The following is a 144,179-nucleotide window of genomic DNA, read 5'->3' as shown; positions in this document are numbered from 1 at the left end:
TTGGTCAATTGGGGCATTGACCCAGAACCAAAAAAAAACTCATGAGAGACACCTGAGACCCTAAAATGGTGTGGGGGGGGGGAAGTGTGGCTTCTAAGAACTACTCCAAGCTGCAGCTGCTACAAATGCCACCAAGATAATCTTCTCAAACCTTTGTGGGGGCTAAACTTAGTTGTAGTGCTGGCCCTGAGTGCTCATCGGCACCTGCTCTCCTGGTGCCCACCATCTTCACTGGATTATAATGCAAAACTTCCAACTTTGTTGCTGCATCTAGCGCCATGATAAGCTGGATGGCCACATTGCATCGCACGTAAACAAAAGATGGTGTCCACCACCACGCCACTAAGGGGGACCACAACGACACTTGTCTGAGAGCCTTTATGAATCTGGAACAAGCATTGGCAGGGAGAGGGAGGTAGACCAGGCTATGCAGTATACTGCAGTGACTAGTCTCACGATGGCATCACTGGTTGGCGCCCACACTGGTTTCTGGAAGCCATAGATGCTTGGTGTGGTTCAGTCTACAGCTTTGGCTCCCTGCCACCCTTTGGAGCCTAGTGACAGCAGCCTGTCAACACTCCTTCTCCCACTACCAGGAAGCAATTCCATTCAGGAAGGTAGGCTTATGGCCCTTTTTTGCAGTTGACACCTCTATACCTAATGCACTAATGTCCATGAAAGTGTAAAACTTGTGGGAGTGTAAAGCTTTTCTCACTTATCATTCTCCTGCAATTCTTTTCCTCGTTTGCCACCCCTATGCCTTTTCTAACCACTGCTTCTTGAGAGAATATGTTTGCTTTGGTGGTCTGTAGTAACAGGGGAAAAAAGAATGTGCTATTTAATCTTTATAGCCATTAATTCTTGGTGGGAACTTCTTCAGAGGCCTGTATCTAGTTAGGACCCAGGAGAAACCAAACTAGCACTTCTTCCATCTGAGCCAGGTACACTTCAAAGACCTTTTGAAGTAATGTATTCATATCTGAGATGGAAATGAAAGCTTGTCTAAGTAGTTTAACGCCAACTGCTACAAAAATAGACCCCAAATCTCACTATAGCCGGATGCAAGTAGACCTCAAAACCTTTTTAATGGAATGTTCTTCTGTCAAGCGGTGTTGTGCCTTGTCTCCTGCAACAGTGCCCTCTGAGCACACTTGACCTCCAAATATGCAAGCAGAAATCCTGGTGGATCTTCACCTTTATACATTTTCTTCCTAAACCTATTTGTTGCCTTTCATATGGTTATGTTGCAGTTTTCCAGATCTCTAGTAAATATCTCTAGTGAATCAGAAACAATTATTATATTTCTTTTCATACACACATGGCCAGATCAGGGTACAGTGATCAGGTGCACAGCCCAGTTCTTGATTGTTACACTCATGCGCATGCACCATCCTAAGCATTCCCCACCTCCCACTCTCAACCCAAGTTAATTACCCCATGCACCCTGCTTACCAGATGTGGGCCTGGCAAGCAATGCCATTTCACTGCCAAATCGAGGGACACCTTCAATTCTGACCCCTTTCACCTTTCCCTCCTGGGTGACCCACATAGACTTCTGGTGAGGAAAGAGGAAGTGCCCACAAGGCCCCTGAGAGCTCTTGGTAGCAACTCCATAGGCTGCTGATGGACATGGCAGCTGAGAAGTTCAGTTAGCAAAATCTAGAATTATACATTGACTCTAAAGCTCCCTAAGTGAACTTCGAGTTTGCTGTGAGTCCTGCAGTTGCCAATGATGACATGGAATGGATCAGCAGGGGGTCCTCTGCATATGCACTAGTAGCCTGCATCCTGAAGACCTGCTGCACATGCATGGAACACCCTATACAGAAACAGAGCAATCTCCCATAACAACATGTACTAGAGAGAGATCAGGAGAGAGATCTTGGGGTGGTGGTGGACAAGTCAATGAAAGTGTCGACCCAATGTGAGGCCGCAGTGAAGAAGGCCAATTCTATACTTGGGATCATTAGAAAAGGTATTGAGAACAAAACGGCTAATATTATAATGCCGTTGTACAAATCGATGGTAAGGCCACATCTGGAGTATTGTTTCCAGTTCTGGTTGCCACATCTCAAAAAGGATATAGTGGAAATGGAAAAGGTGCAAAAGAGAGCAACTAAGATGATTACGGGGCTGGGGCACCTTCCTTATGAGGAAAGGCTATGGCGTTTGGGCCTCTTCAGCCTAGAAAAGAGATGCCTGAGGGGGGCATGATTGAGACATAAAAAATTATGCATGGGAAGGATAAAGTGGATAGAGAGATGCTCTTTACACTCTCACATAACACCAGAACCAGGGGACATCCACTAAAATTGAGTGTTGGGAAGGTTAGGACAGACAAAAGAAAATATTTCTTTACTCAGCATGTGGTTGGTCTGTGGAACTCCTTGCCACAGGATATGGTGATGGCATCTGGCCTGGACGCCTTTAAAAGGGGATTGGACAAGTTTCTGGAGGAAAAATCCATTACGGTTACAAGCCATGATGTGCATGTACAACCTCCTGATTTTAGAAATGGGCTATGTCAGAATGCCAGATGCAAGGAAGGGCACCAGGATGAGGTCTCTTGTTATCTGGTGTGCTCCCTGGGGCATTTGGTGGGCCACTGTGAGATACAGGAAGCTGGACTAGAAGGCTTTTGGCCTGATCCAGTGGGACTGTTCTTATGAGATCAAGAACACATATGGTTTCAGGAAGGACATGTACAAAAACGCACATAGTGTAGGAATACTTTTTAAATGTATATATTGAACCCCATAAATGCCACAAGGTAAACATCTATGACACTTTTCTTAATGATTCAGCTGGACATTATATACAAGTGATTTGTATAAATGAGGGGCACACTTTCTCAAACCGTTTCTCAGACTGTGGGTCAGGACCCACTAGGTGGGTTGCAAGCCAATTTCAGATGGGTCCTCATTCATTTCAATATTTTATTTTTAGTATATTCGACTTGATGCCAAAATAGTATGTGACTGCATTTGGAGAGATCTCTACTTTGAACAGGCTACAGTGTATGTGCTTTTAACAATAATAGTCAATGGGGCTTACTCCTGGGCAAGTATGGATTGCACACTAGGATTGTTAAAAAAAAATTTCCTGCATGATGATGTCACTTCTGGCCATGACAACACTTCCAGGTTAATGACATCACTTCTGGTGGGTCCCAACAGATTATCATTCTAAAAAGTGGGTCCTAGGCTAAACAGTGGGTCCTAGCTAACTGAACTTCTGACTGCACTAGTAAGTAACTGCATGGTTCCATCCGCTCATTCATTACCTCGCCAACTTGACTCCTGTTCAAAAGAACTTGTTCCTGTTTGCCATGTGGCTCTGGGTTTCTTCTGTTGATGTTGAACAACACATGAGCTGCTGAATTCTCAGAATCTGGGAGATGCTGAGTGTTTCTGGGTTCCTTCTCATCCATTTATTGTGTTTGTATGCACAGTTGGACGCTACTAAGTCGTTCTGACTGGATTTTATTTTATTTTTTTACTTATACTTCTGTGTCATTTTGATTAGGAAAGGTTGCAATCAGAGAACCAAAAAGCTGCTGTGTGTTCCTTTGGGAGTTTGTGTGACATTCTTTGAAAACCATGAACTTTTCAGAAAATGTTCATATGCAGAGTTTCACTTTGACATTTGAATGATCTCTGTAAGTCAAGGGCAAGTATTATAAAAGATTGTCTGCACAAACCCTGATTTTGTTGTTCCTGTGTAATCATTCTGACATTACAATCACCCCATAAATAATACAAATGGTTTTTTTTCTTTGTGTCTTTAAATAGGATCATATTCTGAATTTAGATGCATTTAGAACTGAAAGAACATTTTCAAACTTTTGAATACATTTGTTTTGTATTCCATTCTATTCTATTAGTTGTACCCTGTTCAGTCAGAGCACAATCCAAAGGTTGCACCCAGGCGTGTTATGAATGGGTCGTAAAAGATATTCACAATTACTCTAGAGCCAGCTGGATCAGCACAGGGACCTGCACCGGCTCCCAGACACTGGATCCACACCAGACAGGCCACCACAGGGGGTGAGAGAGGGTGGTAAGAGGGCATTTTGGAGGTGGGAAGGGGGCGTTTTTGGGCAGGGGAGGACAGGATGGGAGGAAGATTTGGCCCGGCAGGGGGTGGGATCAGTGGCGACAATCTGCACCATATCCTAACCTTCATCCTGGGCCCTGCAGTCTTATACAGGCTGCTCAGATTTGCACTAATGAATTTGCTGGCGCAGATCTGAGTTGCCCCATGGGGTGGCTGGGGCTTGACACAGCTGTGAGACAGTGATTGGTCCAAACTGAGCATCACAGATAAAAAGGGACTTGAAACCAGGTTTTCCTGGTCCAAATCCAACACGCTAACCGGTACACCACACTCCACCACACTCATAGTTTGTCTCTATCTACAGAAGTTTTTGATCTTCTTTTGCCTAGTCAACCCCCTCCTTACCATGCACCAATCTGAACTGGGGCCCCAACAGCTGTTGCTTGAGAAAATATAGATGTTGCCAGATATAAGCACACCTCCTAAAGATGTGTTATCTGCAACACATAATTGGGCCTGGAGACTGGGTTGGATGAAAGGGATTTGGACAGATAAAAATATTTCAGAATTTTGATCAGGAGATTACTAGGGTATTTATAACTCCAGGGCTGTGCTGTAATTATTTCTTTTCAGAAACAGAGTACTTTGGGGAAAGGGACAAATGGGAACTGCAACATGCCTTACAAAAAGACAGAAGAGAGAAGATGTGTGTGAATTAAGCCTGCTTAGTCAATGGAAAATGTGGAAGACAGGCCTCGGGTTTCACAATTAAAGGTAACATGGGATAATAAAACCTTTTGTTCAATGTATAAAAGACCTGTAGATTATACTCCTCTGGAAGAAGCCGCCACTGGGTTGGGGTCCTGGCTCTAGATGCGGATTTCCTCCCCCACTCGCTCATTAGTATAGTTGAATGATTTGAATTTTATCCTAATGGCATCTGAAATTACATGAACCCTTCTCTTTGCTTCTAGGCTGTTAGGAATATTTTTATTTGCATTTTTCTTTACTTCTGTAGATGTTAAAGGCTTTACACGCCCCACCCTGCTCCTTGTTCTCTAATTACTCTTGGCTCTCTTCTTATACCTACATTAAAGAGTCCCATTACATTTTTTTATATTATATGGATTGTTTCCAAGTGAATGATAGAGTGGTTCATTCCACCCATGAAAATGCAAAGTCTAATAATTTTTCATTAAAAATACTTCGCTTCAGTGAAATTCATTAATGCACTTTGCCCTGCAAATAAGTATGGATCGTTTATAAGCACACCCACTATGGGAATCTCCTCCATCAATTATACAAAGTGGGCTCCCTCAGCATTATGTGAAGAAGCAGTTGTAGCCAATTTACTTCAGTTCCATGTTGCTATAAAATATACTAAATATAGCATTTACGCAGCCAGCTAAGACTTGTTGAACCACAAATATGGTATCAGATTAGGTACCACATTATCAGAGATTAAAGCAATTGTTTGTATTGATACTGTATACAAACTCCAGGTCTAGAGGCAGTATGCCACCAGACACCAGTTTCTAGGGAGCAACAGTGGGAGGGAACTATTGGCTCCAATAGGGGTGGTGTTTATGGAGGCCAGGATGGGCACTAGCCAAGAATCCATGCACACAAGTGGATCTACCTGGCCAAGACAATCCCTGAATTGTCAGTATGAGTGCCAAATGGTAGCACCCAATCCACCATCAGGAGAGTGAGTTGGGGCCAAGTGCAGGACTTTGCCCTACAGCAGACGCATCCCTAACACGAATCACTCTAGGGCAATGGAGCTTACCTGGTGCTCCACATTCCAGAAGTTCAGGAGTGACATAGTTATATTGACCCAGACCTTCCAGGCTCTCACATAATTTAGATGCAAAAAGCCCACCTCCCTTTGGTGATCTTTGGACCACTTCGGGTCTAGCCACTGCACATTCTCACCAATAAGTAGCGAAAACATGATCCATGGCAAGAGTGTGTGGCAGTCAGGCTTGAAGCAGCCTGAATTATCGCCAAAGGGAGGCTTGTGCAGCATTGTGAATGCACCCCCTCAAGCCTCACACCTGCGTCTAGCCTGCCCCCTCACCCTGGTCTAGTGACACCACTGCCCTACAGACCCAAACATCTTGGTGCTGGAACTGGCCTTCATGCCCTAGTGGTGGGCTTCCCAGAAGCATATATTTGACCACCTCAGGAAACAGGGTGCTAAATGGATCTATGGTTTTATCAAGCATGGTCCTTAGGATCTTACACTTGCTGATGCCTGCATCACTCTGACAATCTACATTGTACATGGTTCAAATAATATAGTAAATCAGGTAAACTCTCATTATTGATAACTGTTAGAAAAAATGTTTTGGCTTTTTTTTTTCCTTTTGTGAATTGCTATCAGTGTTACCTTTAAAAGATAATATTCATTCCAGGGGAGGAAGTTCAGAATTGATTGTGAAGAACTCCAGAAGGATCTCTCTAAATTGGGAGGAAGAACAGCAAAACGGCAGATGCACTTCAGTTTAAATAAATATAAAGTGATGTACTCTGGGGCAAGAAATCAACCTTTCACATATCCACTGAGGGGTTCTGAGCTGTCTGTGATGGATCACAAGAGAGATTGTGGGGTGCTGGTGGACAGTTTGATGAAAGTGTCAGCCCAGTATGCAGCAGCTGGTAACAAAAGCCAATTCCATACTCAGGATAATTAAAAATGAGATTGAGAATAAAACAGCCAATATCATTATGCCATTGTACAAACCAATGGTAAGGCCACATCTGGAGTACTGTGTTCAGTTCTGGTTGCCACATCTCAAAAAGGACATAGTGGAAGTGGAAAAAGTGCAGAGCAAACAAAATGCCTAGCGGCTGGGGGCACTTCCCTTATGAAGAAAGGCTACATGCTTGGGGTTCTTTATCTAGAACAGCAGTCTCCAAACAGGCGATTGCTGTGCAGCTGAAAAGCTCTACCTGTCCCAGTCACCGCTTAGAGTTCTGCTGCTCTGCTGCTTCTCCTGGCACCCAATCTCATCACAAGGATGCTATTGTCACTAGCCCCAGTAGGCCTTGCAACAGGAAGTCCAGGCAGACACGACTGCCCAAGTGTTCTTGTGACACCAGGAGCAGCAACAGTGCAGCAGAACTGTAAGTGCTTTTCACACGGGGGAGGGCTACCTCCAAACGCCAAATCTAGCCCACGGGCTGGGGTTTGGAGAGCCCTGGTCTAGAAAGAAGGGACATGATTTTGCATGACATAGACAGAGACCACAGAGGAAAGTTCTTTTACATCTCGCACAACACCAGAACCAGGGGATAGCCACTAAAATCAGGAAAGTTAGAACAGAAAAAAGAAAACGTTTCTTTGCTTTGCATGTAATTACTCTGCGGAACTCCTTGCCTCAGGATATTGTGATGGCACCTGGCCTAGATGCCTCTAAAAGGAGATTAGAGAAATTTATGGAGAAAATTCCATCACTGGTTACTGTATGCAACTTCTGAGTTTTATAACCAGCCTGTCTCTGAATGCTAGATGCCAGGATGCAGGTATCTTGTGTGCTCCCAGAGGCATCTGGTGGGCCACTATGAGTCTGTGCGATACTGGCTGGGCTGTTGGCCTGATTCAGCAGGGCTGTTCTTATATTCTATAAGAGAATCTTTGATATCTGGTAAAAGTACTGACAATGTTTACCTCCACTTCTGAATATATTCCTTAAAAAAAACAACGCTTCTTATATTCTAATATGCTTTGTTAGTTGACTATGGGCGCAATCCTAACCCCTTATATCTGTGCTTTCCAGCACTGGCATAGTGGTGCCAATGGGGTATGTGCTGCATCCTAAAGGTGAGCGGCACTCATGGAGGCCTCCTCAAAGTACGGGAATGTTTGTTCCCTTACCTTGGAGCTGCATTGCCCTTATGTCAGTGCTGGAAAGCACTGACATAAGGGGTTAGGATTGTGCCCTATGTGTAACTTCCTTCTTTTATTTCATTGCTAAATACTTCCAGACATCTCCAATTATACATCTGTGTTAGTATACTCAAAGAGGAATGGATTTTATTTTTTTTCAGCATTGCTTAGAGAAAACTAGGTTATTCAAATTACATGTTCTTACTGCCTACTTTTGGTGTTATAGATGGTTGGAGATGAACATTTCACTCTTGAATACTGACAAATAATTGGGAAGTTTTTAGACATTGCTCTAATATGTGCATAATTGCTAGGTGTTGGTTTTAATATTTTTTTCTCAGCTTCTAGAGCACATTATGTTCTCCTGGAAAATCTGTCTTGGAAGTTGATCTACTATTTTTACAGTTCTCCTTTGAACTCTGTGATCTACGTTGAGTATCCCTGGTTTTATTATTATCAGTTGCTACACTCTCTATAATCTTTTAATAACCTCTTCATATGTTATCTGCTCCCTTCCTAATTCTTCTTCCCATGGCCTTTCTAATCTGATTCCAGGAGGAGTAAAATCTCCACCTCTTCATTTCAAAATGAATTCAATAACTAGAGACTTACGTAAATTTCTCTTATCTTTGGTATATAATTCATGACTCCTTAATAGGATTTTTGTTGGCCTCAATTTTTGGAAAAATCTATTTTTGCTGAAATTCTTGAGGTTTTAAAGCTTCTGTGATGCCTTGTATAACTTCTTGCAAACTCACGTCAGTTTCATTCAAACTTAGACCATTGCACCACTGAATGCAAAATAAATGAGATATGCAACACTTGTGAATGGAGATTATTGGCAAATGTTCATCAGTGTGAATATATAAGATTTAACAAAACAATTATAGAGGGTCAACAGACATATGTTCTATTCAATGTAGGTTTTTTTTTGTTTTTAATTTTGAAAGCACATTGTATGGCTTATGCAGAGAAGGTACGGTCTCTAATTGAAAACATATTGTACGTGTGTAAAGAACATTTCTGTTCAAAAAGGTCTTTCCTATATCCCTATATTTCTAGATTCAGGCAGCAAATGCAATTATTCCTATGCACAATGCTGGAAGGACATGTCCCAGAGGATGCAATGAGGAAGTGGGGTCATCGTGACTCACCAACATCTACACAAAACAATAGCTATGAAAGGTTTCTGTGAAAGCTGCCTTTCTGGAGCCACAGAGCAAAAGAATGACTATGGATTTCCTTGGATTAGGCCAAAATTGATTTGCTTCTTCCCAAAAGGCTGCTGAAGACCTGACTCCTTGGTATGCTGTGGGGATAGAAGCTGACACATTGGCCATTATGATTAATTAACAGTAAGTACTGTGCTTCCTCAAAAGAATTCAGAAGGCAAACTTTATGTTACAGTTTAACTCCTGAATGATGAAGTTTCACAATTTAAAGGGAACTGGAGCAGGGCAGGCAGGTAATGGATGCAGTAGGGACAGGAATTTCCCTCCCAAAGGTTTTTGGTCCAGGTTGACAAAAGCACCCCAGTTGGCCTACTGGTATCATATGCTTTAAGTGTCCTCCAGAAATAGCTATCAAACAGATATTTGTTACAAGAGGAACTAAGTCTATTTCATTAATTCCCAAGGAAACATCTTGTAAAGGGAAGTAGAAAAACAACATGTCCATCTGTATTAGCATTGAAGGCTAATACAAATTAGCCTTTGATGTATTTGCATCGAAGGCTATCATTAACAACAAGATGAAGATTAATAATAAGATTAAGAGCCCTCTCCTTCTCCCATTGCCATCAATCCAACCATGCCAAAAAGGGCAGCACTGTATCCAGCTGCAGGGAGAGATCAGGAAGCTTTGGAGGGGAAAGGAGAATTATTTCTCTTTACGCCTCTCTAAGACGCCCATTCTTCAGAGAGTCTCCTTGAACCTATAACGGTTCTTTAGCTGGTGCAAGTTTGGAGGAAAAAAAGGGCAGGGAGGCTAAGGAGAGGATTGGATCCATCACATTCCATTGCCATAGATCAAGAGCTTCTTGGTTTTCACTCAAGTGACAAGGTGCTGAGAAATCTAGCTCAGGTCTGAGTAGATCTATTGCGGGGGTGGAGGGTCTCCTACCCAAAGGAGACCTCCACAACTGCCCCACAACCCTAGGATGCAGCAATTGCCATTTTGGCACCAGTGGGGGGAGGGTGGTAACTGATAGGATTGGGCTGATAGCAAAACATACATCTTAGGTTTCTTTAATGGGAGGGGCAAAATAGTTTTATCAGCAAAAAGTACAAGCTGCACTTTGTTAAAGTCTAAGAACTGAGCAGCCATTTAAAACAAGTTTCTTGGGGCATTTTATGAACTTTTATGTGCCTTATCTTCTTTGTGGAAATTTCCAGCAAACGACTTTAAAGTCTGTCCCCTCAGAGTGTTTTGAGCCGCAGGATCTAATTATGTTGCACATATTAAATAACATTGTATCTTTATCAGCTGGCGACTTAAATCTCTTCAAAATTGCTACCACCGCACTCTTCTTAAAAATTACTTTCCTATATATGCTTTCAAACAATTAACCAACATCCAACATGGGTTTTTCCGACCAGCAAATGTGAGAACATTATTGCTAGTAGTGCTTCCTACATTCAATCAAATTTATCATCTAAGTTTAATCACCTCCTAGAATAAGCATGTAACTAATTGATAGATGTTGTCTTGCTCTGCAGAAATTCTGCATATGTGTGGAAAGAAGACAAAGTAGTTTGTGCAGCATCCAGTCACAAAAGGGTGTTCCAGCAGCTACTTATAGCATTTTCTCTCCATTCAGCCTCTCTAGGCAAATGCTACTGAAAGTTTTTGATAGTACATCTTGAGAGTGGGCTCATAGAATGTTGGCCTTGTGTAATTGAGGACCACTCTAGGTCAGACCAAGGGTTGCTTCACACATTGCAAAAGTTCCATGTGGACGTTAATGTAGCATTAACAATAACATGGAAACTACATATGTGATGTGATGCGATGGCACCTGGCCTAGATGCTTTAAAAGGGAATTGGACAGTGTTATGGAGGAAAGTCCATCACAGGTTACCAGTTATGATGATTGTATGCAACCTCTGAGTTTGAGAGATACCCTATCTATGAATGCCAGATGCAAGGAAGTGGCAACAGGATACAGGTATCTTGTTGTCTTGTGTGCTCCCAGAGGTATCTGGTGGAGCAACTGCAAGATACAGAAAGCTGAACTTGATGGGCCCTTGGCATGTTTCAGCAGGTGTCTTCTTATATTATTATAATTGAATGCGACATCATATGGGCTTTTGTATGTATACACATTCATATATGCATCTATGTATGTGTTAAGGCAATGGTTCTCAAACCTTTACCACCGGGACCCACTTTTTAGACTGAGAATCTGTCGGGACCCACCGGAAGTGATGTCATGACCAAATGTGAAATCATCAAGCAGGAAGAGTTTTAACCATCTTAGGCTGCAATCCTACCCACACTTACCCAGGAGTAAGTCCCATTTACTATCATTGTTAAAAGCATATACAGAGTAGCCTGTTAAAAGTACAGATTGTAACATTGACACATACCTTGGTAACATCAAGTCGAATATATTAAAAATAAAATATTGAAATTAATGGGGACCAACCTAAAATTGGCTCATGTTTGAGAAACACTGTGTTAAGGTACACACACTGAAAAGCCAAATGGCAAATCACCAATTTTCAGCTTACATAGAGTGGGCAAGATTCAGGCTTCTGGGCCTTGTTCCCTTTAAGCTGCACAGGTGTGCAGCTTGGAGTTTGGCATTCCCAGAAATCTGGTGATGACATCTAACATCATCACCGTGCATCAGAAAAAACCAAGGAGCTGCCACACCACGGGCAAAGGGATCCTCACAGTGGAACAGAACCCTAGAGGGAATATTGCCTGTGGGATTGACTTTCATTTTTATAGGAAACTCCAGGGATTGAAGCCAGGTACAAGCTTGGGGAGCAGACATGTGCTCTGTAAAGGCATACACAAGAGTGGAGGGGAAGTTGGAAAAGAGCTTGAACATCCTTAGCGTAGTTGTTGAGAGACCAGCCTGACACTTGGAATACTATCGGACTGATGTGTTCGTACACAGACTCTGTTGTTCATTTCCTGAGGAAGTTCTCAGCATTTACTTGACCTTTCAAACATCATCTTGCGCACCTGAGATCTATCATTTTGATTTTGGCACACAGCCTCAATCCTCTAGGCACCATTACAGTGGGGGCAAAAACACACACACAGATGCATTTTGTAGCACAGATGCTACAGAACAGTGCATTTTAAATTTCACTTCCTTTCTGATTAGCATTAACCATGTGGCATTGTAAAAATGCATGTTTACCTATATTAGACTAAAATGTAGAGTTAATGAAATGAATGTTTCCACTGGATTAATGCAAAGCTTGACATTTATCCTACAGTTTTAATGATCATCCAAAGGGAGAGCTAGCACGTAGAACCAGGACATTTTTTTTTTTTAAAGTAGAAATTAGTAGATACAGAAATTCATTTTATGCCTATTTTGGTGTTGTTTTGGACCTAAGGACTATTTCAGACCCAAAATAGTAAGTCTAAGCTTGAAGATTGTTATGGTATTTTATTTTCATCCATGTGTATTTCTGAGATTTCTGGAAGTTATAATTGCATTTAAGGATGCAATCCTATTCAGTACACACTTTCCTGGGAATAAGCCCCATTGAACACAATGGGATCTACTTCTGTGTAGACAGATCTAGGATTGGACTATAAGAGCTTCTAGAGCAGTGTTTCCGAAACTGTGGGTCAGGTCTCAAGAGTGGGTAGCGGGCTGATTTTTGGTGAGTCACGAAAAGTTTTTGAAACATTAAAGAAAAAACTTTGCAAGCACCCTTGCCTGGTGTGTAGAATAAAATTGTTAGCTGGAATGCTAATCTGTGGTATGAGGTAATCTTCACATCCCCAAATTAAAATGTCATATTTTCTTATTTTCTCTAGTAATTAGAGTGAACCCAGTTTCAGATTTTTGTCTGGCCTGGAAGTCCCTATGCTCTCCAGTTCAGCATTCTGGGTACCCTGGAATGACTGTAAAGATTTGGGGAAACAGTCCTTGAACTCCACTTCTAGAGAGGGTCTATCAAATGTCTTCACAAATATACTATGGGCGCAATCCTAACCAACTTTCAGGGTAAGGGCAATACAACTTTGAGATAAGGGAACAAACATTGCCTTACCTTGAGGAGGCCTCTGTAACTGCACCCCAATTGCAGGATGCGGCACATGTCCCACAGCACAGCTATACCAGTGCTGGAAAGTTGGTTAGGATTATGCCCTATATGTAACCTCTAGTAGCCTCAGAAGCACAGGAACCCAATCAATCAATCAATCAATCAATCAAAATATTTCTTTATAAGTCTCTAGTGCAGTGGTTCTCACACATTTAGCACCGGGACCCACTTTTTTAGAATGAGAACCCGTCAGAACCCACTGGAAATGATGTCATGACTGCAAGTGACATCATCAAGCAGGAAAAATTTTTAATATCCTAGGCTGCAATCCTACCCACACTTACCCTGAAGTAAATTCCATTTACTATCATTGTTCAAAGAATATAGAGTAGCTTGTTAAAAGTACAGGTCTGTCACATTTCCCCATATACAGTCACATACCATGGCAGCATCAAGTCTTAATATATTATTGAAATGGGGACCCACCTGAAATTGGCTCGTGACCCACCTAGTAGGTCCCAACCCACAGTTTGAGAAACACTGCTCTAGTGGTTTATGATAGATTGTCGTTTTAAAAAGTGGGTTCCAGTGTACAAAAGTTTGGGAAATGCTGTCCTGGAGTACTTGCAAAGTACAACTAGAGTTCCTCAAACAAAGGCTAAAATTGCCGCGAGTCAGTTGTGCCAACTTCTGATTATAGCACAGTGTGTCCAAAGTTCAAGGCTTCATCACCTCCTCCTCACTTTCCCACGAGTGTGTTAGTCACTCTCATGAAACAGAGGGCACCGGCTGTTGTGTGACCAATTTCTGTGCAGTGCACCAAATAAAAGACTTGATACTCCCACTGTTGTGCATCATTGCAGGGCATAACTCAGGCTACAGAACTCAAAAGTAACTACTGAATTAGTTACTGCCCAATGATTGTATAAGCTGCTGGTGTTTAACCAAAGCAGAGTTGGTATTTTTCCCACTGGATTTGGGAGGGAAAGGGCATTTAACTCTTATAAAAACAGCAAAATGTTGCACAACTCTCATTCACTTGAGAAAAATTACTTGACAATTCCCATTGTTACAAGCTTCAGAGGTAAACATTTAGGGGCATTTCTACTCTCTAAGTACCCCAGAACAATGTTTCATGCAAATACATTTACTATAATATATACAATTAGTAGGCTGTTTTGAGAACCATTCAATGTTGTCATGGATCTCACAATTTCCTACAATTTTATCACCCATAAACTGTCAATGAAAAATTGGAGCCAAATACAAGCCTGCATGCGGCACCAAATTTGTCTGCCAAAAAATGGCCCACAGTGATGTCATTATGCATGTATGTTGTCATTGTTGCATTGCCCTAAGATTCCCAGAAATCCCAGTTTGCAGTTAGGGGTCATGACATCACTATACATACACCCACATTACAAAAGAGGCCACAACAGGCAGCCCAATCCCCATGTTGGGCTTCCAGACCTAGGAAGGGGAACTGGATTTGATGTAGGCCTTGTCTGCCAACTCTGGACCCTTCTAGGCCTGGACCATCCCTCCCTATTCCCCCCCCCCCCCACGCTTCTGTTCCACCCTGCTCCAGCATTGCTTGCAGATGAACTCACCAAGGCTGGTGGCCACAGCTCCCGATCTGGTGCAGGTGGGACAGCTCAGGCCTTCCCTCTGGTGCTCCTTAACTTGCGCAGTGCGGCAAACTGTGCTGGCGCTCTGCGCGAATAGGATCAGGCCATTAATGTTAAACATGAGCAAGTAAACAAAGCATGCCTAGTATATGCTTTGTGCTTTTACCATAAAATGTTGCAAGTGCTACAATTTTCAACCCCTGAATTTTTATTGTGTTTGCCTCACTATCTTCTCATATCATTTGTCTTTCATACAGTTAGCCTCCTCAAACATCAGCCTCCTCGATTTTGACTGGTGTCAAGTTTTCAACAGGCTAAGGTCCCAATTTAACAGTTCTCAACAGGCATGAAGAATCACAAATGTGCCGTAAAGCGGTTTGCAGTCCTCACTGCCAGTCCAGCGCCAGTGCTAGCTCAATGCCCACCAACACTGAGCTAGCACTGTTGAACTGTCGCTGCTCCGCCACTCTGTGGTCTCCTCAACTGCAGGGTGGCGGAGAGGTAGGTAGGGGTGTGGGGGGGAGGCGGGAAGAAGGCATGTCAGGGGAAGGAGTGAGATGGGAGGGAGGAGGAACCAGAGGTACTCTGTTCCTCTGCATTGGGCCGCAGGCCCAACACGGAGGCTCTTGATTCTATGGCAACCCAAGGATAGCCGCAGAATTGAGTAGGCCCATTGAGGGGCTATTTACCTTACCTGGGAGAAGGGAACAAAAGTCCCCTTCACCCGAGGAGCCACTAGTGGCTTCCTTGATGCGTGCAGGATGCTGTGGCAGCCGTTTCGGTGCTGCAGCAACCCCAGCGCAACAGGCAGCTCAGGACTGGGCTGCCAGCCTGTTGCTTCTTCTCAGCCGAAATCCTTTTTAAAAAAGGAAGCAGCTGAAGACTACTGTTCCTTTCAACTGCGCAGCTGCCCGACTGCACAGCTTAAAGCCCTCGGAAAAAGAGCAACTTACAGGTCGGAGCTTGGCATTCTGGAAGTTCAGCGATGACATATGATGTAATTGCCATGCATCCAGAAACATTGCAGGGCCCCTGTGCAGCAGCTGAAGGGGTCTGCGCAGTGGTGCAGAACCCTTACAAGGAATATTGCTGAGCCCTCCTGCTGATGACATCACTGCTCCCTGCTGAAGAAGTAGTCCTGGAGCTCCACCCCCCCCCCCACTACTTCCCCCTGCCATCACGTCAGAGTTTCAGTGAGGCTTTTTTCTTAGCAAGTTTGTTTAGGATGACAGGTCAAGTTTTGTTTAAAAGACCATGCATGGCTTCAGACACAGTCTGGCATTCCAGTAAGCCCTGCTCTTGAATGTGTTGCAATCCAATCTGCTGAAACTACATGCTGATGTTTTAGATTTCCAGTAAGTCGAGAAAGGAGGGCCAGTCAAAGCTTCTGTGTAGAGACTGTATTTTGCTTGTTTATCCACCATTCTTGGTAGGCAAGAAATTTCTCTGCCAAAATCAATGATCATCTTTCTACTTATTTGAGGAACTGTGACTGTGAATCACTCATAACATTCCAGGGATGGCCAGAGCCACTTATGATAAACTTCAGATGCCTGCAAGACACAAGAAAGATGTTTGAGCACTGCAACGTTTCAGAAATGTTTAAGGGTGCAATCCTAACCCCTTATGTCAGTGCTTTCCAACACTGGCATTGCAGTGCCAATGGGACGTGTGCTGTATCCTGCAGTTGGGTGTCACTCACGGAGGCCTCCTCAAAGTAAGAGACTGTTTGTTCCCTGACCTCAGAGCTGCATTGCCCTTATGTCAGTGCTGGAAAGCGGTGACATAAGGGGTTAGGATTGCGCCCTAGATTCTTTAACTCACCATGAATACTAAACATACATTTTTAATCCAGTGGACTCTCCATTTATACCGGTAAATAATTATAAAGCTTGAAAAAACTACCTTTTAGGTTAACCGTGATAGAAAAAGGAGCTCAACCAACATATTTCCACAGGCCGCACATTATATGTCAAAGAGCCGCATGTGACTAGCAAGCAGCAGTTTGGCAACCCCTGTAATATTCCCTTTACACACAGGCACATGCATGCACACACAGCCAATCAGTGCTGACAATGCTGGTGCAGATGGTCCGGTCTGGTCTGACTCAGTATCAAACGGTTTCCCATGTTTCTACTGCTGCTACTACCGCTGCGTGGCATTGCAATTGGAATGTGCTGTGTACCTCGAGCCAAAGCACTGTTCTAAGAATGGCTGCGCAAGCTGAATAAAAAGATGCTTCTTTCCTGAAAAGTTTCTAAATATAGAACAATATAAATCCCAGTGACATATTTGGTTGTACATCTCCTGTAAATAAATGATCCCGTAAATCAGGCTTACATTTATGTGGGAAACCAGAAGGAAAAGAAGAAGAAAAAGCAAATCATAGAGGAAAGTGAATTCCACAAATCTGGGACAGTCTTTTCTCCTCCCAATAAATTTGCATCTACCTCTGTACTCCTAATAAAATGCTTTATGCTGTAGAGAAAGTAATGTGCATGTGCTGGCAGCAAATTATATAGAAAGGCATTGCCCTAATTATAAAAATGCAAAAGGGTTGGCACCCAGGAACCCTTTTATAAAACAGTAATAGTGTGCCGTTTATGAGAAGTAATGCAAAAATCTACCTGCCATCTATTCAGGTCCACTTTGTTCAGAAGCTCTGCAGTGCTGATATAGCCCTGATATCAGCAAATCTGCCATTTTATTGCAGTTATTCATGGCTCGCAGCAATTCCGCAGAAAATTAATTAGAATCACCCTACCATAAATCTCTGCAGTATTCACTGAAATGCCAATTCTGTAATCACTTTTCATTAAAGCCAAAAATACTAATTAAAATGGATTTTCCCCCACTCTGTGGTTTGGTAAATTGCTGCCAATTTTAAGGTCCCCTCAGAGGTAAACCAGAATAAGGCAGACCTGCACATAAGTGGATAGAGTCTCTTATTCTCTCCACCAGGATAACAATGCATCAAAGAAAACAGGCTGTGGGGAAAGACAACTGACAGGCAGCTTGCAAGAGCAGGAATACGGAAAGGGCTAGGAAATATTAAAAACCACAACTATTGGTCATATTTCGGATGCCCTGCAGTGTCCCTTTACAGAACATAAGAAGAGTCTCACTGGATCAGGACAAAGCAGCAGCAGACATCACATTAGCAGAATGGGGCAAGTGGACCTGCGCACGTCCAGGACTGCATAGGAAGCCTTAACATAGTCGGTCGGAAACCAGTCTTTTGGGACTTTAAGTCAAAATATGCCATACATTCTGGCTAAGCTCCTTTTTCCTGACATAACTGACCAAATGGTTCCCACAACAAGTTCTATCCAGTTCCACTGTCCTCATTAGGGAGAACTTGCTCAAGTGACACCTGTCCCAAGTGAATGACAGGAACCTTTTAGCTAATAAAACTTCATTTCTAAAGTAACAGCAGTACTCTTGCTTCCTTGCATTCCTGTCATCAGAACTAACACACGTATTCTGATCCAACTTGCTTTGCAGTGGTTTTAGTATACAGGTCCAACCTTGTTATATACGGATTTTTTATACACAGATTTGACTGAACACGAATGGCCACTGCAGGTGAGAAGGAATGTGCTGACCCCGGAGAAGGGGAAAAATGTATCCCTTTAAAATCACAGTTTAAAAAAACTGCTTTTCTTACTGTTGTAGAGAGACAGTCATGCAAGCAATTACAGCAGGGCTTTTCAAACTGGGGCATTGAGACACCCCAGCCTGAGGGCCTTGGCCTCTGCCCCCCGTAAGGGGCGGGGACAGGGGGGAGGCAGCAACACGATCCCCAGGATCGCATCATTAAGGGGGCTGCAAGGACTGGGATGTACGAGTCCCAGTCCCTCGTACTTTAAATTAAAGGAAAACAGTCATATAAGAATAGCCTCATTAATGTGAGAGGGGGCAGCTGGCTGACAACCCATCAATCATTCTCTCTCCAGGCACTTAGAACAGAATGGCTTCACTCCAAGTGACCCCTCCCTTCCCTGAGCACGTGAAAGAAAGATAATTACTTTGCTCTGGGTGAAGGGAGGGGTCACTGGCTCAGAGTGAAGTCTTTCTAAGTTCCTGGAGAGAGACTGATTGATGGATCGTCTGCTTAATGAGTCTGTCTTAACATCACAAAGTCAGCAAGGCTGTTTTTAAATTGTCTAACAAAGGGACGTTGTTTTTTAAATGGATTTGTTTTAATGCAGTTTTTGCCATCCACATGAGGGAACCCTCCTGAATAATGAGACTCAAACTGTATTTATTTTATTCTTGACTTACAGGCAGTCCAATCCTAATGAAAGTCCCATATATTTTTATTTTGATTGTTAAGGAATAGGCCCGGGGCTTGGGTGTGTCACCTGCTACGTAAAATAACAGGAAAATCACTATGACACTAATGAGAATATTACAGAGTAGTGGCTAAGAGTGAGAAATAGAAAGTCCCTAGATCAAATCTCATCTCTTCCATTCATTCACTAGGTTAGCGGTTTTCAGACTCTCTGGGAGTTTGGAAAGCGCTCTAAGTTCTTGCGGGGGCAGGGGGAAGGCAGCAGGGGCGTGGAGAGGCAGTGGCACGATCCCTAGGATTGCATCACTCAGGGGGTTGCAGGGGCTTGGCTGCACTTACCAGAGCCTCCTGCAGCTTCCCAGGGGTGCAGGGAGCCCTGCGTGACTGTCTGCAGGGATCCCCGATACTTCAAAAGTGAAAGTGGAGCAATCACGCTCCACTTCTAGTTTAGCGGAGGTGTGGCATGATCATTCACTTCTAAAGCATCGGGGAGCCCTGCAGAAGGTCGTGCAGGGCTGCCCGCACCCCCGGGAGGCTGCAGGAGGCTCTGGCAAGTGCAGCTAAGCCCCTGCAGCCCCCTGAGCAGCGCGATCCTGGGGATCGCACCACTTCCTCCTCCCTGCCCCGCCCCTTAAGGGGGCAGAGGCCAGGGCCCAAAGGCTGTGGCTTCACAACACCCCAGTTTGAAAAGCCCTGCACTAGGCAGTCATAAACAAACTGCTTTTTCTTAACTTCAGGCCCTCCAAATGCAACTGGAAGAAAATACGTTCACTTAGTATTCAGGATTGTTGTAAAAGTCTGATGAAGTGTTTTTTGTTTTTTTTTATGAACCAAAATGCTTGCTTAATACGTATTTACTTTCTTTTTGGTTGGTTCTTATAAAGATGTCACCAGAATGTGGCTCTTGGATTTTTGCTTTTGAACCAATATGGCTAACCAAGTTTTAAGAAATAAATAAATAAAATGTAAATGCGGAAAACACTCTCAGTAATATGATCCCATTTGCAATACTTACTCCCCTAAGAAAAAGGCACCCGTTTGCAATACATAGCGACAGGAAGTAAGACCGTAAATGGCACATACTGGGATTATATGAATGCTTCTTTAACTCTGTTTGAGCCTCAATCACTAAGTAGTGTATAATTCGTTAAACTAATATAAGTCATCTACTTGGGTCATAATTATCCATCTTTTTAGAGAGATGAGAGACAGAGGAGGGTGGGTGGAAGGAAAGAGGCAGAGAAGGAAAAAAACAGAACACAAAGAGGAAAGAAAGAGAAGCAAGAGAAGGGAATAAGGAGGAGGAGAGGAGTGGGAATGAAAAGGGAAAGGAAGGAGAATTATTCAGTTGTTGCTCAGTTTCCTAAATATTAATAAATAAATGCAACCTGCAGAAATATTACTGCCCAATCCTATCCTGGGCTAGCCCAGAGGGTGAAAGGGCACTGGTTCAGCCTTCGCTGCATGCTGTAGGCCAACTGGGGGTCAGGCAGTGTCAGAGAGGTGAATAAAAACATGTTATACTTACTTACTCTGCTGCTGCTAGTCACCAGTGGGGCTACTTGGATCTGTACCAAATCTGTGACTAGCATAAATTTGAGGGGGTGTGAAACCCAGGCTGGGAGCACTAGAAATCAGTGCCTCTGCTGCTGGAGATATCTACCCCCAGACAGCCCTTGACATGCCCCCAGCCAGGCCTGATCTAGCACCAAACCTCCCCCAAACGGCCTATGAACCACCCATACAACCAACATACCCGCTCTGGCACAGTGTCTGGGCGGTTCTGGTGTGCACAGGGAGCCATCGGCTGTTTCCACTGGCAGCTCCATCACGTGTGACAGTGGAACGATGTTTGTGCCATTGCAAGAGCATTTACAACAGTGCAGCAGAGATCCACTATCATTAAAGACCCATTGGATTGGGGCCATTAGTTTATTAAAATGAGCATGTATTTTAGACACCACTGGTGTCACCTTGTATTGCTGTTGCTTTTGTTTGCTTGCTTGTTTTGTTTTGTAAATGCGAGATAGAGGCAATAATTTAGGAATTTCTGATGTTCACTGATACTTCACTTTTATGATATGTTTTCCTGTAAAACCTGGTGTGATATGTACCAATGTTATACTGATACAGTTCTGATGATTTGCTTTTCTTTTTAATGAAAACAGAAGAAAAAAGACAATTTACCCAATCCATTTCTGGAATCTCTGCTCTACAGCAGTATCAAGATGGAAGAAATAAGTTATATTTTCTTCCATTAGCCCAGTAGTCATTATCAATCAAAAATGCAAGGAGAAGACGCAAGATACCAAACATGCCACTCATTTTGCTAGCAGCTACAGCTGACGGAAAGACTGCACACAACCCAGCATGACAATGCTCTTTTTTCAAACATAGGTTATTCCTGGCCTAACATTTAGCAAGTGTAGTTTTTTTAACACGATGGGAAAAAGTACATTTCCTTTTTGTTCTCCCTTAAATGTTGGTTATTGTTGGCTATTTAAGCGAGACCAACCATGGGAAATCTCCCACCAAATGAAAGTGTGAGGTCTATATTTCAGGATACAGCTAAAGTGACCAGCCAGGGATTGGTATTGGTCCACCTAACAATTTAACTTAAGGGTGAAATCCTATGCACACGTACCTTGGAATATACCCCACTTTGGAGTAAAATGGAATTTATTTCTGAGTGGATATGACTAGGATTGGGCTGCGAGGATCAAACAAGAGATATATTAACCAGGTCATTGACCCTTACATTTTTTTTTAATGTGTAAAGGCAGGCACAAATATCCCCCACATCTGAACAGGGACTACAGCATGGAGAAAGAGAGTTGTGAATACCCTCTACTCATTATAGTTCCAATCCAGATTAAGCCTCCACAAGAAACTCTCACTGATGCCAATGCAAGCTTCCTTCCCAAGGAAAACAGTAGCCATGCTCTAACCACGTGGACAGTGCCCATACCAGGGAAAATGCTTAATTACCACCACCTACTACTCAGTGCCCAATATTTAGATTGGGATCCAAATCCCCACTCCACCCCATAGTTGTTATTTTCATAATTTAAAAAAATTACATACAGGGGTCAATGATGTGATCAGCAGTGGACCTTCCATTGACTGAAAGCAGCAAATGCCCTGGAGGCAGAGTAAGCATACCTTTAAGCCCACATTGGAGCCACATTGAGGCTCCCAACAAAGTCAGAAACTGTGCTGGAAGCACAGTTTAAGAGCCTGGGGAAACTTCAGTAGGCTTCCCCGGTGTGTCCTGGAGTCGCACGAATCTCTGTGTGCTCCAGGTAAGTGGGGAGGGGGGGCAGCTTCGAACAGGGGTGCGCTATCACGGACCTTTGTCACGGGGCACCCCAAGGGAAGGTTTGCTATTGAATGTGATTACAATAATCTACCCCTAAACAACACTGTTCTAGTGGTTCTCACTTTGTAATATCCAGTCTTGTTGATGTCTTGAGGAATTTTGAAAGAAAAATCTTGAAATTTTGAAAGAAAAATTTCAAAAATTTTGAAAGAAAAAAGATAATCTTTAAGATTATCTGGAAATTGTTCTAATTCTGTAACTTGGGTTAATGGGGATATTTCTGAAGTTTTCCTATATTGCTTCCAGATTTGCATCATATTTTCCAAAAAGGAATTTTTCAACTTTTTAATACCCTTCTTGATATCCACCTTCAAAAATAGATTTTCGATTGGTCCTTTTAACTCTTTAACTTCTGTATCTAACCAAATTAAATCTCTTGTTTGAATTATTATTTCTGGGATATGTCTCAACTCATATTTCTGGGATATATCTGATTAGGGGGACTTCATTTTTAAGAAACAATCTGAAACCATACTTATCTTTGCAGGAGGGATAATGGTTAAAAAGAGTTCTGTATCTATTGCTCTCCTCGTTTCTTATTTTTATTTAAAGGATTCATAGCCCACCTTTCCTTTTTGAAATGACCCCCAAGATGGCTAACAAAATAAATTATTTTAAAGTAATTTGGAGATGGTACGTAACCGGGTAGATGGGACTCGTCAGCCTAGGAAGGCAGCTCATCTAAGAGAAGGAAACTCTGTCCTCAAACCTCCACTGCCTTGTGGCTACATCCAGTTGTGGAAAAGGCTTCAGGAGTCAACCTCGAGGCAAAATCAGGAGCCGGAGTCCCTTAGGCAGTTCATGGCTGAACACAGTCACGTTCTGGCAACTCCTGCGACGCTGCTGGAACCAACCGTATTGGCTTCTGCCTTTCCATTGGACCATTCCAGCGACGTGGAGAGGGGGGATTTGCTGCATGGGTCACAGCCTATCCTCCATACCTTCTTTACCCAGGCTTCGCGCACTGGAGAGGACACTCCAACTTCGCCATACGGCGTCGGCACAACACGGGAAGCAGCAGTTTACCGGTTATAAGTCTTTGCTCGATTGGCGTAGAGCATGACGCCAGGGGCTGCTTCCGACGGTGGGAGAGATCATTGCATCTCATTGGGCAGCTACCGCCCGCCTTAAGCTGGGCAGTCCCCAGCCAGTAAGGTGTTGCCTCGCCACGGTCCGTTAACCTCATGGGGTGCATGGGGTTTAGGGTGAAAACCGACAAGCGGATCGACAACTCTGCACCATGCAACAGAAAACAGAAAACTACTGCCCTAAAGCTGGGCACCTGGAACGTAAGGACAATGACACCTGGCTTCTCTGATGACCTGCAAGAAATAGACGACACACGCAAAACAGCTGTCATCGACATGGAGCTGAGCAGACTGCAGATGGACATCATCGCCCTTCAAGAGACTAGGCTGCCAGATTCCGGATCTGTCAAGGAGAGAAATTTCTCATTTTTCTGGCAGGGAAAACCACCAAACGAAACCAGGGAACATGGCGTTGGCTTTGCGGTCAGAAATACCCTGCTGAAATCCATCATCCCACCTACTGTGGGAAGTGAAAGAATTTTGTCCCTGCAGCTCCAGTCATCAGCAGGACCTGTCACTCTCATCAGTGCTTATGCACCGACTCTGTCGTCTCCAGCAGAAGCCAAAGACAAATTCTATGATGACCTGGCCACCACTGTCAAGAAAATCCCTGTAAAAGAGCCATTGTTCATCCTCGGCGATTTCAATGCTAGAGTTGGTGCTGATAACAGTTCATGGCCCACTTGCTTAGGTCAGTTTGGCACTGGGAGGATGAACGAAAATGGCCAACGCCTGCTAGAGTTTTGCTGTCATCACAGTCTCTGTGTCAGCAACACGTTCTTCAACACAAAGCCCCAATATAGAGTCTCTTGGAGACATCCAAGATCAAAGCACTGGCACCAGCTCGACCTGATCCTCACCAGACGCTCCAGCCTTCCCAGCATCAAGATCACACGCAGTTATCATGGTGCTGCCTGCGACACTGACCACTCCCTGGTGTGCAGCAGAGTGAAACTGCAAACAAAGCGACTGTATCACACGAAAAAGGAAGGAAGACCTCACATTGATACCAGCAAGACCCGGGATCAGAGAAAAGTGGAGGAATTTGCACAAGCGCTTGAGGAATCTCTTCCAGGCCCGGCCGACGCAAACGCATCCAACAGATGGGAACATTTCAAGAATACCGTTTACAACACCGCCTTGTCCATATTCGGCAAGAAGACCAACAAGATGGCAGACTGGTTTGAAGCCCACTCTGAGGAGTTGACACCAGTCATTGAGGAAAAGAGGAAAGCTCAAGCAGCATACAAGGCCTGTCCCAGTGAGCACAACCTGCAGGTCCTCCGAACTGCTCACAGCAAAGTCCAACAGACTGCCAGGAGATGTGCTAACGACTACTGGCTCCAGCTCTGTTCCGAGATACAGATAGCAGCTGACACGGGCAACATCAAGGGGATGTATGATGGTATCAAGCAGGCCCTAGGTCCAACACAGAGGAAAATTGCCCCTCTGAAGTCTGCCACAGGCGAGGTCATCCAGGATCGGGCGCAGCAGATGGAACGCTGGGTGCAGCACTACTCTGAGCTATATTCCAGAGAAAATGTAGTCACCGAAGAAGCACTGAACAACATTGAGTGCCTGCCTGTGCTGGAAGAGCTTGACAGTGAACCAACCCTAGAAGAACTTCACGTGGCCCTGGACTCCCTTGCCTTTGGCAAGGCACCTGGAAAAGACAGCATCCCTGCTGAAGTCCTAAAATGCTGCAAAGAGATCATCATCACTGAGCTGCATGAAATCCTCTGTCTCTGCTGGAGAGAAGGTGGAGTACCTCAAGACATGAGGGATGCAAACATCATCACGCTGTACAAGAACAAAGGTGACAGGGGTGACTGCAACAACTACCGCGGCATCTCTCTCCTTAGCGTTGTAGGAAAGCTGTTTGCCCGAGTTGTACTAAAGAGGCTCCAGGTACTTGCAGAGAGCGTCTATCCAGAATCGCAGTGTGGATTCCGAGCCAACAGGTCCACCACTGATATGGTATTCTCCCTTAGACAACTGCAGGAGAAATGCAGGGAACAACAACAGCCACTCTTTATAGCCTTCATAGATCTCACAAAGGCTTTCGACCTGGTCAGCAGAGACGGCCTCTTCAAGATTCTCCCCAAAATTGGATGTCCACCCAGGCTCCTCAGCATCATCAGATCTTTCCACAAGGACATGAAGGGCACTGTTGTCTTCGATGGCTCCACATCAGACCCTTTTGACATCCGAAGCGGAGTGAAGCAGGGCTGTGTTCTTGCACCAACCTTGTTTGGGATTTTCTTCGCTGTCCTGCTGAAGCAGGCCTTTGGAACTGCAACAGAAGGCATCTATCTCCGGACCAGATCAGACGGAAAGCTCTTCAACCTCTCCAGACTGAGAGCAAAATCCAAAGTCCAGCTGAAATGTCTTCGTGACTTCCTCTTTGCCGACGATGCAGCTGTCACTACCCACTCTGCCAAAGATCTCCAGCAGCTCATGGATCGTTTTAGCAAGGCCTGCCAAGATTTTGGACTGACAATCAGCCTGAAGAAAACACAGGTCATGGTTCAGGATGTGGACTCACCTCCCTGCATTACAATCTCTGAGCATGAACTGGAGGTTGTCCATGACTTTGTGTACCTTGGCTCAACGATCTCCGACACTCTTTCTCTCGATACCGAGCTAAACAAGCGCATCGGTAAAGCAGCTACCACGTTTTCCAGACTCACAAAGAGAGTCTGGTCCAACAAGAAGCTGATGGAACATACCAAGATCCAGGTCTACAGAGCTTGCGTCCTGAGTACACTTCTGTACTGCAGCGAGTCATGGACTCTTCGCTCACAACAGGAGAGGAAACTGAGCGCTTTCCACATGCGCTGCCTCCGACGCATCCTCGGCATCACCTGGCAGGACAAAGTTCCAAACAACACAGTCCTGGAACGTGCTGGAATCCCTAGCATGTATTCACTGCTGAAACAGAGACGCCTGCGTTGGCTTGGTCATGTTGTGAGAATGGATGATGGCCGGATCCCAAAGGATCTCCTCTATGGAGAACTCGTGCAAGGAAAGCGCCCTACAGGTAGACCACAGCTGCGATACAAGGACATCTGCAAGAGGGATCTGAAGGCCTTAGGGATGGACCTCAACAAGTGGGAAACCCTGGCCTCTGAGCGGCCCGCTTGGAGGCAGGCTGTGCAGCATGGCCTTTCCCAGTTTGAAGAGACACTTTGCCAACAGTCTGAAGCTAAGAGGCAAAGAAGGAAGGCCCATAGCCAGGGAGACAGACCAGGGACAGACTGCACTTGCTCCCAGTGTGGAAGGGATTGTCACTCCCGGATTGGCCTTTTCAGCCACACTAGATGCTGTGCCAGAACCACCTTTCAGAGCGCGATACCATAGTCTTTCGAGACTGAAGGTTGCCAATACAATGATGTCTTGAGAAGAAAGAGTATTTTTTGGTTAACCTTCCCCATCTAGTGGTTCCCCCATACAGCTTCCCTGTTTTTATTCTTTAACATGCATGCTATTTTTATGTTTTTATGCCTTTGGTTTTTACTGTATGTTATCTATTACCTGGTGTCTTTGTAGCTACAAACCAAAATGATGGCTGCATTCCAGTTCCACAAGGGTGTTTCCTGTGCAAGGAAGACAGGGACAGCTGCTTTCAGGGTTGTGCTGAAACAGCTGAGCTGCCAGCTGGGTGTCTGAATATCTCACTTAAAAGAAAAGTTTTGTTATGATTTGTTTGGACAAAAGGAGAGGAGGGACTATGTACACCACCCTGAGCTCCTTAGAGAAGGCCAGTATAAAAATGTGGTAAATAAATGTTAGCAAATATAACCAAGAATACTGATTTTCAATCCTTTCTTGAGTCCTGTCACTTAAGGAACAGTATTTTAAATAACCACATCCAACAAGCTAGAGTACTCATGCCCCAACATACCAACTACATCCATTCTCAGATTCCTGCAACTATAATTTAAATGGCATGTCAAGCAGTTCCGCAGTTAAATGTACCAGAGTCACATTTATATTAATGGGGGTGGGGGACTGCTTTCAGTGCCTGCAAGCCTATGCCACTTAAATCTGAGAAAACATGCTTTCTGGGCTGGTGCCACAGTGCAGAAAAATCTCTTGCTCAGCAGAACAGGTTCTGCCAAAACCTTAAGTACCTGCTATTAACTCCCTATCAGGTTTGAAGGCGCCCGTTATTTTGCAAAAAATGACACCTCCCAAAGGATTGGGTTAAATTCATCTCTGTTTGGCCCAGTGTGTCAATTAACTTAATAGGTTTGTAAGTTAAGCCAACTTTTTTTTCTTTCTTTTGCAGTTCAAATGTACTGCAGTGTGTGTGTGTGTGTGTGTGTGTGTGTGTGAGAGAGAGAGAGAGAGAGAGAGAGAGATGCTCTTTAGAAGTTTGCTTTCTAGCTAAAAGAATAGTGCTGGAAAAGAATCAAAGCTTATAAAAAGATGGGATGCAAGCAGGTTTAAATAAAACACTCTGCCATGAATAAAAGTCACCCAAATGTAGCCTGCAAATCTTCGGGAAACCTTCCAGCAGCATTTGAGCTGCTTGCACCCACCTCTGCCAGGTGTTGAACAAAAAAAAAAAAAAGAACACTCATTTTGGAACTCTTGAAAATGCACACACCTGATGAAAGCAATAAAAGTTGGTGCAAGAAACAGGAAACTGAAATAAAAGCTGGATAAGCATTGGGCAAATGGCCTGGTTTTTGGAGTCCAGCAGAAGAAGCTATGAATGTTGGCTTTGTTATTGAGAGCAGGCCTAGCAGTGGCTGATGGAGGGCTGCAGTTCTGAGGGGTCCTCTGAGATAAACAAGTGGTCTCCTTATCACATGGGATTTCACAACTCAGAGATTCTTTCTTTGGTGCCTGGCAGTGTCTAGAGAAGCAGCAGCTGCCAAAAGGCCCTTAATGCTGTAGTTTGAAACTAGTTGTTGTAATGTTTGGTTAGTCAGCAGCATTTTGTCAAAAGCTGGTTTTGTTTGAGGAAGCTGACATTTTTCAAAGTGTTGGCTCGGTCTCAACCTTTGACCTTCTGGATTCTACGAAGGAAGTTTCCAAATGCTTCTGGAAATTCTGTTATTTTCAGGAGCTGATTTATTGCATTGTTCTTCTTCCAAGGAGTTCTAGACATCCGTATTCAACTCACAACAACCCTCAAAGAGGGCTGAAAAACAGAGACTTCCCAAGACCACCCAAATAGGTTCATGGGGAGCAGGAATCAGAACCTGGGTTTCCACTTCTAAACAACATCTCACAATTTATTTTAAACATCATATGGTCAGTTTTTCTATAAACATGCCAGGCAAGTATTCCTGTTTTGACAGTGGCACTCTGCAAGTCTATCTGCGGCTTTAATCTTGCATATAATAATTTGGCATAAGTACTGCTGGGTTGCAGCAACTTCACATACCAGCTGGAATACAAAGAATCACACAGCTAGTTCTGTGTGCCCAGGGGTAGGTTGCATTTATGCTTCTCATGCACCATGCCACACATGCTGCTTTTGAGTCTGCAGAGACTTTCAAAAACAGTTTGTAAACAGCATGGGAGTCTGTGTTCAAAGAAAAAGAAATCAAGAATCCCACTGAGCATAGCGAATCCTCTGGCATGTCTAATGTAGCTCCTTGGATCACAGCCACCATGTTCTGTATTTCATTAGGGCCAACAACTGTGAAGGGTGTAGACATGTAAAATGTGGTACATACCCATTTGAAATGTTCCAAAGCCAGAAAAGAATTCCTCTCATCTCACTTGCAAGTATTTTTAAATGAATATGCACCTCCCTTTACACTGCACAGAACATAGCATATGAAATTGCTCTAGTCACTAGGCCATGCAGGGATAGCAGCACTGAGGTGTAATGTGAGGTGGGTATTTATTGTGAAATATTTCTTCCCTCGAGAAAACTGATTTTTGAGGAGGGCTTTTTGACCAAGATTTCATTGGAGGGAAGTGCTGCAGACAGATGGTACATTTGGTGTTACATGAACAATCATGATGAAGTCCTTGGCAATTGACGCCAACTAAGAGTGAGGGATAGAGACCCACTTTGTGAATGTGCATTGCATTTGCTCTCAGTTGATTTTGTCTGCCTTGTTGCCTGACAACCTTTTTATTTCTTTTACTCAGACACATGATGAGAAATACACACATAGTGTGCCTAGTGTATATAATACTGGATGTCTGCCAAAATAGCATGACCCAGGCCAGGACCGTACTTTAGAACTGGAGGGATGACAAGAGGCTTCAGACCCCACAGGCCTAGTGGAAGGCCATGTAATTTGTAAGACCAGTGTCCCTCTCTCACACACAGATACACACGCATATACACACACAACCCTACCTATGGGTGCCATTTAATGGGCCCAGCCCCATCCTCCAGCAGCCAGCTGCTGCTTATCCAGACATTCATTAGAGGGTTGGGAGTGGGCAGTGATGCTGTCAGCCATCGCTCCATCACCCAGCTGATCAACAGGGCCACATTAGCAGCCAATCACAGGGCCACTGTGTGTGTGTGTGTGTGTGTGTGAGGCAAGATGCCCAGTTGGCTTCTCCCCTTCTCAAATAGTAGTGCGCTGATAGTGGATTAAAGCTGTAGTGGAAACACAGTCCTGGATAGGCTGAGACTGAGGTACCCAAATCTATTTTGTAGTAAATTTGTTTTGTACTGTATAGGTGCGGCCTCGGTATCTGTGACGGATCTGTTCTCGAACCCTCATTGATACCAGAAACCATGGTTAACAAAATCTGTGGCTTTGGCCCCTTAAACCCTCCAAAGGCTACCGGAGCACAGTTCCATGACCTCTACAAGCTTCAGAACGGCCCTTACAGGCAAAAACTCACAACTTCTGGTTTCCTTCCAGGTGCTTCTCCAGGCTTCAGAATGCCTTAAAAGGCATAAAAACATCACTTCCAGTTTCCCAAGGAAACAGGTAGCTTTTTTTGCATTTAAGGGCCATTCTGAAGCACACGAAGGCCACGGGCGGATGCATGCAGCCTCTGCAGGCTTCAGAAAGTCCTCTGGTGGGAACCGTGTTGAGCCACTATGCACATATAAAATCTGCAGATAAACAGTCTCCATCTGTAGTTTGTTTTGTCATGGCCCAGGCCCCCTGGAAGCCCAGGCCTTGGGAATTTTACCCCCTCTCCTCCAGAATGGCCATCCAGCTGATCACTGGGACTGTACCTCCTCTGCATCGTCTGGCCAAGGGTCTCACACCCTCATAATTCAAGTAGTGTGGTGAGCACTGTGAATACTAGGCGACAGCTGCAAAAAAAGTCAACCTTGAAAGTTATTTTGGAAACTTTTTGTTCCCCACCCCTAATAACCTTTTTTTTGGTGCTGAAAATGTTGATTGAAAATGTTCAGCTGCTCTTGGCCCTAACTGGTGATAGACAGAATGTCAAGCTGACTAGATAATTGGCCTGCTCAGCATGACAATTCTTATGTTCTTTACGTAGTCATTAAATATCAATTATTTCTGCCAATAATACATCTGTACCACTAATGTAATGGCTAAAAATTTGGTGAGAAGGGAACAATGATTTAAAATAATACATAGCCACCTGCATATAGCCAATTACACTGCAACAGAAGCAATATGTGAGTTTCATGCCAGCTCTTTATGCACAATAAAAAAAAAAAAGAAAAGCAAGGAAACTGAAGACCGAAGTGCTGCTAGAACATTTTTGAAAATTGCCACTTTCTGCTCATTTTTGTTATCAGAGTTATTGTCCATGCTATGAGACGTAGATTTCTTGTACAACAAATTGGCACAATGCTCCAGGCCTTTTTTGTTGCACAAGCCCAATTGAAATGATCATGGTTTTGTGCAGTTCTTATCTGTTGAAATAGCCTGACAGGGATCATAAGAAGAGCTCTGCTGTATCAGTCCAAAGGACCATCCAGCCCACAATTCTGCATCCTACAGTGACTAATCAGATACCTCTGGAGGACAATCAGAAGTTGAAGGTGATAGTCTTTTCCTGCTGTTGCTTCCCAGAAACTGGTATTCAGAGGCAAGATTGCTTCTGAGCATGAAAGTTCTGTTTAGCCTTCATGGATAATGCCCCTTAATTAACCTATCTTCTGTGGGTTCCTGATGGGCACTTACATAAGCATCTATGGGTATGTGTTGGAGGAAATTAAAAATAGTTTCCTCTTTGGAGGAAGCAGAGTAGCTTAAGCAGCAGACCCCCAACTTGGGGTATCACCCCAGGGAACCTCCCTCACCCGGCTGACTGCTATTCAGTAAAAAGACAAAGAGGCAATGGCTTGTTAAAGTTCCCTCCATAATTAATTAAATTGCCTCCCATTGCCTCCATAATTAATTAAATATACTCGACAAACCTGCCCAACAGACTAAGAAGAAGTTATTTACTTACAGTTCCATTGAGTGTATATTTACAGCATCTGATTAGGATCAGAGGTTCAGCTAACACTTTAGAGATAACAAGGCTCTGGAGCTGCCTTGCACTGCATGCCTTGTGCTCAGGATGGCCTGGCCATCAGAGCCCTGGTGTGCACATCTTAACAGGTCAGTGGTCAGAGTACAAGAGGAAGTGCTCAGAGGAGAAGGGAAGGATAAAGGGTTAGGGCCACACTCCACAAGGATCACAGAGAGAACTGGTAGAAAGGTTAGAATCACTAGGTCATAGTTTGACCCCTTGTGGACAGCATCCTGGCCCCTCTGGACAGCAGACGGAGTTGCACCAACTCCAACAATATGGAGGTATTTATGGGGTATCATATTGCCTCCATACCCCAATCAAACACTAGACAAGATGTTATGGGTTATATGTTCCCATATAACATCATGTTAAATGATGTTCCCAACTTAACACAAAGGGCAGTAAGAAGGGCTTACTTCTGGTATGGTACAATGGGAGTGGGGGGAAGGAAGAATTGGAAGAAGCTTCTGAGCTGGAATATTTTCTCTTGTCATTTACAGTTTGAGTTCCTAAGTAAGACCAGTGATGTCACTTCCTGTTTGATGAAATCACTTCAGGCTCTGATATCAGTGATGTCACTTCCTGCTTGATGATGTCACTTCCTGCCATGACATCACTTCCAGTTGATGTCATCACTTCTGGTGGGTCCCAGACAGATTATCTTTCTCAGAAGTGGGTCCTGGGCTGAAAAGGGTGAGAACCACTGAGATAAAGGATAGAAATTGCAGTAAACCACCAGATGGGCTTGCTTCTTGTCCTGTGCAGCACAATAATTCAATAACCCATGAATTGTAGAAATTTATACTTTACATAATCATATGCAAGTGTTGTATTTTGTTTGTCTCTTGCTTCTGTTAATAAAAATTTATTAACATTGCCCTATATTTTTGTTGCAGTCATCCAAAACGTATTTTCAATAACTAGATCATGACTCATTGAAAATGACTCCCTGACATACTCAGTCTATTAAGGAAACATCCTGGGCAATTTTATGTAATGATACCACATGTTTCAAATCACATAAGTGCACATTCGTGCTGAGGGACTTAGGCCCATTGCCTTCATAATTAATTAAATATACTCGACAAACCTGCCCAACAGACTAAAATGATTTAGATTACGTTGACCTGGTTCCTGGTGAGGCCCTTTATCTCTGTAAAATGCCAGACAATGCAACTGTTTGGATTATGATTGATAGGGTCTCATGACACACGTGTTCCACTGTTCACTTTACAGTTATTCCAACAGGAATTATATACTGACTGGAGGACCACAGCTGGAGTTATTCATTTATTCAGGGTCTACTAAGAATGGACAGTGTAACATTCAGTGTGTTACAACATAGATGCTACCATGCTAGTATAGTAATATAGTATATTTAGACGAGATGAAAAATGGTATAAATAATTTTTGCAAATGGTTCATCTGTTCTCGAAGCTTCTGCTCAAACCTTACTTCAAAGACTATCCGCACAATCATATGCATGTCAACTCTGAAGTAAATCCCATTGTTTTCAATGAGGCTTACTATCAGGGAAATGTGTATAGAAGTGCAGCCTAATCCTATCCTCCCACCACCACCACCAATGCAGCAACACCAAAATGGCTTCTGCTGCATCCTGCAGCAGGGGACAGTTGCAGAGTTCTCCTCTGTGTAAGGGAACATGTGTTCCCTTACCCAGGAGTAATTCTCCAGAGCATCAAGGGGTCTACTCAGACCTGAGCTAGCGAATTTGCTGGTGCAGTTCCACATGGACTTGTGCCATGGGATCAGGTCTGGGAAGGGGGCTAGGATTTAGCAGCTGCCGCCGCCACCAAATCTACCCCTAAATTCAATCTGTCCAACCCCATGCTGTTGCCTCCCCACTCCACTCTCTCTGCCCCTGTCGTCACCATGTTCTGTCTCCCCACCCCATTTTCCCCTCCCCCCACCCTGGACACAGAAAGGATGCCCTGCTGCTATTCTGCTTGATCGTTTGTTCCGTCCTGTTTCCCCAGCTTAGGATCATATTGTGTCCACAGAGATGCAAATTCTCACATACATTTGGAGCAGCATATGTGAGTAGATTCAATAAATACATAAAATAAATTGATCCATAAGTCAATAAGCATAACTGGTGCTTTCAAGTGGAACTGAGTCTTGGAGTTTGGGCATCCCTTTACAATTAGTCTTTTAACCCCCCATATTCATTAGCAGAAACAATTTGCTCACCATATGCTCTGGTGAACAGTATGATTTTGACAGGCCATGCAAAAAGACTTGCATGAACAAAAAATAAAGTTTATTCATTTCACATTCTTCCAGTTTTTGAAAGTGCACCAAAGTCCACTAGTATGCATAAATATTTGGCCAAAGAATCAGAAACAAAAACCCTATCCATAGCTATGGATATTAATCCTTAAAAGTTTCTTAAAGTATGTCCTGCTGTTATCTTCATTTTACACCTATTGTGCTTCTTTTGACAAGTGATAAAGACATTTACTACAAGATTCCTCATGATACTTGATGGTAGGACACAATATTATAAAAGACACAAGAGAATAAGGTGAGGATAATATTTCAGCTATCATTTCAAATTTCTCCCTTATGGAATGAAGCCAAGTTACATTCTTAACATTATTTTGACAGAAATAAGTGGTGAAGATCCTTCTGTAGCTTTTCTTTCACTTTATTACCGTTTTGAAATGACAGGCAAACAGAGCATTAAAGAACACAGTCAAAGATACATACTGCACTTTTTCTGAACACTTTAAGGGTCCAATTCGATCCAACTTTCCAGTGTCAATGCAACTGCAATTCAGCCCTGAGGTAAGGGAACAAACATTCCCATACTGTGAGGAGGCCTCTGTGACTGCCTCCCCACCACAGGATGCAGTGCATGCCTTGTTGGCATGGCTGCATCTGTGCTGGAAAGATAGATAGGATTGGACCCTAAATAACCTTGTTGACTGCTGTAAATTGAAGACATTATTCAGGAGTATTATCAATGACATCAGTATGACTAAGGATGTACAAGCATGCCCCCATATCTGTGGAGGATCAGTTCCAGGGACCCCTTGCAGATATGGAAAGCACAAATACGGGGAGCCCTGTCTCTGTGGCCCCCTGCACCCCCTGTATCCATTAGTGTTATTTAAATGCTTACCCCAGTGAAAATGTTCTTCTTTCACAGAGTCACTATAAGCATACAAGCTTATCGGTTTTTAGATTGTGAGCCCTTTGGGAAAGTTCTTTGTTTGACTTTCTCTGTAAACTGCTTTGTGAACTTTCCGTTGAAAAGCGGTCAATAACTACTGTTAATAATAATAATAATAATAATAATAATAATAATAATAATAATAATAATAATAAATAGAGACATGCTGGCTGCCTTTTGGCAGCCTGAACATCTGAAAAGACTGCATCGAGGTTAATAGGAAGCAGGAATTAACCAACTTCCACATTGTGCACCATGATGCCAGCCAGCTTCCTGGTCACGGCAGACTGCAACTCACCAAAAATTGGGTTGTGACCCATTGACCCACACTTTGAGAACAACTGGTCTAGTGTAATGTAGAGTAACACAGAAAGAAATTTAAAAGCCCAGCTATTTACATAGAACCAGATATACTCACAGGGATCTGCTGAATGTGATGAAGGCATTTAAGCCTAATATCTATACATTTGGTCTGAACACCAACTATAATGTAGCGGAGGAATAAGCTGGGTACCAGAAAGTTAAAGTGCAAGTTTGTTAAACGGTCTTCCACAAGCCACTGTCTCTAGCCCTCATTTATCCTAAACACTGTCCTATTCGAAGACAGTGTCAACGTTACTGAGATAATTTATCCGAGGAACTTTGAACATTTATGAAAACAACCATAGATATATTACCCTGTAATTATTAGCATATTACAGTCCCATCCTAAGCACGTGTTCAATCCACTGTTTTCAGTGGGCCTTATGCCTGGAAAATGTTTATAGGATTACTCTCAAAACCAAAATTGCAGGTAGGTAGGAAGTAAAAACATATAAGCAATTTGTATTGGTTTCTGAGGTTAAGTTATATCCTCTGATGTTTTCCAGATGGAAAAGAGAGAGTGTTTTTCACCTGGGGATGATTTCAACCCACTCTGTGCAATCAAAAAGAGTATGGATCTCTCTAGATGTAGAGGCTGAAATGAAACAATGGCATCATTCTTACACTCTGGTGAAGAATCTTCTACTTAAATGATATACCCTCTGATTAAATATCTGCAGGCTATAAAAATGCATCAGAGCAGGGTGAGAAACAGTCACTCTGACAAAACTGAAAATCGCAGTTTGCTCATAGGTTCTTGTTGGTTATTTACTGAGGATTCCTCTATCAAACGTAGATGAGGAAAACGGCTTTAACACTTTTTACCCTGACTATTAATAGACCTTCTTATAAATATAGAAAGTTATCAAGAAGTCAATGCAAGTACAGGCTACGCATGCAGTTACTGCAACAGAAATTCTGCCACAAACTAAATAAGGCTGATGGAGCTCAAACTGTAAAATAGAGTACAAGAAAACTTATGGCAATTCAGGCTGCAATAACACGTTTAAGAATGAGACTCCTGAAATAAGTAGTATTCACTTCCAAGTAAATAAGTTACAGATAAGTTTCTGTACAGAAAGTTACTTTTATGAAATACAGACATATTGCCTTCCAAAGTTCTTGACTGTCTCCAAAGCTGACATTTCAAAGGATATTTAAGTTATGATGTTCCAAAAGACATAGGGCCCAATCATATCCAACTTTCTAGCATCAATGCAGCCACAGTGCAGCTCTAGGGTAAGGAACAGGACCTAGGAGAGGGGGGTAAAGGGGGTAATTTTTACTGGGCCCAGGGTCAAAAGGGGAGCCCAGGAGCCAAAGGAGGGGGTCCAGAAATTTCCTGAGATCTTACATTTTCCTATCTACTCAGATTTGTTGCCCGCATGGAATGCTATGGACACTTCCACGACTGGGGATGCTAGGGACACTACTGATGCTACATGGGTTGGTAGACCTGGGTTCTAAAGACTTTTCCAGCTGGTCTACCCTCACCCCACCCTGTTTTGCCCCTCCCTGCTCCTATTCTGCTCACCCATCACCACCCTCCCCCGTTCTGTTTCACCCCTCCCCCTTTGTAAAGGGGCCCAAAAGAAACTTTGTACCCCCTGATAAAATTGCTCTCAGAGGCCCTGGTAAGGAAACAAATGTTCCCTTGATGAGGCCTCCATGACCGCCTCACCCCAACTGCAGGATGTAGCGTACATCCCATTGTCACAGCTGCATCGACACTGGAAGGTTGAATAGGATTGGGCCCAAAGAATTGTGTACAAAACCATATAAGGTTGATAAGTAACATTTCCTAATTTGAGGACATGAACAACTGATATTAGTCTGCAACGGAGCAATGAAAAGCCTGGGAAGCGGGGAGAATGAATAAATGGATTGTTCATGGCTCTTAAAATTGCTTTCTGTTTACTTACAGATGGGATAAGATTGTGCAGCCTCATTTGCTCAGCAACATAGAGATTTCCTAAAACTGGGAAGTCGAATGGGCTTGCATCCTATGTATGAATACAAATCTCTGACAAATCTCTGTCTTAGTATACAAGACATGATGCATATATTTATCTTCTTCCATAGCACACAAATGTTTCTCAACTGCGTTTTCTGAATTGTGTCCAGTTCATATGGGAATAAGAGGCTGGAAACATGTGCAGAATTAATCTCCCATGAAAATCTGGGGGGGGGGGAGATGGGAGGAGGGGAAAGGCAAGAAAAGTGAAGCACTTGGCAATACTAAAATGGTCTTTCCATTGTGATCACTCCCAAAGGCTGCTTCACACTACAAAGTTTCCTGATCACAGCTCATTATAAAGACATGTTTTTCCCCATACCTATGTATATGTCTGTTCTTGTTTCCCCATTGTATTTTCCTACTTGTTTCTGGTTTTTGTATTTCTGCCAACTCTTTGTAAATACATATGTTTGTGATAAAGAATACATATCAGGAGTGAAATATAAAATGGAGAATATGAGCTCCAATGACATTAGACTGGGAAGTTGTGAGTTTATGAGCACAGTCATTTAATAAAATTATGTACCTGCATATAGAAGAGGAAACCTGGTAGAAGTATACAAAATTATTGTATAAATTCAACATATCAAAAGGAGGTTCTGACAGGCTCCAAGTATCACCATACTTTACTGGGAAAACTGGACAGTGATAAAAAGAGACCAATGAACTAGCTAAGAGAGTGAGTGTAAAATGTTCAATGGGGTACACCAGTGTGCCATAAGAAGGGCTCGAGTGTGTGTGTTTGATGCATCCACCACTCCAGACTTAATTAAGTTGCAATACAATAATTGTGCAAGCCTATGCCTATCCTAACCTGCACCAGTTCATAGTGTGCAACAGTGCTGGTGCAGCCTCCACTGCATGCTATGCACCAGTGGAGACTGGGTCAGGAAAGAGGGCGGATCAAGGCCGGGAAGGGGGTGGTATCGGTAGCAGCCGTGATGCCAATCTCCGATCCCCCCTCCCAGCCTTAATCCGCCTTTCTAGATAGCCACTTGGAATTATGTCAGCTAAATTGCTAGTGCAGGTCCAAAAAGACCCATTTGGGCAGTAGAGGTGTACCCCCAGGGTACCAGAACAAATGTTCCCTTACCCAGAGGAGACCTTCTCCCCCACCCCACTCCCACAGGAAGTCACTCACATGCCAGTGGCACAGCTTCCTCGAATGGCTCTGATGCCAAGGGGGAGGGGCCGCTTACACAGCGCACAGTGGCACAGCCAGTGGCTGGCTGGCTATTGTGCTGTTACTTTCAAGTAAGTGTGAATAGGCTTGCAGCCTTAGCCCTTTTAGAGCACAATCCTAACCAACTTTCCAGCACCGAGGTCATAGCATTGCAGCTCTGAGGTAAGGGAACAAACATTCCCTAAACTTGAAGAGGCCTCCATGACTGCCACCCAACTGCAGGATGCAGCTTATGCCCCATTGTCACAGGTGTGTCAGTGTGGGAAAGGTCATGCACACTTGTATTGTACACTTGTACATATAGAAAGATATGTTTAGGTGTTCCAATGAATGCATATAAGTAGGAGGTGGAGAATGGCCCCACAGTGCATTTACTCTATCGGTGACTAAATGTTTGAAAAAGAGCTCCTGAGAATGGTCATTGGACTGCAAACAGACTCTCCAATCTTAACCACTTCAACTAATTGCTGCCAATTTTTCTGTCACACTTTTGTTTTGTATGGTTAGAAACAAGGAGACAAATAGGACTAGCCATCTGAAGACAGCATCTGTTTACCCGTGTCTGACGTGTTCTCAGTGAGAGGACGGAGAAACAGACTTTGAAAACAAAACAAAAAAAGTTAAGCAAAAGTCTCCACCTGCTGGCAAGTTATTTCCAACCTTTTGCTAATTATATAAGACTCTAGTTGTGCAAATCTTTTCAACTAATTTATTTAACAAAATAATTTTCTATTGTTATCAAAACTGAACATTTAGGGAATTTGTTCTGCATTCAAAAATAAAAAATCTACGTTCTTAGAGCTTGGACTTGATCAATGTGCAGTCTGCATCTGTATTATACAAAGGTATATCTTTTCATCAGGTATCTGCCAAACTGTCTATGGGGGAAAGAATCTAATTTCTCTCTCTGAAAAAATGTGTTGAAGAACTCTAAGCTTTTTCTTTGAAAAAAGCTTAAGGCTTTCTTTGACTTCACAATGTCTGTAATAACATTTCCCTCCGAGAACATCCCACTGATAGTTTCCTACCAAGAAATTAATAAGCTTACAGCTTCCCTTTTCATGTGATTATTTTATTAAGTTTTCAAAGCATTATAAATCTTTGGAAAATAAAAATAAGAAAAAAAAAAACACATGCCACCTGTATATTTTTAATATCCTTGTGTGCTTTAATTTACACAGAATTGGGTTTAAGAATTCAATTAGACACATTTAATGGATAATCACTATTTTAAAACTACAATGTTGTATTTCAGCTATTTGTAGAGAAGTTAGAACAGATTTTTGTCTTACAGTGTGAAGCTTTGCTGATGTGTACTCATACCCAGGGCCACATCTCCACAAAATTAGCTACACAGGTTTATGTACACATTAGCATACTGTGAAAGGCATGCAGATTTAATTTGCAATGACTGTGGATATTAGAAACAAGACAGGCTGCCCTAAATATTTGACCACTAACATTTGTGGGGGAAGGAGAAGCTGTGGTTTTAAAACACCATAAAGCACTATGTATGTACAATCTTACTGTTTCTAATCAGAAGAAACTAATTTCTTAGGGCATTTTTGGCCCTAATCTTATGTTCCTCTCTGTGGCAGTGTTGGCATGCTGGCAAGCCACACTCTTGTAGGGCCTCACAGTCTCAGTCCCCTACCCTTTCTGTGAACAGTTTATGTTTGTACAGGTAAACACTGTCCACAGGGAGAGTTTCTCCCCATGATTGTGAATGATAATGGCTGACCGTTAGCGAGGTGACACTCTGTCTGTGTTCCACATTTACCTGTGCAGACAAATGCTGTCCATCGGGATAGTGAGGAGGTGGCACTTCAGAGTGTGTTGGTGACAGAGGCAGAGCTAACTGGAGGTTCTAAAATTGTGGAGACTCTCTATAGCTTCTGAAATACATTTCCTTAGAAATGCATTTCCCATTTAGTTTAATCTGCAATATCAGTGTCCAGATATTTTACAAGGGCTCCCAGTATTTGTTTAGAACATTTCTGGTCAGTCTGGCTTCCATAGGGCAGATTAAAACAGCAGATTTAAGGCACAATCCTAATCTCAGGTAGTACCAGCATGGCGACCACTGCACTGGCCTATGGTGTTGCAAACATGCCGTAGAGCACTCTGCAACACCCTGGGAGCAGGGATGGAGAATCAAGACTCACAGACTCAACTTGAATTGCAAAAACATACATTTTTTCATGACTTGTGGGAACTCGAGTCACGCACTTCACTGAGTCGGGCACTGACTTGTAACTTGGGGTTTTTACCCAAAAAGTCATTACTCAAATTTGAATCAAGTCCTGACTCTTTAGTATGTGTGTGCTTTCTTGCTTTTTTTCCCCCATTGCTTCTCTGTCGCCCCAAAAGACCTTGTGGGTTATCCGGAAGCCATCTTTCAGACCAACAGCAACAGCAGACATGGTGGGAGGAGGGAAAATGGTTCCAAGAGGCAGGGGCTGGGTGGGTTGAGGGGAGGAGGAAGGTTCAAGATATTTCTTTTTTCTATGCTCAAAAACTTGACTCGTTTCTTGAAATGACTCGGGACACCAGTCAAAATGACTCAAAATTTTCCATGAGTCAAGCTGTGATGGCAAGTGCTACGACTCATGACTCAACTCAAGTCAGAGAGCTGCTGACTCAGGACTCAAAGCAAGGCATGGTGCTGTGACTCCAGCACATCCCTGAACGGGCATAAGCAGCACCATCAGGAAGGCCTGTGCCATCCTGCCAGTGCTGGATCCACAAGGAACACCTGGCAGATAAGCATCCGCTGGGTGGCACAGTGGCTGAGAGGGTGAGACAGGGTGTAACTGGGCAGGGGAAGAGCAGAGATGGGAGCAGATTGGGCCCAGAAGGGGGGTAGGATCAGCAATACTAACACACCCCAAATCCTGTTCCCCCTTATGAGTTTGGAAGCCCAATAAAGGGCTTCTCGGCACAAATGGCAGGCACAGATCTGAGTAGCCCTATTGTGCAGGCTGGGACAAATGTCCCTTTACCCTGAAGAAACCTCCAACCTGCTTTTTCCCCAGTGCTAGATACAGCGTGGGACAACTGGCCATTGCTCCGGTGCTGGTTAAGGTTTGGCTGTCAGATTTACCTGGTAATAAAAGTTTCCTCCAAAGTTGCTAAGGGTGCAAGTTTTGTAAATGCTGAGGGAGAAGTGGAATGTAACATAGGTTTAAATAGCTCAATGTAATAATGGAACTTTTATACAAGATAGTTTTGCAATAGAAATGACTTTGTTATGTTTGAATAATCCCATAGTAAAGTAGATGTCACAAAGGAGCAAACATTGTATGTTGTTTTATATGAAATGCATCCAGAATGAGGATGGCTCCGGTTAAGTCCATTCCTGAAGTCTTGCTTTTCCCTATTTTTTGAATGAATTTCACTCTACAGAACTTGCTTTGTGGCACTTGAAGACTAGACTTTCAATCACATAGTTCACATGTGAGATATTCAGGGACCCACAAAAGCATCTTCATCAAACAAGCATTGGCTTCTTAAACAGGGAACGATGTGATCTTGCTACCCTCTTGTGGACAAGTAGAAATTATTGCACTGTGTCATTTCTTTCAGTTATCTATACCAGGGGTCTCTAAACCCCGGCCAGCAGCAAGCCTCTATCCGGCCCACAGCCAGCCTCTTGCCCCCTGAAAGCCTCTGGCCCACTTGGCCAAACATGACTGGAACTATGCTCTGGTTGTGCCTGGAGGGTGTTCAAGGGCCATAGAGGTTGAATGAATGAGCCCATTCATTCATTTATTCACTCATCTAAGTTCCAGCTCTAATTTATTTAATTTTATATTTAAAAAATTTTTCTGGCCCTCAACACCACACTAGATATTTGATGTGGCCATCTGGCCAAAAAGTTTGGAGACCCCTGATCTATACAATACTAACATGTGCTGTTGAAAAACGGAAAGCAAGGGCCTTGGTTTCATAGTAATGCATTTAATACCATCTCACATACAATATCCCTGGAAAACCAAGCAGACTTTCATCTGTAAAATGAAGCACCAGTTCAAGACAGCTCATTTACCAAGTCAGGGTTTGTCCCTTAATAACTTCTGTGAGTTCAATAGCTTTCCTATAGACTACCATCCCACTGTGGGCCCAAGGCAGGCCGCAGTGCCTGTGCTGTATCCTACCCAGGTTAAGAGGCTACTGGAAGTCACCTTGGGGTGAGGAGATATTTTTCCCCTTACCCCATGCAACACTCCAGTCTTCCCTATAGGGTTACTCGGATCTGCACTAGCTATTTAGCTGACACAAATCTGAGCAGCCTGTGTAGGGCTCCGCCATCCAGGAATGGGGGTTAGGATATGGCATGTGCTGCTGCCGCCAATCCCATCCCCTCCCAGGACTGAACCTCCCACCATTCCACCCTCCCCTGCCCAGAACACCCGTCTCCCATCCCAGAATGCCCTCCTGCTACCTCTTCCATCCCCTGTGCCATTTATCACAACACTCCCCAGCGCCAGCCTGCAAGGGGATTGGAGCTGGTGCCGGCAGGCTGGCACATGTTGTTGTGCCAGCACAGCCTCTTCCTGAGTCGGTGCAAACATGCTTGTTGGAATGTTTGCAATATTCAGGAGCCGGTACAGAGGGCCTGCAGTGACTCAAGTTGCAGTGTGGATTGGGCTGTAAGACAAAAATGATGCTTAATTGTTGTTGGTATATTAAATTAGTGCTAGTAGCTACTTTTTTCTGATCATTCTATTCCCAGAAATATTAGACTATTCTTCAAATTGAACAACACCCACAGGCTATGCCCATGGATACTTGGGAGTAGGCAGGGTGACCAGATACAGTGGAGGACACAGTGCCCATATGTTTAACCACTACATAGAAGAGGGAATTTGGGCAGGTGCAGCTCAGCATGGAAGGGTTTAAAAAGCTACACTTGCCCAAATTCCCTCTTCTATATAATGGTTAAAGGCATAGGCACTATGTCCTCCATTGTGTCTGGTCACCTTGGGTTTAGGTGATGCTGTGCAAACTTTAAAAAGCACCACCCTCATGATGGAGAATTACCTGGCTGCTGAGGAGCTTGAGATCACCCACAGAATGGGTGAAAGACTTCTAGTGTGAGAAGGAGATAAACCCTGCTCCCCAGAGAAGGCAGGAGGGCCCTGTCTGGACTCCAGGATCAAATCAGAGGCTGCCCTTCATTGGCTGAGCACTTCCCATAGTGAAGGGTGTTGGATCCAGGTCATGTCAGCTGTAAAGACTGTCCTCCCTATGACTATACCCACAGAGATTCTGGAAAAGTGGGTGTCTGGGAAGTGGTCCTAGTGCAAAGAGTCTGGTCCTTGAAACCCTCCCCCTTTTTAAATTCTGTTCACTGGGAATGTCACACATCTTTGATCCACTACATCAGTGGTTCTCACACATTTAGCACTGGGACCCATTTTTTAGAATGAGAATCTATCAGGACCCACTGGAAGTAATGTCATGACCGGAAGTGACAGCATCAAGCAGGAAAATTTTGCACAATCCTAGGCTGCAATCCTATCTACACTTACTCAGTAGTGACTATCATTGTTAAAATCATATACACAGTAGTCTGTTAAAGTACATTTCCCCAAATGCAGTCACATACCAGGGGAGCATAAAGTCTAATATATTAAAAATAAAATATTGAAATGAACGGGGACCCACCTGAAATTGGCTCGCAACCCACCTTGTGGGTCCTGACCCACAGTTTGAGAAACACTGCACTACATCATTAAAACACCCCTGGGAAAAGTGGCTGCACTGTGTAGTACCCTATCCCCCAGCAACGAGGCAAGAGGTTGAAAGGGATGTTGCAGATATGCTTAGTGTCAGCATAGCATTAAGCTTGCTGAAGCAAATGAAGGATTCCCATGTTCTGGAACCCAAATCCTACTGCTCCACACAGTTCTGTATTGGCATTCAAGAAGTAAATAATAGCCAGATCTGCTGCATATCCAGGACCCCAGCAGGCATACCCGTATGTTGAATGAATAAAAGCAAAGAAATCACTCATTTTAGAGCAGGGTAAGATGTTACAATAATTTCTTGCAGGTCCCATCTTGTATTTTATAATGATAGCTTTCAAATGCTTTCCTCCAATTTATCCAGAGCAGATGTTAGAGTTAAAAGACCAGTAATTAACAGCCCCCTCTCCATCTTTTTAAAAACACAGGCGTTGCGTTTTCAAAAAGAAGTTCAATTTTGGCAACAAAAGTACTTTTTTCTACACATTCATATATAAGAACCTTTGGTAGTGTGCCATCTGATCCCAGTAAGTGGTTACCTTTTAATTTGTCGATTAGCTGTAGAACTCCATCTCCTGATTATGTTTCAGAGGATCTGAACCAGGATTGAGATCTGTTCCCTCACTTCAGAAAGTTAGCTGTGTTCCATTTGGTTGTTCATTATTGTAGTCATGATTATCTTTAATGCTCCTACTGTCAGAATGTGTTTTGTATAACATTTATACTTGGTGGTCAACAAACCTGCCAACTTGGTTTACCTTGCATGCAGCTCAGCCCAAGGTGTTTTTACATGACTACATGTTTTACATGTTTGCACTTAGCTTAAACATTCTAAGTTCCTTTAGAATGTGAAAAAAATATTGTAGCGTTTCTACAAATGCAATAAACCCAATGCAATTCTGTGTAGGCTCAATCAGAAGGAAATCCCACTGTGCTCAATGGAACTTATTCCCAGATTAATGTGCATAGGATTGCAGCCTGAGTCTCAGTTGTTCTTCTTGTTTTACATCCAATTTACACAGCCAGATTTGGAATTATGAAAATGTGCCTGATTGGATAAGTCACAAAGCATCACATCTAAAACACTGGTAGAAAAACATGAAGTTAATTGTTAATTGCATTTTTACCATCAGTCGGTACTTTGGCAAGTACCTACATTTGATCATTTGGCAACAAAAATGCTGGTGTCTATTGGTCAAAAATTAACAGTTCTGAATATCTTTTTCCATTTGGTTTTGCCCACCAGAGGGCAGCACATAAAGCAAAATGAAAATACAGATATATTCTATTAATACATACCGTTCATATAACAGGTGAAAATATCAAAAGGGCGTGCAAGCGTTCATAGTAAGAATCCAGTAATGGTAGAGACAATGAAATTGTTGTGTTGCAGCACAACAATATAGGAAGCCTCAGTCTAGTAGCTTCAGCAATAAGACAAATTCCCCCTTGCTTCCCCAACACACATTCAGAAGGAGGGCAAAGCAAGGCAGGAAGCATTGCCTTTGCTCTTCATTGGCTCCATTGGCCATCGTGTCACATAGTCCTAATCAGATTTGTCTATATGGAATTCTCACATAATCATGCTTATAACATGATCCTATAAGCTGGGTTCACTTGAGGACAAAGAAAGAATAAATGGTGTTCATGCAGAGGAAAGGAAGGACACTAGTAATAGGTGCAATCATGAAAAAAACAACAACACCAGAAATGATGCAACTTGGGGAACCTTTCAAGATCCCCAAAGCACAAATTTTGTACCAAAAATTGGAGAGCCCATGTGGTGCATCCCTAATTATGATGAATGGGCTCCAATCCACTGCTGGAAAAACCATTATTAATATTCAAATGTACAGCTAAACAGAGACAGGTATTTATTTGTTCAAAACACACACACACACACGAAACACAGAGCAGACTAAAAAACACCCACCCACCAACCCACACACACAAAGGAAACACAGAGTAAGCTAAAAACCACAGAAAAAGATGTTTGTTGAAACTTCAACTCACGTTGAAACAAAGGCAGTGACTGTGTCAACTACACCTCTTGAGTAGAGAGTTCCACATCATGGGAGCCACCACAGAAAGGGCCCTTTTATGAATCACTACCACAGCTTTGGAAGATCTTAAAGGATGGGCAGATTCATAAAGTGGTAGCAGCCTTAGATCACTGGTCCACCTAGTTCTGTATGGCCAATGCTGACTAGCAGTAGCTTTCCAGGGTTTCAGACAATGGCCTCTTCCAGTTCTACCTGAGCATACCAGGGTCTCAACCTGGAGCCCTCTGCATGCAAAGTATTCTTCTATTACTGAGCAATGACCTCTCCCCACTCCTGCTGAGAAAGGAGTCATCTGAGATACCTTGGCCCTAAGCCATTTAAAGCTTGGAAGGTAACTACCAGCATTCTGAATTGTGCCAGGAAGCCAACTGGCAACCATGATGGCTGAAACAACAATGGTAAGCCACAAAGGTAATAAATAATGCCTATCAGAATCCTAATAGCACATGTATTGGAAGCATGCGACTCTTGCTACAACAGCTCTTGGCTTCTAGTCTGTTTTCAGGTCCATCTGAAGACGTTTCCAGTCATCATGATGGTCAAAGAGAGAGGCATGAAGGGGGAGATTATGTAAAACACCTTTTCCTGCACACCCCATCAGCAGAAGTTGTACTCTCCTGTATCAGTGGCTGAATCAACAAATAGACCCTACACTGCATTCCACTGAATGAATGCTTATAATTAAAATAGAAGAGTTTTGCTGGATTAGAACTATGGAGTCGTGACAACCTTTTATAAACTTCAAGGTTTGCTTCAAAGTTATCTCTTTTAACTGAGCAGTTTGAAGCCTCTTTCAAGAACAAGTAATAGGTCTGAAAAAGTTATTTGCAGAAACCTTAATTAATGCACTTGCTCCAATATATCACTGGCTGGCAGTCCATAACACAGATATAATTAACCAAGAAGGTGAACAATAATTAGTCATGTCAGCAGCAAGAAAAATGTTATTCCAGCCCACAGACCAATATCACAATTCATACACAAGCAGATGAAAAAAAAAATTGTGAAGGATTTTTAAAAATGATTATTTCACTATGACGTGAAGCAGATAAATGACTTGCTAAGATTTCCAGCACTGGAGGTACATCTATATCCTTCCCCTGAATAACCTGCCATTGGAAATGATATCATATTCTGTATTGTACCCTGCTACAGACATCTTGTTTGTCATGGGAGTCGCCAAATATTAATCTTTTTTTTTTTTTTAAAGGAAATCATTGTCAAAAATACAATAATTAAATGGAGTCAAACCGTGAAGGCACAGGACTGGGAAGTAAGTGGGATTATGGGATTACTTCTGAGTACACATGCACAGAATTGGGCTGCACTTTTATAAGTATATCATGTATGAAATAATAAGGACACATCTCACAGCTAGTGGCTGGAACATTCTGCCAGTGCATAAGTATGTTGAAAATGGAGCCCAGAGTCATATACTTGAGGGTGTCACCTAAATAGTGGATGATGTGCAGATGTCCCATCCAGTTCTTCATGTTTATTACAGTGATCGTAGAAAAGAAAAACAAACACCATAAATGGTTTTCTGTAATTTTAGCTGCAAATAATTTAACCCCATGTAATCAATTAGAAACAAGGGGAAGATGCCCTTTGAAGGGCAGACATCTATCACACTCGCTATCTGCTACGCTGCTGGCTCTTTGGAAACTGTTGAGGGGAACGTTTATGGCTGCCTGAATTTCAAAAGGGACAAGGAGAGAAGGAGGTTGAAAAAGTGAACTTGCTGTGTAGAATGTCTAAGAAAAGCATGTCAAAAATTTCTTTTTTAACAAATCAGCCAGTGAATGAAACAGAGAAACAACTATGACCTATGGAGTTTCAAGAGGCCTAACTGTATCAGGCCTCACTGATTTTAATCTGAGAGAATGGTGAACAGTGAAGAAGGAAGAAGCCAGAAGTGGAGCTGGGGGGGACGGTGCACTAAGTATGGCGTGCTCCACAACGCACCGTGTAAGCGGCCCCTGGCACCGGATCCATTGAGGGCAGTGATGGTACATTGCCTCGCTGCCTCGAATGGCTCTGATGCCAAGGGGGAGGGGCCACTTACACAGCGCATTGCGGAGTGTGCCATACTTACTGCGCCGCCGCTCCTCTAGCTCCACTTCTAGAAGGAGCTGTTTGGTAACCTGACGTTCTTTGCAGAAGTACAAATCATCTCCATTTATCATAGACATCATTCGCTGGGATTAACTTCTAAGTTATCCCATGCATAATCAAAATCCGTGAGGAACATTAACAGCAAGTCTTTAAGTTTTCTCCAAGGGAGACACTTCTTTAGACCTATGTCCCCTTGACTTAGCTTTTAAACAAGTATAGCTGTAATTGGTAATTAAGTGTGCTGCATTCTGAGGATGCAGTTAAAAGGAAAAAAGGGAAGCTGGTCTTTCTGTGGGAAAAATGAAAGTAAACAGATGGAAAGCAAAAAAGAAGAGCATGATGCAACCGAGTTTAATTAACATCAAAGTCGGGCAGGATTTACATTCATTGAATCTGGCACTGAGCTGACAGTCTAAACCACAAAGCTGCAAAAATACAACATGCTTCTGTTTAAGCAAGTGACTTGTGGTCAGATTGTTGGAGCCTACTGTGCAGGCATACTTGGGTATGCTTACATAATCAGCTATCCTGCAATATTAAATTTCGGATGTGGTTTAACCTCCAAGTTGTTGACATACTTGAAAATTGAATTATTACTGGTTGAAATGAACTGGCATCGTGATAAAGTCAGTGTCCTATTACAGCATCCTTTTCATGAAGTTTCACTGTCAAATAAATGAAAATTTTAAAATGTTCTCTGGTGGGTGGAGTTCACCGTTCCATTGAAAAACACAGCAATTTGCATAACTCAAGATCATCTAGGGCAGGCCATCGGTTAGGGTTAAAGCACAGGGCATAGTGGATATCTCACAATAGACTTGTAAGGTAGATTCAGCTGAGACACAAGATGGCTCAAAGGATGCAGCAGGAAGTTATTCCACTTTCCCAGGCTGGCATTTTGTGCTGGAAGAGTTTGAAAACTAAAAACTGTATTCAGTAGTTCCCCAAATCCTAAATTCAGACATAGCCTGGAATTCCTTTTTGACTGCAGATAATCCCAACACTGCAATCTCAAAGTATTGATTTTGTGAAGAAGTCATACACACACACTCTATTGCTGGTACAGAATACCCTTAATTGAACTGCACCAGCAATAGCCGAGATCCTGCAGCACTCAGGCAGGATCCAGACTAGGTCTGTGGTACAGAAATGAAAACAGGCAAACAATAGCAAATGAGCATCAAGCCAAACCAGGGTTTACATCTGAGTTAATGTCAGAAACAGCCCAGAAATATGTCAAGTAAAATGAGAATGCCTCTGGTGGGTAGAGCTGAATGCCTTGCGTTAGAAACAACCCCAGTGTCTGAACTATGCAGTTTTCCCTTTGACTGGTCCATGTTCCATAGCCTTCCATTCAAGTGTGCCCATTTGTAATGATGTGGAGTGCTAAATGTTGCACAAAGTTCTCTGTGTCTAAGGGCACAATCCTATCCTGCGCTGGAACAGGCAAGCTAAGAGGCTTGTGCTGTATCCAGCACAGGATTGTGGCCACAAGGAGCTCAGCCAGAGGCAAGAGGAAACATTTCCCTTACCTCTAGGTAAGGGCCGCTTGCACCTATGGGTCTCGAACTTGTGCCACCTCTTGAGTCCAAGGACAGCGGAGTTGCTTGAAGCTGCTCTGCTCTCCCCGGGAACAGGGGTTGGGATCCGGTATAACTGCTGAATCACCACCCACCCTCCTCCCATCCAGGAACACCTTTCCCCACCTACCCTTCCTGCTTGTGTCAGCCCAGTCGGGCTGATGCAAGCCTCAGAGAGGAAGCCAGCACGGAGGCTTATGTCAGCCTCCGCAGGCTGACGCTTCTTGGAGCATCAGCCCGGCTTCCTCTCGAGGAGGCACAAACATGCCTTATGGCACGTTTGCAACCCTCCTAGGCCAGCGCAAGGGACTTGCGTCAGCCCAAAGGTACGTTAGGATTGCCCCCCTAACTCCTGCTGTGGCTGAGGAGTTAGAGAGCACAGCAGTGTATGATGTGGGTAGCCAGAGGGGATGAGCCTCAAATGCCAGGCCATGCGGGGGTGTCCAGGAGACAGGTGGAATGCAGGGGTGACCCACCCCTATCTGCAGCTCCCCAAGTGTTTCCTGGGCACATCACCAGGGGAGGGCACACATTACTGAAAATGGGGTATGCTAAAAAATTGGGCCCTCCCTCAGGTCCAAACAGCTCCGAAATGGAGCCATTCCAGAACCAGGGAAGGATGTCAGGTACAGGGGTGATGCGATGATGCAGAAGGGGGCAAAATCAGCACATCACCCTGGCCCCAGGGACACTTCTGAGAAAACACCTTTGTGGACTGACCAGTGTGGGTTCTAGACCTCCCCTTTTTCTTTTGTCCCTACTATACAAGTTTCTAGTCAGTTGCACAAAGGAGGTGTTGCTGGTTAAGGCAAGCCCCTTGGCTGGCTCCTAGCCCATGTCTCTGTGCAGTTGGGTACCACCACCCTGCCTTACCAGAGTGCTTTTGAGTCCCCTTGTGATTTGTCCTGGTCCCTCCTTGGAAAAAGGGTTCCTTGCAGCTGGAGGCTCAAATCCTTGTAACGGAGAGACTTGTGTATTTATTTCACACGGCTGCCCTCTTTGAAGTGTATCAGCTTCCATCCCTTGCTGTGTTCATAAAGATATGTCTTGGACACGGGTCTTTGTGAGTGTGATGCTTTGAGGAATCTCCCCATTATTGACAGTGGTGTCTATTGCTGTGTTATTTATTTCCAGAGGCAGCTAGCAGGGGCAGCACCCCAGCAGTGGCTGCTCAATGAACCTATACCTGCCTCCATCCCCTGCTTGGTTCACCCTGGTGGTGCTTCACTGGCCCCTGGCATTGGGGCTGGGTAAAAATGACGACTTTGCCTGTCAGGTGACATTACTGTTTTGTTCTGAACTAGCTTTGGATATGGCACTCATCCTGCCAACATTGCACTATCACTGCTGCACCACTGGTGCCGTGTCAGCATAAGATTGGTCTGCCTCATTGCCTAGATGAACAAATCCTGAATATTCCCCTCCCAAACAAATCTATCTGTAATGCTATTTTAAGGTATTTCAGATGTCTGATACAATATTTTGTAACAGAACAGCACCAAGCGTTTGAATTCTTTGGTTGCGAGATTAATTCCTCGCAACCTGCTGAGTTATTTTCAAGTACAGAACAACAAAATAGGTTGGCATTTTCTGAATTTGCTTCAAGGTCATTGGTCACAATTTCTTCTTGACCTGGCCAACTAAGAATTTTTTAATGAACATCAGTGGAAACTAGGCCACTGTTGACAATGAGCTTAATACTGTCAGACACTTTCAAAATATTAGGGCTCAGATTGTGCATACAGAAATGTGCTTTAACATTCATTAACAGCCCAATCCTGAGCTGCCTGGGGTGCCCAGCCTCAGCAGCACCGAGAATGGCTGCCACCGGATCCTGTGTGCCTCGGGCTACTGCAGGCGGCGCCTCAGGAGACGGGAACTTTCGTTCCCTTCTCCTGGGTAAGGGAAGCAGCCCCGCATTGGTGCTACACACTTCAACGCTGACCAAAAGGTCTGTGGTAAAGTAAAGCCGTTCGTTTTGGGTACCAAACCCTGCATGAACAAACAGGATCCAGTGGAGGAGCGCTCCACCGGACCCGCCCCCTGCCTCCCCGCTCCCTCCCCTGGCATGCCTCTCGCCTGCCCTCTCCCTGCCCACCACCTCCTGTCCACCCTCTCTCCACCTCCCCCCTCCCTGGAACGCCTCATCCCCGCCCCCGCTTACTATGCTGTGACTCAGCGATCCGTGAGACTGCTGAGCGGCGGAGGCTGGGCGCCCACCCTGCACTAGCTGGCGGTGAGGCTCGCAAACCTGCCTTACAGCACTTTGCGACAGTGCGTGGCAGCACAAAGCTGCGGTGCTGAGCCCAGGATTGGGTTATTAGTCAACAAAACCACATACAGTATATTCAGTTCACTACAGAAAATGTGTTTCTGTCAGCTAACCAGGGCATTCACAGTGTGAGCTTTTCAGAGGTTAAAATGCTGGTTATTGGAAAATAACTGGAATCTACCAAGCGCTTAATTATAAATATTTCTTTCATTTGTTCATATACTATGATTAAAAAAGCACACCCTTTTGGGCAACTCCATCATTTCCCCCCCCCCCAATACTCCCATGAAAAATCCAAAAACACACAGCAGGACTTTTGGACTTACAAGTTCCACAGCTCTTTAGACTGGAACAGTGATTTTCAACATTTTCTTTCTCATCGTACACTGAACTCTATGGTCTTCTCTAGGATTTTCTCTGTTTCTTCCTGTGATGCCATTTCCTGGAAACTCTTTCAGGTCCTGTGGGTTCTGTAAATACAGCTGCCCTAGAAACAGAGTTGCAGAACCTGGAAGAGTTTTTCAGCAATTTTCAACCACTATGCTCCAAACTCCAGCAGCACACATGTGGACCTTGGTACCAGCACTTTTATCACGCACCTAGCTCAGCCATGGCAAAGAATCCTGATAAGGAGTTGCTATCAGTCTGCTTAGCTCTTTTCCCACAGCTGCTTTGAAATGGCTTCTGGCCTGCAAAATGGGAGTGTGACCTAAGCCAGTGATTTTAACTTGTTTTTCACAAGGAGGAGAGTGACTGCTGTAACTTCCCCTCCCCACTTGAATCTGAGGTTCCCCTAGGGCTCTACCACCAGCGCTGTTTGATGAAATGGGGAGCAAGACTTCTGTGCTGTGCACTCCTCCTGCAATTACCCTTGTGGCTAATTGGAGTAGAAAGTTCAGCATACAGGGGAGAGAAGTTGCCTTTCCAAAATGTTTCCTGGGCCACTAAGAGTTCACCCCAGGCTCTGGGGAGCAAGCAAGAAGAGGAAGAGATAGCAGCAGCTCTGATTCATCGCTGCTGTTATCCCCTCCCTTCCTCACCACTACCTTCCTGCTGACTTTGCCACACTGTTGTGAAACAGCACAACAGTGCAGGGCAGAACAAAGAAGTTGGAACAAGCAAAGTAGGGCAGTGGTTCTTCCATGTCTATTTCTCCTCACTCTACAACATACAACATACAACAAACCTTTATTAGGCATATAGTTTTACAACTAATATCTCCAAACAGCCATGTATGAAGGTATATGTTAAAAGAGAGATAAGAATAAGGGTTAAAACACAACAATTTGCTTACACTCTCCTCATTCTATTTGAAAGCATAGAACAGTGGCACCACAAGAAAGAGGGGGCTGGTGTGGGCTAGGTGAGGCATCTGCAAATGAGATAGATGGATGAAGCATGTGCCTGCTGCCACATAAAGTACCTCACTTTATCAGCACTGCCACTACCTGATCCTCTTCCCACTCACTTCCTAGAGCCTAGGGCTGATGAAGTTTCAGGCAAGCAGCCTGGAGGAGGAGGCAAGGAGGAGAGGCATTACGTGCAAGGAAGAACCAGTGACAAGACTGAACCAGCCCTAGAGGGCATGTAAGGGAGCCCTGATCTGGGCCGGCAGGCTGTCCCTGACCCCCAGCAGCAGCAGGAAACCAGTGGCAGCCCATTTAGTGGAGTTCAGGAGATGGGGCCAGGAGAAGAGGCACCAGCTCCGGGGCTGAAGCTCTGAGCCTCCCTCCCCATGCCAGTGAGAGCAGAGTGGAGTATCAAAACCCTTGGAAGGACTTGCCATCTGGTCCACATCCAAGCTACCTCAAGAGAACTCTTGGAACATCGGCAATGTGAAGGTATAGATGTTCCTGTCAAGACATGGTGACATTGCTCTGTTACATTACAAAAGCAGCCGATGAATGTAAAGGCACTTAACAGGATAAAGAGTAAGCAGCTACCCATGAACAAGTCTGCACTGGGGTAGGGCCAATGGGCAGGAGGCATCAGTCATATAACTGAGTCAGAGTGACCAGATACGATGGAGGACACAGTACCCATATCTTTAACCATCACGTAAAAGAGGGAAATTTGGCAGGTGCAGCTCAACATGGAAGGTTATAAAAAGCTGCATCTGCCAGAATTCCCTCTTCTATAGAATGGTGAAAGGTCTAGGCACTCTGTTCTCCAATGTAATGGAGAGCCAGGGTGGTGTAGTGTTTGGGAGGTGAACTTAGACCTGGAAGATCCAGGTTCGAATTCCCCCTCAGTCATGAAGCTTCCTGGGTGACCTTGGGCCAGTCACTTTCTCTCAGCCTCACCTATCTTACAAGGTTGCTGTGAGGACAAAAGGAGGGGAGCAGCTGTGTACACCCCCCTGAGCTCTTTGAAGAAGGGCGGTATAAAAATGTGAAAAATAAATAAAATAAATGTATCTGGTCATCCTGAGGTCCGGTATGATACACAACTCCCAAAGGACTGTGGATACCACAGGGAGCCACTTCCTTATCATCCCATGTGTGAACCAGCCCTGAATGATCAGGCAATCATTACTCATCTATTCCCAAAACTTCAAATTTAGTCCTCTTCTAGTAAGAGGTCATTTTGCTTTGGAAGGCACTACTTCGTTCTCCTTCTCCCATTGTCCATTGTACTTGCTGGGCCCAATCCTCACTACTGCGTTTGCCAGAGGGAGATCACAGGTGACCCAATGAGTGATGGGGCAGCAACTGCCCTGTACTCTGATGTGTTCCAGCTGAGCAGCAGGGTGAAAGTGCAAGCACGGCATCCACTGCCTACATTCTCTCTCGCCCAGCCAAGCTACAATCCTATACACCAGTGGTTCTCATACATTTAGCACCAGGAGCCACTTCTTTAGAATGAGAATCTGTCAGGACCGGAAGTGACATCATCAAGCAGGAAATTTTTTTTAACAATCTGGGGGCCCAATCCTATCCAACTTTCCAGCACCAGTGTAGCTGCAATGCAGTCCCAAGGTAAGGAAACAAATGTTCCCTTCCCTTGAGGAGCCCTTTGTGACTGCCTCCCCACCCCAGGATGCAGCTCATGCCTCATTGGCATGGTGGCACTGGAAAATTGGATAGGATTGGGCCCTTAGGCTGCAATCCTACTCACACTTATCCAGGAGTAAGTTCCATTTACTATCATTGTTAAAAGAATATACATAGTAGTTTGTTAAAAGTACAGGTCTGAAATATTTCCCCAAATGCAGTCACATACCATGGTAGCATCAAGTCTAATATGTGAAAAACAAAATATTGAAATGAATGGGGACCCACCTGAAATGGGCTGAGGACCCACCTAGTGTTTGAGAAACACTGCTATACACACTTTCCTAGGGGTATGTCTGACTGAATGCAATAAGACTTGTAAGTAGCTATGCCTGCGACTGGGCTGCCACACAGCTCCACCTCCTGCAGGGAACCAGCAATCTGGTTGCAGCAATCTGGAACAACTACCAGCAGTAGTTTGTTCCCAGCACAGGGCAAGGAAGCCCATCTACCTAGTGCAGGGCCAAACCCCTCAGGCTCATATTGGTGTGCCAGAGACACTGGGAATCTTTATAGAGAGACTCATTGGTCCCTTTATGCAATTCATGCTAGCCTGGGCATTGAGGGGTGCCTAAGCATTGGAAGTGTAAGAATATAAGAGCCCTGCTGGATCAGGCCAAAGGTCCATGTAGTCTAGCTTCTTATATGGAAGTAGCCCACCAAGGAGCACACAAGACAACAAGAGACCTGCATCCTGGGGCTCTCCCTTGCACATAACCATCACAGCTTGTAACCTGTAATGGACTTTTCCTCCAGAAATTTGTCCAGTCCCCTTTTAAAGGCATCTAGGCCAAATCACCACATCCTGTGGCAAAGAGCTCCACAGTCTAACTACATGCTGGGTGAAGAAATATCTTTTTGTCTATCCTAATTCTCTCAACATTCAGTTTCAATGCCTGTCCCCTGGTTCTGGTGCTGTGTTGGAGGGAAAAGAACATCCCCCTACCCCCTCTATCCACCACCATATCCTGTGGCAAGGAGTTCCACAGACAAATCACATGCTGTGTAAAAAAATATTTTCATTTCTCTGTCCTGACTCTCCCAACCTTCAGTTCAGTGGCTGTCCCCTGGTCTGGTGTGGTGTGAGAGGGAGAACATCCACCTATCACTCTATCCACCACCACCACATCCTGTGGCAATGGGTTACACAGACTAAACACATGCTGGGTACAGAAATTTTCTTTTCTCTGTCCTGACTCTCCCAGCACTCAGTTTCAGTGGCTGTCCCCTGGTTCTGGTGCTGTGTGAGAGGGAAAAGAACATGCCTCTATCCACCACCACATCCTGTGGCAAGGAGTTCCACAGACTGACTACACACTGGGGGAGGAAATTTCTTCTGTGTCCCTCCCAGCTGCTCGGTTTCAGTGGCTGTCCCTAGTTCTGGTATTCCGTGAGAGGGAAAACACCCCCCCCTTCACTGCACCCGAGCTCAGGCGTGTGGCGCACCTTCGTGAACTCAGCTTCCCGCCCTCCGCGCCTGCTACTTTAAGCTCCGACCACGCGCTACGTCACGGGAAAGCCGAGGGGGAGGGGCGGCGGGGAAACTCCACAGCTTCGCGCCCGCTTCCCCTCGGGTGGAATGGTTTGCCCATGACGCACGCTGCACACCTTAAGCCCCGCCCCCTTCCCGTACGGCGTCCGTTGCTGATGTCCATTGGCGGGTGACGTCATGCGCTCCTGGGACGGGGCGAAACTATTGCGCTGTTGCTGGGGGGACGTTAAATGGCCGCAGCTGTGACCAGGCTCGAACCGCACTCGGAAGCGAGAGAATGAAAATGAAGGGGGGAGGGGGAAGGTTGGGAAGAGAAGCAAAGAGGAGGGCGAAGGCTCCTCCCTCTGCCGGCCCCCCGTCTCCAAGGGATGGTCCAGTCCAGAAGCAAAAGGGGCGGGGCTTGCCGCGGCGAGGCCCCCAGTCTTGGCTGTTGCCGCTTGCGAGAGCCGTTTGTCGAAAACGCCAGGAAAGCGGGGCAGCCGGAAAGCGAGGGGCGCACGGGGCCAGGGTGAGGAGAGGTCCCCGGAGGGTTGGCGCGACGGTTGGGCGAAAAACGGCCTTGGCGTGTGCGGGGTGGGCACCTGGGGGGAGGGGGCCCCGCGGGGAGGGCTCTGGCAGGTGGGTGCGAGCGAAGGAGCGGGGCGGGGGAGGCCCGTCACGTGCTGGGGTCGAGCTTGGGTGCTGGGGGCCGCCACCGTCTCGGAGCGGGAGACAGCCCTCGCTTCTCCTTCACCTGTGGGCTCCTCCCTCCGGGCTTCTGACCCGGGCTGCTGCCCCGCTCCAGCTGATCAGGAGGCACCTCTTGACGGTCCTGGGAAGGAGGCAGAGCTCAGGCTCAGGCGTGGACCGAGACTCGAACCGCAGGCACTGAGCAGCCGAGGCAGAGTGGGCGGGGAGAGTGCAGGCAGTGCAGACCACCCCTGAGCCCGGCCTGGGCCAGGGCCTTCTGAAGAAACCAGGGTGGACACTACAAGGTGCATTGAGTGATGATTGATGGATTAGAACATCCTTATCCTGCCTTTCCTCTGCTGGAGCAGGTGCCCAAAGTGGCCAACCGTTTGTAAGGAGAAAAAACTACAATTTATTAAAAAATGGAATACACCCAAATAAATAATTGAGTAAAAACTCCAGTTGCAGGAGGGCAACACTATTCATGCTCAAGGAACTGCTGCGCGTGCGCAGCAGCCAGACAACCCAGCACTCCAAAGCCACAGGAAACAGAAAGGTTCTGAGCCCTCCTCAAAGTACATGCAGTGAGGGTTAGATATTAATCCCCCCCCCCCCGTACGTTGCAGGTGCAGGCTGTACTTTCTGTTTTGTGGTGCATACTTGTACGTTGCAGGTGCAGGCTGTACTTTCTGTTTTGTGGTGCATACTTGTACAGGCGTGTCAAAGCAGCTGACAGGCACTCATATGGGGAACAATGAAAAGGGCATTTCTCATTATGTTTATGGCATTATTCTGGAATCCAGACACCTTCCTGTCCCAGGCACTCCGGTAAAGCAAACAATTACAGGTTTTGGGGCCGAAACGGTCTCAGCCTGTTCTCAAACTTTTAGTGGGTAAGAAGCCCGGCTTGCTGGCATCACACACAGTTTTATCCGGGTAAGGATTACTTACTCTGTACGTACCAAGTACAGCCACCACCACCCTACCCTGCTCCTGGGGTCCTTTACATTGGCTTTTCAGTTCAGTACTTATCAAGGGAATGGGTAGCAGCAGGGAAGATAGAGGCACACCAAGCACAAGACTCCTCGACTTTACACCTAGCAAAATCATAGGGTTGCTTGTGTTTTCCTAACTAGATGAACCAGTGATACCTAGTAAATGCAGCTGGGCTTGAGCTTCAGAAGATGTGTGCTTATGCCAATGCTAATATTGGCCTTAAGAATGTTTATGTTTCATCAGCAGAAAAAGATTAAGTGGTTTACATAGCTTAATAAATATTGGTCTCGGTTATACTTGTGTACTTCTGGAAAGGTCACTATATTTTTTTGCCTTTGTTTCACTTCTGCAAAACAGACTTAAATGGTGTGGAGAAACTGCAAATATCTGACTAGTTAAAAGCGTTGACTACTAACTTCTTAGTCCTCTCTAGGCGAGCTAGCCTTTGTTGAGTGTTCTGGTTTGAGTTGCTGTGCTATTTAAAGAAAGTTCTTAAAATATCTTCAGTTTGCTCATACGTAAAGCAAGTGAACATGTTGCTGCTAATGGATCTGGTTTAAATTGTAATTATAACTTATTGCTTCATTTATTTCTGGTTGCCTACAGAGGGGATGGGGCCTTCTTAGTTGATCTTTTATCAGTCTCATAATCTGAAGTGAATCACATGTGTTTGGCATAGTTGCCCCTAAGTAATCCAACCTTGGGTATAGCAGACTCTTAGAAGCAGCTCCATTATACCTCTTCCACACCTTGTGGTTGAGCTTGTTGTAACTATTGCAGTTTAATGTCTACAAAGTGCCAGCAAATCTATATTTGTGTTTTGTTGTAAGAAAACATCTACAGGTTGCAGATGGGATTCATAAAAAGCTGATTAAAGCTCTTGAGGACATTTTTGCTTTTAGATAAGTGATAATGCAAAAGGCATCTGTCTTAACTGCCAAGCTGAATTGGCAGAAAGCTTTTAAGTTTTGAGGTATAGTTAATTGTTCACAAGAAAACATAGTGAGCAGATTTAAAAGAGCTCTGTTTTCCTTTCATGAACTGTATAGAAGACATAATTTAAATGCTTTTCTAGTGCATTTTAAAGTCTTTAGGTCATGGAGAACGAATTAAATGTAGAGGATACTCTAATTCTCCAGACTTATGTAAAAATAACAGATTCAAGATGAAGGATCTCTAGAAATTGATTCAGTTTTAAATTAATGGTAAATAATTTTTAAAAGTATCTTAAGTTGCTAGATGATATCTAAATTTGGGAATTAAATGTATCACTTTTTTCATTTTAATGCTTGATAACATGAGACTAGCTGGCCTAAGGCTGCAATTCTATACACTCTTACCTGGAATAAAAACCACTGAACTCAAAAGTGCTTATTTCTGAGTAGGCATGCATGAGCTTGCACTAGCCTCAAGGCACCTTTAAGTGGTATTTCTTATATTTAGTAGCGAGAGAGTAACTATATACTCCAGTGCAATGCTTTTCCCAGTAATTGACTGCTGGTTTTGTATAACCCCCTGTATAAAAGCCTCTGGGACAGGTAGCCTTTTTTCATTTATTATGTGAACCTCTGTGAGAATGTTAATTTGGAAAAGCCATATATACATATTTTTGTTATAATGAGCAGACAAGTGGGATGCCAAGGATGTTTTTCCCCTGACTATTGGATAACATGAGACTTTTTTCTTTTAGAGACACTATGAACGAAGAGCAGTTTGTTAACATTGACTTGAACGATGATAATGTTTGCAGCGTATGCAAATTAGGAACTGAAAGAGAAACTCTCTCATTCTGCCATATCTGTTTTGATCTAAACATTGAAGGTAAGTTGAGCCTAATATAAGTTTAATAAACTATTGAAATTCAGCTTTGGTAGATCATTGGAGTTCTTAAAACTACGTTGTCGGGAAGTAAATATGGCTCTGACGTGAACAAAGTAATGATTCTGTTTGCACAGAATTGGGGACAGTGTAATCTAAATGCTTAATTTTAAATGGTTGGCATCTTTGCAAGTTTTTCTAAAGCAGGGATAGCCAAAATTTTTGGCAGGAGGACTGCATTATTTTTCTGACACTATGTAGGGGGCCTGGAAAAATAATTAATTTACATTTAAAATTTGAATGAATTTACATAAATGAATATATTAGAGATGAAACTTATATGAATAAATGAAGGTCTCTCAATTACTCAGGGCCTATAAAAGGCCTTGCCCAAAGCAAAACCGACCTTTCCTCCACTGCCACTTCACAGACGTGAAACAGCAAGCAGTGGAGGGAACCCTCAGTTGCAGCTCACGCAAGAGGTTCAACAGTTGCCTTCATGTTGAGAGCAGCTGTGGAGGCCAGCGCGGGCTCCAGTAAAGGGCCAGAGGCTCATTGGAGACTAGGGGTTCCCTGTGGGCTGAATTGGGGGTCCCTGAGGGATGCAAATTGCTGCTGGGCTGGGGTTGTGCATCCCTGTTTTAAAGCAATGATGTCAAACCCGTTTCATACAGAGAACCAAAGTTAGCATTCATGGTGCCTACAGAGGTCCAGAAATGATGTTATTAAGCAGAAATAAGCATTGGCCAGAAATAAGCATGTTTTCATATAGAAGCTCATTAGCTACAAATGACAGAAGAGAAAATGTGCAAATCTTGTTCACGTTTTAAAGATTTGAGAGAGCCCCATTATCAAGCTGGGAGAGCCCAATTATAATGGGGGCCAAATAAATTGCTTCTGGGGGTAGCATTTGACCCTTGGCCCTTATGTTTGATACCCCTATTCTAAACCATTACAGTAATCGATTTACTGAAATTAGTCATGAGCTGGATTGCTTGTAGACACTTCAAAGATTAACAGTGCAGTTCTATGCATGGCTACTTAGAAATACTATTTCAAGTCAGTGGTACTCTTGTAGGTATGTTTAAAATTGCACCCTAAATGAGAAAGGCATTTAAAATAGAGACCACTGGGTCTCAGTTTTTGCTTTGAAAAGTGTTTTGAGAATTTTTTGTTTGTATATAAATAAAAATACTCTGAACCACAACTTTAAGTAGTACTAATGCATAATCACTTATGCTGGAATTGGAAAATTTCCAATTGATATACTTGTAAATGTGCATTAAGTTCTGTAAAGAGAGCTTAATGCATGAGAAGCCTATGTTCAAGGCTCCACTCTCTTATGAAGTTTACTTTGTGGTACTGAGCAGGTTGCTATCTCTCTGCCTATCCTTCCACATTGAGTAGGAGAGCAAAAGCCTTTTCTAATTAGAAGCAGGGAGAGAAAGATACAAATGTAAACTAAATGTATAAAATGTGCTTGCATTTGAGTCTCCCAGAGTCTTAAAAAACTAAGGTATAGTAATGCTAGTACTTTGCCTTCTTATCTGATAATTTCAGCTTGAAGGATTGTTAGGTAGCCAGTACATGTTATGCTTGGATTGTAAACACAACCGTACAGTTGAATGTTCCCATCTGTTTAGGGCCATCTGTTCAGCACCGTCTCATGAACTGCTTCTTTAGTTTAAGTATCTTTAAATTCATAGACTTACAGTGGAACTCATAACCAGGTTAGTTAGTTTTATACATGCATTAGTCTTCAGCTGAATAAATTCTCATAGTGACATACAGAACATTGTGACCTGTTTCCTAAGCATTTGTAGGGAGCTGCTCTGTCATCAGAAATGCCTTCTGTTCCCAGAAGAAATGTTTTGCTTGTGCAGGGACCTGTTGGTTGAGTGGAAGGTTTCTTTGCATAACCCTGAGGTATTCAATCTGTGTGTCCCGCCTCCCTAGGGTAGCTGACAGGGGCGTCATGAGGCATCTGGGGAAAGAGGTGGCCATAGCTGAGCTGCTCTACTCAGCTGCACGTGCTGCCTTGCTGCTTTTCTGCAGCTGTGAACAAGGTGGGTGGGGCAGCGTAAGGCTGGGAGGGCATGTGAAACATGGTGGGGGGAGGTGGGAGAGAAGGCTGGGTGGGCAGTGGCAGAGGTGCTGCATCTCATCAGCACAGGTCAAGCTCTTGGCAGGCTTCAATCTGGGAGGGAAGCCTGACCTAGAGAGTAGCACAGCGCTTTGCTTTCCTCCACTTGGGAAGGAGGAAGCCCACCTGCTCTTAGTGGGGGGGGGGTGTCCAAATGCCCCAGACTGCATTCCTCCGTCTTGCCTGGGGGGAGTAGGGGTGGCATCTGCATGTTGGGGTGTATGTATGTGAGCATGTGCCCATCTACTTTGGGGTGAGTTGTAATCCTGCTCAGTGTGGCTGCAATCCTATCCACACTTTCCCGGGAGTAAGCTCCATTGACTCAAACGGGACTTACTGCTGAGTAGACTTACATAGGCTTGGGCTCTGTGTCAGCTTAACCAAGGATCTTCACCTTTCTCTTTTTCCTCCCCCTTCAAAAAAGAAAAAAGCCACTCTTGATCAGGCAAGCTTTGTCTCAAAAAATTGATTAAAAATAAAAATACCCACTCCTTTTCAGCCATCCCCCTTTTTCCTCCTGCCTCCTTTTGGGGGGGGGGGTACTCTGTTGGCTGCTATTTTAAGACAAAAGGCACAGTCCTAGCTAGTGTGAGAGTAAGCCCCATTGACTAAAATGGGGCTTCCTTTTGAGTAGACCTACATAGACTTGGGGTCTGTGTCAGGTTAACCAAGGATCCTCACCTTTCTCTTTTTCCTCCCCCTTCAAAATGAAAAAAAGCACTCTTGATGGCTTTGTCTCCAAAAATTGATAAAAAATAAAAAATACCCATTCCTTTTCAGCCATCCCCCTTTTCCCTCCTGCCTCCTTCTGGGGGGGGGGGTACTCTGTTGGCTGCTATTGTAAGACAAAAGGCACAATCCTAGCTAGGTCTACTCAGAAGTAAGTCCTATTGTGTTCAGTGGGACTTACTCCCAGGAAAGTGAGGTTAGGATTGCAGCCAAAAAGTCTCTAGGTCTTAGTTTGCATCAGTTTGCAATTAGCAGATACACACAAAACAAAGTCTTCCCCTCCCCCAGCAAATTCATCACTGCCCCCCTTTCCAAAACCCTCCAGTTGTGCTGCTAACAAACTCAGGGCATAATCCTAACCAGGTCTACACAGAAGTAAGTTCTATTTTGTTCACTGTTCATACTCTTAGGTAAGTGTGGTTAGGATTGCAGCCTCAGAGTGCTGGCAGCTGTTTTTTCTTGTTTCTAGTGTTTAATTATAACACATAAGAACATAAGAACAGCCCCACTGGTTCAGGCCATAGGCCCATCTAGTCCAGCTTCCTGTATCTCACAGTGGCCCACCAAATGCCCAGGGAGCACACCAGATAACAAGAGACCTCATCCTGGTGCCCTCCCCTGCATCTGGCATTCTGACATAACCCATTTCTAAAATCAGGAGGTTGCGCATACACATCATGGCTTGTACCCCATAATGGATTTTTCCTCCAGGAACTTGTCCAATCCCCTTTTAAAGGCGTCTAGGCCTTCATCCCCATTTTGGGGGTAACTGAGGTGAGGTGTTGTAATGGGGAGCCGTGGCCAATGGCTGCAAGGTTCAGGGGAGGTGCGAGCCAGAAAAGTTTGAGAACCACTGGAATAACCAGAATGCTGTTTCCAAGAACAAAAGGTTCTGATGACCGAGTAGCAGTTCGCAAAACGTAGGATTCAAGCTAGTACATGTATTGCTTTTATATTGAGAGGAGTTAACATTAATGAACAGCCACCCACCTGCTGAAGAATAATAAAGAGCTGGGGTGGCCTCCCTGTTCTGGCTTCCCTGGAAACATAGTAGATATTGTTATACTTCCTGTCCATGTGACTTGAATATTTGCCTCTGACTCGTGATAAGGTGATACAAGTAACACAAGTTCACTGTTTTCAAATGTTGGAAGAAACACAAGTTTACTAGACTGCAGTGGATCTGGCTTTTGAGGTACTCATCCTAGAACTCAAGCTGTTCTAGTTCTCATGCTTTGAGTTACCAATTCTGTTCTCAAGCTGGTTAGTAGCTCATGCTCTGTAAAGCAAACATAAGCTGATCTAGCTTGTCCTACCGGCTGTAGCTGTCAGTTGGGCAGCTTTGTTATGCTATTGTGGTAAACGCTTACTTGGCATCAGCAGTGTGACAGGACGCATGTCTGGTGACTAATATCTGAGTGCTGTCATTTCTGCAGGATTGTCTTCATAGCAAAGTATTGGCAAATATCAGGTTTTAAAGGGCTATACTGTTTCAATATGGTGAATGTCTTGTTCATTCTTTGCTGCTTTCCTAGTAGGTGGGAGAAGAGGGATGACTGTAAACAACTTGCTGTTGACTGAACTCTGTTCTGGGTACTGGGGTGTGTGTGTGTTGTCACACACTTTCTTTGTTTGATTTCAGGCCCCCCAGGTCACTGTTTTGAACTGTTCTCCTACCTAGAGGTCCACTAGTCTTGGGTTACCACCAACTCTGACTGTTTACCCAAGGAGAAGTAGGGTCTCCAATCTCCATTGTAATACAGTCCAGAAATGCATCTCCAAGGCCCAGTGCAACTCCTGGAATATGTTTCCACCCTACTCCCTCAGCTTCAAGCTGTTCATTGAGTCTGTGGCTCACTGTCATTTTGAATGGCTATACAAGCAACACATTTCTTGTTGCTTTTTATAGCTCTCTGTGAAATTCCACACTAGGTAAAGAGGCGGTTTCCCAGATACCTCATTAACTTCAGAAAGATATGAAAACCATCAATACATTTTGCTGCTTTCTGAATTGCTCCAAGGTTCAGCACAGAATAAATGAGGTCTGTCATTGCTTTCCAGTCTTTTCCATTGGGAAAGATCTCCCTCTCTTGTCCAGTTCTAGAGAATGTGGGGAATCTCAGAAGAACTTAAAGTGTTCTCATTATGAACGGATGCTTTCATTATGAACTAGTGAACATAGTTCATAATGCAAGGGAGGGCACCAGGGTGAGGTCTCTTGTTATCTGGTGTGCTCCCTGGGGCATTTGGTGGGCCGCTGTGAGATACAGGAAGCTGGACTAGATGGGCCTATGGCCTGATCCAGTGGGACTGTTCTTATGTTCTCATATTTGTTGGACCCCTGCTCCCATTCTACAATAGTCTAGGTATTTCTTTTCCCAACTGCCTGGGAATCCTTTCAGTTATGAGATTAAAGTCTGCCTACTTCCCCCCAGGCCTTGAACCCATTTCAGTCAGGGCCCTGCATGTGCTGTTTACATATGAAGAATCTAGCATACCATGCCCAACAATGTGATTAAAGTCTCATCCGGTTTAGCCCATGAAGCAGTTGGTCATGCTAGGTGACCTTCATGTATATTATAGCTCTCTCTTCAGACCTGTAAGACAGATGATAGTATTTTAACCTACTTGTGTCAATTCTATGCCCGTGGTTCTCACACATTTGGCACCAGGACCCACTTTTTAGAATGAGAATCTGTCAGGACCCACCTAAAGTGATGTCATGACCAGAAGTGACATCATCAAGCAGGAAAATTTTAACAATCCTATCTACACTTACCCAGGAGTAAGTCCCATTTGTTGTCATTGTTAAAAGAATATACATAGTGGGTTGTTAAAAGTACCAGTCTGTCACATTTCCCCAAATGCAGTCACATACCATGGTAGCATTAAGTCTAATATAAGAAAAATAAAATATTGAAATGATTGGGGACCCACCTGAAATGGGCTCGCGACCCACCTAGTAGGTCCCGACCCACAGTTTGAGAAACACTGTACTATGCCCTTCTGAACACACAGGTTATTCTGATATACTGATGTGCTCAGCTATGTACTTTTTCATTTCAGCACACAGTCTTCAAAATCCTTGCAGGATTCATCTATTCTCATCAATTGAGGAACTCATCCTGCTTGCAGCATGTCTTTAAACTGACTAACACATCTATGAAATTGTTGCATTAACTTCCATAGAAATTAAGTCCCAATCTTAAACTAGAATGTCTCTCCCCACCCCCTGCTTCTCACACAAAAATATACATATTGCAATGGCTATTTGGGTATCCAATACCAAAGTCTAAAACTATATTATGTTTTAAAACTGCTTCTGTTCAAATCCATACTTGGGGTATTGTTAGTCTGAGAAGAAAGAAGAAAAAAATGTGAAGGAATTTACTAGTCTTGGAAGCAAAGCTATGTGCATGCTTGTTTCTTGCTCCCTGAACATGCTCAGCTGCTAGTAAAATTTGCAAGAGCAGAGGCCTGCAAATGAAGAGAAAACAAGTCCAGCAGCTATTGTGTAACAGAGCAACATAAGCTGGGTGCAAAGGTGAGCGCTGATTGTTGCATATAATTTGATCTTTAGTTGTGTAAAGCTGCAGAATAAAATGCCTACTTCAGAATATATTACTGTTCTAAATCACGCATTGGAAATCAGGTAATTCTGGCTTTACCTGCATGTTCACACTTGTTCTAAGTGTATTTTGTTTCAGATACAACCAAGAAGATAGAAATGCAATGTCTGGGCAAGATTCTTTTACAGTACTTTCATTAAATTCTTGTATACGAAGCCATCATAGGCATAGTAAAAGTAGTTGCTGATGGAAAGCTGTTAGTTCAGTTGCAAATCCGTGATGCGATAGTCCTTCAGATCTTAAAGCTGTTAGTTCAATTGCAACTCTGTGGTGTGATAGTCCTTCAGATCTTATAACACTTTGGGTAAAACATTGCTGCAAGCCTGATTGATGAGATTGTCCTGGGGAAAACTGAAATATGTATGAGTCATTTTCTCATCAAAATCTACTTCAGAATTGAAAGCTGCAAACACATGACTGACTAAAATTCAATTTGAGCTTTCATTTCAGCTTGTATGTACTCATAATTAAAAACTTATATGTATTTGGATGCAATTAATCATTAGGATACAGAACAGATTTTGGGGATGGACATTATTTAGTATAAGTGCATTTACTCTGGGCTTGAGAAGGAATGCCAGGGTTCTTTAACCAAAAATGATTTCCAGGCTAAACTCTACTCTGTCAAAGAGAGAATTTGCGTTGAACAAAATGGCCTTCAAACCCTTCCAGCAAAAACAGCACATTTCTGCAGACTGGAATATTATACAGTTGCAATACATGTGGCACAATATATTTTATACTGCACTCTTATGCTCAATATATCCCAGTTTTTGAACCTTTCAAGATAAAAGGGAAGATGAGGGAAAAAGAATTATCTCCTTAAATTTGTATTCAGTTTAATAATCTAGATCACTGTTTCTCAGACTGTGGGTCAGGACCCACTAGGTGGGTCGTGAGCCAATTTCAGGTGGGTCCCCATTCATTTCAATATTTTATTTTAATATATTCAACTTGATGCTACCATGGTATGTGACTGCATTTGGAAATTGATTGGTGGTGGAAAGGATGTATGCTGGGCGAGCGGCGGCCTTGTGGGCTTTTCAGTGTGGTGCTGCTTGGGCCAAAAAGACTGGTACTTCAGCAAGATGGCCTTCTGTCTTGACATGCTCACTATAATTGTTCCTCGTAAAGCCGAGCTCCACAACCCAGAAGTTCAGCAATGAAGTCATTGCAGAATGTCCTGAAATGATATTACAATGCATTTGTCTGCCATCCATTCATAGACATGACCTCTGTTCCCTATGCCAAAGAATGTTGCCAACCCTTGATTAGGTCAGGTGTGTCCAAACTTTTTGGCAGGAGGGCCAAATCATCTCTCTGACCCTGTGTCGGGGACCAGGAAAAAAGAATTAATTTACATTTCAAACTTGAATAAATTTACTTAAATGAATATGTTAGAGGTGGAACATGAATAAATGAAGGTCTTGCAGTAGCTCAAGGCCTATAAAAGTCCTTGCACAAAGCAAGGCCAGCCTTTCCTTTGCTGCTGCTGCATCACAGATGTAAAACAGCAAGCAGTGGAGGGAGGCCTTATCCCACAGCTCATGTGAGAGGTCGAACAGTTGGCTGTCACGCTGAGAGCAGTTGCATCAGACCAGCGCGGGCTCCAGCAAGTCTCCAGAGGGCCAGAGGCTCATTGGGGACTAGGGTCTTCCTGAGGGCGGATTGGGAGTCCTCAAGGGCCGCAAGTATCCCCACGGCCAGGGTTTGGGCACCCATGATCTAGGTGAATGAAAACAACTCTAACTTAAGCAGGAAACAATATCTTAATTTGAGGGCTTTCCATAGTATTGCTTTCCATAAGTATTGCTCTCTGATTACCTGCTACTGAAATCTTGCAATAACTAAATGAATCATAGGATGTTAAAGTTGGAAGGTACTTTTGAAATCTAGTCTCCTGCTCAGTGCAGGCAACTGCAACATCTTTGACAAGTGACCATCCTCCCCCAGCTTGAGAACTTCCAATGAGAAACAGCCCGCAGCTCTGCAAGGCAGCCTATGTTCCAATGTTGGGTAGCTGTTACTATTAAATTCTTCCTCCTGTCAAGCCTAAAGGTACTTCTTTGTAGTTTCAACCTTTTGGTTTTGGCCTTGCCATCAGGAACCACAGAAAGTCAGTTTCCCCTTCAGTATTTACAATCTTAAGGTACCTAAAGGCAGCTATCATATCTCCCCTTAGTTTTTTCCAGGCTACATATACTCAGCTATTTTAACTGTTCTTCATAGGACTTGGTTTCTGGACCTTTGGCTTAGTTGCCAGGCTGTCCATGTGCTCCTTAAAACAAGGTGCCTAAACTTGGGCACAATACTTCAAGTGAAATCTGACTAGAGTAGTGAATTTTATTCAACTCTTTCAAGCAAAAATCACCCCATTCTTAAGTGGCATAGTAGCAGTGTGTCACCTGAGGACTTGCCCCGTGGTGCGATCCTCCCAGGGGGGCAAAACTGGCAGAGGGAGGAAATCCCACAGTCCAGTGGGAACCCCAGAGGGCTGACCGAATAGGGGAATGAGAGCCTGTAGTTTCAGGGGGGGTCCAGGGCTGCAGACAGCAGCTGCCCACTCATCCAGGAGCAGTTCAGCAGCTAAACCGCAGCCACACACAGCTGTAGGGGCGCTCGGCTGGGCTTCAGAGAGGCCTGAGATCTCAGTCGCAGCTGAGATCCAGAAGGGGCAGAGCCAGGTTGTCCAGCTGAGAGACTCATAAGGAGCCTGGTGGCCACAGTGGAAAGTTGCACCTCCTTGGGCTCCCAGAGCAGGGAGAGGCAAGGGAGTGACCCCAGCCTGCTCCTGGGACCTTGGCTGAGTCCTTGGCTTGGCTCAGCAGCCACAGTCAATCAAAAGGCCTGGGGAACGGCTTCCCAGACAAATGAGGCTCTAGGGGCTGATGGAGGACACCCAGCTACCTGACCCTACAGGGGCTCTCCTGAGAACAGCTAGACTGACCCCACCATCCTGGGTCAACGCAAGCGAACTTCATTGTAGATGAGTCTGGCCACTTGCTCCTTATACAGTAGCCTAGAAGTATTTCTTCCGTGCACTGTGGGACTCCGGAACTATCCCTGGGAGTGAATATTGTAATATTCAGGACCCTCTGCTGCTGACCTTCAACCCCAGACCACCTTGTGACACCCAAGGGGATCACCAGCCCCAATTGGATGGCCAAGGTTGTGTCGTCTGGGAGGCTGCCCAGGCAGCGGCACCACTCGTGAAAGGTATGTCCCAGGGATCCTGTGACAAAATAGGACCCTAATGGACTTCTTTGGGGCTCAGTATTGCACAAATCTGTTGAAGGGTATGCCCTGGGTTCCTATGTTGGAACAGGACCCCAATGAATGTGAAATCATTAACATGATTAAATTGTGTCTGCAAACTTGTCTTTGTCACTCCTTGTGTTTCGCGCTGCCAAGGTCAGCCTCTGAAAACCATCATTATTCAGGCGGAAGCTTCACTCACAGGCCCCGCCCCAGGGATGGACATGACACAGTGCTGTATACATACATAGTGGCAGTAAATTAATGATTTACTGTAAATAAACACCAAGTTGTAACTAATCTGTTATGGATTTACTGATCTTGTACAAAAATTCCCCTCACTTTAAAACCTTCTAAACAGTACTTTAGGAACTATAAAGTGAAATACTTATACTGAAAAATACCAGCTCTGTTCAGTCTGTATTCTTGTAAGCTGGTAAACTCCTTACAGGTTTCAGCTTGACTTATATAGAATAGATGTTTACAAGTTTGGCTGTGTCAGTTACAGTCATATCCAATCATAAGCTGATTGGATCATAATAAACTTTTCATCATAACATAATCATTATATTATGATCATAAATCATAATATAGTAAATCATAATATAGTATTGCTAGACTGAGTTTCAGGCTTGCGTACCCTTGTTCTCCTTCACTAAATATTTGTTGTTGCATATAAACCCAGCAAATTCTGATTTGTTCTAATCACAGTTTGAACAATTGGAATCCTATCGTGGCTAGTAATGCTTAGTTAGTTAAGGGTTGGGTCTGAATCTGCCAGTGTCTGCATGAAGCTGAATCCAAACAGGACTGAGATTCTTAAACCTGGCTGTTTGAATTCAGAGGATAGAAGCTTCCATACTTAAGAATAGGTTAGGTTTCAAGGATCTGTGTCTTACATTGTTTTGCTAAGTCTGACATCATTATCTCTAGCCAACATGTTGTGGACTATAAAAATATATATTTACAGTATTACTCTATTTTGTGTGGTATTACCTTGAAAAGCAGGCTAATGGGGCTGGTTGAAATACTATGGGGAGTGTTCAGGAATGCCAGGAATTGACACATGGCCAGTCCAACTATGAAATGGCCAGGCATGTTTGTGTTTAGAATGCTCAACTTAAGAATTTTCAAAAGTAGGGAGCTTCTGCACTGTAAAAAAAAAAAAAAAAAAAAATGGGGGGAGGGGGAACCTTTGTAGAATTATTTTAAAGGAGACTTCTAATTACTTGGTTGAAGTGCTTTGGCTGTAAATTTTAAAATGCATGTATGACATAAGTTATGTATGACATAAGTTATTGCAATGAGTCAAATTCTACCTCTTTTTCTATACTCAGGAATACCAAAGTCTGATCTTCTGCATACAAGATCATTGAGGGGACACAGAGACTGCTTTGAGAAATTCCACTTAATAGCAAAACAGAGTTACCCACAGTCAAAACTCTCCAAGAGCACCTATGCAGAAGTGAAAAACATCCTGAGCAAAAAAATTAACTGGATTATACAGTATGCACAAAATAAAGATTTGGATTTGGATCCTGAAAGCTCCAAACAAACACAACACCGGCTTTTTGGCTTCAGGCATCAAAGAGAAAGAAAGTTACTCCCACAATTTGATTCCCAGGTTCCCAAATACTCGGCGAAGTGGATAGATGGAAACTCTGGGAGTATTTCAAACTGTTCACAAAGTATTTTGGAACCAAGAGAATCCAGTGGTTTTCAACTTGATATGTTACAACAAGCTGGTGCTACGTTTTGTTGTAGTGGTACATTGTGGCCAACTCATAACCAATCATCAGAGATGGGAAAAGCTAAAAAAGATACTGATACCTGTGTCCGAAGAAGGCACCCTGAATACAGCAGAGAACAGTGTAAGTGGAAGGTTCATCTATAACCTCTGAATGTTTTGTTGTACATGATTTTATAAGTTCTGTTAGGGTCCTCAGCAATTGAACACAATAAAGACTGCTGGATATAAGGGAAAAGTAAATGTTATGCCTGCTGCAGTCACCAAAATTTGTCAGTCTAGATCTGGTGAGTATCCAATTGCCCGTACACTATGGGAAATCTTAACCTTTTTAAGTTAGTGTACGCAGATACTAAAGTTATCAATCTATGACTGTCATTATTAACACTTTAAATGGAGTTGTGGTCTTCAAATTCTCAAACGTATCTGTCTAGTAAATAGAATGACTTCGTTTCTGATGAGTTCTGGCAGTTGGTCATGTCCACCACTTTGAGAAAGTGTGAGGTTGTCTATTTTTCTGCTTTATGTCAGATAAAGATTTTTTTTAATTATGAAAGCAATGCTAATTTTATCTTATGCTTTGAGAAAGGTCTGCAATATCACATTAACCACAGTGGACATCTTAAAGTATGAGAAGCCTTTGGGGAAAAACATGTGCATAACCTGACCAAAGTAGTGGTGTATTATGTTCAAACTAAAGGAATTCTTGCCTTATCTCCTTGCCACAGGATGTGGAACTCCTTGCCACAGGATGTGGTGATGGCGTCTAGCCTAGACGCCTTTAAAAGGGGATTGGACAAGTTTCTGGAGGAAAAATCCATTATGGGGTACAAGCCATGATGTGTATGCGCAACCTCCTGATTTTAGAAATGGGTTATGTCAGAATGCCAGATGCAAGGGAGGGCACCAGGATGAGGTCTCTTGTTATCTGGTGTGCTCCCTGGGGCATTTGGTGGGCCGCTGTGAGATACAGGAAGCTGGACTAGATGGGCCTATGGCCTGATCCAGTGGGGCTGTTCTTATGTTCTTATGTTCTTAATTCAGTTGTAGCTACCTCAAAACTTGAGCATTTGACCTTTTTGTATTTGTTGAACACTAAAGCTTTTGTTTGACATATGCCAGTGCTTTCCAGTATTTGGACTTGTAACTGCAACTGAATAATTATTGTTGAATAATCTTATGATAGTAGGAATGTCTAGTAAGCAGCCTTGCAACACAGCTAATGGGCACTCTTCTAAGCAGTGGTTCTCTGATACAGTATTTAGCAAAACTGTCCCTGTTCTCAGCATATCATCTCTTGCAGCGTTTTTTTACTGAGGTGTGTTTTAGATTGTGAGTCCCTCTGGGTTGGGAAATTCTTTTGCCATATAAATGGTTTAATAAATATGTATATACTGCTGTAAAAGAAAAAAGTTCAAAGTTTTATACTGCTATTTCACTCTGATGTCAAGTGTGCAAAAAACACTGAAAGGGGATGTTTAATATTAGATTGCTCTTTTCCTCCCTTTTTGGTGTCCATTTGTGACGGTCTTTTCTGTTTCAGTGAGTATGATGACTCTTGGAGAGATGCAGCAGCTGAATGAAAAACTCCTTAAGCAAATTCAGGGTGAGAACTGAGTTTTAAAACTTACCTACATTACTTTGTAAGATGTGTTGCCTGTATGGTCAGCATTAGGCATTAAAAACTATTCTGTTCTGCCCTCTCCCTAACAGGTGGGAATCTAGAGAATAAAAGCAAACTATAGTTCAGTCCTAACAAAATGCTGCCCGCAGTGCACAGCAGCCAAAGAATATGTGACAGCAGACAGAAGTAAAATGATGTTCTACTTATGTGCCTCTGCTCTTGCATGATCCCAAGTGGGTCTGCTCGAACCGGCACCATCTATTTAGCTGGCACAAGTTTGAATAGAGCAAAGGGGGTATGTTAGTGACAAAATCAGCTGGGATATCACAAAGCTTCTCAACCCTTCCCACCCTTAACATTACCCCTATTCTATGCCGCTGCCATCCCCCTCCATCAGTGGCCTACCTGTACTGGCTGGAGCAATGACATCTGGTGATCATCTTTTGGCTCAGTCGCCTTTTGTGGCAGCACTTGTAAAATAGCCAACAGCAATTGGGCACATCACTGACAACCATTTTAATAGTGGCAGTAAGTCTTTCCAATGCTATAAATGGCTTTACATGCTGGCCTGATCCTAGTTTGGATTCAACCATATAATTGACTCGGAATGCCTATGTACAAGTAGCTATCCTAGGACAGCCAGAGTGTGGCTTTCATGACTGAGGGCCCAGTCCTGTCTAATTTTCCAGTGCAGCCATACCAATGGGGCATGCACTGCATCCTGTGGTGGTGGGGCAGTCACAGAGGCCTCTTCAAGGTATGGAAGCATTTGTTCCCTTATCTCAAGGCTGCATTGCAGCTGCACCAGTGCTGGAATGTTGGATAGGATTGGGCTCTGATATAGTAATGATTTTCATTCTGTTTTGAGTAGCCTTGTAAATTAAACTAAAGTTTCAAACTTTAACTGAATGTATTGAAGTTGTAAATTAACTCTGTGCCAAAACTTCTTTCAGATGTGTTTGAAGAGCTGACTCAGCAAGTGCAAGAGAAGGATTCCTTGGCCTCGCAACTGAATGTCCGACACATTGCTATTGAACAGCTGTTAAAGAACTGTTCAAAATTGCCATGTCTACAGATGGGACGGGCAGCAATGAAATCCAATGTATCCATCTAAAGCAGCAAAGTTTACATTTACCAGCTTCACTAATCTCTCATTGCACAGTCTCAAGCAGTATTGGGAACATTCAAATGTGTTTATAGTGCAAGAAGCAGAAGAAGTTACCTACAGTGTTCCTTTTTAAAAAACAAAAATTATCTGGGGATTAATTTTGACTCTGGAAGTCATCTAACCATCTCTCATAGTTAGGAATGCTCCCTTCCAGTCACTGATTAAATATTTTGATATGACTTAACAAAGGGACTTCTGTCTGCCTATATATCTGGGAGATTGGCTGATGAAATATAGATTTTAGGTATCAGGAAAATGATGGCGCACCAGTATTCATGAAATTCACATTTCTTATTTATTGTAAGCAATATTTTATTACTGAAATTTTATACCAAAAAGAAACTATTTTAGGTACTTTTCCACATCTCTTTATATTATAAAGTTTTGAATGATTCTAGGTAACATTTTTGCCTTGTGTAATGATTGTTTACCCTTTTTTGAGGTCTGTGTACTTATATTTCATGATGGAAATTATGGACAAAAAACGTTACCCAAAGACACAATCTCAGTGGCTGTACTGCGTTACTTTTAATTTTCAGCAATGTAGAATTTATTGGGCATGGATTGTATCTTAATAGAAGAAGTTTTAAGCACAGCACTTCTTTTTGGAATGACAGTTCATGTTTTGTTAATATACGCAGAGCTGGAGTTTGGTTTTGTATGTGAATTTCTAATGCTTAATAAAACTATATGGCTTCAAAGAAATAAACCTATAATACCTCACAGAAATAACTGTCTTTTTATTCTTTTTGATGCTGTGGAACCACAAGCTCCTTACGTGTTGCAAAGTTACACTTTCAGAAGAGGAGGCTAGCTAGAAGCCTTTAATTATACTGATTTTTGAATACTGGACACAGCACCAAAGACCAACTTAATGTCTGGGCAAGGCATTGTCTACTCGTATATTATAAAAGGTAGTCTGGAATGTGATGAGTGAAACAACTGTAGCACAAAGCACAACCCCAGTGTCTACTTGAATATGTGGGACTACAGGTCCAACCTTGTTATACACTGATTTTTTATACACAGATTTGACTTAACAGGAATGGCCACTGCATGTGCTGATCCTTGAAGAAGAGGAAAAATGCATCCCTTTAAAATCAGTCAGTCCTTTAACAATAGCCTCCTTGGCCTTGTTAATGAGAGGGAGGGCAGGCAGGCAATCTATCAATCATTCTCTACAGCTTTACTCCAAGGCAGAGTGACCCCTCCCTCCTCCTAGCACATGAAAGAAAGATCACTTTGCTCTGGGTGAAGGGAGGGGTCCTCCGCTCATTAGGAGAGAGACTGATTGGTGGATTGTTTGCCTAATGACTGTCTTAACAGCCTTGCTGACCTTTGAGATGTTATCAAAATCACTGACAAAGGAACTTTGTTTTTTAAATTGATTTGTTTTAGTTGGGATTTTTGCCATCCACATGAGTTGTGGGAACCCTTATAATGAGACTCAACCTGTAATTGTTCAGACCTTCAATCTCAGAATTTAAAGTTATCAGAGAAGCACTGTTATCAAACAGCAATTTGATGTTTACAGCCATTACTCATAAGCCATTTCTGCTGAAAGTTGCATATATGCAACAGGGATCAAACGTTTACAGCTGTGGGCTGGGCAGAAATGGGTTTAAGATCCTATAGTGGATCTATCTTCAGACCTATGATTTCTGACCATTCAGTCAACCACCATTGTAAGACTCCTCTTAGTTATGGTTGCAAGCCAGAGAATGCCCAGTGGACCAATTTGTGTTTCTTGAACAGTCCTGCACTCCATGAATTGCTTTTGAAATAAAAGTTTCAAAAGCAGTTTGCAGTGGTCTACTGTGCAGTGTAGACTGAAGAGTCTTATTTGATTTAGGACGATCCAATCTCTGTTTTGCTAGTACAATTCCACTTAAAGTTAATTATCATAGGATACAAAATAGAATTAAAACAAAGTCAGGTATTCCTGTTAAAACTGCATAAATGTCATGTTTTAAAGAAATAACTTCAGGATAGATTTGAAATGCTGCAGATTTAAGCCTAGTCTTACCTGCAATACTAAGGAAGTGCGTTTTCAATATTGATGCCATACTAGTTTTTGCTGCTGCAGGCATAGCAACAGCTAAGGCAACTGCCTTACTTATATTGTAATCTATAATGTCTGGTGCATCCTGGATATAGCTGTAAAGTGATGCTTCTGTTTTCCACAATGAGCTAGGAAGTGCGCCCTATGGTTGCTTAGCAACCAGGCTGTGCTAAAATAATGGAAGTGGCAGGCACAAAATGGTTTAAGTAAGTTCTGGAGGCAGCATCTAGCACAAAAGCTTTCATAAGAGTTCCTCGTCCTCTTGGTTAATGAGATAAGGATGCTCATCTTTTAATCTGTGTTTATTCTTTCATATCAAGCTGCTTTGGAAAGAATCAAACCATTTGTCCATCCAGCCAATCATGGCCTACTCAAACTGACTGTACTCAGTGGTGTACAAAGAGGGTGGTCCAGAGGGAGAGTTTGAGGGGGAAGGGACTGTTTGAGAGGCTGCCCCAAGATGTTAACCAGAGACCTTTACCAACTCTGATTATTATCCCTTAAACAAAAATGCCATACATCTGATCTATGCCTAATCTCAAGAAAAGAATATCCAATTAGCCTTATGTGGACGTTTGCAATTTCTCCATGTATGCACACTAGCAGCTCTTTTAATTAGAACATACTTTTAAATGAAACAAAAGCACAGTGTTCAATTGGCTCAGCATGTGGCTGGGCCAAACCCACAGGGGCTCCTTTGTTTTCATTCTGTCAGGAATAGATTATCAGGCTGTCTGAAGAGATCCTTTAATATGCTCCAAACTGCACAACTTTTATATATTCTTCTGTGATTTAAAGTAACCAGGTAGGTTAACAGTATAAATGTTTTCCAGGAATCCATTCTTAGTGCATCTTTAAAAGTAGCTTTATTGTTGGAGAAGGATGTTTGCTATAGCTGATAATTAGTGAGTAGCCAGTGCACAGCAGTGTGCTTCGACACTATTGCCTTAAAATGGAGATGGAAGGAATATACAGCATGTCCTTTGAAATACTGTTTTGCAACTGGCAACCGTGTCATAGCTGGGGTTGCAGAGTGCCATTTCGAAGAGATTCTGGAATCACATGCAGGTTCAAAACATACATTGGAGATCAGTTGTCTACATAACATTGTCAAGGTGACATGTGACTTCTGCTCATTCATGGTTTCCTGACCAAAACCCTGAGCGCTGGCTTCTCTGGACCATGACCAAGGAGAGTTCTGTTCAGGGAACACACCGTGTGAGGCCAGTGCAATTGCCACTGTGAACCCACTTGATGAACATATTGGCATCAAGAAGGTGTGGGACACCACAGCCATTTGAAGAGTGCCATCCAGAGAAGACTCTCCATGGGTTTCAAGATGATAGGTGTCTATCAATTTCACTTTGCTTCTCCCTTCAGTGATAACCAGGTGAAGGGCATCACCATCTTTTGCCAATCAACCTGGAAAATGCTGCTGCATTATGAATTCTGTGTCCACTAGAGGAAAAATGAAACAAAGAGTCATTGCTACTGTCTCTGCTAGTCAGTAGGATGGGGGACCCATACTGACTCAGGGACCCATACTGACTGCCATAGAAGGTAGTAGGGTTCCAGGTTCAGGTTCAGGCAGCAGTCATAGAGACCCCCTCAAGATAAAGCAGGGCTTTTCAAACTGGGGCGTCATGACACCCCAGCCTGTGAGTCCTGGCTTCTGCCCCCTTAAGGGGTGGGGGCAGCCTGGAGGCAGGGAGGAGGCAGAAGTGGAAGTGGAGCGCAATCGCTCTGCTTTCACTTTCACTGCTGCGGGGAGCCCTGCTGAAGATTGCACCGGGCTCCCCGCACCCCCAGGAGGCCGCAGGAGACTTGGGTAAGTGCACCCAAGCCCCTGCAGACCCCTGAGCGGCGCTTGCCTTGCCCCCGCTGCCTCCTGCCCCCGCAAGCACTTACAGTGGCTGCATTGCAGCTGCATCAGTGCTGGAAAGTTGGATAGGCTGGGGCCCTCGGGTCTAATTTTTACACACCCACATAGAGCATGTCTCAGAAAAAGATAGACACATTTTAATGAATTCTAATTCACACATACTTCAATGAAGAAAACTTGCAGCACTCCAGGGAAGCCATTGAAGAGATGTAGGGGAACAACCCAAAACCCACATTGGGGGATGTCTGTGGATCCCTTTGTCTACCATGTCAGAGGTATATAGATGCCAATGGGGAACGTTTTGGCCACTTCATCTAACTGGGTCAAGCAACCGCTTCTATGTACACCACATGCAATATATGTGTGAACTATAATATCATAGTACAGATGGCATCCACAGCCTTCCTGAAGTTATCCACAGTGGCCATTTTGAAGCTATGTACAGCCATTTTAAAACATCTGCAGCCAATCTGAAGCTATCCACAGCTATCCTGAAGCTATCCTTGGCAGCCATTCTGAAGCTGTTTGCTGCTGGCATTCCTGACCATGTTAACTACCATAGGATCAATGATTCGGTATCCGTGGATTTGATATCTGCTAGGGTTTCCATGAACCTAACCCCAGCAGATAACAAGAATTGACTGTATATCCATTCCCCTATCTTCCATACTCTGCTCTACCTGTTTAGCTGATTGCTAGGAGATTTGGTACTGAGCTCATAAATACAGTCAGTTCTCCAGCTATTTGACATATACATATATACAGTCAGTTCTCTTTATATGCGAATTTACTATGCACAAATTCGCTTACCTGTGGGGAACAAAGTTGCCACCTACCTCTTGTAATCTGCAACTCTGTTCTCGTTATCCGTAAATACTGTAGATAGGGAAAACCCAGGAAAGGAGCCAAGAGACAGGTGGAGGAGGAGAAAGGTTGAAGCAACCCCTTCCTCACTGCTGAACTTGTCATTGGGCCAGCGACCTTCAATGAGTTGAGGGATAGCCAACACAGAGGAAGAAGCATCAGAGATGAACCCTCACTATCACCCAGCTCCATAGACTTCAAAGTATGATTCAGGTGCATAAATGTTCATAGAGTGTATGGTGAAGAGAGTCGCCCGGAACCAAACCCCATTTTCCCTGTAGGCTAAATGATTTTGTGTCTGGTAATTTGGTATTCACAAAGTTTTCCAGGAACCTAATGCTAGCAGATAACGAGAACTGACTGTACATAGATCTGGAAAGATGTGCCTGTACGTTTTTCCAAATGCCAAAATAGGATACTTTAAAATCCTGGTTCCTTAATCAAGAACATGTGCTGCAGCCAGCATGGTTCCCTGCATTACCCAATGGCTCTACAGCACATTATTAATAGCCACTATTTTTGATGGCATCACTCTGTGTGACCCTGCAGTGTCAGCCTGACAGGCTGCAATAATGATGCAGGACAACGAACATGAGACAACACCAAGCCACTGGTGGCTGTGCTCCAGTTTCAACGCTTGTTTTCTCACAGAGTGGATCTGGGGCAGGGAGGGTGTCAGTCTATTAATACAGATCTGCGGCTTCCAGCATAATCTTTGATAGCTGTCACTGCTGTGCCAGAGGAGGGCACACTGGTTGCATGATAGGGTGTCACTTTTACTATGCGTTATATCAGGATGAAGATAGGGAAAGGAAGAAAACATTGGCAAGGGAAGAGCTGGCCTAATTGGAGCAGAATCGAACATTGACATAGTTTGAGATTCTTAGGGCCTAATCCAATGGGCTGTGGCGCTGGTGCTTCACCAGCGACAGGTTGTCACTAAAAGTGCCATAATGTATTTTGCACCAGCGGAACTGATGCAGCAGTTGGCGCTGGGCTTCCGCTTCCGAAGATCATCACTGAGGGCTCCCAGTGGTGGGAACAGCTGGCGAAGGACTTTTTGGGGTAGGAAGGGGGCAGAACTGGGTGGCAGGAGGGCGGGAGGAGGGAAGGAGTGGGCCTGGGTGGGGGTGGAGATGGTGGCAGAGCCTGCCGCCATATCCAGATGCCCCTCCCAGGCTGGGAAACCCAACACAGGTCTTCTCGATTCTGCACAAATCCAAGGAGACCCATTGGGGCCACCTGGGTCTTACATCTTTGAGAAGATCTAGCACTGCTTCTCTGGCCCCATAGGATACAGCAGATGCCATTTTTGCTAAACCAAGGAAGTTTAGGATTAGGCTGTTAGATGGCACATATGTTCCATTCACACACAGTTAGGACCCAACAAGAGTTTTACACAAAAGTGACTGAACTATCCTCATTTTCCTCAGACATAAGTAAAGCGACCTGGACCTTGTACTTCTGGACCTTCTGCACTTCTAGAGCAGGGGTGGACAAACATTTTGGCAGGATCATCTCTCTGACACTGTGCTGGGGGTCGAGAAAAAAAGAATTAATTTGCATTTGAAATTTGAATCAATTTACATAAATAAATACATTATTGACAGAACTTTTAGGTTCTGAATTAAGGAAATGTACTTTTTTGTTACATAAGACAGTTGCATTTTTGTTTTCTGGTTTTTTGGCCATGACTTTTGATAGAATGGAGATATTTCACTTAGAGAACAATCATAACCAACTTTCCAGCACTGGCATAGCTGTGCCAGTGGGGCTTGTCCTGCATTCGGGGGGCAGTCATGGAAGCCTCCTCAAGGTAAGGCAATGTTTGTTTCTTTACCTCAGAGTTGCATTGCTCTTATGTCTATGCTGGAAAGTTGGTTAGGATTGCGGCCTTAGTTTTTTTTTTCCATTTCATTCTGCTGTAAATTATGCATCTAATGGCATGTATAACATGATGGTATTGTTCCTAACAATTTTTGTGATTTTGGTCCCCTCTGTGTGTCATCTGGTGTGGCCCACACACACACCCCCCCCAGTAACACCACTGGTGCAATCATCATCTGGGGCAACTCAGCATTGGGCAATTAGAAGCTGGTCTTTTGTAGCTTTCCATCACTCCTTTCTAGCAATTACAGTGATTTCAGAACTTACTCATGTGTTAATTGACTTCTAAAATTATTACAAGGATTATATTGGTTACCTTAATTTTTTTTAAAAAAACATCTGAACAGAAAATAGTAAAAACAGAGCTATAGGATATATTATAGCTCCAGCATATCCTGGGAATTTTGATATTTTGCAAAAATGGAAAAAAATTGCCAAGTATTCTGGTGTGCATCCCTTCTACAGTACCTGCTTGTCATTAATATTTGGATGGACAATGGTGCCCTCTAGTGGTGCACCTCAGTAATAAACCATTTTATCCTTTAATACTAAAATTATTATTATTATTATTATTTGTAGTGGTAGTGTGCAAGGTGCTTTACACGGAATGAAAAGACAGATTGCTGCTCCAGGAGACTTACAATCTAGATACTGACACAAGGGTCACAAGGGTAAATGGAGGAAGCATATGTGATTGTTTCAGTTGCCTTACATAGCTTAATTACAACGGGTAAGAAGATAATGGCATGGTGCCACACAATAGATGCAGGTTTTAGGAAGGGATTTGAAGGAAGTGAGCAAGAAGGCATCCCACGGGGTTACTGGAGACCCTGAGTTCATTGTAAAACTGTGATTCATAGAACTTGAGATCTTCTCAATGGTGGTTGCCGCTGGTTGGATTTGAAATTCTACCTACTAAAAACTGTTTTGATGAGCAACATTTCCAATCCACCTGAGATATAAGGATTTAAGAAAAAATACCACTACATTAATCTACCCAGCAACACTCAGCATCCTGTTTCCTGTGAGGACCACTCAGAGCTTCTGGAAGCCTAAAAGTAAGGATGAGCCCAACAGCCAGTTCTTGGTGTATGCAGCACCTGATCAAGGGATGTTGATTCCAGTTCTCAACACAAAGGCTCCCTTTGTTCTGATGGCTGATTGATCTATCCTTGCTCTTCTTAAAGGCACACTTTCAAAAGGCTCCTTTCATGTATATTATGGAAGCTGTTCCCTTGAAAAAGAAAGTACTGTATGGTATTTAAAATGCACTATGACCAACAGTTCAAGAGATATACAGCAGCGGCTGTTCTTTTTAAATGCAGCCGTCTTTATTCTCCTGTGTGTACACGCACTTTCCCCTGAATATCCCCAACACCCCTGCAAACTTCCGTCTTTTATGGCATCTAATTAGGTTACACACAGTACAGTATGTGTATAATGAACCAACAGTTTGCATGAGACAGAGGCAGAGAGCCAGAGCTCCAACTTGGCTGAAAGCATGGGGTGTGTGTGTGTGTGTGTGTGTGTGTGCGCGCGTGTGTGTGTAAAAAGTTTGAATGCTGCAGAGCAATTTATCTGCCTTGCAAGAGTGCCTGTTTGAATGAACCAATGTCTACTTAGAGAGCCAGAGCTCCAACTTGGCTGAAAGCATTGGGGTGTGTGTGTGTGTGTGTGTGTGTGTGTGTGTGTGTGTGTGTGTGTGTGTGTGTGTGAAAAGTTTGAATGCTGCAGAGCAATTTATCTGCCTTGCAAGAGTGCCTGTTTGAATGAACCAATATCTACTTACGTGTTGCAAAAACACCACAAATCTCCTGGGCTTGTTTTCCTCCAGAAGAAACCAAATACTGCTGTTCCTGTCTGGATTATTATTATTTTAACAGGCCTAACATAGCTGTTTGCATTTCAGAAATGCCTGTCATGTACATAATATGAAATATAAGCTATTGTCAAGACAGCGCATAGCAGAATAAACTAGTTAGTGGCTATGCACCCTTTTGTGTGAAGGATGCTGTGAAATAAGTGACCCAGGAGCAGTAGTTGGGAAGGGTGCGTCAAAAATACAAAGCGTCCATCCCCGCTCTGACATGAGCCACTTTTCAAATGGTCAGCTGCCCCAAAGAGAAAGGGGAAAAAAAACTATTTTCAAAGAATCTGATCTGAGTTGTATTTCTTATGATGAAACCAAGAACGCTTTCCTGCTGGGCCCTTTTCTTGGGAAGGGTGCAAATGGATTTTGCTAATTGCTACTAACCTGGGGAAGCCAAACATTGTGGTGTAGGGCTAGAGGCAGATGGCAACCTGCAGCCACCCAAAGCTGCTCCTCTCTGGGGTTAAAGGGTCATGTAGTCCTGAATGGTGGCATTTCTTGACAAACAGGGCTGTTTCTTGCGCCCCTTTGCTAAGCCTGGGTATTCTGACACTATTTTTGATCATCTGTACTAGAGATTTTATATCAGCAACTCTTATCTAGGAAAAGCCTCAATTTCTAATTTATAGTTTGAACCTAACTGTAACAAAGCACCTCCTTGTTTCTTTTACATAAATGGTTTTGCATTGTTAATCATATCGTGGCAGAAAAATCCTTACCCTTTTTATCATGGTTGACACAGTATTGTAGCAACAATTTAAGTCATCTGGCCAGAAACGGATTTTGTTCTTGCTTGTCTGGAATGAAGTGCCTGTACCAGCCAATAGGATTGTCATTTCAACTTAAAATGCAGAATGAAAACAGAGTGTCTCAGGAATCCTGTTTTTCAAAAGTTGAGGTAAAATTGTGTTGTACCTATATGAACTTGGAGTTGGATCTCAAGGTTGTTCTTCCTCTGTGGAATACACCTACCTCTGCAGAAAGAATCCATCTGTAAGTTGAAGGTAACCTTTAAATCCAACCCATATTGATTATTCAGGAGAGTCAGAAACAATTTCTAAGCAATGGGTGGTCGAACCTGTGCATAGGTAGGAGCTAGAGCAGATCAATAGTCCCTCTACCCTAATGTTCTCCTTCAGAGGTCTTCTAGAGGCTTCTGGAAAGTATGGAAACCAAGTCTGAAGGTAGCAGTCCTCCATCATCCTTCCTCCCAGCAACTGATATTCAGAACTACTGTGCCTCTGAATATGGACGTTTCATTTAGTGTTTACTTCCCATTAATTAAAGTGGGGTAGCTATTATGGACACCAAAATGGGAGGGACAGAGGAAGGGTAAGGGACAATCCTTAATAACAACATCTCCTCACAGCTGTATACGTGCACTGACTTCATGCTGTTAAGCGCACTGGCATCTTCTCAAGCTGACCATGGCTGCCAGTGTGATGTAGTGGTTAATGTATTAGCCTGTGAACAGGAAGGCACAGGTTTAAGACCCTGATCATCCACAAAACTTACTGAGTGACCTTGGGTCCGTCACTATCTCTCAGCATAACCTACTGCACAAGTAGATAAAAGAGGGAAAGGAGTTCAAATACATCACCCTGAGCTCCTTGGAGAACAAGCAGTAAAAGAGGGAAAGGAATCCAAATACATCACCCTGAGCTCCTTGGAGAACAAGCAGTAAAAGAAGGAAAGGAATCCAAATACATCACCCTGAGCTCTTTGGAGAACAAGTAGTAAATATGCATTTCTCTTTGTTGTTTTCTGCAGAAAGTTTTGGGTTTAATTATACTAGTCTGCAAAATTGAAGGTCAGAAAAACTTTTTTCAAAATTTATGTTGGTTTTATATGAATTTGGGGATCTGATTCAAAAAATGGCATCAGTTTTGCCCTATCACATCTAGTTTTGGGGCTAGAGCATAGCCTCATTAATTAATGGTTCAAACAGCTTCTTTGTGAGAAAGCCATGGTATTGGATTTGAACCATTTACTGTGCCGTATCTTCAAAACTAGGTTCCATTTTTTGAATCAGATCCCCAAATATCCAGGAATAGGTCTAATTTTTAAGATAGCAAAATGTGTGTTGGCCCATGATATCAATGGCTAAGTTAAAGTAATAAAGCATTTTTCTTCATTTAAGTGTCTCCATTTTCATAAGAATGGGGATGAGCATATTTTTTAATTTTTGTTTTTAACCATTGTTGTAAGTCACCTTGGGTCCCTTCAGGGAGAAGGGCAGGGTATAAATAAAGTTAATAATAATAATAAAAATAATGAGCAAGAAAGGTGCCAAGTTTTTCTTCCATAGCTTTTGGCCCTAATGAGGGCAGCAGTATACAGAAATATGTCAACATATCCTCAAGAAAAACAAGGCTGAAAGTACAACTGCTTGTTTCATATGCTTGTTCAACAGCAGTCCCTAAGCCTTGGAGAAGGCCAGTGGTCAATCACATGCTTTGCAGTTTCAATCCCTGGTGCCTTCAGGTCAGACTATGAAAGACTCATCTGAAATCCCAGAGAAACATGTCAGTCAGTGCAGACAATATTGAGCTAGATAGACCAGTGGTCTGACTGAGACCAAGGCAGCTTCCTCCATTCTGATCTCTTTAGATTGTCACTTGAATGATCCTCTGGTCTGTCACTTACTGCGAAGCTTCTCGCCATAAACTTCATTAAAAATATGATCACCTGCTTGACAGTTGTAGGTTCTGATAAAGTTCATGTTGAAATTAACAGCAGTGTGAATTGGCTGTCAGATTATGCAAAGCCTTGGTGGGTGTCTAATCCAAAGTAATCCTCTTTTCAGATCAGCAACCCCCCTCTCTAACTTGCATGATGAACATATAATGATTAGCGTTCAAAACTGATGCTGCAGCCCTTTCGGCTATCCACTACCTTCAGTCTCATTTTTCCCTGCACACTGGACTAGATTTGTCATAACACTGAACCCATCTTTCTAGTGATTAAATTGGTATTTGGAGCAAAGTGCAATTTCTGATCAGACAAATTCAGGTTTTTTACAACATCTAATTAGAGGCAAGCAAAGCAGCTAATCCCACTTCCAATCACATTGCTACTTGTTAATTATTCAGCTGTAAAGCATCTTTAAAATTGTTAATTAGTTATCTCAAGTATCAAGCAGTTGAATAGCAAATCATTGAATGCTGAAGTGCCTGAACTGTCAAAACTAAAATAAGTGCAATGAAGAAAAAGGAAAAATGAAACTGTTCTCTAAGGGTGTAGAGCAGAATATTTGCTCACTTATTCCTTATAGAAGTCAGCTAAAATAACATATCAACACCTGTATGCCACATAAAATAGAAGTAACGTTCATAAAACAGTGCATTCAAGAACACTGTGACCTTTACTTCCTTGTGAGACTAAGATTTATTTTCTCCCAGAAGAATTCACCTAGGCCAACTCATCACCTATGAAAGAGCTGTTTGCACACAAGGGAGGGAAGGGAATAGGACCACTGATCTGCTGATCAATCTCTCTGCTGTCAACAAACAACATACGAAGCTGCCTTTTCCTAACTCAGCTAATGCCCCAATCCTAACTAATTTTCCAGCACCAAGGTAAGGGAACAAACACTGCCTTACCTTGAGGACGCCTCCATGACTGCCCCCCAACTGCAGGATGCAGCACATGCTCCACTGGTACAGTTATGTCAGTGCTGGAAATTTGGTTAGGATTGCACCCTAAGAACCCAATCCTGAGCTCCTGTGGCACACAGATGCAGCGGCACCTAAAATGGCTGCCGCCGCATCCTCTGCGTCCGTGCCAGCCATGGGCGGCACCTTGGGAGAAGGGGAATTTCGTCCCCTTCCCCCAGGTAAAGGGAGTAGCCCTGCAATGGAGCTACGTGATTCACTGCCCACCAAAAGGTCAGCGGTGAAGTAAGAGCTTTTGAGTCAGGCGCCGAGCCTGACGCAAAGGCTCAGGATCTGGTGAAGAATTGCTCCACCGGTTCTGCCTCCCTCCCTCCGGCATGCCTTCTCCCCACCCTCTCCCCGGAACGCCTCCTTCTCCCCACCCCTGCTTTCCTCTCCACTGCTTGCTGGTCTGTGCGACTGCCAAGTGCCAGAGGCCGGGCACCCGCGAGGCGCTAGCCCAGCACCAGCCAGTGTTGGGCTAGCACGGGTGCTCACCCGGCATTAGAGCTCGCAAACATGCCTTTTTGTGACAGTGCACGCCAGCGGTAAGCCAGTGCGTTGAACTCAGGGCACAATCCTAACCAGGTCTACTCAAAAGTAAGTCCTATTTTGTTCAATGCGGCTTACTCTCAGGAAAGTGTGGTTACGATTGCAGCCTAAGCTGCCTAAACTGTTGGTATATGTATATTAGCCTCCTTATATATATAAGCTCCACAATGATCAGCAACCTATATATATTAGCCTCCTTATATAAGCTCCACAATGACCAGCAACCTCTAGAGTTTCAGATAGGGGTCTCAGTTGGAAATGCCATGGACTGGGAGGTGAAATTTTTGCTCTACTACTGAGTGATGGTCTCATGTCCGGGTGTTGTACATCAGCATGAAGGGACTGCATGTATAGGCACCTCCCCCTCCCCAGTATCTGTTTCTATTAACAGTTCTGATTAAAATAATTAAACATAACAGCAATAGATTTGAGTATTGTTATTTCCAACACCAAGAAAAGAGGAAAGTGCATTCAAACAACAGAATTTCAAGCATTCCACAACTTAATTACTTTGAGATGGTGGAATGTAAAACCAGCCTCAATTTGTTAAGAATTAAAGGGGACCAGATTAGATGCCATCCCAATACCGTGGATTGGTCTCCTTGTGTTTTTCTTCTTGACTTCAAACTGGTCATTTTCCAGTTTGACGGAAATTTGACTTTGATAGGTTCAGAAAATTTCCACTCTGATGACCAGGATGTTTTCCACAAAGCTTCAGAGGCTAGTTTCAAATCAGAAAGAAAAACCCCAAACCTCCATCAATTCCCACAAGAGGGCAGAATGCTTTTGATTGCCATTCCACAAAATATCATGACAACTGAGCTACCAAATACCTTTCTACAGGGACAGCTTTATTGTCACTGCTATTCAGTTTCACTCGATCAAACAAGAGCAGAAAAATATTCCCTTCACCTAGGCAGAAAGAACTGCAAATACATTTTCCTTTCATTCACCTCTTGTGTTCTTCATTAATGAACTTTTGGAACCATTAAGAACTATTTAATTGTAATCCTAAATTAAAACCCTTCATTACTTAGCATTTGGCCTAATTTAATAAAAGGATTTCCTTCTAAATACCCATTGTGATGGCTTTAAAATAAATTAAGGGAAAAATAAAAATAAGAATTAGGTCCTTAGCAGTGTCTGGTTGCCCTAAAGCAGTTATCTCATTACATCATTGGCTAAATACTATTAATCAGGTGATTATCCTGTATATCCGCACAGATTCTGGGGTATTAGCCATATGACACTCATTTCAGAACAATTATACTTCCAGATATTGAGCAGAGAGAAAACATCTTCATGTGTCTTTTGACAATGTGTTTGGTAAGGGGAATTATATATGCTGTTTTCACTGAACACTACTTTTCCTAATATATATTTATCATCATCTGTCAACTTTAGTGAACTTTCCTCCCACATTTCCAAACACTGGTTAAGTTCTTGTGATATTATGGAATGTTCATCAATATTGCAACACTCAGGCTGTTCAGGAAACAATCAATCAGGTCAAAATGTCCCAAGATTTTTCCCATCACCTTTCTACTTGTGACTTCCTTCTACAACTTCATGTCCATGGCAAATACTTTTAGGTCTCTGATCTGTCACATGTTCTTCAGCTATCCTACAAGTATACTTAAGGAGAATACCGGGACTCAGATTATCTGAATTTAGGCTACTTGCACTGGAGACCGAGTCACATGACAATCTACACGCTTTCCAATTATCCTGAGTCCCTGATACTATCATTTGACTTCTTAGAGTTCTTCCATTGTGTTTCCTAAAGCCTCTCTCTTAAAGCCAATGGCAGCAACATTCAAACCTCTAGTTTTGGAGCAAGCCCATTGTCTTCAAGACAACAATTTCCCAACCAATGGTCTACAGATTGTAGATTTCCTGAACATGCACATTTTCTGTGGATGAATCACCCTGCACACAGAGCAGGATAATCCTTCATAATAAGCTGCTCCTTTCTGCCTGAAAGAGCACTAGACATCACTTGAACAAAGACAAAGCAGCTACCAGCGTAATTTCACATAGCAGAATGAAAAGTGGATATTGGCTCATGCATGCTTTCCCATCTCAGTGACTGACTTCAGGAAAAACTACAATTTAAAAAAAGAAATTATCCCAAATATTTACACTATTGAAACAATTTCTGGTACTTTGTACAGGTCTTCATTATTCATCTATGCTTTATAACACTGGACCAATTCTTGGTGGCCTCATGGCCCTCTACTAGACAAAGAAAACCAGTGTTTTTAGTTTTATTTTCATTCAGCACTGGCAAATTCTACCCACACTGTCCTAAATAGTTACACCATCTATAGAAGGCGAAGTGTATAGGCTACAGCAAAGGTGGGAAGATGACAGACTTCTGGGATTTACATTTTTTGCTAGAATCCCAGGTGCAGAGAAGAAATGTTTTCCCAACTCCAACTAATTAGAATGATCAACTGGTCATGTGTTTTTTGTTTTTTTTTACTGCAGTTGAGGTTTAACAGCACTTTTCTAAGAAGCACCTGCTCTATGCTTATGTATGTACACTCACTAGGGGTGCAATCCTAACCCTTATGCCAGCACTGACTTAGCTGCAAGGCAGGCCCAAGATAAGGTAACAAACATGCCCTTACCTTGAGGAGGCCCCCCCCCTTGACTGCCTCCCACTGCAGGATGCAGTACACACCACATTGGCACAGATATGTCAGTGCTGGAAAGTTGGTTAGGATTGCGCCCTAGGATTATGTAGGACTCATCTGCGAGGCTAGAGGGTGTGGATGGACTAGAGGTTTTCTTTAGTCCACTCCAAGATTATAGCCCATCTGATATTCCAACATGAGAACCATAGAGCTGGAAAGGTTATTCATTAGTACTTCACCAATTAACCACATGTTAACTAGATTAGAACACCAAAGGCAATCAGCAGATACAACACAAAGAGTCTTTACAGGCCAATATACAAACCTGTGCAAGTTACAGAAACCCAGTGAAACTTATTTCTAAGAATATAAAGGTATGCACTAAAGTTATTAGGGTCAACATGTACATATGACTTACTACATCTTCATGTGAACATTTTATTAACTTTATCTATCAGATTTACAAAAACAGTGTTTTGAAAAAGTCATGTTTATAAAAAAAATTATGCCTGTACAATTAAAAAGACAATCACAAAAATATACAGAATTAAAAAGGCACACATTATGGTTGAAATGTAACAATGAATTGGTCAAGAGCAATTTAAAACCATACCTTTTATCCAATTAGATTGAATTATTTTAGCACCAAAATATAAACAACATGATTGCTGATCTTTTGAGCTTTATCTAGTGTTATCCCTTCAATAATTTTCATACAATTTGAAATGCTTGTGGATCTTTAAGCAAAATGCTGTAAACTTTGGGGATTGAAGATTCCACCTGCAATAAATTTAGTCTACTTTACCATCTTGTTGGAAGATTCTAAGACAAAATAACGACAACACACACAATACTTCATTTGCTCCATTACTTGAAATTCATGATATACATGTTGCTTCTTCAAGTTTATACCACTGCTATGTCACCCATCCTGCATGCGTGGTCATACTACAACAGAGAAAACATTAGCAATTAATAAGAGTGCTTTACTATGTTAAAGGTATCTACAATTTGAACTGGGACATACAAATTAAGGTTCACCTCAATATTCCTGAGCGGCAGTTTGTAGTAACCTGACAATACCATATATAAATCAAGATGTAAACCCAATGGAATTGAAGGACTGATGACAGAAACAAATGGTTCAGGAGTTCTAGTTTCTCCTTAACTGAAGCCAGTTCAGATTTATTCAAAGGGAAGGACAATAATCTAATTGGGGGCAGGATTGTATCCATATACAATACAATTGTATTGATACAATTCAATACAGTTGATTGCAGTTTTAGTGCTTTGTGCAACAGTGGCAGTTTTCCCCAATCCCTGCTCCCCTCCACATTTCACTGCACCTTCCCAAAAGTTAGTCCTGAATGCCCTCCAACCAAAGAACTCCTTTAGCTGCAAGTTCTCTTTTGCAGACGAAGAGAGACAGCTAGTGAACACAATCAAGGGATAACTAGAAGCAAGACAATAACTATTAAACCAACTCTGCTTTAAATTAGCCACCTTGAGTGCCCTTTACTGGGACAGAAAGGCAGGATATAAATTCTATAAATAAATAATAAATAACTCAAGTGGGCAACAGCAGGTTCAAAACTTCTAGACGGGACCCAAAAAAAATTGCATTTTTATTTGGTACAGGAGCTACACAGTGCAAGAAATATTATACACGCAGCAAAGACAACCAAAAATCCTTTCAAGCACATGAATGTCACAAGTAAAACTTGCTAAGTCTTGTAAAAAGTAGAAAATTAAGTAAACATGTGCCTGCTAATTCAGGTTTATTGCCTGCCATGAGGAATCCGACACTGGGGTTCTCTCAGTTAATGAAATAATCTTTCTCCTTTAAAAGCACATTCACACTGGAAGAAGAAAGAAGGGCAGGGTTTATATCTCAACTTTTTGTATGATTTGGCATGACCAGAACATTCAGCCTCAGCACACGAGAAGTGTTCTTTCCTTTTCCGGCTTCCAAGGAGTCTTCTCATCTGATGCATTAAGACCTGTCTCAGGAATTTATATCTCCCTAGAAGGGCAGTGAACCAAGAAACATTTTTTCCAAGTGCCTTGGTTGAGTTTGGCCTTTTAACTTCTTCTCTTTTTGTTTTTTAAGATGTGCTGACATGTCAGTGACTTTTCCCATACGTATCTTTGATCTCAAAGTGGAGACTTAGCCTTTTATAGCTACTGGTGCTTCAGTAAAGTTTATATCAGCAGTTCCTGGATGAGATGCCTATGTAGATTATTTCACACAGTGGACATGAATTTTATTGCGTGTCGCGCCCCTCCCCCGCTCTCATTACAAGACCCAAGATGGCCAACAAAAACATATAAATACATAAGAGCAAGAAACCACCAAAAATGCCAATACACACAAATCACTACAAACCACCACCACCCACCAAAGGCCAAGTGAAACAAGAATTTTGATTGTTCTCCCTCTTAATTTTTAAAAGGACTTCACAAGTCACCTGAGGTAGGGAGTTCCTCATCTGGGGACTATTACAGAGAAGGCTCTATCCAGCATGTATGCCAATCAAGACAATGGCAGCATGCAGAGTAGAGCCTCCCCTGAACTGTTCAACAGATGGGTAGATTCACATGGTAGTAGGTGACCAATTAAGGAACAGAGGCCCCAAACCAAATAGGGCTTAAAGCACCTTGAAAATGCAGATATTTTGCACACACTGAACTGTATTCTAGAGGTGTTTGAAAACTGTATTATTTTTACTCAAAAGTAAGCCCACTGTGTTCAGAAAGACTGTAATCCAGCAGTTTTCAAACTCTCCAGGAGAGTTTGAACTGCTCTAAGTCGTTGCGGGGGCGGGAGGCAGTGGGGAGGCAGCAGCATGATCCCCAGAATCGTGCTGCTTAAGAGGCTGCAGGGGCTTGGCTGTACTTACCAGAGCCTCCTGCAGCCTCCCAGGGGTGTGGGGAGCCCTGCGCAAGTGCCTGTAGAGCTCCCCAATGCTTGCAAAATGAAGGTGGAGCAATTGTGCTCCACTTCTGGTTTAGCGGAGGCGGGGCACGATCGCTCCATGTTCCCTTTGCAAGCTTCGGGAAGCCCTGCAGACAGTAGCACAGGGCTCCCCGCACCCCTGGGAGGCTGCAGGAGGCTCTGGTAAGGGCAGCCAAGCCCCTGCAGCCCTGAGCGGCGCAATCCTGGGGATCGCACCGCTGCCTCCTCCCTACCTCCTGCCTGCCCCCACCCCTTAAGGGGAAAGAGGCCAGGGCCCACAGGCTGGGGCATCGCAATGCCCGTTTGAAAAGCCCTGCTATAATCCCATCTTACCAGAAACAAACACCTCTAGTCATAGCTAACAAAACTTAAGATACAACCTACCATGCTTTTAAATTATACTAGTCATCCCTAAAAAGATGGCACGCTAAAACCCCAAGCTTTTAGGTTTCTGTGTTGTAATTAGGTACTGATCAGACACAATTTTCCATAAACACTTTTAATTGCACATTCAATTTTATGAAAATTGCTACAATATTCTGGTTTGTGTAATTTAATACTTGCAAATAGTTACCATTTATTGTAACATTAGATCAAGTGCTATATTCCAGTTGTGTGTATTCTCTAAAACTAGCATCTGGCATTTACATGAACTTTGGAAAGGATGAGAAAAGATGAAATTTGATTAGCTGAGTAGAACAACAGTTTGTGGAGTATGAAAGCTAGAACAATTAATCTGGAAACATAAAAGAAAGTTTTCTCATTGTGAGGGAGAACATTTGAAGCTGGATTATTAAACAAATCACATTAATTACTCAAGCAAATTTCTTTTAAATCCACGTACACAAAGGAAATCACACTGACCACAAGGGGGCATCTAGTATTTTCTTTGTGAAGACAGTTTCTCATTGCACAGCAGTGCTATCCTAAAGGGCTTTGCATATTCACAAAATACCCCTTCCTCCCATAAGAGACCATTTTAGATTTTTCTATGCAGGCTTCATATACAGAAGGTCCAAGTCCATGTCCAACTCTGGCATATCCAGGTAAGGTTAAGAAAAACCCGTTTGAAATCCTGGATGCTGCTCATTAAATAGAAAATAACATGAAGAAACAAAATTTTATGGAATGAAGTAGCAGTGAATAACCTAAGTCTGTTGCAATAAAGCAATTATTCCAGCCCAACTGACGATTGGTATCACATCAACCAATTTGTTGGTGACCAAAGTTCTATTCATGAAGAATTCACAGACGCTTACAGATTGCATTTCAGCAAAAACTACTGGTGGATATGACACATACAGAAGGAATTTGAGCAGTAGCTCCAGATAGCCTACTGTGCTGCCTGCCAAGTATGGGCACCGCTTACTTCCACAAGAACCCATTTCCTCCCTCTCAGCAATACATGGAATAGGTAGTGGGATCTGCCTATAAGATCCAACCCTGATCTCCCTGCCTTTACAGTGGTGGTGTCTATGCAAGCATGAAAGGAGAAGAATGTGAAGAGGGGTAATGTTTTAGAACCTGCATGATTATTCCTCAAGAACAGAGATGCTGTCTCAGGTTATCATGAAGCCTTAAAAAGTAACCACAACAGATTCATTTTTTGGTTGCAATTTAATGTTGGATTTTTAAAAACCTTTTCTGGAAACGTTGCTCCCACCAAATCTGAAATAGCATCCCTGCATCTAAATCTGCATTCAGAACCATACATCAAATGAAGGAAATCCAAAAATCTAAACAAAACACAGGTGTGTATGTGCCATCTATCTGTAGTTTTAACGTTTTCAGTATATTACAATATTCAAAAATACAATACAATTTTTAAAAACTATTTCTAACTAGTATTAAGCAAACACTACTGTTTGCATATAATGAAGAAATACCAACTCCACCATAGTGTCTGGTCAAGTGTCTGGTCAAGTGTCTGGTTAATATTTAATTTAGGCTGCACCATTTTAGAAGCAGGTACCTGTCAGCTTGTATTTTATATAAGCTAAAGAACAGACCTTATTTGCTTTCCTGGTTTCAATACAGGATTATTTATTCTGCAGAGTTATGCTGTCAAACCCTGTTGAAATTATTAGACCGAAGCAAGACTTATCATAGCCAAGATGCAACAAACAAGGTGATGTTCAGAAGTGAAAAATTACTTCAGTTTAACAAATGTAGTTCAAAAAAAGGCTGCATTTGACTGAGTTTAAACTTCAGTATAGTTGCCTCTGATAGTGAAGGGAGGTACCTTTTATTAAATCTAACTATTAGAAGGGAATTATCTCTTAGCATTGCCCTTTTCATTCCTTGTAAACAAGTCCCAACTCTCCCTGCCAGATGCAAGGGAGGGCGCCAGGATGCAGGTCTCTTGTTGTCTTGTGTGCTCCCTGAGGAATCTGGTGGGCTACTGTGAGATACAGGAAGCTGAACTAAATGGGCCTTTGGCCTGATCCAGCAGGACTCTTCTTATGTTCTCCCATAAGCAGGCTCTTAGTGCATAACGCATTCAAACTTGCTTTAATTTTTTGACAAATTTATCAGGCCAATTTTAAAATTTGTAGTCCATGTCCTTATAATTATTCAGTTAAATGCAGGAAAGGAGCAGAAGTATGGACTTCATTTTGGAAAGTTTAGAGTTTCATCCTCTCTCCTTTTTATCTTTACTCACCATGTACATTAAAAAAAACCTCAAATTTTCTTCCAGATACTTGCATTTTGTAAGCTCTGCTAATACCTGGATAAAGAATTGTGCTTAAAGAATTGTGGGCGGGGCCGACACAAGCAGCAAAGGTAGACGGGGAGGAGGCATTCCTGGGCAGGGGTGGGTGGAGAGGGAGAGGAAGGCGGGGCTGGGCTGGCTTCAAGCCGCTCAACTCTCCTCGGACTTGTGCCACCTCGGGAGGTGGCGTAAGTTTGGGGAGACCCATAGGGGCCAGCAGCCCTTATTCAGAGGTAAGGGGTAAAGTTTTCTCTTGCCTCTGGCTAAGCCGCTTCTGGCCACAATCCTGCACAGGATACAGCACAAGCCTCTTGGCTTGCCTGTTCCAGCATAGGATAGGATTGCGCCCTAAGTCATAGCAATTACCATAGTTTTCCCCCAAAGAAATTTATTTTTACTTTATTATTTTTTTACAGCACTTCAGCAAAAGTGGATATTGTGTGCATACACAACAGCATGGGGGTACTGCACTTACTGAATAGTTAAAAGAATTCATAGCTAACCTGGTGAGTCTGGTGGCACAATTTGGTGCTAGGTCCATGCACAAATGGTGCATGGGCAATGCATGCAACAAGTTATAAATTTTGGAATGTACTACTTCCACAGAATGTCCCATTTTGTTTTCTACCATGCTGGACTGGGAACCATCAATGTAGATCAAGAGTCCAATCCTATGTGTATCTACTCAGAAGTCCCATTATAGTTAATGGGGCTTACTCCCAGATAACTGTGGATAGAACTGCAGCCTATGCCAGACAAAACCTTGTACTATATTGGTGAAAATATTAAAATAGAAAAAAGTCACATTGTCTCTCGTCCGTCCCCCCCCCCATTTTAGAATTTTAGCACGTATTATACATAGAGGGAAAAGTTCTCTGATTTTGATGGTTATAGAATCTGAAGTGAGGGGGAAGGACATTCTATTTACTTCTAGAAAAGGGAAGCAGCTCTCAGAGAGGGCTGGCAGCTACTGCATAGGCTTTCAGAAGTGTATCACAAATTACCAGCTGTGCCCAGATATGTCATCTTCCTTATATCTCAAATGTAGCTTTCACCAATCCACTCCAGTCTAGCCACTGTGCTTCATCTACCAAACTATCCTGTTTCTCCTGTGTTGTACATCAACTATTAGCAGCTGTGGAATGATGAATTAATTTCTGCTGTATTTCATTCTCTGTTAATGGAGAAACTAATGTTTAATAAAGTTGCATTCTTTGTGTGCTTCCTACAAGTTTCTCAACCTGTTTAAAGATAGCTAAATAGCTGAAGCAGCACAGGACAATTACTGGTAAGTTGTTTTTCAGGATCTGGCCTCAGGTAAAATCAGACAAAAATATCTATCAATTGAAAGACTTTAATACACCCCTAAATTTTACCCCTGACTACAGGTCATAGCAATCTTCATGATTTTTGGCTTGTAACTTGCCCTCGGTTTACCCATGAGATCGACTTATACACATGCATATACAGTACTTCCATTTCAATTGTGCTCAAACCCCAAGAAAGTTATGCTTAGCCTCCTAGTTTAGAAGGAAGCAGAGTACAATGCTGTATTCCCAATACCTACTTGCCTGGAAGCAGCGGCCTCCTTGAGAAGTCATAAGGCAGAGTGGGAACTAGAAAAGCAGCTGAATTATACTGTGTTTCAACAGTTTTATCAATATAGCTGCTGAATATTTCAATTCCTCTCTACTTTCTTGCATGTGCTGCTGTATTTGTTTCCATCAATATCCCTAGAATACTACTAAGAATAGGCCCTCAGTTTGGCTGTACTTGTAAGAGGTGACTAAACAGCCACCGGGTAGATGGGACTCGTCAGCCTGGGAAGGCAGCTCATCTGAAAGAAGGAAAACTCTGATCCCAAACCTCCACTGCCTTGTGGCTACATCCAGTGACAGAAAAGGCTTCAGGAGTCAACCTTGGAGGCAAAATCCGGAGCCGGAGTCCCTGAGGCAGTTCATGGCTGAACACAGTCACGTTCTGGAACCAACCATATTGGCTTCTGCCTTTCCATTGGACCATTTCAGTGACGTGGAAAGGGGGGATTTGCTGCATGGGTAACAGTCTATCCTCCATATCTACTTTACCCAGGCTTTGCACACTGGAGAGGACACTCTGTTCCAGAACCACCATTCACAGCGCGATACCATAGTCTTCCGAGACTATGCCAAGGATGCCAACAAGGCACTATTGCAAAAAGTATTACAACTACCAACTACAGGTTGACATGTATCATAGTTAAAATATACTTCAACAGTGAATTACACTACATGAAATATGACATTATGACAACCAACTTGCAATCTTCCAGTTTAGAGTAGAGGTTTAGTGATTCCCACACTGTGTGCTGCAGCGCCTCAGGACACTGCAGCAAACTCACAGGGGCACCATGAGATGTCCCTGGTGCCCTCTGCCAGCTTCTCTCAGGCACCACCATCTTGGATCGCACAACATTGCATGTGACCCAAGATGGTAGCACCTGGGAGAGCCAGGAAGCCTCCGAGAAAGAAGGTGTGGTAACCCCGGTAAGTCTGGGAACTGTTGGTTTAGAGAGATTTCTTTTCTTATGGGTCCCCAAATGTTGCATTAGAATTATTCTAAGAATCTTCAGTGATTAAACAGAAAATAGATTTATAGGGAAAGAGAGTAAAAAATTATTACAATTAATAATTTATCTTTCAGAAATCATTTATAAGAAGAGAACGCACACACATACACACTCTGCATCAGAACAGTATCTGAAATATGGTTTTTGCTATAACTTTATTTCAAGTAATACACAAGTTATGAAACTACAGCAATTTGGAAATATCCTACACATTTCAGTGCTTTTATTTCAAAAATCCAAAAAAGCAAACTATATACAAACTGCATTCATTGCCAAATCCAAGTCCACCAATGTCCAATAGTGGTGCCTCATAAATTATTGCTCCAATTGCCAAGTTCTACACAGTGGCCGAACAGTCCCTAATCATGAACACAAAGTAAAAAGGTCCAAGTGGTCTAGGAGGACTTCAATTCTCTTACCATTAAAGGGACTAATCACTCAAGGAGTAGAAAGTTCCATATCCTAAAAAAAGTTCCTTCATGAAAGCTATACAATTACCTCCACAATAGTAAAGAGGCCCAAACTCTAGAAAATGATATTTAAAACTTGGAAATTTTAATTACTTTATTCCTAGAAAAAAAATTCCCTTTAATAAAAAAAATACACCAACAAATGCCACAGTTAAAAGGAGAACAAGTTGAGAAAAGTTGGGAAAAGTTCAATTCAGTCTGAATACTATTAAATATCTACACACTTTTAAAGTCTTGCTCACACTAAATTCTATCTTTTAGAATAAAGAAAAGTTACAATGTTTAAGAAAGATAATTAGTTTAATATTTAAGTCAAATCATTTTAAATCATATGAAAACACTTGAAACTGATGCACATATGATACCTTATAGGGCACGTTTTATGATCAGAATTTATTTACTTTAGATATTTGGTAGAATGAGAAGTACTGTCTCTGTGTAGTACACAATGTCTTATCACCAAAAGACATTAAAGTCATCTTACAATCTTCCCTGGTATCTCAACTGTCTGTAAATTATTTTCTTCAAAATAAACCAATGCCATAATTAATTTAGCATTTGACTTGAAAAATACCTCAAAATCCCTACACACGAGCTTCCCATCTACCCTCTAATCAATTGAACTGCTGTTGCACAACTACTCCAGAGATCAGTACCACCACCACATGGAGTCATGGCTATACTCTCCAGATATAGAGTGCCATGATAATTAACTGATTGCCCTGCTGGTACCAGCGGGATGAAGTAATGTAAACAGTGCCCTCTCAGACCATGCCTTTTTTGGTTTCCAAAAGCGTAAATAAGACCCTTTCATTTGCTTCCCAGTGAACCAACATACCAGCAACAGCACATGGGATGTACAAAGCCTAAAGAAAATCTGACAGCTTACCAAAAGTGACATTTTGGGATCTTCTCAAGTTTATAATAGCAGTGTCCTTCATACTAGTGTTTTAGTCATTCAGTAGGGTCTACAAGTTAAGTGCTTGGAGCAAAGTCTGTCCCAAGCCAGTTCTTACCTAAAGTATAGAGATCTGCTATGTCAGTTCCTATTACTACAATTTCCTGCAATATTATAAACAAGCAGACATTGTCAAGGCTCCAAAGCCTAACAGCTATGTTTTGAAGGCACATGGTGCTATCCTTCATTTTACCCATTTATTCTTTTCATATGAGCCGACAAGGCATTAAATATGCAGAAATTCTTCTGACTGCTATATTACACAATGATGTATTTTGTCCATTTATACTATAGAGTAGTGGGAGTATGCTATATAGATACAGTTTCTATTAATCAACAATGCAACTTAGGGCCCAACCCTGAACTGTGTGCGCCAACATACTGCTGGCGTGCACTGTCGCAAACGCCATAAGGTACGTTTGCGGGCCCTACCACTGGGTGAGTACCAGCGGCAGCCCAGTGCTGGGTTAATGCCGGGTGGCTGCCAGAACTCCACCACTTGGCAGTAATGCAGACTGCCAAGCAGTGGAGAGGTAAGTGGAGGCGTGGGGGGAGGCAGGGAGGAGGCGTTCCATGGAGGGGGGAGGGGGGCAGAGGCCAAGGAGAGGGTGGGGAGGAGGTATCCTGGGGAGGAGGAAGGCGGCCCTACATGGAGGCTCCTGATTCACCACCGACCTTTTAGTTGGCGGTGAAATGAGTAGCCCCATTGAGGAGCTACTCTCTTTACCCAAGGGAAGGGGATGAAAGTCCCCTTTTCCTGAGGAGAAGGTGGCTGCTGTCCGGAGCGTACAGGATGTGGCAGCAGCCATTTTCAGCACCGCTGCAGCCCTGTGCCCCGGGTAGTTTAGGATTGGGCTGTTAGTGCCTTAAAAGTTATTTGGTTCTATTTTTCATGCAGATTGTAACAGAATTCTAAACTGTATCATTGCAGGTGTTAGCTGATTTTCTGGGTACCTGCAAAAAGTCCCTTGCAAGTAATAAACTAGCATCTAAGCGCAGACAGTTTGCCTTCTCCCTGATGAGCTAATTTAATTTAGGAGTCTATACAGAGTACAAGCGTAGAAAATTCTAGGTCCCACCTGCAATCTGGGGTGGAACAGTACAGAATTCTACCACCATAATTGATTTCATTCTGCACTGTGTGAATTTTCACTCCAAGAATCAGAATGTTTCGGTTCTGTTTCATTTGTTTTTTAAGACAGTGGTTCTACAATGGTTAATATTCAAGGGCAACAGCTCTCAAATTCCATGTTTAATTTTTAATATGCTATGAAGCAGTCAAACAGATATCCTAAGCATCTGTCTTACAGTGTAGGGAATGAAAAAGGTAATAGAAAACTGGAAGTCATAACACTATTATAGACACAACATGCAAAAAAGAGGAGCCATTCTGAAATGCAGGACATATGCAGTCATTTAAAATTATATCCAGTACAGTGATAGGAACATGAACAAACATCAAGTAAGAAGGAATTGTCACAGTGTTGGGCTTTGAAAACTATACCTTCATTTTGTAGCACCCTTAAGAAAAGCAGTCAGGCACCAGGTTATTTCATAATAGAAACTTAACTTACAATCAGACAAAAAAGTTTATTGGAAAGGCACAGATGAAAGTAGTATTTTAGATTCTATGACTTCAGATAACCTAAACACATTTCAACATATGAGAACTATTTACAAAACAAGATCCACTTCAGTATTTAAATTTAGCAAAAAGGGCTTTTATGTACTTCTCATAATACATCTGATGTGGTTGTACTACCCATGCTAATATGTGAGGCTACCAAATTTAGACAATTTAAGGAAATTAAGGATATTTACAGCAGAGGTTCTCAACTGATCTTTTAATGTTAATAGTCCTCCGCATGCACATGCACACACAGTTTCTTTGAACTAGAAAAAAAAATCAGACATGGCAGACATACCTATTGAAATCAGAGCAAGTATTGTGCCTCGTAATGCTTTTGGCAATTTAAAGTATCTACAGCTGATATTTTAAATTGATCAAGTTATGAGGGGTTCATGCCACTTTAAAATAATCTTAAAGTTCAAAATTATAAACTATTTCCTACAAATCCATCTGGTTATTAAAAAAGGACAAATATATCCTCTTAAGCAGAAAATTCATTTTACAGCCTTCCAGAGGTTCTCTTCTCTATTTTCTCTATAAGAACACAGATGAGAAACTTCGTTACTAGCACAGAATGTACTAGAAGAAGCTGAGAAAGCTGATAGACAAATGCTTCAGCATTAAAAAAAATCATAAAAGTACCACAAGCACACACTACAGGCAATACTTTTAGAAATCAATGTTAGGAGGAATTCAAGTCAAGGTCTTTGAAACTTAGCAATTTCCAAAGACAAACATTGCTCGTAAGATGTCAAGAATATAGCTGGGTTTTTTGAGGTGAGAAGCCTGGTCAAAGGGGTGATTAAAAATTATGATTTTTATTTTGTGCAAACAAGTACAGCCATATCTAGGTGGAAGAGATAGATTTATGTTCACAAGATGACCAGCACAATAAAAACATAATGGTCCACATGTCCATTATAAATTACTGTTATCCTACACTCAGGAGATCACTTAAGCAATTAAACAAGCTCAACATTAAATTATGAGTGGATTGTAATTAAGTGAAATTGACAACCCACTAAAAAGTTCAAAGTTTCTGAGAATAATACTCCAAAATCTGTATTCAAAGAGTCCAGCTTTTCAGCTTTTTTATACAAAACACATCAGTCGTAACAGAGATCAAATATCATGTTGCACAGTTCAGTATCTCACAATATGTCACAAAATCCAGAACTCTAAGCACTTATTCGGCAACCCATTTGGAATTTAAATAGTGTCAGTGGTTTATGTTAGTCACAGATGTCAGTGCTTTCTCCAAAAAGGTTCAGTTTGTAGTGCACACAGTCAAAATTAACAAAGCTGGTAAGCCAACAAGCACACTTGTTGATGCTCAAGGTAAATTATGTGCATGTTTTAAAGTGTAGAACAGGAACAAGGTAATCAACACTTGTACTGAACTGCAGAAAGTATAAATTAATCCCACGCTATACTATGGAACCATCTTTGCTTTGTGCTGGAATCATCACAGGAATAGCTCCCATTCTACTTAGATTAGGTGCAGCTACCTTTGGTGGTTGAAAGTTTGGATTTTGAGCAGGAGTACGTTCAAAATCTTCACTTGGCACCTTGTTGTATTGAGTCTTGGCATACCCATCCATATTGGAAGGAGACATTGAACCAAGAGAAGAACGATTACTTCCTATATAACTGCGGGCTGTTGAAGCACGACTCTTTGGAGGAGGAACATCCTCTCTGAAAAAACAAGCAAATTTAAGAGTTAACATGTATTTAAACATTCACATATATAGCCACACTTCAGAATAATTCCTGTCTATGCCACTTGAAAATATTTCTGTTGACCATAACTCCAGGGTTTGGAACATTTCCAAATATTAAACGCTTTAGGTTTTATTCTTGGTGCTATGCTTATGTGGATGCAAACCACATTCTGAAGGCCTTCTGAGCTGGTGGGAAGATCCATAGAGAGGGCCACAGGTCTGGCATGACCTCTGGACAGCCCGGTGCATCCCCTAGGTAAGTCATTGCTGCACCGAGAGCTGGACTTCAGCATCTGCAGAATTTGTTATCCACAGGGGTTTCAGAATGAACTCCCCATAGATAACGAGGGCCCACTGTATTCTGAACTTTCACATTTTGGTTAAGGAAAAGTAGAGAAAAAAACAAAAATAATTATGAGTAGGTATCTCCAGGCTTCTGGTATTTCATCCAGTTGACTCACTAACCACATACCTTTGCCTAAACATGTTTAAAGAGGAACTCTGAAATCGAGATCATGTCTACAATTGCTCAGAATGACACACCTGATATCATGATGCACCTCTTTTTCATATTTCTTCTCTCTCTGTTTCTTGCAGCAACAGAAGATGAAAAATGCCAGTAATGAGAGACCCAGCAGAGTCCCTATAATAGCTCCAGCGATTGTACCAGCTCTATTCATAGCTAAAACAAAACAAAACATCAAGTAATATCAGATGGTAGAAAAAAAGTTACAGCTTACTGATGGATCCTTAGCTAATGCCCAAGTATTTCTATTATTTCACTATTATCTGACTGATACTTACGAGGAGTGATATTCAGCACAACAGAACATTCATCTGTGCCAACTCTGTTTGAAGACACACATTTGTATGAACCAGAGTAAATCTGAGAAGCATTTTTCATCAAAAGATCACCAGTATCTGTATCTATTTAAAAAAAAAAATCTTAGTTAGAATTCAACAAAGCAAAAATAAATGCTTTGTAAATTAATAAGCCACGATTTTAAAAAACTTGTCAAAACATTAAAGTCACCATTTGTGCATATTATTTATGCATTAAAAAAAACTTAACGAAAGGCAAGAAACAGGAGTAAATGGGAATGCAGTCAGCTTTGCAAATGTATGTTGAAGTAGCAATGGGAGAATCAGGCATTGCTCTTCCCTATGCCATTAATGAAGGATTTGGGGCTCCTCTGATCAAGGCAGTATAGGAGGTGTCAGAAAAATATTAGGGACATATCTACCTCCGGACAGCAGATGCCCTCCGTGGATTCCCTGGCCCTCATGCCTTTTAAAGGCATAAAAACATCACTTCTGGTTTTGCTGAAAAACTGGAAGTGACTTTTTTTGCTTTAAATATTCATTCTGAGCCCTGCTGAGGCAGCGGGCGGATGCAGGCGGCCTCTGCAGGGCTCAGAAAAGCCCCCCTCAAAGGGCAGGGGGTCTCCCCTGAATCCACAGATTCAAGTATCTGCAGGGAGTTTCGGAATGGAACCCCCACAGATAACAGGGGCACACCTCTATTTTATTACTACTAAAGTGTGTTCTTTTTAGTAAAGGGGAAAGGAAGATCCTGGAAGTTATAGAAGGGTTAGCTTGATGTTAATATCCAGAAAGAACATGAAACAGATTAAGGCTGCAATCCTAACCACATTTTCTGAGGGTAAGCCCCATTGAACAAAATAGGACTTACTTCTGAGTAGACCTGGTTAGGATTGTGCCCTATGTGGAATGTCTGTAAGCACTCAGAAAACAATAGGGTGATCTTTAAGAGCAGTCTGGGTTTATCAAGAACAAATCATATGGGATTAATCTGTTTTGATGGGAGTCTAGTAGATCAGAAGAGCACCGTGGATACAATGCACTTAGAATTTCAGCAAAGCAGCTGACAGTCTCTCATGATATTCTTGTACTTTAAAGCAGCAAAATGGGGTTAGATGGTACAACCGCTACAACCAGGTTCAAAGCTGGTTGAATACCCATTCCCAATGTATAAATCGTTTCACATCAACCTGCAGAGATGTATCAAATGTGGTTCCTCAGGGCTGTCTTAGGCCCTGTGCTGTTCAAAGTTTTTATAAAACAATCCAGAGAAGGGTATAGAGGAAATGCCAAAAAAAAGTTTAACAATGCTGGGCTGAATTAATAGAGGCATGGAGTTGAGACCAAGTAGTAATAGTTTCATTCTATTCTACACTAGTCAGACCTCACCTGGAATGTTGCATTCAGTTTCGGACACCACATTTTTACTACACTGACAAGCTGGAATGGATTCAAAGGAGAGCAACAAAGATAGCAAGGGGTCTGATGACCACATCCTACAAGGAATGGTTAAAAGACCTAGTGGCGGGCCAGGGGGTGCAAAGGGGGCAAAAGCTCCAGGCGCCGCACCTCCACCACTGCCACCTCTGCCTGCCACACCACCTCCGTCTGCCTGTTGGCGCTGTTCCGTGGGCAGGTGAAGCACTGCACAGCACTCTGAACAGCTCCAAAGCCTTCTGAGGCTTCTGGTGCTATCTTAAAGAGCACTTTCAGTTTTTCATCAGAAAATTGCAAGTATTCTTTGATCACGCCAGAAGTCTCAGGAGGTTTTGGGAGCTGTTTGGAGTGCCACATGGGGCTCCATGAGCCTAGGTAAGTATCCTGGGGAGGCAGTGTGATGCAGGGCAGCATGCTGCTGTGCCCCGGGACCGAATTGGGCCAGGTCCATAACTGAAAAGAGCTGTATAGGTATTGTCTGGACAGGAGATGGGGACATTTGATAGCAGAATCAAAGGCTGTGACACAGAAGAAGATGAACAGGGGCAGGATTAGAACCAATAGGTTAAAATTGCAGGGAAGCAGATTTAGGTCAGACATGAGGAAGAATTACCTAACAGTAAGAGCTGTCTAGCACAGGAACAACCTGCTCTGTACAGTAGTGAACTGCCCCCCCTGTTGGAGTTTCCAAGAATTAGTTGGATTGCCATCTGTCATGAGTACAGTGGCTATTGCCTGCACTGAGCAAGGGATTGGACTAGATGAGCTATAAAGATTCCTTTCAACTTTAACTTATGACTCTTATGAATCCATTTCTGCTTCTCTTCTTCCTAAAGAATGCAGATCACTGTCTTATTGCATTAACCACAATAGATAACAAAGCCATGATCCAAAGATGTTTACATGTGCAAGGAAACAGCATGTACAGCTGAAGATCTTTCTTCACTACTGGAGTTCCCATAAACAAGCCAGGCAAGATACTTTTAAAATTGAACAACTAGTTACTTCAGCAACTGTGAGCACTTAAGCAACAAAAAAGACAAGGAAAGTTCTGCCTATGTGCTCAGCTCTCTTACACATGGGCAAACAGGCAATAGCGTGTCTTTGGCTCTGATTCAGGGAACTAACACCCAAATGAAACAAAAGACAACTCTGAGGCTGGTTTCTACACCATGGAAAAGTTTTGAGAGAGAGAAAGGAACCTGTGTTATTCAGTTTTATGAAGAGAAAAAAAGTAATTCAACTCAATCTAATTTTTTGTGTCTGGAGGAAATGAAATTGTTGTTGTATTCTATACTGAACACTTCATTAATCTTCCTCCTTATCTGCCTTCAGCAGGTGTCAATGCTATTCAACATTGTTTCTTAATGTAAGCAGCACCCCGGATATTTTAGGGTGCCAACTGCTTGTGATTAAATAAGTTAATGCTAGAAATGCATGGAGCTCAAGTCAGATTTGTGTGTTTTTTGTCCTAGAGGCAGAAACACATGAAACCCAAGTTGTATTTTTAAAAGTCTTTTGCACCTGTGCCACACATCCTCTGGAGAAACTTATGGAAATTTCCTGAAGTGCATGCATTTGTCGAATGACATTATCAAGACTTGCAGAGTACGACATAGAAATCAAAACATTCTGCCACTAGAGAAAAATAAATCCATTTAGATCAAACAAACAAATTACCAAAATCTCTTGTGCAAAAAATAGCTCAAGAAAAAATCCTACACATAGTCTGACCAGAGACCCCCAAGATGCACACTCTCTGAATTGAGCACACTTGTTCCAAAGACACCTGATGTACTGTATTACTGCAGTTCCACCCTACGTATAAGCTAAGTACTTGACATGACATGGTAACTTTCATTTTCACTTGTCTTGGTGGTATTAAACCCCCCTCCCAGCTTCTTTCCTTGCTTCTTTTGGTTTATACAAAGACCAAGAGTTAGGCAGCCACCCTGTTGCTCAAGCAAATACTACCATTCCCCCTGCTGTAAGCACCTTATGTGCCCTCTTTCTCCAATAAGTCACTTCATAACATACAGGTCTCACTTGAGCACAGGCTGGTTGATCTGAGAGTCTCCTCGTTGTAAACAGCTCTTGGTCCTTGGAGGACAATTTGCTGAAGGAGAATCAGCATGACTTCTGCAAGGGTTAAGACCTGCCTCACAAACCTTTTAGAATTCTTTGAAAAGGTCAACAGGCATGTGGATGTGGGCAAACCTGTTGATATTATCTAACTGCTTTCAGAAGTCTGACACAGTCCCTTACCAATGCTTCTGTGAAAAATTCACAATCGGAGAATAGAAGCAAGGTTTTCTTATGGATTAGGAATTGGTTGAAGATCAGAAACACAGTGGATCACTGTGGACCACCTGAATCACTGGTCGCATTATTGATTTCTTATTTCCCTGTCCTCTGATCATAAGCTTATTCCTCCAATAAATACTGTGCTAGTACTAATAACTGACTTTCTCTTTGGGACTGTCTTGGGGGATGCATTTTGCTTGTGATCACGGTCTGAAAGATTGCCATATCAGAAGTCAAGATATGTTATCTGATATGAGAGAAGAAAATTCTAACAGCTCAAGATTCTGCTGCTCTCTTCAGCCATTTCAGAAAATTTGAATGAGAAGATGGAGAGGCAGCAAAATATGCTTTTGCACATATTCTCTTTTATTTTAAAGTCCAAACTATTTTAAGAGCATTAGCTGTGGTCATACTTCATAGTTTTAATGGGTAGCATCCAGAGTACCTTGCCTCAGAGGCAGATGTAATGTTACCCTACAGCAACACAGGTAAGAAGCCTAACACAACAACAAATGTCTGGGGACTTACTAAAAAGAAATGAATTCCCCTGAACTACTGTTAGCCAGTTTGCATAACTAAAAGTAAGTTTTTTTGGGGGGAAGGGGATGCTATATTTAACTGAATTATCATTCAAGCAATAGTTACTACTCATTCATCTCCCACTGTTGAGATAGTGGCAATGAAAAGGAAAGCGGATTGAGCACTGATTTTTGAGAGCATTTAAAGGTGCTGGTGATCACCTTTACAGCCCAAACTTGCCTGGGATCAAACTACTTGAAGTAGTTTACTACAAACTACATTAATGTGCCTTCTCCCACATTAACGTGCCCATTTCATGAGATTCTTCCAAGAGACCATCTTGCATGGTTCTGCTGCCTTTTGAAGTCCAGCTCATAGTAGTTTGCAAGAGGGTTTTCTGTCGTGTGAAAACTCTCTCTGATGTATAGCTGGTACATTATCTGTCAGTCTTTCTACACTACAAAAACACCTGGTTGTTTACACAGGTCTTTGTAAATCTGTTACAGTAGATTACTAATACCAGTATTAGACTTTCTCCCTCTACAATTTTTTTGTTCATTTTAACTAAGTTTTAATTATTTTGCCTACCAGTTCTTTGTATCAATTAAGAAAAGGCAAGGCTTATATTTTTTAAAAAAATAAAGGTAACAAGAATCAGCAAAACTGGGGCTAGGAAAGGATGTATCCCTTTCCTTCAAATATCTCTATTTGAAGGAACAATCTGAACAGTTGGGAAACATCACAAGCAAGCTGATGGTAGCAATCTCATTGAAAGAGAGCTGCGTAATATCCTATTAAAAATTATCCAAGTATGGTGGCACCCCTGAGTAAGTAAGGGTATGAATTAGGAAAGATCCAAACTCACTGCCTGGCAGCCTTCTAGAATTCCTGACTGGATCAAGAAACATTAACACAGTCCTAAGTATCAACTGGTCGAAACTCTATTCTAACATCCTAAGTATTTTAACTCTGACATCTTAAATGCTTCTCTCTCTCTTTGTAATTGATTATCCATTCAACACTTGTCCTGCGCAACATTCTAAGCAGAGCCCTCCAACAGGAAAAAAATTCAACAGAATATAACCAGATTAAGGATGAGAAAAGTTACAAGTATGTATTCCTGTCTCTTTGTGCTGAAAATCACAGCTTCCAAGAGGCTCATTTTTACTGCCTATATTTCAAGTCCTGGAGAACACACCTGGGGAATTCTTTGGACATCATACCACAGAATGATAAATGCAGTAAAGTAGTGTTATACTTTTAGTAAACCAGAGAAAAAGTAACAAAATTTTCTAAGCATCAAGGTTGTAAAGTAGAACGGTATACACATTCATCCTCTTATCTGCAAGAGAGACAGTAATAATGGATAAGCATACTTAGTACTGATGTGGGTGGAAGCTGATCTGTATCAGTGGTTTTTATCCAGTTGTAGGTTATGACAGGAGAGCCTTCTTGGGATGTACATTTCAGAGTAACATCAGTTCCAATTTCCTGTGATCCTTGGATGTAGCATTTTGTCCTTGAGGGCTTTTCTACCAAGAAAGATTGTTCTTCAATTAAAGAAATGGCTTAACTGTGAAGTCACTAATTTGTATCCATTTCAGAAGTACATGTATATGAGGCAATTATATAGGAGACTTGAGTTCTGGCAGTAGTTTACTTACGAGTTAAATTGTTAATAAAACTTTAAAAGAGATTAACAGCCCAATCCTGGTCCAGCCCATAGAATGCAGCAGCAGCACAGCCTCCGCTACATGCCATGGGTTAGCAGAGGACCAGGCAGTGATGGCAGCTTACTCCACTGCGCCACAGTCCCTACTCTTTGGCTGGCATAAATCTGAGTGGGTCCAGGGGAACGTGTCAAGGATGGGCCAGGGGCATAGGATATTGGTAGACCCCTACCTGCCCTCAACATTCCCACAGCTGGTCCCAAACCTACCCCAATCCTCCCCTGGATTGCACCCCTACCAACTTACCTGATCCTGCGGAAGCTGAGGTGCTCTTCTGATGTGTATCCAGGGCTGCCAGTGTGACTGGCAGCCCCAATCTGTGCCACTGCTACGTCTGTCATGCCAGCAGCCTGGGTCTTGCACTGATGGAATATGGGTTCCATCAGCTCAAGTCCCAATAGGACTGGGCTGTCTGTTACCTCGTCCGTTCTCATGATACCAATCCAATGCCATTTGATGGCATTAGAAAAATTGTTTATTTTGATCCATCCACTCAGCCCAAACCTAACTAGATAGTACAGGTGTGCGCCACTTAATAAAGGGGATAAGTTCTCCATTCCCCATTGTTATATGATTAAGTTGTTAAGACAGCATTCAGCCCAGTACCTTTGTTGTGTAAGCAGACACTCCCTGCCAGACACTAGCTGGCTATGCAGGCTACTGGAGACAGATTGCTTCTTCTTTGCATTAAGAGCCTCTTTGTTGTGTAAAAATACATTCTGCTACAAGTTATGGGAGTCCTGACTGCCTCATTAAGAGCCTCTTTGTTGTGTCTTGACCACTGTCATGTATGTGGTCCATGGTTAAGCAAAAGGTTGTTAAGCGGTGCACGCCTGTATATGGAATGAAGTTAACTTCAGTCCTAGTAGGCCCAGCACTATGTCCAGTACAATCTCATATTATACAATATCCAGCAACATGTGTAGAAATTTTTCAACTGAAGAACTGTTTCAAGTGGTTCTCTCACTTTCATAAATCAAACTGTACTCATTATTGAAAATATTTAAATATTAGCAAAATAATTTAAAATTTAAGAAATGCAACTTTTGCATTTCAACAAGAGTTCACAAAGTTCAGTATATCAAGAATAAAGAGATATTCCTGTCCCACAGGACTCACAACCTTTCAGAAACAAAAAAGAAAACAAAAGCAATCCCACAAAGTGCCATTTCAAAAAGTATGCGGGGGGGGGGGGGGAAACAGGGACAACTGCACTTTCCTTACTAAACATAAAATAGCCACCACTGAAAGGTGCCTTATAGCCCAAACAGAACTAGCAATAAAGCTCCAACATATACTATGACCTGTAGCCACATTGGACCCGCATTAAGCTGGACTTGGTCTCACCAGAACTCTCCAGAGGCTACTGGAGCTGTGCTCTGGTCACTTTCAGAGGGCTTTCTGAAGCCTGTAGAGGCTGCATGTGTCTGAACACAGCCTCTGCGGGCTTCAGAATGGCTGCTACAGCAAAAAATAATAATAATAATATTTCTGGTTTCCCTCAGGAAATTTTCCACGTACTTCCCCGAGTCTCAGAATGCAATCTCCCTGATTTGTTTATGAATATATATTCACAGGACCAGACTGCCTGTATCTGTTTATATGATCATCAACATGTATCCATTTTCAATATCCAGCAATTCATTGCTTCATCAACTACCTTTAAAAGGCAACAAGAAAAAAATATTGTTTGTATGCATGTAGCAGTTCACTAGAGGACTGTACACAAAGTCAAAACAAAAGCACATTACCAAGTACTGTGAGCTGGACTCTGTGGGTGTCAATCCCAGGAAGCTTCTTCACTTTACACTGGTAGGTGCCAGTATCTGTTGGCTTTAAATTCAAAATCTCAATGGTACCATCTCCCAAAGATGGAGCTGGATCAACAAACCCTACCCGGCCACTCATATGGTATGTATCATAAGTCTTGCCTGTATTGTACAAAATTACCTGAAAGGAGAATAAAAGGAGAAAAATTAGAGGGATGAAAAGATTTGCTTAATGAGAAGTCAGGCTTGATGAAAACAAGGTTTAATCAAAAGTTTGCTTCTATTGTTTCTAAAAAATGTACATAAGAACATAAGAACAGCCCCACTGGATCAGGCCATAGGCCCATCTAGTCCAGCTTCCTGTATCTCACAGGAAATGCCCCAGGGAGCACACCAGATAACAAGAGACCTGCATCCTGGTGCCCTCCCTTGCATCTGACATAGCCCACTTCTAAAATCAGGAGGTTGCACATACCCATCATTTACACTCTACGAGTGAAATACTCTCTAGCATTTCCCTTATTCTCCTCTAATATGCACATATATGATGGAGACATTTCATTCTACTCAATGTGATTTCTACTATTCTAAGACTATGGAAATACTTACCCTAGAGTTGTTTTCTGGGATACCACCATGGAGTGGATCCAAAGATACCTTTCCGGTGGAAGAAGGGAACCTCTGAATTCTATCAACATTAAGTATTCCAATTCAAAGTCTGACACAAAGAGTTACACAGCAAAAAGCTCATGTAAATCAAAACTGGAAACAAAGCTTATGCAACAACAAAGAATTCTAAGTTTTTACTTACTGTTTGTTCTGAATCAGGTTGCACCATAACCCATTCAATGTCAAGTTGGCCTACATCTTCACTTGCAAGAGTAAATTTGCAAATCAAGGTAACTTTCTCTCCTTGAGCTTTTGTTACTATGGTTTGATCAGTTGGACTTATCATAACACACTCACTTGGATCTAGAAAAAAGTGATTATGAATCAGTTAACTTTTAAGGTGAAGACAAAAAAAATTATACTCACACACACACACAAAACTAGATATAAATTCTCATGTTACATTAGATATCTAAACAGAATCATATGATTTGGTGTCTGTGAAATTCTTGCCTTTATAGGACTCTGCAAGGAGTGCAGGGAGGCAGACACACACTTGAGTTGTTTATTATAGCCTCTTTGCTCCTGAAAGCTACAATTTTCATTATTTCCTATGACAGGGGTGTCCAAAGTTTTTGGCAGGAGGGCCACATCATCTCTCCGACACTGTGTCGGGGGCAGGGGAAAAAAATAATTAATTTACATTTAAAATTTGAATAAATTTACATAAGTTTACATAAATAAATATATATAAGATGAAATTATATGAATGAATAAAGTTCTTGCAATAGCTCAAGGCCTATAAAAGGCCTTGCACAAAGCAAGGCTGGCCTTTCCTTTGCTGCTGCTACTGCATCACAGATGTGAAACAGCAAGCAGTGGAGGAAGCCCTCATCCCATAGCTCACGTGAGAGGTCAAACAGTCACCCTCACGCTGAGGGCAGTTGCGTCGGACCAGTGCAGGTTCCAACAAATCTCCGGAGGGCAGAAGCTCATTGGAGACTGGGGGCTCCCTGAGGGTCGCATTGAGAGGCCTTGAGGGCCGCAAGTGGCCCCAGGGCCGGGGTTTGGGCACCCCGTCCTATGATAAAAATGCCTGAATTTTCCCTTAATGCATATTTCCCCTCTATTTTTAGACCTTTTAAGCTCCTCCCCCAGCTTCTGTGATGCCACAGGAGCCTACAAAGTCTCCGCCTGTCATTAAGCCCTATCTTTTTTGGATCCAGCCACACAGCATCCCAAACAAAGACTATGCCTACTTGCAGTCCTCAATGAGAAGATGAAAAATGGTCAGAATTTAGTGTAGTCGACAGTTTAGAAAAGGGTAATAATTTGTCCCAGTCACTTCGGGGGTGTGTGTGTGTGTGTGTCTTGCTTTCTCATCTAGACATCAAGAGCTGCCAGAAAGAATCATGTTATGATGCAACTAATGAGACAACTCAGGCTGCAATCCTAACCTCACTTTCATGGGAGTAAGTCCCATTGAACAAAATAGGACTTACTTCTGAGTAGACCTGGTTAGGACTGTGTCCTCAGTATCGTATTCCATCAATGTAGGAATCTTTTCCATTTATCTTTTTCAGAAACAGAGAATCAAGTTCACAGAGTGTTTTTCTCAGCATTAGCTATCAAATCCAGGAGAAGACAGAAAGAGAAAAGATCCACTAGCTGTTTCTCAAAGTTCTTCTGTAATAAGTCATAAAGCTTGAGTGGTTTTGGAGACTGAAATAGGAAACATCACCATACTCACTGTCAAGGTATGTGTAGCTTCAAGGAAATGATCTGCTTCCACTCTGTGCTTTACGGCACGTTTACAACACCCAGTGCCAGCTTCTTGAGTGTGCAAAGTGCTTAAGATGTATTATTTTGATATAACCCTTACAACAATCCTGTAAGTTTAACTATTAATGTTCCTTTAAAGGGGCTCAGACTGAATGCATTGTCTAAAACCCCTTAGGAGAGTGCTTTCCAAACTCCTACAAGGGAGCTGGGAGCATTGTAAGTGTGCGTGAAGAAGGAGGGAAGGCAGCAACGCGATCCCCAGGATTGTGCTGCTGCCGGGGATAAGAGGTGTTTTTTTTTTTTTTTACTTACCTGCCAGTAAAAGTCTAAAAAAAAAAGAAAAAAGGATACTTCCAGTTTTCACAACAAAACCAGAAATGCCCTTTTTTCTTTTTTAGACTTTTGCAGGCACAGGGAACCCTAGAGAGGGCTCCCTGGACCCCCGGACCCCCTAGGACTTCAGCGCTGGCTGCGGGTAAGTAAAAAAAAACCTCCTATCCTCCAGCAGCAGTGCCATCCTGGGGATCATGCTGCTTCCTTCCCCCCCCCCAGCCCTTAAAAACACCCTTTAAAAAGGTATTAAAGGTACCCTTAAAAAAGGTATTGAGAACAAAACAGCTAATATTATAATGCCATTGTACAAATCGATGGTAAGGCCACACCTGGAGTATTGTGTCCAGTTCTGGTTGCCACATCTCAAAAAGGATATAGTGGAAATGGAAAAGGTGCAAAAGAGAATGACTGACTGCTGGTCTGGGGCACCTTCCTTATGAGGAAAGGCTACGGTGTTTGGGCCTCTTCAGCCTAGAAAAGAGACGCCTGAGGGGGGACACGATTGAGACATAGAAAACTATGCATGGGAAGGATAAAGTGGATAGAGAGATGCTCTTTACACTCTAACTTAACACCAGAACCAGGGGACATCCACTAAAATTGAGTGTTGGGAGAGTTAGAACAGACAAAAAAAAATATTTCTTTACTCAGCGTGTGGTTGGTCTGTGGAACTCCTTGCCACAGGATGTGGTGACGGCATCTGGCCTGGATGCCTTTAAAAGGGAATTGGACAAGTTTCTGGAGGAAAAATCCATTATGGGTTACAAGCCATGATGTTTATGTGCAACCTCCTCATTTTAGAAATGGGCTATGTCAGATGCAAGGGAGGGCACCAGGATGCAGGTCTCTTGTTATCTGGTGTGCTCCCTGGGGCATTTGGTGGGGCGCTGTGAGATACAGGAAGCTGGACTAGATGGGCCTATGGCCTAATCCAGTGGGGCTGTTCTTATGTTCTTAACACAGGAAAAAGTGCTTCCCTGGCTGGGAAGCAACCCAGCACTTTGGGAACCACTGCCCTAGCGAGTTCATGACAGATGTAAAGTTCAAGCAGCAAAGTCTTGATTCACAGCTTCATCTCTTGGCCATTATGCAACAGCTGGGGACTCCAAAACTTAAGAATGCTCAGCTCAAAAGTCTGGAATTGTGAACATGGGAAATAGTTATTTACTCACTGCACAAACACTCAAGATTCTTTGGATGAAAAATTAAAATAGGAATTTGTCCACTTCCCCATATCAACTGGATAAAGAATGTTAAGTGTAGATCTTACTTCACATTTTTATATTACCCTTCCTCCAAGGAGCTCAGGGTGGTGTACATGGATCCTTTGCACTCTGTGTCCTCACAACAACCCTGTGATATAGGTTAGGTTAAGAGGTTAAGAGATAGCAACTGGACAAAGGTCACCTAAGAAGCTTCATGGCTGAGAGGGGATCTGAACTTTGAGCTTCCAAGTCTAAGTCCAACATCAGAACCACTACACCATCCTGGCTCGCTATACAGAATGGTAAATATCTTCACAATTCTATTATATAGAATATATATATTATATAGAATTGTGAAGAGTTTTTTAAAAGAATTCCCATCTCTACCGAGAGAAATATATTGTTAAGTTGTCACTAGTCAATATATAATAAGAACAATGCCCTGTTCACTCCAGTAACCCATTTGATTCTTTCCCTTATCTCTGAACTTTAGGGATGGGACCATACCTCAATGGAAGAACATACACTTTGCATGAAGAGGATCCCACATTCAATCCTTGACATCTCCGGGTAAGATCCTTTCTGAAACTTTGGAAATCCACTACCAGTCAGCATAGACAACAATGAGCTAGATGCACCAAGAGTCTGACTCACTATCAAGCAGCTTCATATGTTCATCTCACAATACATCTCTCCCAAGAAATACATTCCCAACATAACAGACACAAATTCTACTAAAATTATGTGTATGACTATTTTTCCACTTTAAGATTCTAATAGTTGCTTGGTAATTTAAGCAGCTATTATCATTGCAATTACTTCACGGGGTCCTTCTAACACCCTTGAACCACACTGCGTGCATTGCTATTGAATTTTCTCCTCTTACCCTTATAGCATTTTCATGGTATTCTGTTTTCCATGTAACACCACATTCAAAGAAGCAACAGTGTCACAGGAATTAAGGGCCCAAATCTATTCGACACATGCCAGCCGACCGCCAGATCCGAAAGCCCCGCATCAGGTTTCCTGGTCCAACACAGAGCGTCTTCACTCTGCACTGGCTATTTAGCTCGTGCAGTCAAGTAGACCCATTGCAAGGCTGCTTCCCTTACTCGGGGAAAGGAGACAAATGTCCTCTTCCCCCAAGGAGGCGCAGGAGCTGCCCATGGCTGCCCAAATGGTCATAAGATTTTGATTTGATTTTGATGGTCATCTGATTTTAGAAATGGGCTTGATTTTAGAAATGGGCTATGTCAGAATGCCAGATGCAAGGGAGGGCACCAGGATGCAGGTCTCCTGTTATCTGGTGTGCTCCCTGGGGCATTTGGTGGGCTGCTGTGAGATACAGTAAGCTGGACTAGATGGGCCTATGGCCTGATCCAGTGGGGCTGTTCTTATGTTCTTAAGATGCTGCCGAAGCCATTTTGGCACTGCTGCAGACTTGGGCGCCGGGTAGCTCAGAATTGGTTGTAAAACCGCTTAAAAGTTAAAGGCTTAAACTCTGAGACCCATGTGACCAAAGCAGACAGTAAATTTTACTGATATGTTGTCATTTTTCTTACATACTCACACCTACCCACCCATCAGGAAACAGTTACATCCTTCCTTGTTTTCCCAACAAAAGCTATATATTTTAACAACTGATTGACTACTCAGCATAAGCCCACAGATATCTTTACCTCAACCTTCCTTCAGCAGACTAAGCATATTATAGGTTGCTGTGTAATTTAACCACCAATAAGAGTTCTGTTTTCAGACAGAGACAGTTTTTAAAGCACTGCGTGGGTTATTGTTTTCATAAAAGCCTACTGAGTTTTCAGAACTAATGTTTTTAGCAACTTTTCTGCCTCATCTCTTCTTCGAACATCAGTGTAATCCTTATTTGCATGCTCGTATTGCTCAATGTACATTTCCAAGAGACATATTCAGTTAAGCCAATTATTAAACACATTAAGTACAATGATCAGAGAATGCTTCAGAGATCTTTAAGAAGGCACAAAAATCTTTTTTCAGAAAATGTGCAATCCTAAATTCACTTGCAGTGTTTAGTAAAACATCTAGAGCAAACAGTTTTAAAGATTTTCTTTCAAAATCATGAAAGTGTGTGTTCTGTAAAACTACTATGTAATGTTCCTATACTGCTATGGCTACTACTTTGATTTTATAGTTACCTACCAAATAGCAACAAGTTTCAAGAACACTAGACTAGACACAGCATACCAAAATACTACACAGTTATTTAAAGGAAAGACCTCATTTCACAAGAGTTGTCACACGACAAATAGTTTTAAATTAGGACAGATTTGGCAAGTTGGTAGAAGACTATGCTAACTTCAAAGGCACAATAACTGTAGCATTAGAAAACATACCTTTCATCATAATTTTCAACATGTGGTGCTGAGTTGGAACAAATCTCTCTTATGTATAAACTTAAAGAACAGAGTGGGCTTTTTCCAGATGTACCAAGATGTGTTTGAAGTATCCAAGGGGAATAATGCAATTTTAAGATGCTTCAAGACAAGAATGGTGGTGCTGTACCTTGAAGAGGTACACCTGACTGGCATACCTAGTCAGCACTACTGTTACTGGTTTTATGTCAGAGCTATGGTGGCACTACCTGTGCTTACAAAGCTACTGTGACAGGACTAGCACTAACGTTGTTGTGGAAGAATCCCTCTGGGATTCTAGTCTAGGAGCATCATCTGAGTATTGTTGTAAAAACCATAAGCCTTAAGGAAATAAAGCAATCTTCATAAGAGTTAAGGGCTAGGTAAACATTCACTATAAGATTCTGATAACTATGTCCAATTTCATTTTGTGCAAAGGAAAAGGAGGGGGGAAAAACACTTTCCAACCAAGCTTCTAATTTGACAAATAGCAAGCTAACTTTGATATTGCTCCTTATTACACAAGCCTATTTCAATGTAAAATCTAAACCAACAAACATATTTGCCTCTAGTTAGTTACCTAGAACTGTGTGCAAGCAAAATTGATAGATATCAATACCACAAGGGATGAAGGACAGACCAAGACTGGAACCTCCCTGCATGAACTAATCATAACTTCTGAGCAAGATCAACATATATCCACAGTTGGGAGAGGGGAGCAGAGGGTGCAGACCAAGAATGCAGAGCATACAAGTGCTGAGTGCGTGCATGCAGGCCACAAGATAGAAACAAAAACAGGCAAAACCTTTCCTTTCACATGTGCATCTCAGTCTGATCATCTGTACAAGACTTACGAAAGAAAGGAGTTGAATCAATGGCCATACTCCCACCTCCACATCAGTAAAGACTGTAAGAAGACACAATATGCAACAACTTTGCACTTCACATGATGCATGCTTGTATATGCTATATTGAAGACGTAATGAAGTCTGAAATGAAACCTTCATGGGTAAGATCAAAATCGACCATTGTGCTGTGGAAGCAAGGAGAGTTGTGCTTATACAAGAACGCTTTCCATAAGGTCAGTGATATGGACCCAATTCATTATCTTTAAGTCATTTATGCCCAACACTGCATATACACAACAGGGATCAAGTGTGTACACCTGTGGGCTGGGCAGAAATGGATTAAATCGGTGGCACTGCACAGTAATCAGCACTGTAATCAGCACTGAGGGAGCACCAAAGCTAATGACCTGATTGGAAAATTTAAACAATCAAGTTTGTAAAGCATTCTGCATGTTAAAAATTATATAACTTCATTACTCCTGCCCTGTGAGGAAGTAGCTCTTAGGCATTTTCTCATCTGGGGTACTATCACAATAAGTATTCAGAGACATCACGTGTCTCCCATGAGCAGCACAAATTATTGCTGCAATGTGAATCCTGGTCACCTGGGAGACCTTTTTTTGCAGAATCCATACTGAATGATTAATTGGTCCCAAGTGTATCCTCAGTGGAAACATCAAAACAGGATGTCCCAGTCAAATTAGAGTAAATGGGAGCCATGTTACAAACTAACAACTATTTTACATTGCAAAAATCTGGTCTGTATCATAGGGTGGAAAAAAGAAAAAAAAAGACGTTTTTCCAAACAAAGAGAAGAGTAACAAAACTTGGATTTGAGATCAGCAGAAATAAGGTCAGCAGCTACAGAAAAGGGCTATTTAGGAGAGCTGCCTACTACAAACATAAAATTCCAAACTTCATATTATAAGTAACAGTTTTTCCATTAATACTCCAAAACTAAGTTGTCAAAACCTTTTCAGTTTGCTCACAGTGTACGGCTGTACAGAAGAAACATCTCTTTGCTTACACGTCATGTTGTTTAACTACAGTACATTGATCAAACAATACAAACAGCAATACAAACAGTGTGTTGTTGGCATCCTTCAGTCTTGGAAGACTATGATATCTCGCTGTGAATGGTGGTTCTGGAACAGAGTGTCCTCTCCAGTGCGCAAAGCCTGGGTAAAGTAGATATGGAGGATAGACTGTTTCCCATGCAGCAAATCCTCCCTCTCCACATTGCTGAAATGGTCCAATGGAAAGGCAGAGGCCAATACGGTTGGTTCCAGCGGTGTCGCAGGAGTTGCCAGAACGTGACTGTGTTCAGCCATGGACTCCCTCAGGGACTCCGGCTCCGGATTTTGCCTTGAGGTTGACTCCTGAAGCCTCTTCCATAACTGGATGTAGCCACAAGGCAGTGGAGGTTTGGGATCAGAGTTTTCCTTCTCTCAGATGAGCTGCCTTCTCAGGCTAACGAGTCCCACTTACCTGGTGGCTGTTTAGTCGCCTCTTACGACAAGTACAGCCAAACTGAGGGCCTATTCTCAGTTTGGCTACAGTAATACAAACAGTATGTCAAAGCAAAGTCATTCTTGAGAGCTGCTGGTCAAGTTTTACATGAGAAACAGCCTCATTCTCTCACAAATGGTGCCTTGAACTTCCTTTGGGTATTTACTGTACTTTTGCAGGAAACAAGGGATAGGAATTCAGCAGAACTAAGCATATGTCTGCATGGATGTGTTTTGAAGTACATGGCAACCTGGACTGGCTACAGACTGTGTGCCCTGTCTAGGGCTCCATTTATTCTATGGAAGTTAGTACTTCATTAAAGAGGTATTCATTTTCCTACAATCTGTGTAAACTCTGTGAGGAACAGAGTTCTGTCAAACAGTATACTGTGACTCCCATTTGTGAGTGAAGCTACTGAAAAGGTAAGAGAATTTGTCCAAATACTATAAGTAAATTCTAAGTCTGAGAGCTATAGCAATGCACCATTCCACATAGTGCATGCAAATTTATTTGTGAGACTTTTGATGCAGTTAACAATGAGCAGACGAAGGAGAGAGGGAAGAGGTACAAAATGGTGGGAGGCTGCAAGGCAGCTACAGTAACAGAAGATGGCTCCTCAGGACCTGGAGGGCAACAGAGCAATGGAAGCAAGTCTATTTCCATGCCCCTCTCACCTAAAAGCAGGAGTAAATTAAAACTAAAAATAATATAATCTAAACATACTAAATTTATCCAGTAGACTAGAAACTTTTCCTCAAAATCTATACCCTTGGCTATTCATGGTCTTGCTTAAGTGCATCAGTGGTTCCAAATTTTCATTTGGGACACTACCCTCTTAAGGAGGGTAGCAACCCAACCAGGGACCCATAGGTACCATTAGTATGTTTTATCTTTTGCATAGTTTTGAGGAATGGGAAATATTGTACCAGGATATACTTGGTGGTGCCTTGGTATCCACTGATTTAGTATCCACTGATCTGACTTACCACTGAGACCAGGGTCCACATTTAAATGCCTTGTAACAAGTGAAAAAGCACCAAACTCCAATTTCCTAACCTTGCACTGTTAAACCACATTGGCTGCAAGCTTCTCAGGATTAAAGATAGCTGTAAAGACCCACTTCTGGGTTTCTTGCTCCTCCATTGTTGCCACAGAATGCATCTGTATAGACGCTATACTGCATTCAGCCACTAGATGGGGTGAATAGTGGAATATAATTTAATGAAATTATTCCATTAGGAGCAATGGAGAAGCAAGAAACCTGGAAGTGGGTCTTTAAAGCTATTTTTTCCACTGATTTTTTTTAATCCACTAGGTGTTCCAGAATGGAACCCTCAATGGATAATGAGGCACGACCTGTATAGCTTTTCTTTGGGATTTACTTCAATTTGATCCTTTGAACTTTACAACATGATATCTAGGTGGCCTAGAATTCTAAGCAGACATTATCCTAGGAAGTTGTAATACATAATTTTTAGTTATCTTTACGCAGCAATTCCGGAAGCCCCTGGATCTAAGCAGATGTACCTGTAAACCTATGTACATGGTAGGGAAACCCACCTGATTCCCCCTGCCCCAGCCATGGGGCAGTGTGGTCTCCTTTCACTTCCAGGTGTGCACTATTTAGGTCGATTAGAGTGGGTAGACTGAACCACCCTGGAAACACCGAGAAGGGGAATTCATGGTACGTATTTCCAAAGTCCCCCAGTGTTTCCAGGGCAGCCCAATCTTGAGTATGTCAGATATATCCAAGCAATGCCTCCTTGAGGGAGGGAACTACAATCTGATCCCCCTTTTGAAGTACATGCCATGGGTCAGCAGAGGCACAGAATTTGACCTTATTGTGTTTGGTGAAAATGACCACAAAATTCCAGGTTGCTGCTCTGCACACAGATGTAGGTGTCTGTGTATACCAGAACACCTTGGTGTGTAACCTCTAGTTGTAAGGACTGTAGTGCCAGGAATATAGCCCAGGGCTCAAGGAACTTTAAGCTCTTGGATACTTCTGAAGTAGACAAAACAGCTCAAGTTGCCATGTCCCTCAGATGGGCTCCCTACCCCTGAAAGCTGGCATCTGACAAAATCAGGATCAATGGTGGGTTCTGGATTGGGAATTTCAAGTTCAGGTGGCTCCGTTCTCCATAAAGGAAATGAGGTTGTTTTTGACACTTCCCTCAGATTTCTTACAGAAGGCCAACACCAAACATTGCCTTACTGCCAAATCTAATGAGAAAAGGAACAAACTATCCCCATTCTTTCATAGCAATAGGAAGAAGAGGGATGTTCTTTCTCCTTTCAGTCTTTTTTGCTTATTTGTTTGTTTTTGCAGGAGAGAGCAGCAGCTCCATGTCCAGAAAAGTCAAATGTGCAGAAAAGAAACCACCTTCATTTTCTCTTTACTCCCAATGGAGGAAAAGCATCATAATTTTTTTCCTTTCAGAGGGGTAGCAATATTAGTCTTCAAGGTGTTACTGAACTTGTCATTTTCTCTTGCAATCAGAGTTTTTTGGGGAATAAACTAATGGGAAGGCAATAAGACACCCCCTTCCCGCTTACCAGAAAGGGAAAAAAGGGGTTCAGTTTAAGGAAGAAGCAGGGACTTCTCTCATTCAAACTAATGAGAGGATATCTAGAAACTGTTAAATGCTGTTTCTGACCTTCTCTGAACAATACCAAACGGGAGAGAGGATCCTCCCACTAACCCAGCAATTTTCAACCACTGTGCCATGGCACACTGGTATGTCATAAATGGTCTGCAGGTGTACTGCAGAAGTTTGGGGGAGAGTCATATTTTAGTAGGGCCATTGGGGGATGTAGGCCTTTGGTTGGCGGTGAAGTGTACATTGTCAATTGTCAAAAAACAGATGGTATGCCTTGATAATTTTAGCACTTTCTCAGTGTGCCATGAGATGAAAAAGGTTGAAAATCGCTGCTCTAACAAATATCATAACCAGGTGTAAGAACACATAGATGGTGGCTACCTAGCAAAGTCAATGGATCCATGGATTTCTGTATCACTCTCCCTAGAGGTTTTCAAAAACATGCATACATACCTATAGCCATTTAACTTCACACACAAATGGTAGACTGAATTTAATTCCTAATGGGTGATAATTCAAATTATATAGACAATTCAGATATTATAGTCCCAATGTGAGACTTAACAAAACTCTTTCATGAGGCAGCCATAATTTTTGCTCGTCTTTAACGCATGTATTGGTCAATTACAGGGGCAGACTGCACACTAGTACTAGCACCTGCCAAGAATGGAAACTTAGTCTCTCCTGTACAGGAGAGACTGACTGTGCAATTAGGTCAATGCATGTGAAAAGTATCTCCATGCAAGGGTTGCAATTTCTGGCAGTTACTTTCGTCCCCTTGCCCTGGGTATGGGAAGCAGCCCTGCAATTGAGCTACTCTAATACAGTATTTTAGCTGACAAGGAAAATGCATTGAGCTCTGTGGACAGTGAAACTGAGCCGCACTGCATGTTTACAGGAGTATGTGACCATGCCCGAGCCTTTGAAGGGCAGGTTGAGAGGAGTGTAGTGCCATGAGAATAGTACTGCTCCATCGAACTCAGGCCCCAAAAAACACTTGAGAAGTTTCCTACTCCAAGCTGACAAATGTACTGTACTGTATACAGCCCTATGGAAAGCAAAACTAGGCCACACATGTGTGAGCAAACGTATCTTGATTCTTATCAAAGAACAGGCAAAGGGGAAAGCAAAACCACCAGAATGATTCTGATCAAATGAATGTGGCGCTCAACAGCCCCTTCAGGAGGTGATCCCCCACCTCCCCACCCCCAGTAAAAAAGGATAAAAACAGAGGCCTGAGTTGGTAAGATGAAAAAAAATTTTTTTTTTAGTCTCACAAAGCTTGGTGGGTCCCAATAATGTGTTGTTTTTAAAACGTGGATCCGGGTGCTAAAATATTTGGGAACCACTGATCTAATACTGTACACAAAGACAACAGGAAGGACAGTAGGTGGAGATGAAAACAGGAGCATGGCAATCCAGATAGTAAATTAGTTGTTCAGCAATCCTTAACTGTCAAGGTATCATTTGAAAAATATACCATATACTGCCTTTTGAAGGCCTTAATTTACAACCCTGCATGAACATTAGTAAACAAAATGGTGCATCTGAATCATCACAATCCTTGCAGTCATATTCGTCGCGACTTGGATGCCACATTGACAATGCCTGACGATGTCCCCTTGGCAACTGCTTGTCCAGTGTTGTGGGATTCTTTTCAGCTTGTACAGCCTGAGGATGTGGACAGACTCCTTTCGAGTGTGAGACCATCTGCCTGCCTGTTTGACCCTTGCTCAGCTTGGCTGATAAGAGCTGCCCGGGGTGGACTGGCTGAGTGGACGGGGAGGGTGGTCAACTCTTCTTTGATGGAGGGGACGTTGCCGCTTTGAAACAGGCGGTGGTTCACCCCCTCCTGAAGAAGCCCTCCCTGGATTCCACTGTGTTAGATAACTACCGGCCAGTCTCTAACATCCCGTTTCTGGGCAAGGTAATTGAGCGGGTGGTGGCAGCCCAACTCCAGAGGGTCTTGGATGAAGCAGATTATCTGGATCCTTTTCAATCTGGTTTCAGGCTGGGCTTTGGGACAGAAACTGCCTTGGTCGCCTTGGTGGATGACCTACGCCAGGGACTGGACAGGGGGAGTGTGTCCATGTTGGTCCTGCTGGACCTCTCAGCAGCTTTCGATACCATCGACCATGGTATCCTTCTGGACCGATTGGCCGAGTTGGGAGTTAGAGGCACTGTTTTGTGGTGGTTCCACTCCTACTTGGAGGGTCGGTCCCAGATGGTGGTGCTGGGGGATGCCTGTTCGATACCCTGGCCTTTGAGGTGCGGGGTGCCGCAGGGTTCAATTCTGTCCCCCATGCTATTTAATATCTACATGAAACCATTGGGAGAGGCCATCCGGGGGTTTGGAGTGGGGTGTCATCAATATGCTGATGACACCCAGCTCTCTCTCTCCTTTCCTCCAGATTCCGAGGTGGCGGTTGGGGGCCTGGAGCGCTGTCTGGAAGCAGTGAGGATCTGGATGGGGGCTAACAAGCAGAAATTAAATCCGGATAAGACAGAGGCCCTCCTGGTTCGGAAATCCTTGATGCAGGTGCTGGACTATCGGCTTGCTCTGAATGGGGTTGCACTCCCTCTGAAGGAGCAGGTCCACAGCTTGGGGGTCCACCTGGACTCGCAGCTGCTCCTGGATTCCCAGGTGGCGGTTGTGGCTAGGGGGGGTCTTCGCTCAGCTTCGGCTGGTGCGCCAGCTGCGGCCGTACTTGGATCATGCAGACCTGGCCACGGTGATCCATGCTACGGTGAAATCGAGGTTAGATTATTGTAACGCACTTTATGTGGGGCTGCCCCTGAAGCGGTCCGGAAACTGCAATTAGTGCAGAATGCGGCGGCCTGTGTGGTCACTGGAGCTAGGCGGTTTGACTCTGTCAGCCTGCTTCTCCGGGGGCTACATTGGCTGCCCATTCGTTTCCGGGCCCAATTCAAGGTGCTGGTTTTGATCTTTAAAGCCCTATACTGCTCTGGGCCAGGGTATCTTAGAGACCGCCTACTTCTGCACAATCTGGCTCGTCCTCTTAGGTCATCAGAGAAGGCCTTTTTACAAGTGCCGCTGCCTAAGGAGGTACGTGGGGGGGCGGCAAGAAACAGGCCTTCTCAGTAGTGGCACCAACGTTATGGAACTCCCGTCCTCTTGACTTGAGAATGGCTCCCTCTCTTGAGACTTTTTGGCGAGGCCTGAAGACCCTTCTGTTTAAACAAGCCTTCTGAGTTCATGGCCTTTTTAACATCTTTTAGTATTTTTTACAGGCCTGATTCCTCTATGATCTGCTGCTTTAAAACAGTCTTTTTATCTGACTACTGTTTTTATGGTAACTGTTAATGTGTTTTTAATATGTTTTTTATCTGTTGGTTAAATTATGTTTTTAATCTGTTTTTAACATGTTGTAAACCGCCCTGGGTCCCTTTTAGGGAGAAGGGTGGGATATAAATAAAGTTTATTAATTATTATTATTATTATTGCATGAACATTCCTTGTTAGTCCCTAGAGCTAGTCAGATACATATGCAAATAGCAGCAGTGCAGCACAGCACTTCAATCTTGTTTGATGAACTTAACACACCACCCAAACTGGTAGGATTAATGAGTATCAACAAGGAATTAATAAGGTGGCTTGCCAGAAGCATGGTAATATACCTGCAGACCAACCTTTTTGTTTCACAGGCACTTCTCATACACAACCATATGCTATTTGTGGCAATTCTGTTAATTGGTGTTATTTCGTTATCCAGCACCAAGACAGGGGCAAGAGGACAACATCTCAGCAAAGTCTCACAAATGCTGCTTTTCCAGAGGCTCACAGCATGTTGCAGTACTGTATAGCTAGCAACTACCTTAAACTTATGCCTCCCCCTAAAGAAAGCTTTACTTTTTTTCCCTCTTGTTCTTCTTGATCAAGTTCAGCTGAAGATTGTTCATCTCTAACTCTCAAAAACACTTTCAGAGTAAGAGGCAGGCCATCTGCCTTAAATCTGAAAGCACTCAGCTCCATCTCCGGATGGAATTATTTGGAAAAAAATAAGTTTATCCTTTCCTGTTTATTTATGCTAAACACTAACAGGATTGCCCCTTTTCTCCAGCTGGAAGAGAACGTTTTGAAAGGGAATAGATTGACAAAAATGGTTCAGCAATTGAGAAGCTGCTTCATTGGGTAGAAGTGACTTTGGCACCACTTCCTGTCCCATTTAGTTTAGTATGTTTCAAGCATTACCTGCTCCTTCCTACTTTTTTGGAAGCAGGAAGGATATGGCAATGAATAAGTAACAGAGAGAAAGTAGGGAAGGGGACACAGAACACAGTTCTAAGAGTTCATGCTTTGCACTTGGAGCAGCCCAGGTTCAAGTTTTAACATCTCTAAGGAGCACTGAAAATGACCTCTATCTGAAATCCTGGAGAGCCACTGCCAATCAGTATAAAGAGGCAGAAGAGCCAAGGACCGACTCCCAACCTCCTTCCTGAGCAGCTTCTTCTGAGCACATCTGACTGTCCTTCTTCTATATCAGAGTTTCCCAAACTGTGGGTCATGACCTCCCCCTGCCCTTGCTCCAGTTTGACTCCAAATCAGAGCCATTTCAGAAGCTGATTACTCATCAGAAGAGTGGGGCGGACTCATCTAAGTCATGCCAGACCAGCAACCCCACTCTACCAGCATTTGAAGACCTCAGAATGGCCCGCAGAAGCCTTAGAAAGCCACAACCAGTTTACTTCCGAAAACCAGAAGAGGCTTTCCAAAGCTTTTGCAGACCATGCTGAGGCCCACAGAGGCCAGCAGAGTAGATCACCGGCCCAATGCAACACAGAAGAGGGCCCCCCCCCCACTCTTCCAGCATCTCACTCCCTTGTCATGAACTACCACATAGGACAAGGGGGATTGTGATGCCGAAAAGACTGGGAACTGCTGTTCTATTCTGATCACAAGAAAGAGACTACTAGAGCCATGCTCAACCATCAAGCCAGTATAGAAGATAGGAAATGTGTATAGGTTGCAGGAGGTGTGGTCTAGAGGTTGAGCTGTTGCCTTGCCTGAAAAAGCGAAGGAGGATCAGTTGCTTAGATTGGAGACTGAGAAGCTACTGGCATGTCTGAGTGGAGGAGTGAGCTGGCAAAAAAGGGGAGGATAACATCTGCACTATGTGGGGAAACACTTAGAGAAATGGAGGTTCTATGAGATAGTCATGGAATATTACTTGTAAAAATCTAACTGAAAAATGGATTAATGATCAGCCTGCCTATGTAAACTGCCTTGCATCTATTGAGAAATGTGGTATATAAATATTGTAACAAATTAATATAACCCAATTGCTTTAGGCAAGCCTCCATAATTGTAAACCAAAGTACATGAAGAACACTGCCATGATCACTGGGAAGTCATTATGGATGGTGGTAGTGAGTAAGTGATCTCCAACCATTCATTCTTATCTCAACCTTTATTCTCATTGATCCTTGAATATCTTAGATTTTTCTTCCCCATAACTGACCTTGTCATATTCAGTTTCCTTATATTCGTCATCTTTTCTACCTCTGCTCTCCTCATTCTTACTTTCTATATCTCCTCCCTCACTTTAACAGCTTTTCCATGCTCCATCTTCAGTTCTTACATTTTGATATAACAGGCAGAACTCAAAATGAATCTAATCTACTGAATAGGTTTTAGAAAACATTGACAAAAGTGCTGTCCCTGTTTACCATAAACATGTATCACCAGGACTCAGCACATTTTGAGGATCAAGACAAATGTCCTAACCCAGAAAGCTTTTGGCAAAGTACGCAAGAGTCACTCTAGTGCACGTAGTTTTCCCAGTATCTTCACGAGAATTTTTCTCTAATCTTCTAAGTCAGTGGAAAAGCAGCACAAGTGCAGGCCAGATCATGCTATAATTAAGCCTAGAGGATCTGCCATCTCATATCTAGGTTGTGCTACAAACTCCTGTGACCACTCGCTATGTCTGTGGCTGCCTATGTTCCAGCCACTTGATTCCCCCCCCCCCCAAGGAAACCAGTAATTTTCAGAGAGGAGAGTTATGTGTTTTACTATCAGACAAGCGTTTATTAAAAATCCTTCCTATACCTGCTGATTGACTCTTGAAAACCAACCCTTATCCTCATTTTTCAGTTTCAAATGACAAATCAGTTAAAATCCTAGTGACAAATCAGTTAAAAGCCTGCAAAGCGGGGGGGGGGGGGGGAAGAGGCATTGGCAGAAAAGAATCAGTGAGGGGGAGGAGGGAGAAAAGCTTATGCGTTGCCTCCCTGCTGATTCTACCATAGCAATAACATGGTGATAAAGACAACTTACAAGGAAAACATGAGATTCTCAGACTTCTGTAATTCCACTCAAATGCTATTATTACTATTTGGGGGGGGGGGTGGCAACAGGGAACACAATTAAATTTCCCCTTTCAAAGGTACAGAAGGAGAGGACAAACACAACAAGTCACATGACCTTTTTGTTAGTTTGCAGCAGCCAATACAGTTGCCAGTTTAGGAATTTAAAACTGTGAACACGATTATCTACAGAGATTTAGGAAAGATTAAGCCAAGGTCTGAGATAGTGAAATTCAGTACTTTCCCTTGTTTGTCAAATGAGAAAAATGCCCAACAACTTGTCGTATTAATAAAAGGTTCAATAAATTCAGTAGCCTGCTCAGCAACCACCTTCCCACAATCCAATCAACACTCCTGAGTTTTAAGGGGAAATTCAAGCTCACAGATCAGAAGCCATCACCCTTTTCCTCAATGGACAACTTAGCAGCTTCTGTCCCATATACTTCATTTTTAAGAGGAAGTGAGGGGAAAGAAACTCTCCTCCTATTCTCCCCATTCTCGGAGGGGGTGGGTGGGGCAGAAAGCAAAATGGTAGCTTCCCTCTCTGCTATAGTATTTTTGAGAAACCAAAGAACTGTTGATGGATTTTTTTTGCAAAAGCTCACATTGTAGGAAAGTAAAGTTGACCGTCCACAGACAACTTGGATAAAGAAAAGGAAGGTAAACACCTATTCCTTCCCCCAAGTCCTCAGCAGAGACCACCAGAAGGGAGGATTCTACAATGGCTTGGTTAGTAAGCCAAGTCAAAAGTTTTGGACTTGTGGACTTCTGGCTATACATCAATGTTCTTACTCACCATAAACTTCGGCTCAGTTCATTTAAACAGATTGTTAAAGGGAAAACATGTTGAACACCACACAGTGCAATATCATTCTACTAGAAATAACTATGTTGTAACATTTTGGAAGGAAATCCTTATTCGAACCACCTATTTTATACTTTAAAATTAGGCTTTAAATGAAGGTGAAAATATGGTACTGTACTTAATATCAGAGACCAAATAAGACAAATTGCCTTTCTCCTCATTTTAAAAATTCATCTGTGGTTTGATCACTACTCTGCAGTAAATATACTGGTTTCCAGTTCTAATTTGTTGTTAGAACTTAATATATTGCTTTAAAATTTATGTGTAAAATTATCTGATGACCACACAGATTTTTATCTCATGAGTAATGTGACATCAACAATGGCATAAAATATTTAAAACAGGAAACAAAGCACTAAAGAGTGCTGAAAAGCATTTATTTTGCATAGCTCTTAACCTCACAGGTGCTGCACATATTGAATCCTGAATATTGCAGTGCAATTTAATAGCTAGGTTTTGAGAAGAGGAAATCATTACAAGCCAAGAAAAGCAATTTCCTCAAATGGCATACTACACTTAGGCTACAATCCTATCCATACTTTCCTGAGAGTAAGCCTCACTGAACACAACAGAACTTACTGAGAAGACATGCATAGGATTGTGCCCTCAGTACCCCTTGGTTAGCTGTAACATTTGAACCAACATAAGCTTGCCTTTTGTACAAAAGACAGCACTGCTCATACAGTGATCTAGGGCACACTCCTAACCAGGTCTACTCAAAAGTAAGTCCTATTTTGTTCAGTGGTGCTTACTCTCAGGAAAGCGTGGTTAGGATTGCAGTCTTAGTTCTTTTCTGTTAATAACAGCAGAGGCACACTTCCAAAAATCATAAACAAAACATTCAACTTCTTAACAATACTTACCAGGCTGAACAGTTATGACAAGGAATGACACCTAGGCTAGCAGATCCATCTCCAAAGTTGTTTCAGCACTATCACTACACTGTGATAAGTAGTCACATTATAGTAAGACTACTTTCAATGAAAGTTTTCTTACATCAATGTTACTTTCTATGTGGATATTACTTCCATTTAGGAAACAAACATGGACACTTGTGTGCACTGTAACGTGCAACAAATGCACACATGTATTTTGACATGTTACCCCTTGGTTAGCTATATCATTTGAACCAACATAAGCTTGCCCTTTGTACAGATAAAAAGCAAATTGTTCCATATGCGTATGGCAGCAACTATCAAATAGGACTGCCTTAAACTCTCGGACTACTGGTTCACCAATGCTGTCTACTACAGTTAGCAGACAGAGATCTTTCGTAACACTGTCACCCATTCCAGAAATGTGGGGACCAAACCTGGGACCTTCAGCATACAATGCTTATACTGTATGGCAGAACTACATTTCTTAGTAGCTTTGGCTGTGGCACTAAAGTAGATACACACAGTAGCATACTGGGGGGGGGGTGTGATCTACCCAGAGTGTCAAATACGCCGCTCAGGCTGAAATCCTATCCTCATGTTCCTGGGAGTAAGCTCCATTGACTATAATGGAACACTTCTGAGTAGACATGCATAGGATTGGGCACTCAGTGGCCAGTAAACAGGGATCAAAGAAGAGGCCAGGACTACCACCACTTGAAGCAAAAGGCAGACCCGTTCTCCATCTCAAGATCCTCAGAGGAGGTCAGGTCTACCTGAGGCTTCAAGTGGCCTGCCCTGGGTGTCAATTATACTAGATATGCCACTAAATACACATGTTTGTCTAATACACAGTAGACACTACACAATAGACACTAACAGTCTATTTACACAATAGACACTAAAAGTATTTCAGCACAATCCAGTAAACAGCATGGGGTTTCCTATACAGAACCAATAACCCTTGTAGAAAATCAGATCTCCTGAAGCAGGACAAAGCGTATAGGGACCATCTGCAATCAGTCTAGTTTTTTGACAAAGAACATATCTGTTCTCAATGCAGCTACGGATAATTCTCTTTATGTAAAAATGTACAGCAAAACTTGTTTTTGATTGGCTTTTGAAACAGTATAATATCTGTGGTGACAGTGGAAATATTTAGCCTTTTATTTGATCATTTGGTTAATGCAGTCTTTTCATATTTTTGTTTTATTTGACATTTTACTGTGATTTGTTTTACTAAAAGAAGAAGAAAACTGGTTTATTTCACTTTTGGGTTGCCTTAATCACAAGAAAGATGAGGTAGAAAGGTTTAAAAAAAAATTCCAGTCACTACTAATCTTCCCATTGCTCAAATGGTTGAGTTCTGAAGAAAACAAAAGGAGCCTTGAGCCTGCTGACAATAAAAGAAAATGCCTTCCAGTTTCTACCAGAGGCCCTGAAACCCTGGGGGGAGGAAGAAGAGGCATATGCATACACAGAGGACCATGCTTCTGCCCTTGATCACCCCTAGAGAACATAAGAGATTGCAAATGAGTCTTGCCCCTCCTCCTCCCACTACTTCACTGAATCCTTTGGGCACACTAGATTTGCAACTGACAAAGCTACAGACAACCACCATCATTTTATGGCGAATCTCCTTTGCAAGCATTTTCTACTAATCTGGGCACGGCACTGCCATACATTATTGATCACTGTAGTCAGAAAGTGGCTACAAATTAGAACCCAATCCTATGCATGTCTACTCAGCAATGTTCCATTATAGTCAGTGGGGATTACTCCCATATAAGTGTGGATAGGGTTGCAGCCTTAGCTCCATAAAACGCATCTTGCCACATGATACAGGTGTTGGTGTGCCTTTTTTTTTTTTAAAGAAGGGCTTAGAATATTCTCCCTTCCCCAAAAGCAAGCCAGGAATCAGAGCCCAATTCTATGCATGCCTACTCAGAAGTAAGCCCCATCAGACCCAATGGAGATTACTCCCATGGAAGTGCAGATAGGGTTGCAGCCTTAGCTCTGTAAAACACATTTTGCCACATGATCCAGGTGTTGGTGTGCCTCTCTCTCCCTTTTTTAAAAAGAAGTGCTTGGAACAACCCCCTCCCCAAAGGCAAGTGGAAAAACATACCTTTAACACAACACACTCACACACACACAGCACCTACACAAAAGAACAAACCCCGCCTGGCTGGCTGCTGAGTGCAGCGAGGGGAGGACTTTGCTGTGGCGCGTGCGGCAGGGAAGCGCGCAACAAAGCCTTACCCCGGGTGAATCCCCAGAGGGGGAGGGGGGAGAGTTCGGGGTGCCCCCTCAGCCCCTGTCCCTGTGGGGGGCACCCCGGACTCTCCCCAGGGTGCCCCCCCACAGGGATAGGGGCTGAGGGGGCACCCCGTCTCTGCGCCTTCCCCCCCCCCAGAGTAGGACGAGGGGATGCCAGCGGCGCCTCACTTTTTGAGCTTCTAAGGAGCGCCGTCGACGGGAGGCAGCGCCTCTCACGCCCCCCTCACAAAGGAGGCTCGAGCGCCGGCTCTCCTCGACGGGGCGCTCCCCGCCTTTGTTCCCTTCACAGCCTTCGTGGCTCCGGCGCGGGGGGGGGAGAAGAACAGGGTGGCCCCGTTACCTGAGGACAGGAGGACGCTCCCCAGGAGCGGCAGCAGCCACAGCAGGCGCGACGACTCCATGGCGGGAGGCACGAGCGCGGCTCTCCGAGCTGGTTCTCCACGGGCGCTCTCCGCTGGCTGGCCACCTTCTCCTCCGCCCCCCAGCCCAGCAGGTGAAATGGCCGTCACTTCCGCCCGGCCACAGCCCCGCTGAACTTGCACACTCGCCGCTCGGAGGGAGAGGCAGCCGGCTCCCGCGGCGCTCCTCTCTCTGGCTGGCTGGCGCACGCCCACAGCGAGAGGCGCCTCCACGCAACGCCCGGGCAGGGCAGCTCAGGGGACTCCCTCAGTGAGGCCGGCGCGGGAGCAGCGCCTGCCTCAGTCCCTCTCTGGCCGAAGGAGAGCCGCCCCCGCCCTTCATAGGGATTTGCTTCCACGCTGGGAGGTCTGGCGGCTGCTGGAATCCAAGCCGTTTCTGCGCAACGTTGCGGCAACGCAACGGGGATCAAATGTGTACACACCTGTGGGTCAGGGAAGTGCGGTGGGTGAGGCAGTGCCTCCCCACCAGAGTCCTTTGAAAAGTGCCACACCCACCACCCACACCTGGTGGTGGGGAGGCAGATAAGGCAGTGCCTCCCCACAGGAGTCCTTCAAAAAGCACTGCGTCCACAACCCACTTGTGGTGGGTGAGGAGGCAGGTGAGGCAGTGCCTCCCCACCAGAGTCCTTCAAAAAGTGCTGCACCCACAACCTACACATGGGGGTGGGGAGGCAGGTGAGGCAGTGCCTCCCCACTGGAATCCTCCAAAATGTGCTACTGTTGTGTGGGGTGCCTCACCTGCCTCCCAACCCACCGCACATCCCTGCCTTGGGCTGGCCAGAAATGGTTAAAAGCAGAAAACCAAAACCTGTTTTATTTTCTGGCTGCCAGTCTATACACACCTTCCTGAGGGTACACTCCACTGAACACAATGGGACTTTCTCCTGAGTGGGGCATGCACACAGGGCTGTGTGGTTGTTGTGTATGTGGCACAAAGGGAACTAGGCATACCCACACAGCAATGCTTCCCAGCCACAGCACAAAGCAACTAGGACACACACATATGGACAACAAACAGAGGCACACAGAGCCCTGAGTGAGGATGTGTCTGGCTCAGCTTTTCAGCTTTTGTTTTGTTTTCCACTCTGACAACAGGGATAGCCAAAAAGAAGATCTGGAGATAATACTCTCTGGGGCTATAGACAGTAGTTAATCCTACTGTAGTGTATAGTTAACCCTCCCCACAAGGGCCACACCTCTCTCATCTCCTACAATACAGTCCCTTAGGAACAAAAGAGCTGTTACAAGGAAGAACATATCCACACAGAAATACTCCAGGCACATGCACATTGTATGCATGTGCATACATGTATATGCATGCATGCACATTGTATTTAGAGCTCGGATAATTAACTTCCTAACTTTCCACTAAATTATCTCATACACAGTTTAATACATGGGGTTAATTTCTCAAGTGAGAGGTGCCAAGCCTCAATGACAAGAAGTAGAACCCATATCCAATCCCTGATATGTAAGGGCAGGAAGAAATTCTGCTCATGATCTAGGGAATTATTGTCCAGTTGTTGTTTTATTGTCTACTTGTTGTATTGTACAGAGCCCTTTCTTTGAAACAAATTTGGGGGCTAAATCTGGCTCAGATTAATCACTCCCTCACAAATGGAATTAGATTCCTACAGATACAATTTATTGAACCAAGCATGCTTACACTGAACTAAACAATACTTGTCAACAGCTACAACAATCCATGTACCTACAACTGCATTAGAAATACCTTCTCCCCCTGGCCACACATCTTAGCAGCCAAACCACTTTAAGAGAAAAATTAGACCTTAGGATCCTTGTTTGGTTCCCAGAAGCCTCATTGTAATGTTGCCATGAATAACAGCCCAATCCTATCCAAACTTTCCTAGGAGTAAGCTCCACTGACTCTAATGAGACTTACTTCTGAGTAGACATGCATAGGATTGGGCTGTAAATCTCTCAGAGTGTTCCTTGGAGAAATCACAACATAAATCAGTTACCACTGAGTAATTTCTAGATGTCCAAGGTCCAGGATCATATATATCATTGGGACCAAAAATATTATTCACCTTTAAAATACAAACAGATTACAGTAGGATGGTCAGTAGGATTTAGGTGTTTATGTGTTTATTGCTGCAATCCTAACCACACTTTCCTGAGAGTAAGCCCCATTGAACAAAATAGGACTTACCGGGTACTTCTGAGTAGACCTGGTTAGGATTGTGCCCTATATCTATAATCTATATATCTATAGCTATGTAATTGTCACAAATTTCTGTTTATTTCCTTTGAAGCTTGTCCTACCAAAGAATTAACAGTATTTTAGTCTAACAGCAACCCTTTAAGTAAAGCTGAGCAAGAGTGATTTGCCCAAAGCATGGAATCCTGTTGATTTACTAGTCAGGCATCACTCTGTCCCCCAACTTCATTGACTGACTCCAGACACACAATTCAAGCTGCCTCTGTGTCAGCGTCCCACTCTTGGTCCTGGGTCAGGGTAGCTCTGTCGCCTTCCAAAGCTGCCTTTTATCCTTGGATGTCTCATGATCCAAATGCAGCTCAGCTGTGAGCTACCTCATTAGCTCCAAATTAGGCTCAGGTGAGCCATCCCTTCAGTCCATGTCCATTCAAAGTCCCATCAAGGTCAAATGAAGCTCAGGTGTCCATCCAGGTCTCCATTGGCCTTGATTTATTACAGCTGTGGAGCCAGCCCTGCCCTTCCCAGAGCTGTCAAACAGCTGTCAAAACAGGGAATAGCTGTCAACACCACATCATCCACCTGATGATCTTCTGATCTTCCATTACACCCTCCCAGCACATCTGCTACTGCTGTTGGTCTGAATGCCACTTCCAGATCGCCTGCAACGTCTTTGGAGCAGTGTGGAAGTGGCAAAAATAATGTAAGCAAAAACACACACATGAGATAGGAACTCAAGATAGGGAGTCAAGTCACTCGAATCCCAACTCTTTTTTAGAGTCACTGACCCCAAATTGTGAGTCAAGTTGGGGTCAGCAATGACCATAACTCAAATCAACTCAAATTGTAAAAAAATGCGTGTTTGCACAACTCAAGACAAGGCAATTTGAGCCGTGTTCCCATTCCTTCTCCCTACACACCTTCCAAACTAACACGCACATGTGTACCAGGCTGCACCCAAAATATTCTCCAACACCCTGCTCAGGGTCCAGAAAGAATATACTAAAATGCCTCTGAGCATACTAAGAATGCCATTCCTTTTTATTGCCAACACTGCTCATTCACATGCACATATATGTTCCAACATGTGTTCATACAAACACACAGTAAATTGAACCAAAGTGAGGGAATTTTAGAGCTAGAGGTCAAATTCAGCAGCGTCTGACACTTTTTAATTGTTGACATGAGTGAGCAGATAGTGAGCAGTACAAACAACTTCAAAGTGCCTCAAAATAACTACCAGTAACCAGAAGACTGCACTTTTCAAAAGAAGTTTATTGAAGAGATATAGATAACAAGGAAAAGGCACATTTACTTTCAGTTACTTTGCTTAAGAGATCACTTACAGAGCTTTAAATGGTATTTTCCTTCTTTCATAAATCAACCTTAGGAAGACAACAGTAATGGAATTGGTGCCTAATCTGGGTTTTTCTGCTTTTGGTGTACTAAACATTGCTGCACAGAGCCCAAATCTCATATTGCAGCACAGAAACATTCACACAATCCCATCCACAGGAAAGATCTTGCTACTTCTTTAAGTTTGGTTTTCCGTTTAGGCATTTTACCCACTTGCTTTGTTTTTGTGTTATTCTCTGATCTGTAACTTGAAATGTAAGTAGTGATGGAGAGATTAGGATTGTCTGGCCATATCACAGTGAATGGGGAGGAAGAACACTAAGCATTAAACCTCCTCACACATTCTGGAAGCTGCCTTTCTTGGTTTGTTGTCCAGTGCAGAGCAGCACAAGCAAAAGACAGAGAATAACTACCCTGTCTTGGTGCTCAAATCACATAGAGGTGATAAACAGCTTGTACCCACCCACCCCACAAATGGATCAAAAACACTCAGTCCCGCTGAGGGAGACAGCCTCCTTCTTTTCCCTCCCCAAGTTGTCTGTGAAGATGAGGTGGTTTCTTTTTCCATCTGGGTCTGCTTCTACTAGAGCAGTGTTCTTCAACCTTGGGGGTCAAGACCCCAATGGAGTTGGAAAGCCTCAGTTGTCGGATTATGGCAACTCACTGGCACAAGAAAGGTTGAAAACCACTGGGCTAGAGCACCGCCAGGTAATGCTGGTGGGTCGATGGTGGCTATCTATCTATCTATCTATCTATCTATCTATCTATCTATCTATCTATCTATCTATCTATCTATCTATCTATCTATCTATCTATCTATCTATCTATCTATCTATCTATCTATCTATCTATCTATCTATCTATCTATCTATCTATCTATCTATCTATCTATCTATCTATCTATCTATCTATCTATCTATCTATCTATCTATCTATCTATCTATCTATCTATCTATCTATCTATCTATCTATCTATCTATCTATCTATCTATCTATCTATCTATCTATCTATCTATCTATCTATCTATCTATCTATCTATCTATCTATCTATCTATCTATCTATCTATCTATCTATCTATCTATCTATCTATCTATCTATCTATCTATCTATCTATCTATCTATCTATCTATCTATCTATCTATCTATCTATCTATCTATCTATCTATCTATCTATCTATCTATCTATCTATCTATCTATCTATCTATCTATCTATCTATCTATCTATCTATCTATCTATCTATCTATCTATCTATCTATCTATCTATCTATCTATCTATCTATCTATCTATCTATCTATCTATCTATCTATCTATCTATCTATCTATCTATCTATCTATCTATCTATCTATCTATCTATCTATCTATCTATCTATCTATCTATCTATCTATCTATCTATCTATCTATCTATCTATCTATCTATCTATCTATCTATCTATCTATCTATCTATCTATCTATCTATCTATCTATCTATCTATCTATCTATCTATCTATCTATCTATCTATCTATCTATCTATCTATCTATCTATCTATCTATCTATCTATCTATCTATCTATCTATCTATCTATCTATCTATCTATCTATCTATCTATCTATCTATCTATCTATCTATCTATCTATCTATCTATCTATCTATCTATCTATCTATCTATCTATCTATCTATCTATCTATCTATCTATCTATCTATCTATCTATCTATCTATCTATCTATCTATCTATCTATCTATCTATCTATCTATCTATCTAGGTCATGGCAAGAAAGAGTTTGAAGACTACTGTGATAGATAATACATCTTCCTTCCCCAAATAGATCTAGTTCTGTTTTTTCCAACTTCCATCCCACAGTGAGAGGAATTTCTCACTGTCCTCAGGCGAGGAGGCAACCCACCAAGTTTGCTGGAGGCTGCCCAAGGCCATCCTGGAAACTGCACAAGTGAACAAGGATTATCCAACTTCAAGGCCAAAATAATCACCACACCCACCATGTTACTCAAAAAGAAAGATATGTTGAAAGGACAGAGAGAGAAGAGAGAGCAGTGTGTGTGTGTGTGTGTGCACACTGACCCAAAGAGAATAAACGCTGAGCTCAGCTATGATAATTTTGCTGACAACTAGGCAGAGATAACTCTCTATTAACTAAGCCTTGAACAATCCAATGTCTTCATAGATTTTTGTTCTTTTCCAATGTTATGAGACGAGGTTCAACCTGAGTTTGAGTGGAAAAGGAGAAGGAATTCCTACTTTGTGATTGACATTAGTTGTCGAGATTGTGTTCTGTCATGTGCTGTATCTTCATTTTGTGGCTACTAAATGTCATCATAACTGCAATATGCTTTGAACAACCAAAACTACATTCATTCGTGATTGTCAGCAAGTAGAATTTTCCAGATGCTTGTGCAGAGCTAATAACAGGCATCTGCTAAACCCTGGATATACAAAATGTGAACAAAAGAATTGCTATATAACCACATACAAAACTGGCAGCAAACATATCCCTTTTAGCTTTCATTTATTCTCTTGCAGAGTTGGCAATTCTACTGATATCCTTCAGGTAGAGCCACACTAGAACTTCATTTCAACTGTCTCTCCCATAACATAGTCATAGTCATGCTGTTCACATTAAATTGTTTGCCTTTGTCTACCCACAGAACTAGTTTGAAGTTAAAGGAGTAGCATGATCAGTAGTCTATTATGAGAGCAGTATATACTGTAGTTCATTGCAGATGCTGCAACTCTGGGAGGAGATATGCAATGCTGATTCATGTACAGTACAGTATACACAACTTTCTGTAGCTTTCTGTAGCTTCCAAGCATTTATGAAGAGTGTTCTGACAGCACAAAGCTATGCATTTCTATTCAAAGGTAAATCCCCGTTGATTTACTTCCTAGTACATGTGTATAGGATTTCAGCCTGAGGCAAGTGTGCAACAGGCAGAAAAAACAGAAGTTGGGATGAATGGCATCCCATTTTAGAATACAACTACAACTTTTAGAATACAACTGCTCCTGGTTTGTGGTACACTGTGCTATGAGTTGATCTTTGGAGGCCTGGTAATCAGGTTTTGAGACTATATGTTGAACTGTACAGTATTTTGGGCTCTTTCAATTCTATGATTTCATTAAAAATTATAACCAGAATTTAATAAGGAAAGCTTTGGTGAGAAAATGGGGCCAGAAGTAAAGATAGATAAATAGATAGATAACATTCATTGGCATCCTTCAGTCTCGGGAGACTATGGTATCGCGCTCTGAAAAGTGGTTCTGGAACAGCGTCTAGTGTGGCTGAAGAGGCCAATTAGAGAGTGACAATCCCTTCCACACTGGGAGAAAGTGTAGTCTGTCCCTGGTCTGTCTCCCTGGCTATGGGCCTTCCTTCTTTGCCTCTTTGCCTCAGTCTGTTGGGCAAGTGCCTCTTCAGACTGGGAGAGGCCATGCTGCACAGCCTGCCCCCAAGCGGGACGCTCAGAGGCCAAGGTTTCCCATCTGTTGAGGTCCATTCCTAAGGCCTTCAGATCCCTCTTGCAAATGTCCTTGTATCGCAGCTGTGGTCTACCGGTAGGGCGCTTTCCATAAGAACATAGGAACAGCCCCACTGGATCAGGCTATAGGCCCATCTAGTCCAGCTTCCTGTATCTCACAGCGGCCCACCAAATGCCCCAGGGAGCACACCAGATAACAAGAGACCTGCGTCCTGCTGCCCTCCCTTGCATCTGGCATTCTGACATAGCCCATTTCTAAAATCAGGAGGTTGCACATGCACATCATGGCTTGTAACCTGTAATGGATTTTTCCTCCAGAAATTTGTCCAATCCCCTTTTAAAAGCATCCAGGCCAGACGCCATCACCACATCCTGTGGCAAGGAGTTCCACAGACCAACCACACGCTGAGTAAAGAAATATTTTCTTTTGTCTGTTCTAACTCTCCCAACACTCAATTTTAGTGGATGTCCCCTGGTTCTGGTGTTATGTGAGAGTGTAAAGAGCATCTCTCTATCCACTCTGTCCATCCCCTGCATAATTTTGTATGTCTCAATCATGTCCCCCCTCAGGCACCTCTTTTCTAGGCTGAAGAGGCCCCAACGCCGTAGCCTTTCCTCATAAGAAAGGTGCCCCAGCCCAGTAATCATCTTAGACACTCTCTTTCGCACCTTTTCCATTTCCACTATGTCTTTTTTGAGATGCGGCGACCAGAACTGGACACAATACTCCAGGTGTGGCCTTACCATTGATTTGTACAACAGCATTATAATATTAGCCGTTTTGTTCTCAATACCTTTTCTAATGATCCCAAGCATAGAATTGGCCTTCTTTATTGCTGCCTGCTCCTATACGAAAAGCATTTACGGCCCTTCACTTTCAATGTATGCCATCGGCCTGGTTGGAGGGGAAATATAATAATACCCCCTTTTATCAAAGAGTTTGTCTATGTGGACTAGGGGTTATTGATGATATCTTTCACTATTTATTTAATTGTCCCTTGTATGAACATCCTAGGATTCAATTTCTTGCTGGTATACTTAGATTATTGCATGATAGACCCTTGCCTGCTCAGCTATGCAGTTTGCTTGTGGGTACAGATGTTACTATCACCTATCAAGTAGCAGAGTTTGCCAAAGCCGCAAAAAAGATCCGTGCAAAACTCCATAAATCTTAAGGATGAGTGTTTTTATTGGTTATTGTTATATATTTTGTTGTTGTTTTTCTTTTAATGTATTGCGACGACCTATGGTTTTAAGCAAATAAATTGAAACTGAACTGCTGTTTGCATGAGTTCTCCATGAGTTCCCTTCATTGAGTTCTCCATGCATGAGTTCATTCCCTGCATGAGTTCTCCATAGAGGAGATCCTTTGGGATCCGACCACCACCCATTCTCACAACATGACCAAGCCAATGCAAGCGTTTCTGTTTCAGCAGTGCATACATGCTAGGGATTCCAGCTCGTTCCAGGACTGTATTGTTTGGAACTTTGTCCTGCCAGGTGATGCCGAGGATGCATCGGAGGCAGCGCATATGGAAAGCGTTCAGTTTCCTCTCCTGTTGTGAGCGAAGAGTCCATGACTCGCTGCAGTACAGAAGTGTACTCAAGACACAAGCTCTATAGACCTGGATCTTGGTATGTTCCATCAGCTTCTTGTTGGACCATACTTTCTTTGTGAGTCTGGAAAACGTGGTAGCTGCTTTACCAATGCGTTTGTTTAGCTCAGTATCGAGAGACAGAGTGTTGGAGATTGTTGAGCCAAGTTACACAAAGTCATGGACAACCTCCAGTTCATGCGCAGAGACTGTAATGCAGGGAGGTGAGTCCATATCCTGAACCATGACCTGTGTTTTCTTCAGGCTGATTGTCAGTCCAAAGTCTTGGCAGGCCTTGCTAAAACGATACATGAGCTGCTGAAGATCTTTGGCAGAGTGGGCGGTGGCAGCTGCATCTTCAGCAAAGAGGAAGTCACGCAGACATTTCAGCAACTGTTACCCTGCAGATGCCCGATCTCGTCTGATCTCGGAAGCTAAGCAGGGTCAGTCCTGGTTAGTACTTGGATGGGAGACCGCTTGGGAATACCGGGTGCTGTAGGCTTATGCCATAGTCTTTCGAGACTGAAGGTTGCCAACCATTTCAGCTGGACTTTGCTCTCAGTCTGGAGAGGTTGAAGAGCTTTCCGTCTGATCTGGTCCGGAGATAGATGCCTTCTGTTGCAGTTCCAAAGGCCTGCTTCAGCAGGTCAGTGAAGAAAATCCCAAACAAGGTCAGAGCGAGAACACAGCCCTGCTTTACTCCGCTTCGGATGTCAAAGGGGTCTGATGTGAAGCCATCAAAGACTACAGTGCCCTTCATGTCCTCGTGGAAAGACCTGATGATGCTGAGGAACCTAGGTGGACATCCAATCTTGGGGAGAATCTTGAAGAGGCCATCCCTGCTGACCAGGTCAAAAGCCTTTGTGAGATCTATGAAGGCTATAAAGAGTGGCTGTTGTTGTTCCCTGCATTTCTCCTGTAGCTGTCTAAGGGAGAATACCATATCAGTGGTGGACCTTTTGGCTCGGAATCCTCACTGCAATTCTGGATAGATGCTCTCTGCAAGTACCTGGAGCCTCTGTAGTGCAACTTGGGTAAACAGCTTTCCTTCAACGCTAAGGAGAGAGATGCCGCAGTAGTTATTGCAGTCACCATCCCTCATGTCCTGTGGTACTCCACCTTCTCTGCAGCAGAGACAGAGGATTTCATGCAGCTCAGTGGCAATGATCTCTTTGCAGCACTTTAGGACCTCAGCAGGGATGCTGTCGTTCCCAGGTGCCTTGCCAGAAGCAAGGGAGTCCAGGGCCACGTGAAGTTCTTCTAGGGTTGGTTCACTGTCAAGCTCCTCCAACACAGGCAGGCAGTCAATGTTGTTCAGCGCTTCTTCGGTAACTACGTTTTCTCTGGAATACAGCTCAGAGTAGTGCTGCACCCAGCGTTGCATCTGCTGCGCCAGGTCCTAGATGACCTCACCTGTGGCTTTTGGCTTGATAATGGGCCTTTGGCCTGATCCAGCAGGGCTCTTCTTATGTTCTTATGTTAGTCATACTTGTACTGAAAGAGGTTGAGTTTAGTCTCCCAAGTACACAATGGGGAATAACTACTCCCAGGAAAGGAGCAAAATATATTGATGAAAAACTGTGGTGGTGACAAAACACCTCATTT

At 42.9% G+C, this 144,179-nt stretch overlaps 2 protein-coding genes and 1 pseudogene across 3 annotated transcripts; 2 read left to right on the top strand and 1 right to left on the bottom strand.

Moving 5' to 3' along the window:
* The first annotated feature begins 57,415 nt into the window (after positions 1–57,415).
* C3H21orf91 (chromosome 3 C21orf91 homolog) lies at positions 57,416–75,607 on the top strand. The gene is made up of 5 exons (XM_066621611.1): positions 57,416–57,605; positions 60,453–60,583; positions 71,674–72,207; positions 73,627–73,689; positions 74,661–75,607. Exons 1-5 carry the CDS (start codon positions 57,466–57,468, stop codon positions 74,819–74,821), a joined length of 1,029 nt encoding a protein of 342 aa, XP_066477708.1. The 5' UTR covers positions 57,416–57,465; the 3' UTR covers positions 74,822–75,607.
* A 15,211-nt stretch (positions 75,608–90,818) lies between these two features.
* On the bottom strand, positions 90,819–134,232 carry CXADR (CXADR Ig-like cell adhesion molecule). 2 transcript variants are annotated; one of them, XM_066620902.1, is made up of 8 exons: positions 133,882–134,232; positions 112,733–112,893; positions 111,904–112,102; positions 109,799–109,954; positions 104,145–104,267; positions 103,884–104,022; positions 103,128–103,314; positions 90,819–91,232 (listed from the first exon to the last, which is right to left on the bottom strand). In XM_066620902.1, exons 1-8 carry the CDS (start codon positions 133,940–133,942, stop codon positions 91,191–91,193), a joined length of 1,068 nt encoding a protein of 355 aa, XP_066476999.1. In that variant the 5' UTR covers positions 133,943–134,232; the 3' UTR covers positions 90,819–91,190. The 2 variants fall into 2 exon arrangements, with proteins under 2 accessions (XP_066476999.1, XP_066476998.1); XM_066620901.1 differs by lacking the exon at positions 90,819–91,232 and having other exon boundaries at positions 98,700–103,314; positions 133,882–134,230.
* Positions 134,233–142,959: 8,727 nt separating this feature from the next.
* Positions 142,960–143,076, top strand: LOC136647287 (5S ribosomal RNA; annotated as a pseudogene).
* Positions 143,077–144,179: the final 1,103 nt, after the last annotated feature.

Source organism: Tiliqua scincoides, chromosome 3 (genome assembly GCF_035046505.1).
Source record: "Tiliqua scincoides isolate rTilSci1 chromosome 3, rTilSci1.hap2, whole genome shotgun sequence".
Classification (NCBI taxonomy): Eukaryota; Metazoa; Chordata; class Lepidosauria; order Squamata; family Scincidae; genus Tiliqua; species Tiliqua scincoides.
Note: the sequence above shows the minus strand (reverse complement) of the source record. Positions and strands in the feature narration are given on the sequence as shown.

Bases quoted from the DNA above. Each gene is read 5' to 3' on its own strand.
- C3H21orf91 (XM_066621611.1), top strand. From the start codon at position 57,466: ATGGTCCAGTCCAGAAGCAAAAGGGGCGGGGCTTGCCGCGGCGAGGCC. The intron at 60,584-71,673 runs GTAAGTTGAGCC...TTCTATACTCAG, and splicing joins TTTTGATCTAAACATTGAAG to GAATACCAAAGTCTGATCTT. The intron at 72,208-73,626 runs GTAAGTGGAAGG...TTTCTGTTTCAG, and splicing joins TGAATACAGCAGAGAACAGT to TGAGTATGATGACTCTTGGA.
- CXADR (XM_066620901.1), bottom strand. From the start codon at position 133,942: ATGGAGTCGTCGCGCCTGCTGTGGCTGCTGCCGCTCCTGGGGAGCGTC. The intron at 112,894-133,881 runs GTAACGGGGCCA...ACTTTTTTCTAG, and splicing joins GAGCGTCCTCCTGTCCTCAG to ATCCAAGTGAGTGTGTTATG. The intron at 109,955-111,903 runs GTAATGTGCTTT...CTTTCTTGGTAG, and splicing joins AGTCCAGCTCACAGTACTTG to AAAAGCCCTCAAGGACAAAA.